General features: G+C 38.4%; 1 protein-coding gene and 1 long non-coding RNA gene across 3 annotated transcripts; both read left to right on the plus strand.

The window, feature by feature from the left end:
• Positions 1-5,818: 5,818 nt before the first annotated feature.
• Positions 5,819-66,860, plus strand: LOC139669317 (uncharacterized). 2 transcript variants are annotated; one of them, XR_011697236.1, is made up of 4 exons: positions 5,819-5,990; positions 19,453-19,529; positions 61,160-61,256; positions 63,418-66,860. It is a non-coding gene; the product is annotated as an uncharacterized lncRNA (long non-coding RNA). The 2 variants fall into 2 exon arrangements; XR_011697235.1 differs by lacking the exon at positions 19,453-19,529 and adding an exon at positions 42,550-42,680.
• A 9,593-nt stretch (positions 66,861-76,453) lies between these two features.
• Positions 76,454-120,899, plus strand: PKP2 (plakophilin 2). Its single transcript, XM_071551166.1, has 13 exons — positions 76,454-76,744; positions 84,100-84,212; positions 86,632-87,326; positions 94,173-94,311; positions 97,159-97,366; positions 102,395-102,572; positions 110,104-110,221; positions 111,675-111,836; positions 112,704-112,877; positions 113,476-113,629; positions 115,508-115,697; positions 116,729-116,816; positions 118,326-120,899. The coding sequence occupies exons 1-13, from the start codon at positions 76,531-76,533 to the stop codon at positions 118,392-118,394; spliced, it is 2,502 nt and encodes an 833-aa protein (XP_071407267.1). The 5' UTR covers positions 76,454-76,530; the 3' UTR covers positions 118,395-120,899.
• The last annotated feature ends 997 nt before the right edge of the window (positions 120,900-121,896 follow it).

Below are 121,896 nucleotides of genomic sequence, written 5' to 3' on the forward strand. Positions count from 1 at the left end.
AAACAAGCAAATTAAGAAACTGGGATGAATAAAAACAGTTCTAGCAAATTAAGTTAGTTATTTTTGTTCTTTACAAATACTAGTACCAACAACCACAACCTGGGAGAATTGTTGCATGTCGCTGAGCCACTGGATCAGCCTGAATGATGAATAAAACAAAAGAAGTGGGCTTCAAAATCCAAATGCGAATGGCACTCGGCTATTAAAAATTCTGAAAGAGAAACTTTGTAATTATTTAAAAGCTGTTAGCAAAAAGATATGAAATTTGCAGCTCTTCAGTAGAATTTGCCTTGTACACAGCCAGAAGAGATTCTTGGTAGAAATTGCTCCTTTTATAATGCTTACTTCTTCAAAACACTGAGACTCAAGCTATATTTTAATGGTTAGATTTAGTGATAAATGAACTAGAAATGGAGCAGGTAAATCAATCTCTCACCCCTTAGTACTGTCAGCCTGATCTTCTGAGATAAGGAAAAGCAATAGAAAAGCCTTTGCATCTTGCTAATAACTTCCAAGCCATGAGGGACATGTAACAAAGCTGTGGGCTAACAGATGTTCAGCTGCTAGAAAGATACTTATTTTCAAGTTAAACAAATCAAATATATGGATTATGTTATCTGGATGTAGTGCTGTCTGTATTGATTCATGTGAAATTTTGCTGTTTTAGTATTTGAGCTTGTAAAATTGATGGAGAAAAATCAGACAAGTTTCAAATAGTGGGTGATATGCAGCTCTCTCAAGCAACTAAACCTTTCTAACAGACTGTCTCAAAGTAGCCTCAGTGCAGCTGCGCAACCCACCTGAAGCCCATCTTGTGTACTCCACACAACAAATTTAGAAAAAAATTTATAACCTATCAGTTTCTGCTAAGATGATGTTGTGGATCTCTCACCCTCAACAGGTCACATATGGTTAAACCCACTAATGCCCTTAAAACAAACCAACCAATCCTATGTGTTTTCAGTATATGAGGTTCAGCTTAAAATAGACTATTGAGATGTTACTGCTTTGGAAACAACTGGAAATGAGATCACTGCCACTCCAGCTTTCTCCTTTATGTTGAAGTTCTTCCCCAGAAGTGTTGGCTAGGTTGGCATGTCTTAGCTGGTTATTGGCTGAGCATTTTTATTGGAAGTATTTTGTAAAACTTTTTGGAAAATTGTGAAAGAGGGCAGATATTGAAGAACACTTCTTCTGTGTTAAGAAGTATCCTGATCTAATGTCATTCCTATAAGTAAAAGTGTTTTCGTTATTAAAAATACCTCAAAGGAAACAGATATCATCTAATATTGAAAAGAAATTACTAGAAAGGAGTAATCATGACAAGTTACTAGATACAACTAAACCACAAGAACTTTTTTAAGTTTGGGGGGATTTGGTTTTTTGGGGTTTTTTTTTGCAAAAAAATGGTAAATTTGGGAAGCATTCTGATAACAATAAAAATTCTATTATAAAGCAAATATTCTAACCAACATGTCACTACAAATCAATATAAGCCAGTGTAGACTGTTAGTAGAATGGTAAAAGCACTTCACTACTTAATGTTGTTCAGCTATTGGTACTTTTTAAGTTTTCTGTACCAAATTTTTTCAATAAAATGTAACAAATGTAGCCAATTTTTGGAAAACATGAATAAATGTAAGAATCTGTTGGCAGAAGTGTGATGAAACATGGGAAAGTAGCTGCTATAGTTCTACAGCAAGTCTATACAAGAATTGCTTTTACTATATGTTTTTATTATGGAAGGTCTAGGCAAAGTTGAGAAAAATGCACATAACTAAAACACCCCCATCCCAGACAAAAATGTAAAACAAAAAAAAAAAAAAAAAAAAAAGAAAAATGTTGAACCCCTCCTAATCCTTAATAGTTCAGATAACCTGGTATGTGGCTTGCTGTTCTTTGAAATATGAAGGCAATTTTTCAACTGTTGCAAATAAAAGTTAACACTGGCAGTAGCAAATGAAGTTCCCTTCATTGTATTAGTAGTGTATGTATTTTTAAATGTATTTTTAATAGAGAAACAGAAAAAAATAATACTCAACAATGACTTTAAATGGTTGTGTTACAGCTGTTAGGGGAAAGAGCAAGTTTGAACATCTTTAATGTTTTTTTCCTATAATTGATGGATTTCCCAAACAACAAACAAAAAAAGTCTTATTTATGAATACACTACACATCAGAAACCCACAATGAAGGACTCATTAGTGACAGGTATTTAATTAAATAAGATGTCATTTTAATAACCTACAGAAACTCCCCTAGCTAAGATTTAGAACTGATAAATGCTAAACCCTTAAGCCTTATTTACCTTGCACTCTTCATCTAGCTTCTCATTTATTTTATAAATAGATAAAACAAATTGGAAATGTTCATTTGAATTACATTTTTAACAAACAGAGGTCAAAGAGGATGTGACCTTTATCAACACATGATTTGCAGTTTCTTATCATTCATCATATCTCTTGTAATTAACTTACATTAATTTAGCAGAACCCTAAATGTTACAAGAAAGGTGACTCTAGATTTTTCACAAATACATATGTCGTCTACATACATAGCAATCAGTCTTTGCAGGCATAAAGTATGTTTTTAATATTCTCCTAGAGTCAGACTAGCCAAAGATAAATGACCTTAATGGAAGATTTCCAGAGGACAAAGCAGTGTCCATCCTTTTGGCTGACTGGTGTAATGTTTCACAGTCAGCTGTCTGGCATTTCTTTGTACCATGGTAAATGCTGAATGCTGCACCTGATCCATTCTGAAATTGCAAAGAGTTTTAATGGCATCACAGAGTAGAACTCTGTGGGATTTTGTGACAGTTGCACACATTAAAGAAATAAATAGGGGAAATAAAGCAATGAAACAAAATAGCTAGTTTCACCCTCCTATCTAATTTCTGACCAAAGAAGTAGTGGACTGTGGCTCATGAACATTTAGTGTAAACAAAACTCCTGTACCTCCTCAGTCTTCACTTCCTATTAACATTTTAAACTACAGACACTCAAAATAACTTCCAGTAACTAACAGAGAATGGAAAAGGAATACTTCATGATATGGTTGGGAGAACAAAGACACACAAAGCTACAGAGAGTGAGAGCATTGCACAGGAAAAAAAAACCTGAGTGAACCACTTTTCTAAGAGCTCTATGGAATTTAGAGACCAGTCTGCCATGGGGAAAATGATTGTCCCAGAAGGGAATGAGAGGGACAGCTTAATGAGAAACTGGGAATATTAAACACACAGAACTTCTGACATCAGAGGAGGAGATGAAGGCAAGTAGAGGGATATTGTTGCATAGAGTCCAGAAGTTTATGGGGTAGAGGAATTCAGTCCAATAGTATACAATAATTTGGTTACTTGTTACTTTCAAAACAGACTAGAAAGATAAGAAGGAAGAAGGACAAATGGTAAGATTAGTAGAGGAGAAAAATTTCCATATACCCTGACAGGAAATGTATTTTCAAGGCATGATAATATTATAAGTCAATCTCCTTTTCAGAGTTTGAGTGTATCTGATTAAATAATAAATAAATGAAGATTTGAGGCTCCAAGAAAAGCAAGTGCTTCTGCACTCAGTTCAATGTCAAGCTGTCCTCTTAAGTGCATTATTATTTTAAAGTGTGTCTCATCACTTCCTGCTTTATCACTGCTAGAAAGAATTCACCTATAAAATTAATGTTTGAGTATGCAAATCTTAAATTTGCATTCTAAGGCGAAGGCAGTCTGCACCTGAAAAATCACAACACTGCTCCTTCAACCTTGATTTGAGTTCTATGTCCCAGTATCATCTCCAAAATAACAAGAGGCTCATACTCATAAAATGCCAACTTTTACCAGCTGAGTAACAATCATTTTAAGGGAAAATTATTACTTATTTTCTCTCTATTGAAATAACTGTGCTCATTAAATTGTTCTTGCTGAAATTTTCTGCTACTGGGGAATGTGTGAGAAGCACAAGGATGGACGCATCTTCTCACAACACTCCAAAATGGGAAAAATATAAAGCTTTGCCCTGGAGAACTGAAGCTCCAAAGAAGCAAAACCAAGCAGTTCACAGGAATTCATGGAGTTTTGCCTGTCCTGTGGTCTGACAGTGCTGTGGCACACTGGGTGGCTTCTCATCCTGCTGGTGGACCTCTCATATTACTGTGGTGATAACACAACACGTAACATGAAGGTTAATCTACTGCTTTCACAGCTACAAGCATGAGCCTCATCAGGCTTATTAAGTAATTCTGTAAAAGACCCAGGCCTGGAGTTATGCAGATGATCATTGATGTCTAGTTTGCACCACTATGGCAAATCAAGAAAAGTTGCAAAATATGTAAAAATTTCTAATAAATGTGATGGTGCTCTTGATACTTCAAGACACTCAATATCACAACTTAGCTAAACTGCTCACAAATGGGGTATAAACTAAAAAGTATTATATGACCTTTCTAAAGGGAGATTAGTCTTTTAAAAATTGACAAGTAAGCTCTGTATAATTAACAAACATAAACATATCTGTCTCTCTGCTTGGTAATAAGTGCATATTATGGCTACTTAAATGTCACCAGCTATTTTTTGTTTCATTAACTCACACAACAGCCAGATGCTAAATATCCATCCCAGTAGAATAAATGATGGAGTAAACTTCTGAGAAACAAATAAAAATTTTAATACACAAGCAGAATTTTACATCCCTAGTAGCAGCCATTTGGAGTTGACAGATCAGCTATACTCTTCAAAACCTTTATGACAAAATAACTTACAAAACAAAATGCACAGACAAAACTCATCACACAACATGTCACATGCAAAAAGTTTTCCAAATGTTTGCTAGCAGATAAATTATTATGGTAAATTTTAGAAGACTTTCAACTTATTCAATTTTTATTTTGTCCCAGGAAAATAGAATTTGAGGGGTCTTGCTTACAGAGATTTACTTTTCACTTTTTGAATGAACTATTCATTGCAGGTTTAACAATTCATGATTGTTTGTCTCTATAGACTGGCTGTATCCTACTGCAATCCAAATTACTATTTTAACAAAGCAGTATCTTTCTCCCCACGTTAAGCATTTGGCAGTTTGGAACATTATACCACTCAGCTTGATACTCCAATGGAGCCTGCTGGACTGTGCACTTTCCTGTGGGGTGTGATGGTTGGGTATTTTCAGCCCATCAGACACACCTCAGATTCTGGGAAACAAGCTGAATTCACAAATTTCCTTAGTTTGCCTTTCCAACCCTATGAGTCTTCTCCCAGCTGGTACATCACTCCATAGCTGCTGTGTGCCAGTTGTTGTTAGCACAGGCTTGTGAAGAAGCTCCTTGGTGTAGAGGGCTCCTGCTTTGTCAGTCAGCTGTGAAGCTACAGAGCAGCATTTCTGCAGTGTTGGCATCTGTTTGTAGAGCAAGATAGGGCGGGAAGAAAAGGTTAGCAAAGCAGCAGAGTGTGGCGACCCCAACCAGTTGCTCAGAAGTCACACCCTTGACGGCTACACTTCATGTAGCACAAATCCCTGTCTCACAGAAGAGGCGCAAGCAGATACAACATTCCTCAGACATGAGATGACTAACTCTGGTAGTGTAAGTTTTGGACAGAAGAAACTAATCTGTATGGATACCTGCACACAGTTCACCTTAGCTGTGAGGGCAGCATATTATTCAAAGTCTATTTTAATTAATAACTTATTTAATTCCTTTTAAGTCCATTTTAGTTAATCAAAAACAAGTTATAAGCAAGACTTTATCACATAGAGTTCTTCTTGGTAAATAGTAACCGTGATGTGACAGTCTGGGGATGCTGTAAAGGCTGTAACTAATAAGTTAATGTTGGTGGGGGTTGCAAGGCTTGTCGATACGGATTCACACCCATCAGTTTTCCAGCAGTAGCAAAATAACTGTGGATGGTACAGCCTTCTCCATTGTTGTTTCTACCAAGGCTCTTAGTTCTCAAGTGGCTCATAGTTCAAGAGTGGGCTACTTATTACAGAGCAGATCTGGTGAGTTTCATAAGTCTAATTTAATAGGAAAAGATAGCTTGTTTCCATGGCCATTGCTGCAGACTTCAGAGCTCCTTTTTATTTCCAAAGTCTGCAACTTCAGGTTTATTTTTTATTTCCTTTGATAATTAAGTCTTCTGGTGGATATGTACAAGTGTACTTTTTGGTGAAATGCTGAACTTTTTATCAGATAGACATGCTTCAGCAAATGCTTTTGAATATTTCACATAATGCTATGACAAATGCTGCAGAAAATACTTTAAATGTCATGGAATTTACAATTAGAAATCATAAGATACTGATCAAACTGTGTAGCACACTGATTTAACTTGCCATTCGAAAAATACAGCTACACCAGAATTGCTTATGCTGTAGTACAACGGGAAGGGCATCAAGAGAAGTGAGATCCTAGGAGCATGTCTGGGAATAAGAAGGGTACTGTAGGAAGTTTTAGAGAACTATTTTTATCAGGAATATATTTCTTTTTTTCTGTATCACAGAAGGAGGAGCCAATAATTCCAAGAAGATTTTTATTTGGCCTTATTAAATCACCAAGATAGTTTGGTCTAATCCAAATGCAGTTCATAATTTTCATTTGTGAATTGTACATATATGCTTGTTATCCGTTTGTTTTTGTAACAGCAATTAATTAACTATCAAACTGTATTTCCTGGTCAGCTATGTATTTCTAGCCCTTGCCCTGTAAAATCACATACCCTTTTCATTGTCTCCACAGTTTTCTTTATGACTGAGGTTCTTTTGGTCATTTTCTTATTCTGATGCACTCTGGTAAGAGAGAGGACACTTGTGTTTACAAGCAGCAACTGTCCACATTAGTTTGTGTCTTGAAATTATGAATTTGTGCAAAAGTTTTACTGTACCACTTTAACCTTGCTGATTAATTTCCCTGCTACCTTTTTTAATAACTGACTTAATATTTCTTGCTGCCAAATCTGCCACCCCAAGCCATATTCATGAGCTAAATTGCCTAATAATGAAGAAAGTTAATTGGTGAAATTCACTTTAAAAAAATCTCTAATCAATTTGATAATATGTAAATCTCTTTGGTAAAACCAAGCTTTCCCATTCTAATATGAGTTTGGATAGTTACAGTTGGGTCTTAAAGCATAAATATTTTCATTAATCAGGTCAGAATAACACTGGAAGAAAATTTATGAGTCGATTAATCAGTTAAATGCAGGGAAAATCCTTTAATCAAGGCTATAAGATATTAATTTTTACAAATTTGTACAAGCTGTCAATTATTTTGACAGTCTATCATGACTTTCTTTTTCAGCACTATTGCTATTAAAGTGCAGTTACAAATTCAGACCATTTGATTAAGCATTCTGAATTCAAAAATGTTGGCCTAGCTAATGCCACAGAAATGCTGTACCACAAATGCTACTGGTTTGCTTAGCACTCCTTGGTTGACTGGGCTGTTTCACCAACCAAAACCAAATCAGATCAATTTAGAGGGAATCATCCTTTTTACTGATTTCATTCTATTTTTTAGGGGGAAGAGGAAACAAAAAATAAAAAAAGAAAAATAAATGAAAAACCCACATAAATTCAAATTTAAATTAGAAACAGTTTCTTTCCAGGAAGTGACAAAAAAACAGAGGGAAAAACAAACAAAAAAAACCAAACACCACAACATAAACTGGTTCTTAACTAGAAACTATCAAAAAAGTACATTTAAAATGTTTTAAAACAGAGTTCTAATACAATGTAGTAGGTTTGATCTGGCCTAAACTAACGAAAATAAAAATACACTTTGCTTTTACAACAGATTTTCTTATTATATGAGTTCTTCTTAATTTGGGGGGGCAGGGTGTAATTATATTTTTTTTAAGTCCTAAACTGAAACACTGAATGACAGAAAAAACCTCTTCAATGAAATTATGTCTAACCTATGAAAGGGAATATGAACATATTTATGTAGTTATCTGAAGACAAATGTGCAGGTTTGGACATATCCCCATTTTTCCTGTTGAAAGAAAATTGAGCAAGCTAATTTTTAAGTTTTTCTTTAGGAAGTAACATCTGATTCTCAGCTTGGAACTGGCAGGGGGAGAAAAATTTAAAAAAAATATTTATTCCTTAAACTTTGTGTCTTTGTGTCTGTTTGTTTCAATGTAGTGGACTCAAACTTCACACTTTTTTACTGCAAGAAAACAGATCCATTCTAAAATCATCAAAAGTTGAGAAAGGAAATATTTTATTCAGTAAAAGTAATAAATACTTAGATACAGTCAATGATATCTTCCATTATATCAGTTATTAGCAAAACAAAATCCAACTCTATTTGCCATGACACTTAGCTGCGGTTATTCTAGTACGGATGAGTCCTTGACTGTAATCTGGGTTATAATTTGTAGGACTCACCTATAGAGATGAGAGGAAGAGCTGTTTAACTACCAATTGTTATTCCAAATTGTTTTCTCCTGCTCACACCAAGGCTAGATCTCGGAATTTCCAGGATAAAATAAAATAAAATAAAATAAAATAAAATAGAAATAATAAAATAAAATAAATGATAAAATAAAATAAATGATAAAATAAAATAAAATAAATTTTTAAAAAGCTTCCTAATGGATCAGAGTTTTCAGCACCTTGTGTCCAGCAAACTAATACTATTCATAAAACCCGTGAAAGTCTATCTTAAGACAAAATGCCTAACATCTAGCTCAAGAGACACCAGTTCTTCATCAAAAAGAACTCATTAAAGAGAGTTATGTAATTAGCTTTATTCCAGAGCACTTTTGATTCCCAAGGTTTGGCTGCATACTTCTGTGTGATTCCAAACCAGTCTCCAAATTGGTTTGGGAGAGAGGAGGGTGCAATTAAAAGCAAATTGTCTTATCCACTCCATCATTACATCTCATGAATCCTAAAAAGATATACACAAAATTATCACTGTTTTTCCCAGCAGACTTACAGTAGCACCCTTCTGACATGATTAACTATCCCTTTCCCTTACCTAGGTACAGCTTGATTAGGAAAACCACATTTTTATTTGCTTTATTAATGAACACATCCTGTTTAACAGCTTCATTAACTGTCTGGATGATGGGACCAAGCGTACCCTCAGCAAATTTTTCAATGCCACAGAACCGAGGGGAATGGATGATATTCCAGAGGACTGTGCTGCCATCCACAGGGGTTCCAATAGGCTGGGGAAATGGACTGACAGAAGCCTCATGAAGTTCAAAGAAGGGAAAGGCAAAGTATTGCACTTGGTGAGGAAAAACCCCATGTTCCCATACATGCTAGAGGCTGACCAGCTGAAAAGCAGAAAAGGACCACTGAGGTGAACATGAGACCAAGCTGAACATGTAGCCTTGTGGCAAAAGGGCTAAGCAGTATCCTGGGCTGCACTAGAAGTATTGCCAACAGACTGTGGGAGGCTTTTCTCCCTCTCTTATTAGCAATGGTGAGGCTGAGTACTGTATCCAGTCCTGGGCTTCTCAGTACAAAAGAAATATGGACATACTGGTGAGAGTTCAAAGAAGGGCCATAAAGACAATCAAGGCTCTGTAAAATGTCTCTTACAAGGGATGGCTGTGAAAGCTGGGACTGTTCAGCCTTAAGAAGAGAAGGCTCAGGGAGATCCTAGCAATGTACATAAATGCCTGAAGGGAGGGTGCAAAGAAGGCAGAGCCAGGCTGTTTTCGGTGCTGCCCAGTGACAGGACAGAGACAATAGGCACAAACTGAAACATAGAGGTAACCCACTAAACATCAGGAAACATGTTTTTTACTGTAGGAGTGGCCAAGCACTGCGCAGGTTGCCCAGAGAGTTTGTGGAGTCTCCATCCTTGGAGGCATTCAAAAGCCACCTGGATACAGCCCTGGGCAACCCACTCTAGCTGGCCCTGCTTGAGCATGGATTTGAAGAAAGTGACCTCCAGAGGTCCCTTCCAATGTCAACCCTTTTGTGATTCTATAAAAACTGGGGAACAGTTTCTAAGGAACAGTACAAATAAAATCTCATGCAAATGAGTGCAGTTCTGTTAGACACTTTAGACGGAACATCTGGAGAAAAACATGTACAAAGACTTGAAAATGTTGACACCCAACTGTTGCCGACCATGCTCTAGTGAGATTGCACACACCAATACGATGTTCAAGCAAATCCCAAGTTTATTCAAAAACACAGGTAATATATGACCTCATGTGACCCCGCCCTAGGTGCAAAGATCTGACTCCAATTGGTTGAGGCTGGAAACATGTCCTTTAAAGGTGAAAATGAAACTTGTAAGGTGGTCATTCAGACCCACCAAAATCAGGGGCTGCAACATCTCCCCCTTTTGTTTCAAAGAACAAAGCAAAAATGCAAACAACATAATACACATAATAACACTGTAATTTTAAATCTTAGCTCCTTAGCTAACTTATCCAACGGGGAAATTGTTACTATTAGGATCATGCATATTGCAACTTGAACAGAAAGGCCGAAAATTTTGAAAATTGAGAAATAACATTTTGAAAATTTTAGATTTTGCTAATTCAAGACTTAACAGGGTATTTAGCGGGTTATACATCCCTACCCCCCCCTCTCTTTTCAAAATAGACCTTTGGAAGGAGGTACAGTAACCTTTGTAAACTAACACAAATCAATACATGACTAAGACATGTATGTTTGGAATTTGCAAACTTACAACTAGTGCAAAACAAGAAACTTTTCTTTCACGCGTGAAATTGTGGTCTTTTTGTACAGTCGTCACCGCACAAACCACTGTAAACAAACTACAAATTTTATTAAATTTTGTGCAAAGTGTCCAAGAGTACAGAGAGACTTCACTTAGCAAAGAAGCAAGTTCAGTCCAGCTGAGCTAAATCTCTTTATGCAATATTTCAAGGTCAATTCTCAAAACTTCTGTGTGGCCACTACAGAGGTTTGAGAATGAAGCTTTGATTTTTAGTCACCTTATACACTCTTGGTAAAGCAGTAAACAAGTGTGAATTCACAGAAAAAATTCACAAAGGCTAAACATAACCACTTCCATTCTGCAGAAAATGTTCAGCAGCTGAGGGGACAGGTGTCTTTACCCTTACAGCCTGCTGGGCAACTCGGTAGTGCAATAAGCTCAAAAATGCACTTTAACTGAAAATTAACAGAATTTCAAAATACAGGCTAAACAACATGCTAACTTGAACTGGACTGTTCTTGTTTGATTGGACAGTTAATTACTAGTCCTGCAAATAAGAGCAATCAAACAAATCATAATAACAACCAGGATCAATACTCCTTGAATTAAAGCTGCTTCTTGCCAGCTGATTAGGCTCAGGGAATGAACCCATTTCTTTAAAGGAGAAATGTTAACTTTTAGCTTGTCAGAATTATTTTTCACTGCTTGTGCTTCTTTGGAGTGTTTGCTTAATTTTGTGGAACATATCCCTTCAAACTCATCACATTGGTAACCATGAATCCTCAACAAGAATCTTAGGGCTTCTCTGTTTTGTAATACTGCTTGTTCTATCTTATCAGCATCTGTTGAGAAATCATTAAGCATTTTGGCAACGATGTTTAGTTGTTCCTGCACCCAGTAGTTAAGCATTTGCACTAAATGTAATGCTCTGTCTACACCAACTGGGGAAAAAACTGCTGCTAGCAAATTTCCCATATCACTCCAATGTTCTATGGTGTTTTCCTCAGCTTGAGGACTAGACCACTTAACATGCTCTTGTATTGATTGTGTAAATTTGGTCAACTTGCTTAAGTAATAAGGTCCATTTTTTACCTGGGCAGGTATTCCAGGCCATGCTCTATTACCACAAATTAAGAAATATCCAGGAGGCAATGCTCTTCTCTGGTTACCTTTTGTGTGAACCAACCTTGGTTTTGGGTAACTTGTATTTTGTGAGCCAACAACATTCCAACACCAACTGCTATTGGTGTAACTCTTATTATGAGGAGTGACATCTGTGCTTCCCGCAGGAAAATATTGCTGTGACCAGTGTTTGTTTGACCATTCAGATACACTAGAATGCACAGGGTGAAATTCAACACATGACTCATTTCCAGGGAGAGCTCCTACTAACTTTAGCTCTTGTGGATCTCTCTCTAAGGAAGTATTCAATTGCCATATGATATCTGCTATGGTTTGTCCAGTACTACAATAGGACATTTTTGCTTCCTCAACACCAAAAGAAATGAAATATTTGATGTTATGATAAGGTATTCCTATAAGGCACTCTTTGTTTGGTTCTCTTGCTTTAACCATGTTATCTGAGCAGATATTTTCTAGATTTGCCTGTTGAGAAAGCATTATCCATACATTTTGATTAGTAACAGCAACAAGACAAGTCACAAATGCAAGAGATACACTTAGATACTCTCTGGATTTAACTACCCTTTGAATTATGGTGGCTAGATGCTTTTCATCTGGCTTGACCATAGCTGTGAAGCTTCTGAAATGGTCTTTTGAGTTACCAGAGGCTTCCCTGTTCTAGGAAGGTTAGAAAAAACAGCTAAGGCAGCATTCTTGGATCTTTCAAATCCCTTTTTTACTACATCATGTTTCCCAGCTCCCCCCAGCATGTCCCAAACAGAGGCTTCTTTTTCTTTCGGTGCCGTGCCTTTAAACGGCTGTGATGTTGCTCTCCATTCTGGGATACAGCTGGTGGGTGTGGTTGTCGGTGATGAAGGCTGCAGATACCAGGTTGCCGGCGCAGGGGAAGTCCCTACCGGCGCAGGGGGTTCCAGTGCCGGTGTTGGCAGCTGCGGGCAGCGCACGGCTATCGAGGAGGGAGTCCCTGCTGGTGCTGCAGAGCTTGTGTCTTGCGCGACCGGCGCTGTGGGAACTCGTTCCCGGGACGCTTGCACTGTGGATGACACACAGTGAATGGAACGCCCAGGGGGAGCTCCGCTGGCTCCGCTCCACTGGGGAGGAGTCTCTCCCCTCTCTATGACGCAGTCGATGGGCGTATCCATCCACGCAGGAGGTGGTGGGGGTGACGCGGGAACTGATCCACCCCAGGGGCGGGCTAATTCCTTCCGTACCCCGGCCCCTGCGGACTGCGGGGAACCTGCGCCTGGTGCATGCGCCTTGATTGGCGTGCAGTAGGGAGGGGGGTTGGGTGGTCCTTGCGCCTCGTTGCTGAATGCGCGCGCAGCCTCTTTGTTTGGCTCAGCCGCGTGATGACTTTTCGCGGGCTTTGCAATCACGTGGTCTCTTTGTTTTCCTGGCCACGTGGTTTTCAGCCCCGCTGAAATGTCTCCCACGGCAGTTTCCAGCCGCAACGGAGCGACTCCAGAATACCCGCGGGACGGCAGGGAGCGCGGCAGAGGCACCCCAGCCCCAAGGTACCCGCAGGGCATTGCCGACGGTGGCGGCGGCGCTGAAGGCGGACGGACAGGGGGAAAGCTGCTTTCAGGATATAAATAAAAGTCACTGACGGTTTGGAATGGCTGGATGTTTTCTGCAGCGTGTCTCATGGCGTTTCCAGGGTTGCTGCTGAGGTCCAGCTGCTCCTACAGCGGCAGCCGGTGGTCTCATTTGCTGTGCATAGGCTGTTTCTTGGTAGTTGTAATGCGGTGCAAAGACGACTTCTTGGCTTTTTGCGGCGACGAACGGCATGGAAAAGCTTTGATTCCATGGTTGCTGTAATTCCGTTGGGTTTTCCGGAGCGGGAGCGGGCGGTGCCGCATGTGGGTACAGGAACGGCACAGCGCTGGCTCCGCGGCTTGGCTCCGGGCTCCGCTCTTGTGGATAGGGCGGTGGTGATGCCGAAGGGAACAGCAGCAGGGGTCCGACCGGCGGCACGGGCGATGCCGAAGGGTACTGCGGCGGGGGTTCCTCGAACAGCACAGGCGGCAGCGGTGTGGCAAAGGGGTACTGCGGTGGGGGTCCCGCAAGTGGCGGTGCCCACGGCGGTGCAGAAGGGTGTTCAGGGGAAAAACCACTCTGCAGAAGCAGGCTTTTTTCCTTTCTCTCCGGTAGATCGAGGTTTTCTCGGGCTTGTTCTGCCTCTAACAGCATTTTCCTTATAGCTGCATATGACAAAATAAGCTGCAAAAATTCTTCAGGTGCAGTTTGCGCTAAATTCCACAAATCTGCCCCAATGTTATCACACAATTCTATGGAAAACGTGGAATTGGCATCGGTTAAATGTCCCCGACTAAAGCACCAGTCCAAAAATTCCTGTAAAGCTTGTCTTTCAATGTTTGTTTTTGTAACACGAGCTAGTTTTTCAAATTTATCAAGCAATAAGTTCGTTTTAGTCAAGTTGGAATTTCCCATGTTTCTTTAACTCACCGATTTGAAGGTCGTGGTTCTTTCAGTCCACGTTCTTCCAGCAGCTCTGAGGGCCACTACAAAAAACTCCCAAGTTTACGGGAGACAGAAGCTCTCGGAGGCTTCTCCACAAAGCACCCAAAAAAACTGGGGCACAGCAGCTCTCGGGGGCCACCACTTAAGGTTCTAGGCAGGTCTGCAGGTGGCTTCTATGTCCTCAAATCACGTCAAGGGTCCACCAGTTGTTGCCGACCATGCTCTAGTGAGATCGCACACACCAATACGATGTTCAAGCAAATCCCAAGTTTATTCAAAAACACAGGTAATATATGACCTCATGTGACCCCGCCCTAGGTGCGAAGGTCTGACTCCAATTGGTTGAGGCTGGAAACATGTCCTTTTAAGGTGGAAATGAAACTTGTAAGGTGGTCATTCAGACCCACCAAAACCAGGGGCTGCAACACCCAACAGCAAAATATAAACAAATTTATAAATTCTATAAAGCACAATTCTCTTTCTGCTTCTAAAGGAAGAATGTGTCTTTTTTCTAATGCTAATAATACATGCATTATGGTTATAGTCAGTAAGGACTGTATGATGACAAAGGCAATACAAATATTAATTTAATACATGTCACAAAGAAGCCTAGAGAGAATCTTCCGATGGCATTGTCTAGAAAATTCAACTTTTGATCAGTAAAAATAATCCTCTTCTTGAGGTTTATTTTATTCTACTTTATTTGAAGAAGCAGTCTAATCAAAATGTTGAAATGAAGATTCTGGATTTGCAGATCACACAGTAGCTCTTAGCATTTTTTAATTTTTATTACAGTATTATTATGCATGCTATCCAAACTGATTTAAAGAAGGTTTTCACGTTTTGCCAACACATTAGAATGTCTGGATATGATCTGAAGCTCTTTGCTAAAACATAAATCTCAAGGAAAAGAATACAGTGCAGAACTGATCCTTTTCCCTGATGCTACTAGCACCTTCCTCAGCTGTACCACAGATGCTAATAGACATTTTCTCCAGCCTGTGCTATGAATTCCCAGACAGAGTTATCCAGACTGTAAGAGTCAGTGGTGCCATCTGCAAGTTATCAGTGCTACAAGACATGTGGAGATGTGCCTGTTTTTAACAGAAACAGACTTCAGTCTCTACATTGTCTTTTAAGAACAAAGAATATTGTGTTTCGGAAAAAGACTTAATGTTCACTTTGTTCCTATATTCCCTGTTTAAACTGTAAAGCAAAGGAAGCGTATGTACATTTTAAAGGCAAGGGAATGAATTTGTGTCTAAGGATATCTGAGTTAAATGTTCAACTTCAAACAATTTCAGCTTCTCGCTGTGCAAGGAAGCAAAAACATTGAAAGAAAAATTAGCAACATCTTAGCAAGACTTTCCTCTCTATGTCACTAGTGTAAATCCGGTTCAATTCAGTGTAATTTTGTGTCTGCTAATTGTTTAGCAACCTTCATGAACTGAGCTCAGAGCCCCAGAATATCTGATATTCCCTATTATAAAAAAGCTTTCATTACAATTGACACTTCACAAGTCTATTAGTGAAGCAAAAAAGCTAGAGGAGCTTTGAACTGATTAATTTGATGAATAATTTTCCAGATGTTTTCCTTTCCTCTACCCTACTGTGAGGAAGCTTTCCTAGTCAATACTGATCACCATAGTTCTTCCTTATCTCTTGTATTATCATCTCCTGAACTATCTCAAGGATCTAGAAGAGGCATCTTACTCTTTGGCTGCCCTAGAGAGACATGCAAGGTTGTGGACACTGAAAGTCTAGACCAGGATGATGGTTTTAAAATGAGACACCATATAGATGAAATGTGGGATGTTAATCAACAAATCTTTAATTAATATAGACAAAGCATAAACAAAGTTACAGCAAATAAAAGCTGTTGGTTTTTAAAAGGAATCATGATCAACAATATAGGTCCAAAGATTTATAGAGTCAAGTGTCAGGTATAGAAGTAAAGCTCTAATCAACTTAATCTAAGACCAGATTTCAGTAGTCTTCCACTCTGAATCCATCCAACAAGCTATTTAGAACATGTGGAACGAGAAACCTGCTCTACGTGCAATGAATATACTGTGTCTTCAGATTTAATTCAAAGCAGTGAACTTCAGTATGAATAAGCAGAATTCCCTCTGTACCCCATTTCCTCTTCAGAATTCAGCAGCCCATAGTAAGTAAAAGGCTTTTTTCTTCCTGGTGGACAATTTGACAATTCACATTCAGACTTTTACAAAGCATATAAATTGAAAGCAAAACATTATTCAATCATAGACATTGAATTAATACATTCAGCTCATTCCTGCTTTTTCTTTGGGACCAGATAAAACAGTAGTTTATGATTTGGGGTTCAAATATAGGGTAAATTGTCTTGTCCCTTCTTCTTCATCATCCTGTCATTCTGAAATGGAATTCTCACTCCTACAAGTTAATTCAGTAATTCCAAATGCCAGAAAATTACCACAGCAGAATCTAATGTGGAAAATTGTAATAAAAGCCAAAGGTGGATTGTCTTCAGAGCTCTTTAATGGAGTACCCTTAATATTCTCACTTTTATAAAATCAAGATAAAAGCATGATATCCTCTAGTTGTGTAAGACTTTTTAAAGATTACAAAACAATTACATGACAGGAAGCAGCAAGAAAAATAAATTCTGAAAGTTGCCATTTTTAACGTTAAAAACAGATTATTGTGCTCCTTCATGTGAGTCCACACCTCAAAATCTCATATTCTTGTCGTCAGACTGACTTTTTTTTCAGCATCAATTGTACCAGATGAGTAGCAATGAATGCTCTCTAACTTCTTTTCAGACACTATTCTGTTGTTGTTACACTCAAAGAGTCACCCAGGGATCATCTTAAGTAATGTCCCCACCAAAAGTAAGATCATGCAGGCTGTGACCATCACTTACAGATTGTACTGTACCTGATCTTACAAATTTCTGGTAAAAGAAATTTCTCTGTATCTTCAGGTTATGTAGTCTTATGCTCCACCATCCTCACAAGATTTCTAAGCTTTTGCATCCAAAATGATCTATGATGAAAAACAAATGTAGTTCTTCAGGCCTTGGAAATCATTTAGTGATCATTGATACTGTAACTACATATAATCGAGTCACCCTCTGCCACCTTTCAGGAAGCCAGTTCCCTCACAGGTCATACTTTCTAAATCCATCATTCACACTGCTGAATTCTCTTTGCTTTGCCTTAAAAATGCAGTTCCCAAACAGAGACAGTATACATTCCAAGGCTTCTCTGGTGTTAAGTGAGGAATGTTACTAGAGGTTTTCTGTACAAACTTCTGCTTCATGAGTCTAAAATTAAAACTAATTTCCTACTATGTCAATTTCCACTGTACTGTTTTCTTTCTTTAAGGAAATACATCCAGTTGCAAATGTCAATTTACTTCCTTTTATTTTTTTATTTACAGAACTTTGATTCATTAATACTTAGACACAACCTTTTGGGTTTCTGAGCAACTCTCCAAACTGTCACTAACATTTTTAGACTTTTACCCAAAATACTTAAAACTCTTGCCAGCTTTGTAGAAACCATATTAAAAGGTATAGTCTCCATTCTATTATGCCCATTTTTCATAAAGATACCAAGTAGAATTTGCCCAAAAAGAAGTTCTTGCAGGAATTTCCTCAGCATGTCCACCATGTTAGACATGGATTTACTGATAATGATGTTTTCAACTACTCTTATAGCTACCCAATATGGTCTGCATGCCATATTTTCTCAAGTTTTGAGATTCTAATGTTGAAAAAATATCTAAGAACTTTGTAAGAGTTCCTTTACATCTATATCTACTGCTTTTCCTCTTCTATACTAGGCTACCAGTCTTCTCAAAGAAGGTAATCAGAAAAAATTGATATCATCTGTTCTTGGCAGTGTCTTGCTGGCTTATGTTACAACCTTTATATTTTCTTGGTACTTAAAATTACTTCAATAATTTGTTTTGTTTTATTTCCAGGAAACAAGACTGCTGTATCTAGAATTCCTTTGCTCCTCTTAAAAACAATAATGAAAGATTTGTTTTTCTTAGTCTTCTGGGATCCCTCCTGTCTACAGCTTCCAGGAGAAAATCACTAATTATTCAGAGAGTACTTTGTCTCATTTATTGGGTTGAATTTCATCAAACACAGAGAACTTTAATGTACCAATCTTACATAAATATTCCCTGAACTGTTCTCTTCTGTACTCCAGCCTGAATTCCAAAGAACTTGTTAAAAGTAATTTGCTAAAGTATCCAGCACAATCTGCCTTTTCCATGAAGATTAAAGCAAACAATTAATTTCTATTTTCTGTGATGAAAGAAAATTATTCCTTTTCTCTGTAGAACATTTTGTTCAATCTCTTTTCTCATTTTCCTTCTTATTTCTAATATATTCACTGAAAATTTGATTTCTTACCATGTCTCTTGCTACTTGGATCTCAAATAGTGTTTAAGTTTTCTTACTTTATCCTTATATGCTTGTGTAATTCCATCGTATTCATCCTTATTTATGAACCAACTTGGATTTATTAAATAGCAGGCATTTCCCTAAGCTGGATAAGAATTATTTGTGCAGCTTCACGGACATGGGGAGTGTCATTTCTGATGACCAGGTAGAAACTGGCAAAAACTCTTCAAACCTCTTTACTCTGAACAGCTGTTTGCAGAGCCTGTGCTTCTCCACGTCCTGAGAACCTCATGAAGCAAAGCAGGTTGCAGGGCACCTTGGCAGTGTGGGGGAAGTGATGGAAATAAAAATTGGGGGCCAATGCATAACTTTTACTTGTTCGATATTTTAATCTACTGTGCACCTACTCTATGTCTTCTGGCAACTTCAACAGTGAATTTTGAGGTTTCATCATCTCCTCAGCCTTCCAGCTCCCATTCCCTTACCTCCACAAGGTTTTTCTCATGGCAGTAGCCTTCTGGCTATTACTGGAATGGCCTGGCCATAGAAATCAGGACTGACATCTTCCTGCTGCCCTCAGTGGGCACTGCTTTATGCCCTCAGGTTGTGAAGGGTCAACAGGATCTTCAGGGAACAGGAGAAGGAATGTTGATGCCACATACATGTCAGATATGGACTGTTATTCCTGTAATTTAGTTTGAGTTTTCAGCAATAGTGGTGGCATCTATAGAATCTGGAAGTGCTGAAACAGTGTCAAGATGAACAGCTTGTTGTTTACTTTGCAGTGGGAGAATGGAAGAAATCCTCATTCCTCTTCTTTCCCAGAGTGCAATTCTTAGAAGGAGCCCACTGCCTCCCTCTGGTAAGACTATAATGAACTAAACCCACTGATACATAAATTGACACTGTTTTTCCTGCAAACCATTTCTGAAAGGGATATGAAAAAATTTGCACTAGACATGGAAAGCTACTGGTGGCAGATGACACAATGTACAATATCAAGTTCGCCATGTGTTAACAGAGAAATGTAGGGTCCTACTCAGCTCATTCTGGAAATTAAGTCTTTAACTGATATTTGTATACCATTTTCCCAAAGACATTTCTTCATTTTTGCTTTTACTTTAGTTTCTGTAAGTTACTTACGTGCACAAAGCTGTTAAAAAAGTGCCTCCAGTATCAAGGAAAAAAAAAAAAAGTCGTTTAAACTGATAATTCAGAATTATTTTGAAGGAAAAAACGTCTCTGACAAAAAAAAAAAAAACATGAGAAGGTAAAGATGAAATTGAGAATTCAGTTTCATTTTCAGTATTAACTATTTTCCTTTCCTCATAAGGAGAACATCAGCCACATTTTATGCTTCAGAGCAGATGCCAGCAGGGCAAGTCTGTATAGTCCAGCCAGACAGCATGTAAAAAGTAAATTAGGAAATTAACAATAATTAATTGTACACATTCACTCTACAGTTGAACTAAGATTTAGGAAGTTTAGGTCCAATTTGTAGGTTTTATTAGAATCTCCCAGTTTTATCTGTTGGTTTTGCTTTATAGTTAAGACTGTGTGGGGAGGGAACTGCCTGTGTGTGCATAGCAAGGCAACCTAAGAAACAGGATCCTGAAACCATCTGGAACCTTTGCTTATTCTTCCAGTATCACACAACAAATAATCCATGATAAATTTCACTTTCTTTCTACAAAACCGTTGCTGAGAGAGATTTTGTTAGGTATTATAAATGCAACACAGGTTTCACTGCAGCCTCTGCCAATAGTGTTTTTTATTCTTCTGGGGTTTGAATGCCACATTGAGCTGCCTTAAGTCACTTGCATTGCTTTGTCCAACCATTAGCTGAAAATACAGTTTCCAGAGCTGGGTTAATCTAATCTTCTCTGATCGTGCACCAAAATAAGAAAGGAAGAATCATAACAAATGTTGGTCACATACTCATTCAAGCCACTTAAGCAAACAGGGAATAATTTATGTGGTCATTTGCATTCATCCTATCAAGGATGAGTATATTCAGATCAATTTGATGGTCACTTAGCCAAGAAGAACAGGTTGTTCTCAATGCAGTTCTAACTGTGTAAAAAGGCATCAATTCTAAGCAATATTTTTTGGAAAACAGTCTCATTATTAAAATGTATGAGGAAGGGAGAAGGGAAGGGAAGGCAAGGCAAGGCAAGGCAAGGCAAGGCTGATGGAGAATTTGAGTTTTCACGATCAGCTATCCACATTTTTGTTTAAATTTATATACCAATAAGCTATACAGAAAGGTTTCACATGCGTTTATATACATGGAACAACTTAAAAGAATAAAGAAAGAACAAAGGAGGAACTAAAGAACAAGTGGACATAAAAAGCTATAAAAATACAACCTCAGCACAAGGGTGGTTCTTAGTAGGACAGACCCACCTCCAGGGCAACAATTCAGAAAGCATTTGACTACTTGGGGAACTAGAAGATGTGGTCTTGACAGAGTTTTCTTCCCTCCTGTGGCTTTTACCCTGGAGACTGGCAGTTGGGTTAACATCAAAGTTATTCTGTTACATGCAAGTACATGAATGTATATGTTAGGTCAAATTTATTCCAAGTATTCTGATCTTGGTTGTGAGGTATAAATTAGGAGAAACTTAATGAAATAAATAAAATCACTAGGGTTGTCTACCAAAGTACAAAGGAATAGCATTTAGATCAGACAGTGTAACCTGTGCTCTTTATTTGTCTCTCACATAAGGATTGTTACTTACACAAATAATGCTTGTTCCCTTTTAAAACTTACTGGGGCTTGATTAAATTTTTTTTTGTAGACAGCTCTTGAAATATGTAAATTACTTTTCTTCTTCAGGAATATTGCTTTAGTGGGGACCTACAAAAGCTCTGTACCCTAGCAACAGCTCTCTGCAAGCTCTACTTATAAATCAATGCCAGATAGGTGGAACACATGGAAGAGACAGAGATATTAAATGGGTTTTATTGGTCAAGGGCACTTTTTTGCCCATGCAGAATTCAACTTGATTCATCAGTTAGTTAAAAAACCAAAATCAAAACAAATGAAAACAGCATTTGCCATCTTGCTCAGAAGGTCTGAACAGTTTTATAATAGCAAAATGCTATATAATTCTATATTACATGACTACTTTGAAGACTTAATGAAATCTGGGTGTTTCATTATCAATAATAATAATGATAGATTATTTAAATAACTGTAAAATTTGTTTATCATAGAGAAATGATATCTATAAGGGTTTCAACACCTAGCTGGGCATAGTTTGGCTCATCTGTATGCTATCTCCAAAAGCATTTGAGCAAGTAAGAAATTTCAATCTGAACCTCAGATATAACTGTAAAGTTCTGTATAATTTTGACTTAATTTAAATATCACATTTAGAAATATTACATTTAAAATATGACAATAAAGCATTTTCTCCTTGCTTTATGCACAATCCTCCTTCCTTATGGTATAAATTATTATGGTAAGGAAAAGCAGCAACTGTAAATGGAAAATTCATTTTGCCATTATTTAGATGTGAGAATTAAAAGACTAAGCAGCATGAAGAAATATATATAATAGAGTTGTGTTATCTCTCTGCGTTTGCAAGGATTATCAACAGGTGATTAGCAGTAGGTGATTATCAATAACTTTGAATGGATTTGCATAGTAAGAATGTCAGAAACTGCTGTAACTTGAACTTGACCCTGTTAAATTTCACATTTCTTTTCTTAATACTTGAAGAACCACTGCTGTTCAAAATGATTGGGGAAAAAACCCCTACTTCTATATTTCATTCTTAAAAGTAAATAAATCTTCTTTTTGATCTAACTCTCCAGAAAACCTCTAAGAAACATGCCAAGAACAGAAGGTTTCATCCCACAAATAGATGGATAAAACTTCTATAAATTCAAAGGTGACAGATAGAAAACATTGAGTAATAATCCTCAGTGCAGCACTGAATGTAATTTAACTCAGAATTTGTTGGGTCCTCCATAAGTCACTTACACTTTGGATTTGTGAAAGATCACAAAGATGGAAGAAGTCTGCCATGAAAGAAAGCAAAGTCCTGCCTCAGAGAGTGGCAGGAAATTTTCTAGCACCATTAAGGTTCCCATTAACATCTCTATAATTCAATCTTGTATCCAATACTGGCAGAAAGCTGATTACCCATTCTGCACTCCCTTCAGCTGTAAATATTTCAAACCTGACTGTTTTATGTCTCTTCCCCATAACAAAGTTACAATCTCTAAAATGTTTGTAACCTATACAGCTTATTGTAAAGGCTAAATGTCCTTGGCTTGAGAAAGAATTTGTCCTCAAAAAACCCAGCTTTGTTCCATTTTGGCAGATTAAATTCAAAAGAAATACAGTATTAGTATCCAAGCAATGCAGTCTGTCAAAATAAAAGGCAGGCAACAACTATTAGAGCTGAAGTAATGGATAATAAAAGCCAAGGGACCAACTGGAAAGTAGCTGTGTTTCATATAAGCAACTTATAGACACAAGTATCTTTCTGGGCTGGAGGAGCAAGTCTGAGAGAGCCTTTATACTCCATCAGTGCCCAATGGCCCCTTTGGTCCCCCAGCTTGTTCATCACCAGTTATGGGGACATCTGTTCTGATGGTAAAGTAGAACAGTAGCCTTTTAAAGTGTTGTAGGAGCTCTGAACAGACTCAGCATTTCCACTCTGACAGTCACAAGAGCTCTTGTAGCCTTTTCACTGGCATCACACTCTAGGACAGAGTCCCTCACACAGTGCTTTTACCTTGTTCCAACAGAGTGTTTCTCAAGGCATTAAAAAAGACACCAGGGAGGTGCAAATTTGGTGACAGATTTGTTTGTATTTTTGACAATTTGTCTGTGATTGTGTATATATCAGAGTTTTCTTATAAATATGAGGCAAAAATCCTTCTGTAGAAAGTAGCATTGATCTTACAGCACAGCCATCAGCTGTCAGTGATATCTTGAAAACCTTCAAGGACAGAGGTCCCACAAACTCCCTGGGCAGCCTGTTCCAATGTTTAAGGATCCCTGTAAGGAAAAGAATTACCTTATACCTACCTTGAAGCTCCCTGCTTCCTCTGTTTTCCCACTGTGCAGCACCACAAGGAGCTAAGCTCTGTCTTCTCACTAACACCTTGTAGGCATCTGGGAACTCCTGACCTTCTTTTTAAAGGTCTTCACTTTGTGTTTGCATTTTGTTCACTTAGATAACTGGCAAACTATTAAGACTGTTCAGAAATGGGGCACTCTTTGCTACACTTTGTAAGAAAGCAGTGGACTATTGTTTTTGTTGTCTGTGTTTGTGGTGCTGCTCAGGCCTCACAGGACTAAGGGCTTTATCCATTGAAGCTGATTTCTGTCCTTGAAAGTCCAAAGTCTACAAATAAAAGCTGGAGAAAAAGGAACAGTAAACTGATTTGGAAACACAAAGTTTATGGTGTTCCGTTCATATCATCATGAAGGTCTCCTGTCAATTCTTGTTTTGCTCACAGAATACAAATATTCTGCTATTGCTTGAGGAAAACAGGCTGTTCTTTCTCATTTTTACCTCTCTAACAATAAGTAAATTCAGGATGGCAGGTCAGTAATTTTCCTCATACTTTCAATGGTTACAGTAGGAGCAAAGAAATGATAAGTTTCTATATTTCTCACATCCATGTGCCATTCCTTTTAGGGATTATTTTTAGCCACAAGGAAGGTGATCAGTGTCAAAAGCCAATCAGTCCTTGCCTTTCCTGCAAAAACAAGCATTTCCTTAAGCCACACAGTTTTGGTTTATTCTGGTTTAAGTGACATCCCCATGTCTACTTATAGCCTGCAGACACATTCAAAGCATATTATATAGATTAGGAGATGAAAGTTCAAACAAACCCCTGCCTGCAGGACATTAGTTTGGCCATTCACATTTTTCTGGAATAGTCTCTGAAATGTTGGCACTGAGCAAGTGGACAGCACTTGACTGAAAGAGCAACTAACCTGATGGAGAATTTTTCTTGCCCAGTCAGCCTGACCTCAGGCAAGGTACAGTCCTTTTCTTGACAATGTAAATTATCGCTATGACTTAAGTAAAGTCATCTTAAGTGGCTGTGTTTTCTACTACCTCCCACTAGTGCCAGTCAGAATTACCAGACACTCCAAGAAAAATACAAGCTTTGGATAATTTTACCCCTCTAGGCAGGAGTTCAGCAGTGACTCTCTGGCAAGGGGTATGGCACTCAAGTTAGAAGTGAGCTGCAGTTCTGATATTTGATTGTGGGCTCTCAGTGCATTAGGGGTGTGCCTCTGTGTATGTACACCTGCATTTGTTCACTCCCTGAGTGAACACTAATTTCTCTGGACTGTGACTCTTGGTTGACTCAGAACAGAGTGGTCTAAGGAGTCACACATATAGATGGGACAAAGAACTGATTTGCAGCAGTTGACCAGCCTAAAACTTGGTGATTGGCTGAACTCTGAACCACCTTCATAATTAGAGAGACCTCAGAGATCTCACCTTTATAACATACAGACCTCCGGGAAGAATTTTGGGCAGTTCTTGTTATTTCCCCAGGCAGGTCCTGCTGTACCAGTTCAATTTTATGCTTGTACAGATGATGACTATGCAAGGAAGTCAAGACCCTTTCCTAAAAAACAAAGCATCATTACATTCTCGAGCAAATGAGGAAGTGATTTTGGCCAGAGCATGAAAGTTACCCATAGTTTTATCACAAGACTATGCTGCATAGCTATACAGGTTTGCAATCCTGTGGGTTGTCAGATGTTGGGTGCAAACAGAACATCTTATAAAATAATGTTAACTTTACCTCTAGGAACAAAAAAATGGAAAATACATTGGCTTCTACAGAAGTTAAAAAAAAGCATATAATCCTTCATACAGGACACTTTGACAGGAAATGAAATTGCTTTATTCTCTGAAATTTATCCTCGGCTGAGATGACACATTTCAGTAAGACACAACCTTCATGTTTTTCACATAAAACACTAGTTCTTGAAACAATAAAATAAAAATAAAAAAAAGAAGGAAGTTTAGACAGAAATGGCCTATCTTGTGCTTTCTGATGCTTCAAAGCATAAAAATTTCAAAATCTTCCCAACTTTATTTTTTTTAACTATACAACTGAAAGTAGAAAAATCCATTATCTACTTGATTACCTGTAATGTGGGAGTTAATCTGCACCAGAACTCTCTGAAAGAGAAAGAAGTACAAATTGTTTAAAAATCAACAATCTATCATAATTTACAGCTGATAATGTAAATATTAATTTTAAAAAACACCCATGTGATTTAAAGAAAGAGGAAAGTAATTTTTTTTCCTGTTCTCAATCTGACATGCTACATATGGCAAAGTGAATCACAGCTGAATCTCCACTGTACATTGAAGACTGGATTTAGAAATTCATAATTAGTTCTTCTTACTTGTCAGAAGTTCAGAATGACCAGAATTACTGTCTTCTGTCAGCATTAATAAATGGAATATGGAGACACATTCCTACAAGTGGATCATGTATTTTCCAAGACACTGTAGCTATTTCAAAGTTCTAGAGTCGTTTAAAGATCTCTAGCTTTTTTGTTAAAGTATATTAGTTGGGTTTGTTTTCATGGTTTTTATTTTCTAGCTGTAATTTTTAGGTCCTTTAAATACAGTTACAAAGACACAGTCAAAAACACTCTGAGTAACTGGGTAACATTGGAATCTATGAAGAAGTATTTAGGTATATGAAAAATTAAATATTTGGTGTATTCTCAGGTTCATGACAATGCATTCACTGAAGAGCTACTGTCTGATCAGAAAATCTAATTTTTACAGAAAACATTTAGCCATTTAAGGAGAAAAAATTAATTGTCAAGTACACATTACCTCTTACATGAGCTAACCTTTTGATTTGTAGACATGAACCCCTTTTAACCTGCAATTTCACTAAACTCAGCTTTCAGTGTCTCAAAGGATCTGTTGATTATTCAGGAATGTAAGCATCATTAAAATGTTGAAATTAGATAAAAAGCTGGATGTGGAATGTTTATGTGAGCAAAAATATATAGTGCTAGATGAACTGTGCATTAGGAAATACTCTCACACTACCTGATTTTCTTAGTTTCTTAAAAAGGGTGACATTGGTTATATCTGATGCCATATCAGCAGCAGCAGTGGAAAGAATATTGTTTGTCATGTAATAGGCTTGAGTTTGTTGCATAAACTTGGTAAATACTGATTCTGCTTAGGCAGAATTTAAAATTTAAATTTATTACAATTACACAATAAAGATTTTATAAGCAGATTTTTAAAGTGATACATAGTGAAATAAATTGATTTTTTTATAATGGAATTGTACATTCAGGATACTAAAAGGATGCATTTAAAATAAATGTATAAGAAATATTAAAGAAAATAATGTTTTGCAGAGAGATCCTGTAAAAACAAGGGGGCTTGTGCCTTCAAGAAAGAGGATCATCCGAACAGTGAACACTGCATGATGACATTTTCATGCTCTTGAAAAGTGATTAAATGCTTTCTGCTTTTCCTCATGGAAGGAATTTCTGCATATTGCCTCATTACATTCGTGCTTTACTCTTTCTTGTTCTGCCTGTTGGTTTTTCTGGACTCTGATTTTTCTTTGTTGGGTGTTAATATAGTGTTTGTTTTCTGAAAGTCTGAGTATTCTGATTTTAATGTTAGTACAGTTAAGTCTCCCAGACGTTCTTATTCAAATTCTTATTCAATCCCATTCTCTTTTCTGTACCTTTTACACATTCCTATTCAGTAGATAGTTCAGAATTCCTCAAACATCTGTATTAAAAATTCTGTCCTTCTCTGATCCAAGTTGACTGGAAGTCATTCACTAGACTGTTGTTAGGAATCAAATTTGTTCCTAACACCTATGGCCAACAGATTGCTTGCCACGTTTCTACAGCATTGAGTTGTTTAATTTCTGTGTTCTGGACACCACCTAAGTCTATTTTTAATCCTTCTGCCATGTGGTGTGAACAGAGACCACAGTGCCTGAGTGCTCAGTGAACCTCAGTTGCGCTTGCTGGTCCCTGTGCATCAGCAAATGACAGTGACACTGACTACCCTGTAGACTTTCCCTCAGAAAGCAGATTCCAAATATTGACTGAGCTGCACAGGATAATAATGTGCTCATAAATACCCTATATGGGACTGTCAATAGGACTTCCCTGCAGAAAACCTTTGTTAATTGTTTGTGAAGATGTCAATTTGAATTCCCCTCACAAAAACGTGCACTGAATCTGCTGCAGATACCAAGTAAGGGTCTATATCCAATCACAACATTTCAGTACTAATGGCTACACCTACAGCACCACCAGATTGGTTCCCTTCTGGAAACATTACTACATTTGCCTGGCATGCTCCTGCTGGCTCCAGAGAAGATCATGACCTCGTTGGGGTGAACACCAGTGACTCAGCTCCACTGGAAGACACTCCCTAAAGGAATACAATGGAAGGTGCACCTCAATTCTTTATTCAAACCTTCTGTAGCCGAGCACATGGTGAGCCCCTTTGGGAATTCATCAGCAGAGCATGCCCAGCCTTCTGATGACCCTGCCAGGGATTAACTATCTCATCAAAAAGGGCATTCATGCTACACCCCATGCACAAACATAACCAGCAGCCAAAGCTACATGTTGATGAGTAAGAAGCTGCCTAAGCTGCCCCCTGAACAGCAAAAGGATCTCCCCAGGCAGGAAAATATGTATCCTTGTGTTCTAGCCTGCAGGAGCCAGCAGACTGACACCATGGCTAGGGTCCAAATTTGCTGAGGGATGGGGATTCACAAAGCTGGATGCTCACAGTGGACTTGTGTGCCCTGTTGCTCAGACGCTACTGGGCACAATCACACTTGGTGACTGTGCAGCCTTCGGCCCTTCCTCTCCTCCACCAACCAGTTTGGGGCAATTACTGGGAAGGCTATGATTGGCTGGGAGGCTATTGCCTTAGGTCTTGTTCAGGGCCATGGCAAAGACTAGATTACCAGTAACAAATTCCCAGTAACTGGATGAGTGACAAAAAGACTCCACCAGCAGTGGCCTGAGGGGTTCTTCCTGCTGTAGGTCCCTGGACAGTGTACATGAGAGCTCTGGCAAAGCAAGCCAGCTGCATCCCAGGGTCTCCTGAGGACCTTCACCAGGGATGGAGCCAACCAAATGCAGCTGCTATGCACTTACCTTTTCTCTAAATAACATTTCCACTGACTTCTGGTCTCCTGAGCCTTATGGAGGTCTTACAGTACACAGTTCCAGAGCAAACTCACAAGAAAAGGTCAAAAGGAGACCGATGTAATAGGTCCACAGGTTTATGACCATAGAGGAGATGTACCCTGACTTATCTTGAGGCAGAACCACTTTTCAAGGGTAAGAACAGGAAGAAAACTCCAGGATGCAACAAGGCTTTGGAAAGGTCATTTCCAGCAGCAACTCAGAAAGCTGCAGTTAAAGATTGCAAAGTCCTTTGCCGTTTCCAGATATAGGGTAAATGCCACTTTTAATAGGAACATGTTTGATGAATGGCTGCTTTAGGTTTTTTGGTTTCGTTGGTTTTTTGGTTGTTTTTTTTTTTTGAGGTTGTAATAAACAAACCAAATTAAATAGAGTTTTTAATTAAACCTGGATCCCATTAGCCTGCCTACAGTAATATTGCTAAGCTCTTGATAAGACCTTTGAATCTCACAGAAGCAGCTTCTGGAGGGTGGGAAAAGAATATTAGTGGGATTTGTTGTTTTTCTCTTTAGCTTTACCTTAAATGAACCCACTCTTCAATCTTCCTGAGGACATTGGGGTCTGGAGTAGATTTCTGCACCCTTACTCAAGAGCTGACCGGGGGCAGAGCTTCTCTTTCTCCCTTGACCAGTTTACAGTGAAAACTGGTTTGTGAAAACATTAAGCAGAGTCACTATAGTGAAATTGTATTCTTTGACAGCATCTGTACTGTTGTCATTTAAATGATTAGGATTATGTTGACTGGGATTAGACTGAGCACTGATACTACAAGATATTGATGTATGATTCAATTACAACATAATTAGTTACACATCAGTTATTGAGCTGTCCGTGTTGCTAATCTGACTCTGGAATGACACAAATGTTTGATTCAATATACTTAGAGCAACTGAACTAGGGCTGGAAGGGAGAAGGCTGGTTCATACAGCTGGAAAGTATTAATGAGTTTATGATTTTGGCTCTTTTCTGGGGTTCCTCTCCCACTAAGGCACACTATGCTGACATAGATTCACAAATGACACATACAATGAAAAAAGAGAACCCAGAAAGTCACAAAAATCCAGTGTGATGTTCAATAAATCAAGTATGTTCTGATCAAAGAACCACACCAGAAACTGTAATTTTTACTGATCTGCTTCATGTTTCATTTGGTCTTGTGGAAGCTTCAGTGTATGGTGCTCAGCATGCTTCAGCAGTAGCTTGCACCCTTGTTCTGGCAGGGACTATACTCCTCAAATATGGGCACACAAAGATTAACTCCTCATACCACTTATAGGACTGATTCCTTAATAAAAATCTTCAGATTTTGGTAGCTTATAGAAAAATTGTCTCCAAATGGATACATCATCATCATCACCATCATCAAAATAACAACAACAACAACAATATTCTTCATTTCTGTAGCCTGTATTACACAACTTAAGTGGTTAAAAATTTGAAGAATAAACCATATATCATTTAGGCAGAGGGAAACATTTTAACATGTGACATTCTATTGATTGAAACCTGAAATCTAAACCAAGGAAATACATTGCCTGGAAACATTTTTGATTGCTAACATTGTTTTTACTTTGCTTTAGAATATTTTTCTTTAAAATAGAAATTATATGGAAATTATATACTAATTTTAACTAGAAAATGTTGAAAGAAGACTTTTTCATTTTTCTGTTTCAAAATGAAACTGGTAGTCACACCATTTACAAAACGTTTACATTTTGATGGAGAAAGATTTTCTGTTATAATGTGGTCTCTAGGGCCTTTTTTCATATTACTTTTGTGTCCTTCATGTATTTTTACCTGCCCATCATAAGTCTTTGGCCAAATAAGATAAGGGATTTGGTTGACCTAAATAACATAAAACTCTTCGGTACCTCTTCGTGCAGTGAGACTATTCCCACTAAGATCACACTGAAACAGTGTATGTCAAGTGAACAGAAATAACTGCATATGCTCAAAGTGAATGACTTTTTAAAAAACTGCACCAGTCTTTTGATAAATATATTATTATCTTTTGTTACCTTTACATGGGTTAGCACATCTAACACTTTTATTTAATGTTATTCCTGTGTAACTGACATTTTAAACCATAACTAAGGCAACTCTGTCACAGCTTTTCTAAAGGATGGCAGTCAAGCACCTTTGATAGCAGAAATTAAATCTAGCAGTCAACTTGGGTGATATCATTATAATCTCAAAATTATGGATGATTTGGACAGAAAAAAGTCAAAAACTTTTCATGGCATGAAGTACGCTTAAGCAGTACTAACTAAGCTGGTAGTATTTCATACATAGAGCAACCGAGAAAGCAGCAGAGAAGCAAAAAAGCATGCACTGGGTCACCTAGACCACCAGTTGCAGAAACAGGGATAATTTCTGTAGAGCAGAATCCTGATGTGCTTAATCCTGTTTAAATACTCCATCTGATTGGTCATAATAGAACTTTTTATCTGAAGAAACAAATCAGAACTTTTAAAACACAGTCTGGCAATTCAATCTCTGCAGAGAGAGAAAAATGCCCAAGCACAGATCCACTGGCATAAGTAAATCTGCATATGTATAGAGGGGATCTCATTGTAATACCAGGGCTTAAATCATAAATCACAATCTTAAACTGAGATATTTTAACATCTTTCCTCATAAATCTGTTACCAGGTAACTAAATGGAGAGGATATATAATTTCTTCCTTCTTTATGAGATGAGGATGCAGAACTTTGAAATCCTGACAGGTGTGAATCTTTTATCACTTTGGGGTAACCTGCAGCCATAAACAGACAATGAGTCACGTGTCCGAGTTCAGAACTGCCAAATTCAGTTTCTCCAAGCTTGAAAAATTCATGGTAATGAGGAGCAGGTATATTCAATTTTAGCTGCACTGTTATAATTTCCCCTTTCAGGATTCACAGCTCATTACACAATGTCAGAAGTATCTTAACTGCTTATTTTTTTTCAGTCTAGACATTTGTGGATGGGGAAGTGTTTATAAATTATTTGTTTAAAGTGTGTTACTCAAGTGAGTAGAATCTGTTCTGAGTCAACCAAGAGCCACAGTCCAGAGGAATTAGTGTTCATTAGGATGAGCAGCTCACAGAATAAAAAGAGAAGTCTAATAAACACAAGGCTGGTATTTCGTAATGTTTGTTTATGTTCTGCATTCAAAATCTTGTCTTTTGAAAGAATATGACAGATGTCTTTTTAGAGCTTAAAGCCCTCTTATGCCCACATTTTGCATCTAAGAATTTAAGCAAGGTCAGCTCTACTACACTTGACCAGTTTTCCTGCAATTTCATCAGTGCTTGTTTTGTAGGTGTTTTTTCTAATCTACCCATATGACCAAATACACCTTCACTTTAAATTCCAAGCATAGTCAGGTCTCTTGTTTCAATTTAGAGTATATGTGGGTAAGAAAGTGAAAGTAGTGCTTATGTATGGGCCACCTTGAATTTACTGCAGGGGAAGCAGAGAATGCTTTGTTGGTAAGGTAATGAAAGGTAAAAGGTCTTCCATTTCCCTGTATGCACATAACTCAGGGCCTAAACTTCCACGCATCTCTCACTCTGCCACTTGGCAACACATGGGTAGATGCAGCAGATGTACAACCTCTCAGGAAAAACTGGTAGTGATGACATTTTTTTCCACAGTATTTTTGAAGGGATACTTTGTAACTTCGAAAAAAGTAGTCATTGGAAACTATTCTATAAACATGATGCCTTTGAAGTGGCACTGATGTCACACCTGCAGAACCAGTGCTGGAGCACTAACCGCTGGAATTTCTCCTGCCTCCTCTTTCTTTTGAGAAATTTACTTTCAAGGGAATAAGATCTATTTCTGAGAGTTCCCTACTGCATGCTGAGTTCAGGAGGTGAAGATGCTTAATTGTTGTCTGGTAACAGCTCATAATTGTTATTTTCACTCCCTACATTTTCCCTCTGAAGAGCAAACACTGTTTCTTCCAACCACTTTCTTAAACATTTATCCTTGTAAATTCTTTCCTTGTAGCTCTAAAACCTTTTTTCCTCTACTGTGTAGAAGGAAGAAAATGTGTACTTTTGTGAGTGTAAACACAGCAGTTGCCATGGGAGCAGGTGCTGGAGCTATGATTACTTGCCTGCAGCTGCCGCATTTGCGAGGTGCCCAATTACCTTACCTGGTTACTCTAATTGAACAGAGAATGAACACAATGCACATTATTTAAGCAAAATGCTTTTTGATTGGCAAGTGCAAGATGAGTGGTCCAAAGGGTTCATGATCTGTGGCTTGCAGCAGCTTGTGTTGTGTATTTTCATTACTGTCTATGCTACATAAGGAGCAGTTGATTAACAAAGATGAGAGCAAAAGAAACAACAATGATGAAGAAATGTCTTTATAGAATCTGAGGTAGCTTTACAGGTTGAGATAAACAGCACTGGAAGTAGCAAGTGCAACAGCCAGTCTTACTTTTGACTGTTAAGAAAAAAAAATTCTCTACTAGAACCTCAGAAGTAGTTGAAAGCAGGAAAAATAAGCTTCAGTGTAGGATGTTTGTGAGTGGCAGGCCACACCCTTCCTTCTCCTAACTCTCCTGTTTGCTCTCCTTTTTTGAGAATCCACTTCGTTTCCATTATAAGATTTTTCACAAAAGGCTGAGCCTGCTCTAATTAGCTGACACAATAACAGCCAAAACAAAAAACAGAGACATGAAGCATCTATTTGAGTAGAGAAATTGCCATGTATGCATCAGTCAGTGAGAACTCATGGAGAAAGCAGAGGATCAACAAGAAAGCACAAGCTGCACTCACAGCAAGCAAAATAAGAGAGAAAAAGCTTTTGAACCAACCTTTTGGCAAGGCCTTGAAAGTCTAAGCAAGCAGTTTTGATTTTGTCTGAACAGAGCAGGAAGCCAGACTCCATGTCTGCTCTTTGCAAAAGTGCAGATCTGCACACACTACTTGACTCCACCAAAGGTTGGTTTTCTCTACAGAATTAATCCATCTAGACCCCAACCTCGGACTACAATGGATGTACAATGACAGAGTAAAAGAATGCTAAATGGATTAGTGTGTAAAGACTGAGAGTTTGGAAATTTTTCCTACTCATCTATGAAAAGCAAAAGACTACTTCTGAGATGCTGCATTCTCCAGGTCTCATGCTATTGCTGATCGCAGGGCAGCAGTCCCACCAAGTAGCATCCTAGGAGTCCAGTCCTTTCCAGTAGGTCTTGTACATGCAGTCAGTCTTTGCAGACTTGTTATCATAAACAGACATGGACAAATGTATGAAATGCATTGCAGGATGGCTGTAAGAGGTCTAGACTCTTATAGCATTTGCAGCATCCTCAAGTCACCTGCCCTTTCTGTCCTACCTCAGGAGCAAGCCCTGTGTGCTACAAAAGTGTCTGAGATGGGAAACCAGTGGAGTAGCCAATTAAGAGAGGATCCTTAGGGTAACACTTATGACAACCTCAGATGCTCCAGAAGACCTGGAGCACTGCTTTCAGCCACCTCAGTCTTCCAAATATGCTCCCAAACCTCCCCCAGGACCAGACTTCCCACATGTTCTCTCTCCTTTTATGTAATGCTGTAGCACAATCAGCTGGAAGGTGGTCTCACAGAGGACTTCCAGACAGGATGCTGATTAAGGAAGACTATACGCAGTGCCACAGTCAGAGTCAGGGCCAGACCCCACCTTGTTGGTGCCAAGCAGGGTGACACTGACATGATCTCACCTGATGCCTCGCTCATAACCTTGAGCTCCCTTAGGATTGATCAGCTTTGTCCTTGCTCTCCCAGGTGGCACTTCATTCCCTTGCAGCTGGGCAAATGCTATGGGTAATCTGTGTGGCATCTGCCTTGACCTCTCTTTCAGTGCCTTGGGGAAAGTCCTGGTCAGGTCAGATCCTTTACCCATGTTGAAACATGGACATGAAAGCCCAGAGGAGAACTAATTTCTAGCCACCTGCTATTTTGTGTCTTTGAGCAACATTTATTCCAGGCCTGACTTAGGTACTGATCCTTTAAGAAATGGTTGCTCAGCAGGGAGATGATGGCAGGCACTGCCTGTGAGCCCTGGTCTGGCAGTCTCTGTTATATACTCTAAAGAAGTAGATAGTGCCTGTGGCTTGCCAGATTTGGGGATACAAGAGCTTCCAGGGAATGCCAAGTTCCCTTATGCTCATTTTTCCTTCTCCTTGAGCCTTTCTTATGAGTCCAAATATACAGTATATTTCAGACAGTGTCCTACCTGGGTTATTTGTCCTAAGACTGCAGAAAAATTGTAGGGAAGGCACAAGCTAGGAGCACTTTTTCAGGTGTGTCAAAAGGGATAAATGACATGGTCAAGGGTGTGTCACCCTAAGTTTGATGCAGATGTGCTCGAAGCTCTTTGGAATTATTGCAGTGGCCCAAAGTAGAGATGCTGAGAAGGTGTTTTTGTCCTGACCACCTTTACAGGACGCAGTCTTTGGGAAAGATACAGGAGAGAGGAGAGAAAAGCTGCTATATCATCATCAAAAGTTGGTTTGGCTTTAACTCCTGATTATAAGTTTACTTCTGATGGCATTATCTTCTAAATCACTGAACATATGCACTTAGATATTAAAGAGCAGCCCTGAAAGTTAAACAGGTGCTTAAGTGCCTTGCCAAACTGGGACAACAGCATGTACATATTTCTGAGTAAAAAAAACGAAACAAAAATGTGAATGCCATGTTATGGATTTGTCTATTTTAAGATAACTTAGGTTACAAATTATTGCTTCCTGTTCTAAGACACTTTGTATGCAAAATACTCCTTTTATTTATTGTTTTGTAAAAGCCTATAGCACACAAAATTGAAAAGCTAAAGTGAAACCATCAATATACACAAGAAAAAGTATTTAAATTTCCTAATACACTTATTATCATCTCTATCTTTGTAACTGCAGGCAGGCATCCATTAGTATTTTTAAAGAATCCACAGAAAAGTTAGGAAAGTAAAATAATTAAGCACTACTGTGAAACCCACTGTATGAGAATGCAACACTAGTACCTTTATATATTTCTGAAAGAGAAAAGAGACCAAAAACCCTAGTTTTGTGATGTTTCTAATTCTGCTTTGCAAAATGTTATTTGCATAGCAAGGCCACTTAACTCATGAAACATAGCATGAAGTGATGAAGCCCCTTTGTTCTGGTACAACCTGTCAAGCAATTATTAGAAACTAGTGTACCATGTATTAGAAGTCATAAATTAAGTACACTTGGGCATTTGAAATAGGTATGAGAGGCCAGAGCCAAGATTTTGTAGAGTTAAAGCCAAGATTTTACAAGTTTGACACATCATGTCATTGAACAAAGAAAAGGCAGAAGTCCAACAGTGATGAAGACACTTCAAGACCACCCGAGGGATGAAGTCAGGAGAACACTACCCAAATTTCAAGCCAAAATAAAAGCTCCACCCAAGATTTTGCCCAGTCATTAATATGGAAATGAGAAGGTGTAACTGTGAACTCAAGACTGTAAAAAAGGCTTATTAGACAAAAAAAACAGCCAGGCATGTTTTTGCCCAGTATGAACTGGCTTGCATCCAACATTGTCAATAAATACCTTTGCTGCTAAAAGAATAAAAAAAGTCTCTTAGCAGTTCTTTTGTGCTGTTTTTTGCTATCAATTTCAAAGTCTGACTCCTGGATGTGAGGCAATTAATTTCATATCATAAGGCCTATTTTTAAGGAATATTAGGGATATAAGGTAAGTCTGTGTGCTCAGAAATATGATCTCATGTGAATAGAAGTAGAAGCCTTACTACAATGAATCTTTTGTATTTTATGAACATTTCAAGTAATTGAGCTCACAAAGCTTTTTGTTAAGAAAACAATGCATATTTCATTTTCTTAACACAATAAAAGTTACAATATATCTAAAACCACACCGGAGTGGGGGGGAAGGGTCGTAAATTCTCTCATACATTGCTTTCTAATTTAGTTAATTTACAAGGTACAGTACATAAGTAATTAACTTAGCAAGGGGCTGTGACAATTTAATCTGAGACAGATCTAATAAAATTTAAGTTTCCCTAATTGCTTGATCAGAGAGGAATTGGAATTAGTTTTAAAACACATAGGTAATAGTTCTTTGAATTCCAAGAAAATATTTTAAATATATGTAACTTCTATAGCTGTGCAAACCACATTGTGCAACAATTGTATTGTAAAGTGTTAGTCAAACAGAAATTACTCATTTAGTACTGGGACTCTGTTCTGTTCTTTTATCTCTAGTTAATCCTTCAGGTACTTTTGCAGGCAAGGGAGAGACATCTGTGTTCCAAGTTTAGGACAGGACTCGAGTGTATTAGGCATTTACATTTGTCTCAAATATAAATGAAGTTTATGATTTTCCATCATTTCTGTATGTCATGGTTTCATACTTGGGTTTTTTTTTCCCTTATTTTGTGGAATTTTATTAGCTGAATTGTGCTGGTGATGTTTTCCCCAGAATGCAACTTGTATGCATCTTAGACTATTTAATATTTATGAGGAGACTGCCCTCCCAGAACAGACAATGTGGAGTTTTGCATTCCCATGCTTTCCTACCCTGTCTGGTTACCCACCACTTCTGCTGCTCTCATTTCCTCACAGTAGATGGTTTTTGGTGGAAAAGGGCAGGATGGGATTGACTTACAGCACTCCACTGACAAGAGCATGACAGTACAGAAACTAATTAAACTAAATTATCTAGAGATCAATTTACAGCTGTTGCTTTATAACCTCGAATTCCACAGTCCCAACCGTACATGGAGCATAGATCTCCTGTGCACAGCAGAGCAGCCTCCCTATCTGTTCATTAACACCCAGCACTGAGCACACAGCTTGTTTGTTCCCCTGTGTGTTACCCAAGGCTTCCAGGTACATTTGTTGCCTGGATGCTCAGGATCATTTGGACAGTGCAAATCCTGCTGTGGGCAAAGTATCCAGCCACACATTCACTGTTTGGTTGCATGTTAGCTCTTGGCTGTCTCTTCTTTCTCACAAAGTTGCACAGAGGTAGAAGGTGTAACACTTTGTTTAAGTGTTAAAATTCAAGAAGAAAACACGAGTAGGTTCCCTCCTAATATGTTCCCAAGCAAACTTGCATTTCAGACATAGCACATAAAGCATTTCTACAGAATATTCTGTAGCATCTCTTTCCTTTTCACCACCCAGCAATGGATTTCATATTGTTCTGATTACAGCCAAAGGGGAAATCAGCACAAATTCTTTAATCAGACACATCCATAGAGTGTTCTTTTGCAGACATATTTTGAGTGTTATCAACTACTTTCACATTCAGCTTAGTCACAAAGCAGATTTCAAATTGTACTGTCAGCAGCAACCCAACAATAGAAACCAACAGAAAATTAAGAAGTCATTTAATTGGGTGAAAGCAATTGAGAGCTATCTGTTACCAAGGCAATCAAAACCTTCTGTGCCCCAGAAATTACATGATATTGTGATGCTTTAATCACCAAAAATCTCTTACATACCTCACATCCAACTACAGAAACGACTGCTTAAATAAAGTTGGTTGTTTTGGGTTTTTTTTAAAGTATCTTAAATTCCCAGCTAGATCAGTACACATGTACTGAAAATCTGCATAAATTAAAGGAGATGTTAAAGCACTAGTTTACAATACAAGGGAACTGAGATTTGGCACCCTACATTTTCCTCATGTTATCTTGAGCAGTTCACTGATGACTAGATTTATAACAGTATCTGACATTTAAAGATGTAGGCAGACACCTAGTGAGATTTGCAAAAACATCAATTTGGATGCATAATTTTCACAGGTTTTTTTCACTTCAGTAGGTGCTGTAATCCATGGATAGCATCCCTCCAGTCTCAGTGGATTTTATGTCTATGCTCTCCTTGCCTGTCCAGAGGGGGAAAAAAACAGGTCTCCATTTGGGCTGGTTTATCCCACTGCTGTATAACAAATGAACAATTGTGATTCACATGAAATGTATTACTTCAGTGATCCCAAATAATTAAAGGTAATTGCAAGCACACAGCAGGAGGGAATGTTATATTGAGGCATGTTATATTGCACTCTGTAATTCAGAGTGAAGAGAGTCGGCCTCTGATATACTGGGGTTGAAATTACTCATACTTGGTAAGAAACAGATATTAAAAATACATTGCTGTACATGTCACTATTAAGTGCACTCTAAAAATTACTTCTTTAAGGATGTACAGCCCTGGTAATTCCTTTTGATATCTCCTTGTTGAGTTCTGAATCATTTGTCCAACCAGTGTCAAACAGGAGAATTCAAAGTGGAGTTCGCTTCCAAAGGAAAGAGTGACTATGAAAACTATCTATTACATACAGGTCCTATTCCCAGTGCTTTGGCAGTGGACATGGCTCCCAGGCTCTAAAATAGTCATTACTTTTGCTTACTGGACAGATTAAAATCTCTATAAAAGTGGTATTTAATTCTGGAAGCCTTCATTTTGAATCAATTCATTTTGGTCTAAACCATGTTGGTATAATAAAGCTGCACACACCGAAGTACTTGTTGAATTAAATTCTTAGCCTTTCACAGATTTGGAAATCAGAACCTACTACCATAAAACTTATGTTGCCCACATTTCCTACACTTTTGTCTCCACTTTTTTAGTGGAGAAATGTGCAGTCTTCTCAGTTCCTCAGATTTGCTATAGGACCAGGTTTTCAATTAGGCACTTACACTGATTGTAGCTACCAGAAAATGAAGTTCTATAAGCTCAATACTCAAAAGAAGTGGAAGCAAGAAACATTCACCATGAAATCCTTATTTCCATTCAAGTACCTGCTAATGTGCATTTTTTTTCTGTGGCCTGGGATGTTCTTGAGACAAAATCCTGACTGTTCTATCACCCTCCATTGTCCACGGGAGATTAGCCGGAAGGGCTCCTTCCAGCACAAATTCACTTAGACTTTTTCCCACGAAGAGGAAAATCATTTGCTGCTACTCTTCCTACAGCATAGCCCAGCTGTTCAGGAAAGAAGGAAGCCCAAAGAAGTTATTTATCTCTAAAACCACCTGGTTTCCCTTGGCAATTAAACCAAATCATGGAAGGAAGGTGGAAGGATGGCCAAGTGCCCATACAGAGAAGGTCCAAGTCTGTGATCTACTGCCTATGCCATGATTTAGACAGAGATGGTATGTCCTTTAACCAAGGTTATAAAGCTCTCCATGTCATTTCCAAACATGTGTCTCCTACACAGTAGCCCAACTTGCTGCCCTTACTCCATACTGCAATTTGATGTGCCAGTTCATATCTTTCTAGGATTTCCATTTCTTGCTAAGAAATTAAGAAGACAAAAGAGCAGTAGAAAAGCTCCTGTAATGAAGCTGGTGACTTTTTCCCCTTCAGTGAAGTTTTTCCAGTGTATATCTAATTTCAAAACCAGATCATATGCCATTTTTAATGAAAATATTCTTTTTTGCATTTTTCAGACTTTTGCATTGAAGTTACAAAATATTTTGTTTGGGATTTAAAATGCCTCCCTCTTCCTAAGGAACGACATCTTCATAGCCCTTTTCTTAGAAAACTAGAAGCATTTGGAGGTTAGGTAAGGACAAACTCTGGTAGATGACTCAGACACCTTCTGCTTCTCCTCATCTGGCATCTAGCAGCCTGTCATCTTGTGTTTTTTCCACACTTAGCTATGCAAAAGAAGATTTTCTTTAAAAACTTCAACAAACAAAAAGTCTCCCTCCATTTTTAACACAGGTTCATATGAAACATCTTAGAAAATTACAAGTAAGGGGCTTCTCCCGTGATTTTCAATACTGCTAAGAAATTTTCTTGCAACTGAATGTATAGTACTATCCAAATGATCAAGGAAACTGAAACCCTGTCTATATTATAAAATCTTTTCATTTTCAGGTATCTTGGTACTACTGCAAAATTCTGCTTTTGTCTCCAGGAATGGGCAATGTCTCTGACAGGCACATCACTATACAAGCCACCCAGTATAGCTAATGCTGTTTCTGTCCTCTTCATGCATACAAACTCCCCTGAGCAGTGACTCTCAAACCAACCCTGCATTACTGATCACTTCTGGTGGACCACAATTTCCCAGAAACTTTTCTTTAGGAGAGCTGTATTAGTAGAAACTCACTTTGCCCCATACTCTGAGAAACTAAGACCTATCATCTTTTCTTGGTAATCTCTGCAAGTCTGGAACAGAAAACCTTTTCTTTTCTTTCATCTGTCTTAGCCCTCTCAGTCATCTTGGAGAAACTCCTTTTGAAGATCCACAAGCAAATCCTTGGTATCACTACATGGACACAACTTTTCATGGTGGATGCACAGATTACGAGAAATGTATTTATAAAGACCATGCTTTTCTGTCTTTCTGGTTTTAAAGAAGAAAGGGGAATATTTTTAAGGCCTAAATTTCACCTACTTCTGTGAACAAAGTGATTCACAAGGTGAAAGGCATGAAAGGCATTGAATTAGGACCTTTCAAGATCCAGCCTGTCAGAAACACTAGATTTAGAGGTTAAAGTGGAATTTAGGCTGATTGAGTATGACTAACAATCTTCAGCAACATAAAGCAATTCTTAGAAGCTCTAAATCACCAACAATGTGTTCTCAGTGATGAAATAGTAAGATACCAGTAAAATTCAACTGACATTTTAAATATAAAATGGAATTGAAAATTAAATCTACAAGACTTGAAAGCCAGATTGCCCATGTGGACATATTACTCTATGCACAATCAAAGCTCAGATGATGATTTTTGTTACAATGTAACTTTGAAAGTCTCTTCTGTGGTCAGCCCATGCATCCACCTCTATCCAGACTATTTCTCACACTGCAGCCCCTGTCTACCTGGAAAAAACTACCTTCAAACAAAATTTAACCTCCAGATAAACTTTCTAAAACAAATAATGATTCAAGGCATAGGACTAAGTGTCATTTATGTCTTCTGTATTCAAACAAGATTTTTTAAGGCTGGAAAAATCTTTAAGCTGCTGTAAAAGGGGGTGAGCCAGCTTGGTATTGAGACACAGAGCACTGGAATTTCTAGTTTGAACAGTTTTCAGATGTGACACAAAGTGGTTACAGAAAGAACAGCTCCTCTAAGGAGTTCCCAAACCCCTCAAAAACCTGTATCAGTGGTGCCAGTGCACTAACTGGGAGAACCAACAACCAAGATGTCTTCACCATGAAGATGATCCATAGTACTGTTAAAAAAAAAAAAAAGAAAGAAAGAAAAAAAAAACCAAACCCACAAACATTTACTGAAAAACATAAGTTAGGTAATAAGCACATGATGCAATTACACTAACACCTTCTGAGAACTCTGATTTTAAATTCCTCACTGATAATGAAACTATCCATTGAGAGACCAGTCAAACTTTAACAAGAATGTCTTATGATGTTAGTAGCAGTGACAGGTGAGAGGCACAGCCATAAAAGGTCTAACCAGTCATTTGTGTTACTTGACTGCTTAAGGTGGGCTTTTAAAGAGAAGAGCAAGTTGAATCAAAGAGAAATGAAGGGCAAACACATGTCCTCTCTGATCTGGGCTGAGTACAGCAGGAAAACGATTGATTGGTTATTCCAAAGACTTATTTTCCGGGCAGTGAACACAAAAATAAACCCTAATGAAAAGTCTTGGAAAATAAATGCCTGGATTTTGTTTTGGCTAGTTTACCATGTATATTTTCCTTTCCCCAGCAGTGGCATCATGCCCATGCTTCGGATCTGCAGCAGGCCCAGGCGCAGGAGGACAGCAGGGAAAGGAAAGATAAGAAAAGCTTTGCTGACGGTCAGTTGACCCAGCTGCCCTGGACGATGAGCTGCTGAAGGTACTGAGGCTGCTGCCCAGCTTTACAGTCCCATAGGGAAAAAATTGATCCAGTGCTAAAAATAATTTCAAACCATGTATTTAAGGCAAAAACCAGGAAGAACACACCCCTTAACATTTCAGTGAATATCATCAGGCTTGTTTTAAATAATTTTACACATGCTTGTTGGGGTGTATCTTGTATAGAGCAGGGGTTTTGTTTAACTCGTGTTGTCTTCACCTGTTTTTAATAATGTTCACTGTATTTTCTCACATAGGACACACAGTTAAGCACAGACACACTTTTTACGACCTTACTTACAAACTTATGGTAATAGTATTTTCAATGTTAAGACCAATGGCAATATTAAGAGGCTCAAAAATGACATTTTTATAACAAAATCAACACAGTAATATACTTCTGTACTTAGTTAAAAGTTATCCTTGATAGCCAAATTTGCATAGTAATGTACCTTTTCAGTTAGTTAAAATTTATCCTCCTCTTCTAAAAACATTTAGATTACAGAGGCTAGTATTCAAGTAGACTAAGACAGAATTCTACTTAGTCTCTCATGGACTCTGCCACTAATCCTCTTGTCATTGTTTTCTCAGAAATATTTATGAGATACAACGTTATACTGTGGTACTGTTGCAATCGATGGCAAACTGCCCACGGGCTTCAGCAAGGTCACTGCCTCTTCTTCCCCTATGATAAATGGTTAACCCAGAGGTAAAGGGACAAGAGACAAAAGTCTCGTGTATTTAACTAGTTCCTCATGCTTTTCCTGCCTTTTAATAATATTTCTTCTATAGCTACACCACTATTTAAAAAGTTACTGCGGCAGTGCCTTATTTGGTCCAGTTGCTTGTGCACTTCTACACAGTGACCAGAAAAAATTGTGACTGGGATTTTTTGGTAGGGCTGAGTTTTGGTTTTTTTATGAAAAAAATCTTTTTTCCTGGAAGTAAATAAACTGATTAGCTGCCCTTTTACAGGAATTCCATCATGGAACGATATAATACTGCAACACTAAGTGCTTTGTTATTATTTTTTTTCTTAATTTAATTGTCTTTTGTGCCCTTAGAACTCCATTACAGAGACCAGAAAAGCTATTAGTAGTACGGTATGTAAAGTGGGAATTGTCTCTTGCCCTGTGGCCATGATTTAGCAAAGTACTTAAGCCACTTACCTAATGTCATGCAAATTGTCTTAAAGTGCATTGGCAAACGCTGATGTTACCGCTAAAAGTGTGTTTCAGTACATTGCTGAAGAGGAATGCAATTACTCATCTCTTTAAAATTAAGCACATCAGTAGCTCTTGCGGTGTAGGTCCTCCTCATACCTGCCAGAGATGCCGTAGCTAATCTTTTCTTTCTGTTACTATTTTCTAAGCGCAGGTACAATCCTACTTTGCAAGAAGCCAAATATTTTGACACACCAGGTAGTCTGGGCCTTCAGGGCTTGTGAATGTGGCTCTTCAGGGTATCTCGATGCTGACTGTGCTTTGCTAGAAAATCACCAGGTAGTGAAGGTTTCACCTTGCTAACTTCAGCAGTCTGCAAAGTTTACGTCTTCACTTTTATTGAGGTCCCTTACAGTCAGCAGAGAGAAACGGGAACATGTAAGCAATGATACAAGTGCCTCATTATAGATGTGTACTTGGGAATGACAGGAAGTAACTATTTCTTTTCAGTGATCATAAAGTCAGTCTTGGGGATCAGTTTGTGTGGTAAATACTGATTTCCATCATAGCTCCTCTGACTAAAGTAGTTGGCATACCAGAGGTGGCATAAACAGGAATTCAGGCACCCACAAATGTCAGAGTTGGGCAGACATCTAATCACTGTAGGAGCATTAGACACCTTAAAACCTCTAGAACTCCCACTGCTTTATTGTGGATGCTGTCCCATAGTCCACATCCCTCCTTTTCCCTTCTGATGAGGGATTCAGTATATTCCATGTAGGGTCCCTTGCATGGATTGAATCTCAGTGAACAAAGTGAGAAAAGTGTTAAATAGATTAAATCTAGATTGAGATACATGATATGTTAGTGCGTTTACTGGATCCATAAATACAAGGTACACAGCCCTCAACGTCTGCCTTTATGAAAAAAATATTTGAGTACCTCCAGTTAACTTCTAAACCACATATATAAATGTGTACAATGGGAAATAAATCATAGCAACTAAAGTATTTCCCTCCTCATAAATCAGTGTATTCCCAGTAAGCAGCTTACACATTATAGGTTTTTCACACCCACCCATATGCATTTTACTTCTATTTAAGCTGAAATAAGAGGCTGAGATGCCAAAATGCTTTCTTTTACTGCCAGAAAAAAATAATGGGACAGAGCCAAGATGTCTGTTTTTAGAAATTGTTATTAGAGCACAACTCTCCATTCTGTTTGCATAGTACTCATACCACCACACTAGAAAGGTTCAGGTCCACGGGTAACAGAGAAAGTATCTCATCATTGTCGATACTCATCATAGGCAAACTGGGAAGAAAACTAAAATGTTTAGGATTGAGTAAATCATCCGTGTTCCTCCTTTGAAGGGGTGCTGCCAAAGGGAATTTCACAGCTAGACAGGATTTTAGCTTTTAATGCTTCTGTAAATGTAACCTATTCTCTGAATATCACATGTGTATTTATGTTTGACTCTTTTTTTGAATGGACTCAGATTATGAAGTGGCTGAAATGGCTTGGTATTGAGGATTTGCCTGCTGTATTTTTCAAATACTCTCTGGAATTTTTAATTGCCAGAGAGTAAAGCAACAATATTTTCAGTTTTCCTTCAAAAACTTACAATTTCAGGACTCTTGGAAGCTGCCTAGGAGAGAAAATACTCCATATACCATTAGAGTTTGGTATATCTGACTTGGGCAATAACTTGATATGTGCTGTTCTGGTTTTGTATGTTCATGGTCATTGATCTAAGCAGGTCAAACAACCCTATGGAAGCCCAGTCACAGGGCAGACAATTATTTCTATGAAATAAGTCATAATAAAAAGTACAAAGTTAATTGAGTCATAGGAGATCAGTTGTTCATAAATTCATATCAATCGGCCTTAATTATACTATTTTCACCTAAATTTGTTATGAAACTGTTCCATTACTTTTAACTGACACTATATCAAATTGACTATAATGAGCCACTAATCCCTTTAATGCTCTTACATTTTGACATCAGCTTCAAACCCTCTAGAACATCCCCTGTATTTTAATGTAGTTAAATCAGTGCTCTCTATCATGGTTTAACTCCAGTAGGCAACTAAGCACCACTCAGTTTTTGTGCCTACTCACTTGCAGGACACTGTGAGGCACAGGAGAGTCCTTGACACTGTCTAAGACCTGCTCAGCAGTAACTAAAATGTTGTTTATCAGAGGTAGATTTGTCCGTCAGGGCAGCAAGTCTGTATTCCTTTGATAACTCCATATTTGTATTAGATTTTGGGTTTATTTTAATAATTCTATGTGCATTTAGATTTTGAGAGACAGATTTGGTGACAATAGAGGGACTAAATTTTGCCTATATAGTTCATGCAGAAAAGCTGAAGTTTCAGTTATGGTTATTATTATAAAATAGATATATAATCAGAGCCTGTGTGTGCTTAAGCCCCTGCTTCACAGACACCTCTACAAGTAAGCATATTTAATTCAAAAATAAAACTAATAATCTTATCAGGCCCATCAATATGCAAAATAAAATTCCATTTTTGCCTGGTTATAATTTTGGAATCAATTTTGTTTCAATTAAAATCATTTAGGTGATCAATACAGTTATTAGCATATTTATGTGTTACAAAAGTCAAATTAACATGGAAACAGAAAAGTTTCCATTACTGGAAACAACATTAGCTGACATCACTGCATTTTTTATTTACACAGTCATTAGCAAAATTTGTTTTGGATCTCCAAGTAAGTGTTTTTTTCTCACATTGGCCATTCATACTTTCACAAATATTTATATATTATAGGAGGAGATCATATCATCAATTCATCTGACTGATGACTGCAGATAACCCATCAATCTGTTAATAAGATAATTTATTTTAGTCAAGACCAGAACATAATTACTTCTGTTTCAATAGCAGTCATTCTCTGCCATATTTAAAAGCATAACATCTTCGTTTTCCTAATGATCTGATAAAATACTATGAAGATTATTTGGTTTTGAGGCATAAATTGGGCCCTTAAGTATTTCTATTTCAAGTAAACCCCATTGCTATTTGCAATAAATCTGTCCTTTTCAGAAGCACTGCTGATTGGCCCCCTGACTTATTAACTCATTTTAGAGTCTCTCCTAATGTTATGGAAAACGTTAGAAAACAATTTGAGGTGTAATATATGGCACAGGCCTGCTAATAGCAAATGCAACACTATAAAACAGTCTCATTCCAATTCTTATTTTGCGATAAATATAACAAATTTGAGCTTAAGTAGGAATAGATGGATGCCAAAAAGGAAGTGGGGAAGGTTACTTTTCAGAATGAAATATAAAAGGTGAGGAGAAGAGAGCAGGAATAGTTGATGGAGCTAGAGAAAGGGATTAATTCATTAGAGGTGATTGTATTCTACAACATTCTGTCCATTAGCTTTTCCCCTGGAAAAAAACAAAAACAAAAAACCCTGCTATTTTGATGCATTTCTCACTATTAGTTTCAACAAAGGAAAGTAGAAGCACTTGGATAAAATATTTCAGTTTGTCCAATCTTTAAAAATTAAAACAAAACACTGGAATGGTAAAAATAATAGGTCTTAGTGTGTATATATATTTTCTAATATATATATATTGTTAAGCATATACCATTACACTTTTGACTGGAGCTAAGATGCAAAAATATAAAGTGTTAAACCCCTTCTTCTAAACATGGTTCTCCTGGGAAACTTTCAATGAGAAACAAACAACATTCGGTTGCTCTCTCTCTCTCATATTTTATATTCTCTTCCCCACATTATTAAATGGATCTCGAGTCTAAGAGGGCTGTAAAACAATTATTGTGTCAGTGGTTCTAGGGGGGAAAAAAGAAATTTTATCACTGCAGTTGAAAAATACCTCATAAAATATGCAGCAGCATCTCTTTCAATATGTAGATGGTTTCTGAAAGACCTTATTAAATCTTTAAAATACTTGTGAGATAGCAACTTTGTCTAAAACAGCTTACAGGAATGTGCATTCCAGTAGTCATCTGTTCTACAACCTCTGCCAGGGCACTTAACCCCTTTGAACTACTTTCTCCCTATCTCTGATGCATATGCTAAAAATCCAGAGGAGAAAAGTTCTCAGAGTTTTTACCAGATTTTAGCTTGTTATTGAGGAGATCTGCTTCATTCTTGGGGAAATTTGAGTGCTCTGGAGATAAAAGGCACTTTTTATTACTCCTCATTCTCTAGGGAGCGCAGGGAGACAGCTGTGACCTCCACAGCAACTCACAGGCTCTTAAACAACATTTAAGCTGTGGTGCTTCTGTTTCATTCATGCACAGAGTTGTGAATGATCAACTACCTCTAGAAAGAATCCCGTTGTTTTCCCTAGTACAGTAGTGGATTTAGGTCTGTATTTATGTATTAACTGGGGCCTTTCTAAGAGATAATTCAGAAACATCTTCACATTCTCTAATTTTAGCCCTATGGTGGCTCCACCTTTGTCTCTGTCCCATAGCTTCCATTTTCAGAACCTGTCTACTGCCATACAGAACAGGATCTCCACAAGCCACCTTATCATCCAGAAAAAAAATTTGGGAAAACTTAGATTAGTTTGAATCTGATGCTTTTTACTGGTTTTTCTTAAATGGGTTGCATACCCCAAAGTTTACTGGAATTTATTAAAAAGGTATTTAATAATGCCCAAAAAAATAATGTGACATTTTACTTATAATTTTCCAGGTATCAAATTTTTTCATTTAGGCCTTCCTGCTCCAGTGAGACATTTTAAGTAATACTGATGTGGATTATTCTGAGTTAGTGCATTTCAACAGGAAAGGAATGGTGAGCTCAGTAAAGTCCACAGGTATTTATTTGTAAGGGTATAAAGTCTTCAAAGATTCATACTTCTATACATAGCAATAGTGAGAATAACATAAAAGAGTAAGTATTTTGAGTCTGCAAGAGTTAAAGTTATGATGGCATTATCATCATAAAAAGCCCTTTTCAACCTGTTCATATATTTTGAGAGACATTTCCTTTTTAATACATTTTTTCCTGAGAAATATCTTTTCAAAAGAAACATGAAAAAACTTTCTCCAAAATCTTACTAAAGGTTTTGTTATGGTTGTCATTACAATAATAATTGTTGTGATAAGATAATATTATTAATTATTATAGTAGTAGTAACAATAGCAATAATAAGAACTTACTCTCCTAAATTTTTTTGCTGCATGTGATAAAAACAACCCTTTGCATTTTGGCCAACATTGCTGCAACTGTGTGGATTCACTTGGCACTGAGAATACCCAAATTATGCAAAACTGATTATATTTTATCATCCCTCTCTGTGTAAGGTTTCACATACAATTTATCTATTGATATACAAGACTCCTGGTAGGAACAGAGTTGCACAGCATTGCACCAGGGACTGTGAAGAATTTCTTGAGGAACATAGTTCTGGGAAGAACCGCCTCTCAGTTTAAGACAGGCCATGCCACAGAGACACTGACCGTAGGTGTGTGAAAAGATGCCAGGAAAAGGAAACAAGCTTTGGAAATGGTTTGGACATCAACCTCAGACTGTCTTGGTGGTGCTATCAGTTAAAATCCCAGCAGATAGAAGAGCAGAACAGGCTACTAAGAAATGAGGCAGGCAAGGCAGTACTTAGAATCACAGAATAATACAACGTAAAGAGGTTGGAAGGGACCTTAAAGATCATCCAGTCACAGTTCCCTCTTCAATGGGCAGGGGCACCTCCCACTGGACCAGGTTGCTCCAGGCCTTCTCTAACCTGGCTTTGAATACTGCCAGGATTGGGGTATCCATGACCAACCTGGGAAACTTGTCCCAGTGTATCACCACCCTCACAGTAAAAAATTTCTTCCTAATATCAAACCTAAGTTTCACTCTTTCAATTTGTAGACTTTACTCCTTGTTCTATCACTACAGTCTCTTTGTCAGGAATTGTAGTGATAGGACAAGGAGTAACTTCATGAAGCTGAGGAAGGTGTTTATGGCCACGCTGGCACAAATGTTTGGACACAGTGGTAAGACAGACACAGAATTCCTGTTTTACAGGGAATGATGACTTCCAGACCAGCCTTTCTTCACTTGAGCTGAGCCCATGGTCTGCCTGTTTCAGGTTACAAAAATGTGGGATGGTTGACCTCCATACTGTTATACCTGGTGTAGGTGGATCAGCACCCTGATGGCTTCTTGGAGCCTGAGGAGCACTCAACAAACTGTGATTATTCAGACTGCATTTAAAATACTGATGAGAAGTCAATCCTTTAAGTGAGGACTCTTGCAGTTAGCTCAACCTCGCACTATGTCACCGCTACCCGCCTGAAATACAGTACCCAGCTAGATGACCCAGTGATTCAAAATTATTCTGGTAAAACATGTGAATTGAGACAGCAGAATGGAGAAAAGATATTGTTTGCTACCTCTACTTAAACTGTCTAGCATTGCAGAAGATGCAGGTGTCATGCATTTGGCCACTGTGGTCAGTGATGGTGTTCACTAACTTGCATTTGTGACCAGCAAAAACTCACACAAACAGAACTTACTGTTTCATTTACAAGTACCCTCTTACACAGCCAAGGCCTCATTCAGGTGGGTGCCAGGTGAGAACATGAATCCTATTTGCCATTCTGCAGGGGTGGCTGTGCTGAGAGCACCTGAAAGCCAATAGCAGAACCCAGCTCATAAAAGTCCACAAGTCTATCCTGTCCTGAAGCATTCCCAAGGGATAATCCAAAATATGTTTGCTGCATTCAAACTTCCCGGGAAGTTTGTTGGGGAAGGAAATTCAAAGCATTAGAGAAAGTTCAAGTAAAAGCTCCTGCACTGGAAATGGAGTCTGAGATGGGTTGCCAGAACTAGCCATCCAAAATCTGGAGTCCTGTCCTGTGGGAAGAACTGAGCATAGCTTTTAGTTTTGTGTGGAGGCAGCTGCCATTTGTCTTAATAAAGATTAGTTCAATCTTCTCCCTGTTTCCTGAGTGCCTAAACAAGTTAACCTCCACCCTTTGTAAGTTTAATTTCCTGAACAGCCTGCAGGATGAGAAGTCCATTTAAGTTCATCCTTCCAAATACACATGAGCTTTCCAGGGCTGCTAGAAGCTCTGCCAGCATAATAAACACATCCTGTGTGCTTTTATAACACTTACCTCAGACAATACTACTTTAATGTGTACAACTAAAAATCTACCCTTTTCAGCAAGGCTGGTTAATGAATTTGAAAATTATTTTATAAAAGCCACTCATGAAAAATTTCAAAGACCCTTCCATTTTGCAGTGTTCCAAAGCAGCTTCTTGTTTGTGAAAATATGTATTTTAAACTGATTTCAGCTTCTTATAGAGCTATTAATTTATGAAAAGTAGTTTTCTGTGCAAAATTTACAGGAAGATTCAAATTTGGACGCTATCTTTCAATATTTCTTCAGTGTTTTGTTATAAATATTGCAAATATTTGAAGGGCATATGTTTTTCTTATCCCAAAGCTTTGTTTATAATTTAAAAGAGGGTGAGAGCGTCCCCTTTTTTTTCAGAAGTTACTCCAACATGGTCTAACTCTCTGTACATGTCACTCTCTTTTTATACAGTTTTTAAAACAAAAAAAAACATCCTATGCCTAAGTCCTTCTTCAAGCTTAGCGGGAGAGAGGCTCCCTCCTGTGGAATGTGAGGTTTCCATAATGTTTCACTTGCACATTAAAAATCTTCTAAGGAAGTAAGAAATGCTCTATTTAGTTATAAATTAGTTAAATTTTTGAGGCAATCAAGAAAACAGGATAGCTGGACATAAAGATACTATTAATTTTTTTGAGATTAAAAGATCTGGGCATTAAACTCTTAGCGAAATCTCAGCAGAATGTCTCGCCAAATTTATTTCCATAGAATAGAAATTTCTCCCTTTATTTGAAAAGGTTGGTCTAGAAATCTTACTAAAGGTTGCTATTTTCAAATTTTCCAAGGGAAGGTCAAGCAGATTTGAAATAACTAACAAGAAAAAATGGAGTGATGCAGGAATTTTCATTTAAGAAGAGCAGAACTGAATAGTTATGAGACAAAATAAGTCAAGAATAATCAGAAAACTCCCTCGAGAGCATCCTCTCTTTGTTCTCCTCTTCTGTTTAAAGAAAAGCAATAGACTTTGTGTATTTGGAGATTTGCAAAACTGATTTGCATATGGATGATGCTGATTTTAGTCAATATTTTCCCTTTTTTTTTTTCTCAGGGGTAAGGACTTCTGCTTAAATACTGAATAAGTGGTAGTTCTCAGGTATTTACCTCAAGCATTCCATTAAAGTTTTTTTAAACCTTATTATCAACATTTTATAGATTAATTTTATTTTTATTTTATTTTTCTCCTTTACCCTAATATGCTTTAAAAAAGCTTGGAGCATTCTTAGGGCAGTAGGACATTCATTGAAGAAAATGGTGTTGTTTGAATACCATTAAAGAATGCATTTTTAAATACATTTGGTTTGGGGTTCTTTTTGGTCCTTTTTAATGAATCATATATATGCAATATCATTACCACATTTCCAGTGGTACATTTCTTACTGTTCATCACATTTTTAAAGAGCCTAGTGTGGTCTGGTTATATAAAATAATCAGAAAATTTAATCAAAGAGAAATATTTGTCTGAGTTTTTGATTAGTCTCATTAGACTTTTTTTATGTTGCATTGCAACATTACCTCGATATTGTAATAGGAAAGAAAGGAAACACAAACCAATAAATAAATAAGATACATCCCTTATATTATTTCAATTCTTAACAACCTATTTCAGCTTAGATAAGCAAATTTCTGTGCTTTTTATCTTAGTTAAACAGGAGCTACCACAATGAAGATAAGCAAAGCATTCTAGCATGCATATCTATGAGGTTTGTAGGAATATAATTTATCAATAATTATAGACAACAGGTATTTCAGATACAGAACTCTTGTAAAGAATTGGTTTACAATTTGGAATAAATATACTCCAGTGGATCTGGCATTTGAAAGTTGATTAATTGCTCTCATTGTCAGGCCAGTTGCTCTTCCTGAATAAGTTAGTCATGCTCAGGTGTTACTGCATTATAGAGCTAAAACCCCCTGGGTATTAAGTTCAGTTTCTGTTCTCAGGGGCTATATTCCATTAATTTCATCACTGGTGCACAGTAGGCACTGTCCAATTTATTCTTTAAGCTGGTGTATTACTTCTTAATAAGGTAATCATAGTGTATGTTCTGTTTCCTAAATAGAATGAGTGAGAAACATATGGGGCGGGGGGGGAACACAGCCTGCCCTGCTCACTGCTGTGCTGCCAGCCCTGAGCAGCTGATTCAACATTTACTTTGTTCTTTTCCTTTTCTCCACAATTTTATCAAATCACAGCTCCAGCCACTTTGATGTCAGTCTCATATTCCAGGTTGAGGCTGACGTGCAAACAGAGGTTTTTACAATTTTCTGTGTATGACCTCTGATTGTAACAAGAAAATTTAAATTCAATAAAATATAAAAACACTTATGTTCATCTTCCAGATACGGTGTTGAACCTGTTTCATTTAGGCAAACCACACCATATTTTTAAATCACTGATATTTTAATGAAATACATGATATTAATTTATAAATAGTAATAAACAAAACATTGCATTAGTATGAGTGAACAATCTCCTTACATGAAGGATACTGAAGCTGTGCCCACTGATTTTAATATGCTGGGAATTGCTAAATGTCCTATTTCTTAACTCAACAGATACATCTCTAAGTGTTCAGTGTAAGCCAGTGGTACATATATATGTTTATAAAACAAATCTTCTACTACTATTCAGAGAAAGGACAGTAACATAAACTCAGTATATGTTTATAACACACCTGGCTCCTCAGCTTAAATTCCATCTTTCCATGGTAAAGTGGCAAGTTATCTCACTCCTGATCAAAATGGCTCATGAAAGTCTCAATAATTACACAGAAGTAATTTCATTTTAGAAGCTACGCAAGAAGAAAGATGAGCATCCACATATTAAAATCCAATACTGCAAAATCAGATCCAGCTGTAAAATTAGCACTCAACTAAATAATCTGCTCAGTGTAGCAATTCTGACTGCAAGCATAATCGCTCCTCTTGTAATTAATTTTAATTAGATGAAAATAGGTATATCAGTTTAGTAAACAAACCTTAATAAACATAATCAAGAATGGCACTGCATCAAAATCTCCTGATAACACTTTCTTTTCTGCCACTAGGTACTTACATTCATCTATTTTTATCAAATACATATTTAATTGCATTTCTGCAAGAATAAGAATTTTGTAATATGTGATTTGTGTTAAAGGCATAACTTTTTTTCAATTACAGTTACTATATGAATTTGCCTATGCCTTAAACAGGTGGATCAGAAATTAAATTACATGCAAATTACATCCTGAAATTAGACAATATTATTTTAATTACATTTTGGAACTTGACCTGGACAATCTCACAGAACAGTTGAGATTGGAAGGGATGTTGGAAGGCCATCTAGTCCAATCCCCCGCTCAGAGCAACATCAGCCAGAGCAGGTTGCTCGGGGTTATGTCAAACCAGGTTTAGTGTAGGATTGAAGAACCACAAGATCTCCAGACAACTTTGTTGCAGAGGGTGAGCACACTCACAGCATTCTTGCACTGAACACCACTGAGATTCCATGAGTGATAAAAGTGGCAGCATCAGGGTTTGTATCAGTGATTCTTGGCACAGACCCTGTGAAAACCAAATGGATTTGTGATGTTTGTGATTTCTTTACTCATCCAGAGTGTGTGGGGAGGATTTCACTGTATTTTGGTCTAGAGCAGGGTGTGGTTATTTGCCAGTGTGTTTGGTTTTCCAGACTCTCAGCTGTACTCAGGGCAGGGTGGGTCCCACACAGACATTTTTAACTTGAGGCTGTCCTTGAAAAAAGACACCTAAGTAAAGTCCCTCCCAGATGTATACGGCAAACTTCATTGTGCAAAGCTATTCTGGTCCCCTTTCCTCTTTCCTGGTACCAAAAGTTACGACTTGGTGGCAATCTCAGCCTGTTACTTCAGTAGGAATGATGTTTTGGCAAAGTGTGAAACACCTGCGTGCCTCTGCCATACTGCTGCCCCACTTGAGCTCAGATATCACTGCCAAGTCTCCTCAGCTCTGAAAGACACTGAAGTAGTTCCTACACATAAGCACATCCATGCGCTTTTGTTGAACGTTTTGTCATGTCATGCAGGCAACCTCTCTTGCTGTTTCTTAAACTTAAGTAATACTTATGTATTCCTATTGGATTATTTTTGGTGGCAGCAAAAGAAACAAGTCAGTATTGGTGAAAAAGAACTTCTACTGAACTTGGTTAAAAAGTTCAGACTTCTGTGCTGTGTGGAATGACAACAGAGTGTTTCCAAGCCACAGAATATGCTCCACACTTCAGACACTTCATCTAGAAATATGTCTGTAGAATGCCTAAATCTTGACATCTGAACCTGTGCATAAATCTCACCGTCAGGCCATGTACATCTTCTAGCTCCTGTCTTACCTCTGCCAGTCCCATTGATGTACCTCAACTCTTCATCACCTCAAGCAACGGTGGACACCAAATTTTCAGATTAATTTAGGACACATGAATGAGACCTTTGGTAGCCTATGGAATGATATCCTGTACCTCTTTCATTCCCTCTTAATAGTCCAACCCATACCTGGATTCAATAAGAAGTAGCAAGAAAATGAGGGGACATTTTAAGTCATCTCCATTCTGTGGTTATATAAGCCTGTAGATGTCTCAGGATTTGGTCTAAAAGTTCATTGAATTTCATTTGAACCAGTTAATAGTGTGAGAAGTTTGTTCAGCTGATGCAGGAATGACTGAGAGCGTTGCTAAGTTCAAACACAGAGCACAACCCATAGAGTACGATAAAACAGGGCATTTAGATAAGCCATATTCCTCTGTGAGCTCCTTTGAGTACTAAAATGTGCTCACCTCTGGGGTTTTCCATCCGTCAAGGACTGAAGCAGGTACTTCTGCTGCCCCGTGAACATCCCAAACCACTTCCAAGTGCACAGTGAGAGGATGTCCCATTCTCAATATTCCCAACTGGAGGAGTGTGGTGTGAGACAGACCAGTCCAGGGATTCTTTTTCCCTTACTTTCTACTAGCCTGCATCTTGCTGATGGAGCATATAGTTACTTGTGCTCAGGTCACTGTTGGAAAATAAAATCCATACCAAAACGAAGGACCGGCATAGCTCAGGAATATGACAAAAGACCATATTCAGACTGACTTAGCACAAACCTAAGAAAGGCTTGATAAAATCAAAGAGAAATGTCCGTCCAGACTGTACTCATTTACTTACAAATGAGTGTTAGGCCAATTTGGAAGTTGCATTTTTGAACCCTAGGGAAATTTGTTCGGCTCTGCTTTTCTTACTCAGGTGAGGATAAGCACACTTGAGAAAATGTATCAGTCCTGGTAACAGCTAACACTTTGAGGCAATGTGAAGCTGGATTTATTTTATCACTGAAATTTTATATTTTTAATTTTACTAATTACTCATGATAGTGACACAATTAGGTGCTTTTAAGATCAACACCCCTACTTTTTTTTACAGAAATGGTGTGGCAGATGGAACTGAAGTGTAAGATAGTCCAACATTACAATTTAATCATCTGCCTTAACCAAGGTTTAGAGGATTTTCATTCCAAGGAGAAAAGTGTAAATAAAACTGTTATGGTCCATTGCATTTTTAGTATCTACTGAGGCTGAAAATAAAGGTCACTTTTAATGATTTGTGAAAATTACCCTGGTCAATTAAAAGTTGTCCTCTTGGTCTCATCTCATACAAACAACCTAATACAACAGGGTAATAAATGCCAGCCCCTGAGAGTCCACTGGGATTTTAACTGGTGTTATAAATTCCTGAAATTGTTGGCCCTAGACAGTTTTGATCTCCCCCTTCTCTTGCCTCATGAAAATCACTACAGCTTGGAGGACACAGAGATCCCCACCTCTTGCCTCAGCATCTATAATAACAAAAGTGAAAGCCCTTTCTTCAACCTTGGCCATCTCCTGGTTTTACCTCAGGTATAACACAGAACTTCTGCTGCATCCTGTTTGGAAAATCTGTGGTAGAAGAGCTGTGACTGACCTTTGCACCTCACCAATATCTATATCACCTTTCTTGACTGTGTTTTATCATTTTTACCATATCCTTGGATAGCAAATTACAATTTTAACTGATCTTTAACCTTTTGTGGAAAAAGAGTAGATTAAAAAGGGTTGTGCAGAGGGATCATGAGCCATGATCATATATCATTTCTTCCAGAGAACTTTCTGTGTCATGTTCACCATACAGAGCAGTAATCACTTGAAAAGGTGTTTTTGTTGCTTAGGAGTACGTTGGGGTTTCTTCTATATGACACATGCTGAATTATATTTTTGACATTTGCAACTCTAGTGACATCAGTCATCCACCTGATAACCTTAATACAGAATCATAGAATGGCTTATGTTAGAATGGATCATGATAAGCTTATCTAGTTCTAAGCCCCCTGTCAGGGACAGGAACACCATCCACTAGACCAGGTTGCTCAAAGCCGCATCCAACCTGGCCTTGAACACTTCCAGGGATGGGACATCCACAACTTCTCTGGGCAATCTGTACCAGTGCCTCACCATCAGTAAAGAATTTTTTCTTAATATCTAATCTAAACCCATGCTCTTTCAATTTAAAGCCATCACTCCTTGTCCTATCATTCCATGCCCTTATAGAAAGTCCTTGTCCCTCTCTCTTGTAGCACATTTAGACATTGCAAGGTGCTCTAATGTGTCCCCAGAGCCTTCTCTTCTCCAGGCTGAACAACCCCAATTCTCTCAGCCTGTCTTTACAGCAAAGGTGCTCCAGTCCACTGATCAGCTTAGTGGCTCTCCTCTGGACTCACTCCAACAGATCTATGTTTACCTCTCTCTCCCCACAGGTTCATCCAGAATCCTCCTTTGAGTTTTAATCTTTTATTTTTTAACTACAATTTTTTTCACAACTGCAGAACTCTGTGAACATGTGAGCCAATCTGTAACAGTTAATTGAGAGTTCTGATTTGCATGATTTTGGATTGTATGCTTCAGTTCTTTTTTATTTGACAATTATGAAGTTAATTAAATAATTCTGAACCAAAGTAAAAATTAGAACTAGGCAACGTATGAATTGATATTAGTCTATGCATCCCACATAATACTTGTAAAATGCCTTTTTATTTCTCAACTGTAGGGCAGTTAGTGTATTTTCATTGTCGGATGATAGTTTAACAATATTTGAGTGTGAGATCAAATTGGTGTTTAAATAAGTCTTATGTTTGGCCTGTTTTGCTTTGTTTTGTTTTGTTTTGCTTTGTTTTGTTTTGTTTTGTTTTGTTTTGTTTTAATGAAGCACAATTTAGCTTTCTCAACAAAAGATTTCCTGTGTAGGTTTGAAACATTTAAACCAAATAAAACCCAAAAAGTAATATGAAGATGGCTTCAGAAAGACCTAATTTAATCTAAAAAATGAGATTTAGAGTTAACTACACACATACACAAAAAGTATATGGTAGGAAAAAGCCTAATGTTACAAGGTGTCTGGTTTTCTGCCTCCTTGATTTTGTTTATGCTCATCACTCAGGTATGTTGCAAATGTCAGCACTGAGACAAAAAACATTCCCTGTTTCACAAGCATAAAAAGTACACACCACTGGTCATATTCAAGGCAGCTGTTAAATAAGAGCAAAAGAAGAAGAGAAGAAGGAGAAGGAGAGAAAGAGGAAAAAAAAAAAAGAAAAAGAAAAAAGTGGCTGCAGCAGTCCCTGAAATTTTTAGTTCATTCTCTGCAGAGCCATCTTTTGATCCCTTTACCAGCACAATTAATCTGAAAGAGGCATAATGTATTTCTCTTGCTGTCTTTAAAACACTGAAGGATTAAATTAACATTCAAAACTATAAGATATCTTATTGGAAAAACAAGCAAGCAATCATTTGGTATCAAAACCAAGTCCTAAGTAATCAATATTTTAAGCCCTATGAAACTTCAGAAATTAAATATGCTGTATGTTTTAATATTGCCAAGCAGTTAAAGTACCCTGCTTTCCATCTTTATTTGCAAAAAAAACATTTCTTCAGACACTCCTGATGTTACTGAGGATTATATTACTGAAAAATCAGTTAAAGCAGGCATCAGACAGAAGTGAGCCTAAAGCACTACAAATCAGAACATGAAAGCATAGCTGACAACAGAATATTGCCTGGAAATAGGAAGTGTTATTTCAGCTAATATTGCTATCCATCCAAAGCAGAACTGTGTAGAACAGAAAATACAAGACTTGTTCTAAGGAAGCTGCTAGTACAGAGTAAGACAGAAAGAATGTCTTACTCTAGCTGCTAGTACAGAGTAAGACAGAAAGAATGTAGTAAAATGACCTCCTTTTAGCACTGCTCTGAGTAAATGTTACATATAATATTGAGATTTTTATGCACATCGTTTTGAATTTTTTTTTTTAAGATTTCACATATGAGAATACAGAGTTGTACCTCCATTTTATATTTCCTTCACAAAACAATTTTACACAATTACAAGGAAATAGAACAGGTCAGGTTTTATCCATATGAATATATTTGTGATTTATACTTTCCAGTTGATGGCCAAGGCAGATATTGAGAAAAGCCCATTGGGAATTTGGTTACCTTCAGCTGTCATGGAAAATACACACAGAATGTTCATACTCAGCATTTTTTGGCAAAACCATTTAATTCTTCAATTCCAATTTCTTCAAATTGTAGTCTCCTTTCTTTCATTCCAGTTTTATATGGAGAATAAAAACATACTTTCAAGATTAATGTCACAGCATTAACTTCTGATTTGCAAAAGAAGCTGGAGTTTACTGCTGAGATTGGCCAATCCTTCATCTGAGTAATTTTGAAAATTCAGCTTACTGCAGTTAGGTCCACATAAAGTTCCTTCAGTGTATTTACTGATCATAATCTGAAGTTTTTATCATATCAATAGGCATTTATAAAACAGATGAGTCATTTTGCAATAATTTGGAATAGTCCTTCACTGCCCTGTGATGCTTCTCCTTTCATTGTTTGCTCTCTTGCCTCTTTCAGCTGACGAAACCTCTGCCCTTATTTTTTCACTCTGATCCTTTCCACTGCAAATTTTCCTGTAAGTTATTTATTGCCACATTTGTGTTGGCCAGGCTACAACAGTACATATTCTACATGTGTCTTAGTTCTGACATTTTCTTAACTCAAAATCCTTGAATTTATAACCTTGGTGTTCTTTTCCTGTCATTCTCTTAATTAAAGCTGCGAGCTTTAATCTATATTGTATGTCAATGATTAGAGAACTTTTATGCCAGGTACTAATTCCCAAGGAGGGAACCTTTCAACAATGTTCACTATCTCATGTGATTAGATAGAGCAATTCCAGGTGCCCTCTCCCCTGATAGATTCACAGAAAAGTCTCTAAAGAGGGGGTAAGCAAAATCCAGTGAGCACTGTCTCTGGTCCTAATACTTGTCTCATTCAGCAATTAGTTCTCAGCAACAAAGTCAGGAAAAAACAGACACCGGCTGACAAGTATTTTTGTGTTTACAGAGCTAGGTTGCCTCCTCCTCCTCTTCCTCTGCACTTCCTCCCTAATTGTCTCTTTCCTTTTCAGCTGAAACATCTCTAGGCCAGTCATAGCACTTCTCTCACATCTCTTCCACTCAGCATGACTAGTCTCCTGTTGCATCTTTTCCTTCAGCAGATGGCATATTCATGGCTAATAAACACTAATACATGTGCCTAACCAGCCATTCCTCACAGTCCCTGTGGTGTTGCTGCTCCCTTTGATGTTTCTCATCCTTACTGGTCTTCATCTTACAAAATAAAGCCACCAAAATCACTGCATCCTAGTCTTGTGGATTAATATAGACCACCAAAGATGGAAGAGTCACATGAACACACAAAAAACAAAATTAAATACTCAACAACCTGTAAGAACTTGCTTTCCTACATTGCTTTTCTGGGAAGTTCAGGGAAATGTCATCTGGTTGCAGACTTTGTACAGGCTGAGGAGGGGTAAAATCTGATAAAAGCTAGCTGGTCAACAACTCCCAGGGAAGAAAATCTCATGTTTTGTGAAGATATAAGAGATTGGGGAAAATCACTCCAGACACTGTGTGGCAGCACAGGAAGAACAAAGAACAGCAGAGTGGAAACTCATGGGGAGGTCTGTGTTTATAACACTACTATCACAGATTAGAAAACTCTATGCAATGGCTTAGCTTGTTTCTTCTTAAATGTGATGAACAATAATGCAGTACTTCCTCTGTTTTCCAGGGCTTCAGTGACTCCTAAACTAAACTGATTTGAAGAAAGAACAGTCCTTGATATCATTTTAGCTTGCTGCCAGCACTGTAACACAAGCAGTTACTTGGTAAGGATAATGTTGCTAATCTCTATATACTCTTATATATTTTTATGATCTAATGTTTGTACCAAATAGAAGCCTACTTGAGGAGCAGCCCTGATGAGAAGGACCTGGGGGTACTGGTGGATGAGGGGCTGGACATGATCCAGCAATGTGCGCTTGCAGTCCAGTAAGCCAATTGTGTCCTGGACTACATCAAAAGCAGTGGGGGCAGCTGGTCAGGGGAGGGGATTCTTCCCCTCTACTCCACTCTTGTAAGACCCCACCTGGAGTACCACATCCAGATCTGGGGTCTCCAGCATAAGATGGATGTGAACCTGTTGGAACAAGTCCACAGAAAGGCCACAAATATAGTCAGAGGAATGGAGCACCTGTCCTCTGAAGACAAGCTGAGAGAGTTGGAATTATTCGGTCTGGAGAAGAAAGGACTCCAGGGTGACTTTATTGTGGTCTTTCAGTATTTGAAGGGGATTTATAAAAAAGATGGGGACAGATGTTTTAGCAGGGTCTGTGGCAATAGGACAAGGGGTAATGGTTTTAAAATAAAAGAGGATCAATTTTGATCAGATATAAGGAAGCAGTTTTTTACAGAGAGAGTGGTAAGATACTGACATAGGTTGCCCAGGGGGAATGGTGATGGATGCCCTATTCCTGGAAACATTCAAGATCAGGTTAGACAGGACTCCGAGCTACCTGACCTAGTTAAAGATGTCCCAGCTCATTGCAGGGGATTTGGACTTGATGGCCTTTAAATGTCGTTTGCAACACAAATTCTTCTTTTATTTTACTATTATTTTTTAGAGATTTATTGAATTATTTGAATTGGGGGTTTCCATATTTCGAAAGACAGTACCTTTCAAACGTGAAAAGTACCATTAACTTAGCTCAATTTATCTTCCCTATGGCACAATACAGGTTATTTCTGTGAACTAAAGCATTTCTGGTAGATGAATGCCCAAAGTAACCCTTTTGTTTTCCTCTGTAGAAGTCATCTACATTTGTGAAAGGTTTTTAAACCATTAAAGATTATCACATCTCAGCTGCATCTCATGGAGGCCAAATTTAAAGCTACAAGCTTTCCTGATGGTCATAGTTAAAACTCACACCTTTCAAACCATCATTTTGTTTGGCATGCAAAATATGTCTTTATTTCAGCCATGATTTATCACTGCTACATCAATGTAAATTAAAAAAAAAAGGCATCGCTGCTCAAAATAAATCATGCAGCAATCTTTCCACCTTCAGAGGCCTGCAGGACACACTACCCAGTCATTACCTAATAGCCATCATATTTTATCCTTGTTCCTCCCAAAATGCTGTGCAAAATTTCATTCTAGATCTCAAAGGTCCTGGATGGCTTACAGTATAACTTCCATGTCATATCAAAAGGATACCACATTCCATGTGTTCTTCAGAACCACAGCATATATCAATGGGTTAACCTGCAATTCCTTATGGAAATTTTCTCTGGGTCAATTTGGTTTTAGCAGGAGAGAATGTCCCACAATGTAACCTTCGGTTTCTGGAGACTATAATATGATGGATATGAAACATGCAGATTCATTAGTACTTTATGAATCTCCATTTTGGTTTATAGTGTGATAGCTTTAACCCACCCTTTATTCTTTCTTTCATAAAATAACTTTTTAAAACTTTTACTGGCCTGTGTGACCAAACAGAGATTGCCATTTTGCTTTATTATTAGTCTCATTAAAAAGTTTGGAAGTAGAAATTTGAAAATAAAGTATCCAATTTTTAATGAGACATTTCATGATATCCCAACACATGCTGCTTTCGAAATCTTATTTTACACTTTCAGATTTATGTTTATTACAACACTTCAGTATATTTATGGTCTCATTACTATACTTATTGTAACATGTAACACATCTATGTTTCCAAGCTTTTATTATTTTCCATTGAAAAGACAATAACAATACAGAGGAACAATTCAAAGTTCATTAAAGTTTGGATCAGATTGACTTAACCTCAAGTTCAAAATTTTTGCTATTATTACTCAATTCATGAAGGCTATATTTTCAGCGTGAAAAAATGCTAACAACAGTTCCCATCTGTTTTTTATTATTCATTCTTTATCCTTTCCTCTGGATGAGAACAGAAAATGTCATAGCCATAGCTCCTCTTCTCCTTATCTCCTCATCTTTAGGTGCTGCCTAACAAACATTGCCTGTTGAAATTAAGAAGTTGACATGACTCTCAGCTGAAAATGGGACATCAAATTAAAATTGTATCCTTCCAGAACATATGGAACCCCAAAATCTCTTGAAACCTGATAGTGCCAATGATGTTGATTTTCTTTCTTTTCTGAGCACTGCCACAATAGTTCTTGACTTTAGTTCTCAGTGGGCATGCACTAGAATATCCTTAAATACACAGAACTTCTTTTTATTCCAATCAGCTTTTCCCACATGGATTCCACACAGTAACTTGAAGTTACCCCTTGCACTTACCTTGGCTCTTACTTTTACTCTGGTAGCCCTGTATCACCTCCTGCATTTTCTTCTGCTGAAGTTTCAGATGTCACGAAAGAACAAAGCAATTCCTATTGACTAATCCTTTGGTGATGGCTTTTAAGCCTCAGCTGTGCTCTTCTCAATCTCATTCTGTTCCAACTCATCAAGACCATGACAGCTGCAGTTAGTATAAAGAATCCACAGTGCTGACTATGTCTCAGTCCTTCTTTCTACCATCACCGCCATGTCTGATGATTCCTTCTGCTGGTGTCCCTCCAGCAAAATTCTATTTCGGCAGCAGCAAAAATTTCACCAGATATTCAGTCTGCACTGACATTTTGCTGCTGTTTTGTTTGACCACACTATTACAGCACTGCAGCTCCAAATGCCCAAGCGGAATTATATGTGGGAATTATAAGAGGAAAAAGAAAGTAAGGCCTTCAATCTGGATATAAAGAAACATCATGAACCAAAGAATACAGGGAGTCTCAGAGAACTTAATTGCAATGTTTTCTTATGATTTTGAAGTCAAGTATTATATAAGCATATTTTCTTAGAACTCCATCAAAACGGGCGTGAGCCATATTCCAACTAAGCTCTTACTAAGTTTGAAAAAGGAAAATAAACAAAACTTTGAGTCATTGTAACTTTGATCGGAGATTCAATCCAAGGACTAAATCTCAGTGCTTTTTAATTTACCTCTCAGTAGGCTACAAGATTATATAATTTCTGAAAAACAATAACACCATGTAGGAAAAGTGGCTGACAAGTGCAGTCCCACTTTTCTTCATGTACAATAACAACCAAGAAATAATGGTAGCAATCAAAAATCAGTTTTTGAAAAAGGACACAGACAAGACCTTCTGTTTGACAACTGTGAAAGAAATATAATCAGTGCTTGATGCATAGATTCTTTGTTTCTCTTAATCACATTTATTTCACACTGAAACCCATAATAATATATATAGTTGCACTTTATAAAAGAGAAGATACTATTTGTCTTCTTCTTGAGTACTTCTCGTTCTGGAAGAGCCAAAAATAGAGATAGAAGACTTAACTACCTGAACAGTATTTTTGCCATTTGATGACTAATACAAGATAAATAATCACAGAAATTTGTAATTAGAACAAACAAATTGCCAGCAGAAGGCTTAAAGTCCTGGACTAGAGGTCAGGACTCAGGAGTTATATGACTTTAGGTAAAATTAAGTAGGAGATCTAGAATTTTCTACTCTCTCTATTCTAACTGGCAAGCTTGGATTTGTCGTACTGCTTTTTTCTGTCCTATCTGTTAGCCTGACTTATTGAGGTTATTTTTAAACTGATGGACTTCAGACTGTTTCTGAGGTGGCCACATACTGTGCTCTGGCCAAATCCCATTGTGTACAAGAATGCAATGCACAGTAGCCCCACCTTTTCACTCCTCCTTCTCATACATTGTCTTTCAGAGGAAAGAAATGTGGCTACACAAAGCTAAACCTTATACAGTCCAACCATGTTATTTTGTGAGCAAATTCCCTATTAAATGACCATGACACTAGGCAGAAACCCAAGACATTTTTGTCCCCTCCCCTATTCCTACTGCAAACAGCAATTCCATGAAAAGACACAACAATGTTCTCTGTACTGCTACAGTTTAGGGAACATGTTAATGAAAAAGGATCAGACTTCTATTCTGGTTTGGACAAAACATACATTCATTCCTTGGCCCCACATACAATCACTGAACATGCAAATCTATGCTCTTCACCTCATAAATTAATTGTACTTTGGGTTTTTTTTCCATGTGGAGTTCCAATTGATTAAGACCTCAACATCCCTAGAAAACTGCAGTCCCATTTCACAGCTATGAGTAGAAAAGAAATCCAGAGTTTCTTTCTTTCCAGTGAACTGCCCTGGATATAAGGATAAGAGCATTAGTCTGTGCTTGTCTGCACATTCCTCTGTGTGCTCATACACAAAAAATGAAGAGTCCCATCACCCATTACTAATATACTGTCATACCTCCTTGCAGAACACAGCCCAGCACTGAATAGAAGTTCAAAAAGCTCAGAGCAGCTTTCAGAATGAGATAGGAGAGGAAGCTGAGTTAAAAAAATCCTAGAAAGCTTATACAGCACAATAGATCTATATTAACAGTACTCAACTTTCTTGACCTGAAATATTGCCAAGATCTTGTTTCAGAGCTGTGGAATATAGTACAAAAGAGCATTTTTTCAACTGTGTCCCTATGATGGAGAAAAGAGGAGCTAAATTACTCAGTCCACGAGGGAATAAACAAGCTGTTAGTGATGGATCCCAGCAGTGAGGGGCAAGCTAATGGAAAGTAACTCATGCATGTTTTCCAACTGACTGCAGTTTCTACAGACACAAATTTTCATCATCTTTTTCATCTAAAATGCAGAAAATCAGATATATGCATTTTACATGTGTGTTTGATTATATATTTTTATGAAACTCTTTAATTTCCTTCCCATATTGAGCATTCTCGTACATTTGGCATCTTGCAAGACAGAAAGGTCTATTTCTTCTGGGCTAATGCACTATGAGTTATACTGAAGTTACACTGAAAGAGAAAGGAGAAAAAGGCATGAAGCAGTAACAGGGACTGACACACCTGAGAAAACTGAGTGTCACCCAGCAAAAGAGGACAGAGCCATAGCCAGACAACTCAAGTTACCTGCCTGCTACAGAAAAAAATTTGATGCTGCTCCTTCATCTGTCAATGTCACAGAAAACCAAGCCAACAAAAAAGATATTTCTGGTTTTGCAGCAGCACCAAGGCAAGTCTTCTTACCCTGTGGCCAAACTACTGCTCACACCCAACACAAAGGAAAGAGCAGAAGGACTTAATTGAAAGTGCAAAGGAAGAAGTGGGAACTACCATTTCAGCAGTAACCTATGTGAAAGGTGGAGGGAAATGGCACCCTGAGACAGCGACTTCCTTCGCAATCCAGGAGAGGCTGCAGCAGTTTGTTCCATGAAAGATGATGGACAAGGGGAAACAAACAGACCTGCAAGAATTAAAGTGGTCAGGAAGGAGATTTACTGTATTTCATCCACTTTAACTATAAAAATGTCTTAAATAACTGTGATGCACTAATTCATTAACTTATAAATAAAACATTGATTTAACAACTGGAAGCCCTTGGTGTTCTTTCCATGTTAAAAAAAAAAAAAAGATAAGTTTGAGGAAGAAATTCCAATCCTTCTTAGCATAGGGCTCCAGATCTGGTGAAGAAAACTTTCAGCAGGGCTTTTAGATAAGCTGGATGGAAGTCTGTCAGTAACAGATGTCCACAGTGATCTTTCTGGTTAAATCCAGGCAGTAGGCCACTGAACTTTGTGCAATCCCTTCTTCCAGAGAAAATCTAGATGCACACACACACACACACAAAAAAAAAAAAAAAAAAAAAAAAGCCCTTGTCTGCATGGACTGCTTTTCAGTTGAATATTGCAGTTTAAATTGCCTATTGAGATATGGGCCTTTTGCAGCTGCAGGAAATGAATTATCATCAAGAGTATGTCCAGGGATCAATTAATTTTCATCAATGTCAAAAAAATAGTGTAATTTAAACAAAACCAGCCAGACTGGATTCAGGTTATGGAGAGACTGACTGATTCATTTAAAAATAATCATAAGTGTGTTGCCAAACCCAAATGAAACAGATTCAGTGGATGCCAAGGCAATATTCATTCTTGCTGTGTCTGCATTACTGCCAGTGGCTTCACATCAGGGAAATATTTGGAAGGATTACTTCAGATTTTCAGGAAGTGCTTTATCCCATTATACCATTCAGAATTATTGTCTGGAGTTGACAAAGAGGTGTGAAATCCAGTGTCTGCTGGCACAGAGTAATCCAATGTATGCAAGAGAAAGAAATTCCTAGCTACAATTTCCATTAAACTAAAAGTGAAACAAGATACCACAGAGACCACAGTGGGACTGCATATGTTTCTATAATTTATCTAAAAGATTCCACTAACTGGTAAAAGAAGTAACAACATCCACTTTTCATGTTAATATTAAAATGATAGTTAACTTTAGAGACATAGCACATAGCAAGGAACAGTTGACGGGCACAGAGAACTTCCACTGTGTAGATCCAGCATCTGGATTACCAGATGGCAGATGCTGTGGTATGGATAAGTATACATTAATTTATTATGCAACAAAGAAGCAAAGGGTATGGAGGACATAAAAGTGTTTGAGTATATTGATCAAAACACAGCTAGAGAACATTTGTAGTAAACCCCCAAGGTTTCATTTCATTTTGCAGATGGCTGTAGGGAACTACTTGCCAAATACTCTGTTTTGGTGATGTTGTCAAGTTTGGTTCATGAATACATGTAAAATATTTTGCAGTCTTTGGAACAAAGCAAGCAATTTAAATTTTGATTTCTTCCATTGCTTACTCCCTACAGGAAAGAAATTTATTTCTAACGAATATTTTGGTTGACTTCCCTTCAGACCTATGGCTCTTTTTCACAAAGTTGAACTATGTGTTTGTGTGTATGTTTACACACTTGACCTTCATCATTAAAGCTGATGTGTATTCTACACCCCCATGGACACCTTGCAAGACCACTGAAACTACAGCAGTAGTTTGATGTCCAGTTGCAAATCTCAAATCTCACAGAGATGCATCAGGCAAAATATTTTAAAACAACTCTCAAGGCAAAGTGTAGACATTACCATCAATCAGGTCAAGATCAGGACAGTTAACCATAATGACAAACTAGGGAAAGACCAAATTCGGAGAGTCTGCCAGGACTGGAAATACCATAATAACAGGAGAATTTAATTACCATTATGTAGATTTAAATGTCACACTCTGGTATTTTTAGACATTGTTCAGGAATGTTTCATGGATAAGCTAGTCAGGCAGCTCAAGGGGGAGAGTCTGGTTTTGACTCTCTTCCCAGTGGTATTTTTGGCTTATGTCACAATGTCACTACCAAGGACTAACTCTGTAATAGCCACTAAAATATGTTTACATCCAACATCTTGCAGGAAGCGTGAAGGCCAAAGAAAGAATCCTCTGCACTAGTGTTTGACTTCACAAGGTCAGCTTAGAAGCAGTCAAAAATATTAACTGAACATAAAGGAATTATTAGGTGCAGAATAGTAAACAAGTAAAGGGAATAATGAATATATCACTGTCTAAGCCCAAGGTGTCTCAGCACTTTAAATACTGTGTACAGTTCTGGCATCCCATCTTAAAAATTGTAAAGCTGAGGTAGAAAAATGAAGGCTGATAAAGATGACCTACAGTCTGAAACAATTTGCATACAAAGAGAGATTTTCACCCTGAAAAACCAATTTCAGAGAAACATAATAGTGAACTCTATAATCAGTAGCACAGAAGAGAGGATGAATAAGACACTCTTATTCCTTTTTTTTACCTTAATACAAAAAACAGATTACATCAAGTGAAATTATTTTCTAGTGTTTTTGAACATCAGAAAAGGGAATAGATCTTCTCATAGTCTATAATTAAGCTGTATAACCTGTTACAGAAGGTCAGTGATGAGGCAAAAAGATATCATTCAAATTAATGGGGGAAAATCATTAAAGACAATTAAACACAAAGATACTGCCTCTAGCTAAAGAGATCCCTGAGCTACACATTGCTGTAAGCTGCAGAAGTACTACTCCATCTTTGTGCTTATTTTATCATAGGCATCCACTGCTGGCCACCATGTCAGCATGGTAGGCTACATTAGAACTTTGATCTGCTTCAGGGCATTCCCTAAACTGTGCAGGAAATGTCTAGAATATTAACTTTTTAATTGCATTATACCCACCACTGTCTATGCTAACAACAAAACCCGAAAAAGAGTTAGAAAAATTAAAGAGTATAGATAATAAGGCAGCTTTTTATACTGCAAATCTGGTTGGACATATTTTGAACCAAGATCAGACTGGACTGTACTCTTCCTGACCTGACTTACAAAAAATGTGCCCATAAAAACTTAATCAGTCTGACTTACATAAAGAAAACCCAGAAAGTTCCCAATCTGAGGAAATTATTGTGTTCACAGAGCGACTCTCAACAGCAGTTCTTGCTGGCCAGCTGGACTTGTTGGTCTTACACACAGATTGCTTATAAACTATTCTGACAACTGGAGTCTACCTGAGATTTTCCTTTCCCAGAGAAGCAGACCAGCCAGCTTTGTGACTGTGCAGTTAAGAATTCAACTCAGAATGAATATGTATGTACGCTTTGGTTTTCTTCCAACTTAATCTCCTGTATGTTTTAGTGCATTCTGTCATTTTCTCACACTGACTGATTTGGATGCATTATTCTGGCATTATGCAGGTGAGTGTCTGTTGTAACAGAGCGTTTATGTGTGCACCCCCAGGGTGTGGAAAAACAGTATGATACAGAAATAGCCTCCCCTCATGCATTAAATAATATAATACAAGTAGATTAGAAGGATATCTGTGTTATTTTAGACATAGTTAATCCTACTTTACAGCAGAAAATAAGTTGATATCCTCCTCAAGTCCTGTTTTCTACAACTTCACTAGAAAAAAATAGGATATTTTAATGAAACTAGTAAATTTAATTTTGTCTGGAGGAGGAACATTGACAGCTCTTATATAAGAAATATTTTAATTTTATCTCAAAAAGGACTTTGATGGGGCAGATATGACCAGTAAAAGCCCCTTCACTAACACCATAAAAAATCCCAATGTTTTAAAGTGCTGCTCTAATATTGTTCTCAATAATCACATCTCTATCTTTCAAAATCAGGAGCAAAAAAAAAATGGTTTCCAGTTTATGGGATACCACATTTCTTCAAGAATAACATTTAATGTCTCCATCCCTAACCTGCCTATAAAGATGAGACATCAGTCATTTGGATATATTGTTTACTTGTACTATAAAGTGAAGTCAAAACTCTCAGACATGCAGCCCCTAATGAAAGAGAACCCTGATAAAATTCAGAGCTTCCAGATGATACTCCATGCAGTAACAGCTCAAATAAACACTGACATTTCACTCCTCTGTCCTCACTTTTAAAGTATTTATACCTCCATGTACCTATACAGCATGTTCTTTTACTACATTGACCAAAATGCTAAAGCGTGGAAAAACATCCACACCTGAGACAACTGTATTACTCAAAGCACTGACTGCAGATTACTGAAATTAGCTCCACTTCATTCCTTTCATTCCAAACCTTGCAAACAAGTCACATTACATTGTTGCTCTTTATAGCATAGCATCTGATAAAACCATTTGAATATGTCTTCCTAGATCTTTCTTGGCTGTCTTCCCAATGCCCAGATGACTCAAGAACTGACAGATACAGAGCACAACCTTTGCTCCAATAACCAACTGTGTGCATCTCTGAGACTAAAAAAAAAAGAAGAAAGAAAAAAATAATCACAATTTTAAAGTACTACACTTGATTACTAAAATGAGAGACTCGAAATGGTAGGATAAAACAAAGCACAGGGACTTGGAAAGAAGAGAAATGAGGACAAGAGAACAAGCCTTAGGTACAGTTGTTGCCTGTGTCAGCAGATAGTCAGGCAGCAGACAGTCCAACACACAGATTGGACTGTGCTGTTACTTTATGATGCTTAAATGTAGCACTGCCAGCTTTGGCCTTGTTTCCCTGCTGCTCCACTTTGTCTGCTTTGCAAGCAAGCCTTGAGCTTGCTGCGATAAACTAGATAAGAAGAGAGCAGTCAAGGGAGTGTTTATCCCCAAGATACTGACTGGCTGGGACAGAATGGGCTTTATCACCTTCCCCCAGAACTTGCTGACCACCTCACTTCCACTTCACAATGTGCTGCTGGTCCTGCCAAACACAAAGGATCTGTAGGGACGTGGAAAAATTAGACTAATGATGTCTCCTCCATTTTTACTCACTGAAAAATACCTTTCTGATGGGGCTATGCAGTCAGACTGTCCCCTACCTGCAGTGTGAAGAGGAGTACACATTAAAATTATAACGTTCCCTAGGATCCTGCTGGGGAATCTCCACAGAGATGGTTTATAGTCAGGCATGTTAAAAACTTTACCTCATTTCCCTCTGTTCCTGCTGTCTCATACACTACAACAAAACCTTTTTACAGCATCACAGAAGACTGATGTCATTGTACACAAAGGCAGCCACACCAACACATCCCACTTTCTCTTGGAGACTGCACTACTGTTTCAGAGTACAATCTAACCCCAAAACTTGTGCTGAACATAGCATTCAAAAAAATCCCTTGGTTGAACGTATCTCAGTGCAGGTCTCTAGCAGCATCAACCCTACCCATCAAATTATATGCTATGTGGCAGTGACACCAAGCAAAGCTCAACAGTCTGGCTTGGGCAGAAGCTTTGAGTACTACAATATTGACCAACATCAGCTGCCACCCTGCTGTATGTGGGCTGGATAACCAACAGCTCCAGCTGCAGGAAGAAACAAATTAAGGCAAGATTGATGAAATGAACATGGCTTTATTAATATGGTCAGGATGCAAGTTAGTCCTGTTCTCCTACACAACAAAACAAGCCATAAGCCTGAGGAGCCACTGTTATCTGCTGTCCTTGGTCTTTTGAGACATAAAGCAAAGCCCATGGCCATACAGCAGTTTTGATATGGCATTTCTCAAGTCAGAAAGTTTAGTTAGCTCTAGGCTGTGGCCTGGATTTCAAAACCAGCAGTTCCACACCCACCTCATCAAGATGAGTGAAGGTTTGTGATGTTTCAAGGAAGACCAATGCCATCATGAGTGTGTGTTTGTGTGTGTGTGTGTGCGTGTCTGTGATTGTGTTTTTCCTTTCCTCAGGCAATTTGCTGCTTCCTTGAACTCTGTCTAGGGCAGGGAATGAGTCTCAATCACAAATCTTACTGCTTTATTCTTTCAGGCAGAGAACTCCCATCAAATTCATTTTATCAAAGTAAAAATAGCACTTTTCCTCTAGATGTCTCTGAAAAAAAATCTTTAAATTATCCTATAGGACATGATGTTCTGTTTCAAAAAATGATATTAGGATAAAAGAAATTTAGGTTACTGGAAGAAAATACAAGATACCACTGCCTGGTGAAAAAGATGGGTTGAACCTCTGTTCTGTCTCCTACGACAAAGAAAAGTGCAATAAGATACCGATTTCAGGTTTTAACTCTTTCCTTTGTGCTCCCCAATTCTGCTTGGCAAGTTTTCCCTTCCCAGGAGCAGGGGACGGGAGCAGGCTTGGCCGTGCGTTCTAGGAAGGGAACACGCGGTGGCACTGTGGCCTCTCGCTCTCGCAGGGGGTTTCCTGGTGGGGACGAGTCAGTACCTTTTCCCTCGGAGGGGTCGCGCAAATCGAACCAGAGGACAGAGGACACGTGTAAAAACAATCCTGCTATTCTTGACTAACTTGCACTTACATTCCCAACCATAGGATCCAAAATGGAAAAGGAGAGGGGATCCCAAATCCTGAGTAAATGGCACTTCTTTTTCTGTGGCCCTCGAGATTCGCAGACATTATTTCTTTGTGTATTTAAGATACTCTTTCATGTTTAAACTGAACACCTCAATGTTCATACTTACCCACATTTCCTCTAAGGTTCCTGCAACTAAAAATATCCTGTTTCCAGGGTACAAACTCAGCTGGTTCCCTAAGTCCTAACACAGTAAGGGGGCAAGGGGAGGGAGGGAAAAACAAGCAGAAGGACCAACTACCACAACTTTAATGTAAATATTCTTTGTGGGAAACTTCTGATGGAGAAATGTTGTGTGGTTTAGGCCAAGCACAACCAGTAAGAATAAGAAATAAGTCTTATAAACAAATATCTGGTTTTCTGATCTGCTTGACTCCATCAGACACTGGGCTGAAAGCAAAGGTTTTTGTATGCAGTTCCTCATCCCTTATTTACCATATACATCATAATTGATTCTCTTTTTCAAAAATGTCAGGAGCAAACATCCATCACAAATTGCAATCTTTTCAGGGATAATCCCAGCTGTGCTGCTTTACATCTGCAAATGGTACTTCAGAAGTATTTCCCTCTCAAAAGACTTGGGGCTTTTTTTTTCTTTTTTGGTAATTCAGTTGAGAAGGGATGTTAATCCAACATAAATCAGCTTCAAGGAATTGCTATTGATGGGGCAGTCAGTTACATGGTATTTGTTTATTTTCTTCAGTTAAGAAAAACTCTTCATTCTTTTCTGTTACAGGTCTTGGCTAAGCATTTTCTGAATTGCTGGGCAAGCAAATTTTTTTCTTTCTCCTCTCTTCCCTCACCCCCAACTTTCCAGTCAGCATTCCTAGTTACAAGAAGAGAAATCCATTTCAGAAATCTAATTAAAGACTTTAAAGTCCAGAGAAAAATGCCATTTCTTTTGCCACAGATATCACAAGCACAAATAAATATACATACTCGCAAGATTATGTTAATTACTATTCAAGGGTTCTTTCAACAGAGGCAATGCCGAAATGCCAAGAGCTTGTAAACCTCTATATGGTGTCCATGGCATTTGAGGACAGTTGTTACAAGAGTATTTTCTAAATCCTGAATCCATTTCACATGTAATTTTGTGTGAAACCAAACTGGTTTCGACTATAAAAACTATCCAGATTTCATGTTTTGTGCTGGAGTTCGGGAATGGAGAAGAGGGCAGGGAAAAGGAGGAGGGGAGGAAATGTTTCACATTTTTGAGACTATTTTCTAATCTCCTCGTTCATACTGCCTGAGAATGTAGTATCTATTGTTTACTGGAAGTGCTTTTGTGACTGTCTGTATGTCAGCAAAAGGGTCTCAAAGAGTTTCTAACATAGTTTACATTCCTTCCTAGCTGTGTCTTCCTCATTGCTTTTCCTGCCTTATCCTGTCAATTCTTTCATTTTTTTATACTTGCACTTTTGTTACGATTTTTTCCTGCCCATCATAGCTCTGCCAGTATTCATCGAGGCTGTATGACAGACTGATGAAATGAACACAGCTTTATAACCCAGGCCAGGATGCATGCTAGTCCTGTCCTACTACACAACAGAAAAAAAGGCACATGCCTGAGAAACCACTGTTATCTGTAGTCCTGCCACATACCTCCAACTTCCTCCTTTCCACAAATTCCTGCTCCTCTTTTCCAGCTGGTACCCCCAGAGCTCATCTCCAAACTTTCTGCCCTGATATATAACCTTTCCCCATTTTTAAGAGAGAAGGAGTGTGTCACTCAATTCTTCTTAACCAGTGAAGCTATTATGCATCACTAACATGATCTTTCCTGGGGAATGCCGCATTACAACAAAAGGGAATGACGTTAGTCAGTCCAAGTGATGAGAAGGGCTGGAGGTGCCTCCCACTCTCAGACAAAAAAATTGGAAGAGAGACAGCAATTAAAAATCAGGGGCAAAAGTATTCTGGACTCTCGAGTGTGGAGCCAGTTCCTCCTCCCCATCCTGATGCCCAGTTTCTTAGGTTACACTGTATCCTAACAGAAGGATCACCCCAGTTTCTCCTCAGTCATCCTGTACCCTCACTGCTATCTGAAGCTTGATAAGAAGCAAGTTTCAACAGCTCATTTTGAGTCTCAGTGTGTCTCTGAAACAGCAACATGTGAAGTTAAAAGCCACATTAGTTTCCATTTGCTTTTAAGAAATATCGGATTTTTCATCAAAATACCTACATGTAGTTTGGTGGGGTTTTGAGGGAGGGTTTTAATCATGCAATCCTGGATCACCTATTTCTTTTTCCAAAGCCTGCACTTTCCACAAGACATTGTATGCTCCAGGTGCCTCGTCTTTTCAGCCCACTGTGAGTGGAGTGTTTGTTTAAACAGTGACCCCAAGCCGTGCCCTGACATAGTGTGAGAACTTCAGCCTTCCCCTGACTTGCACTCGCCCAGATGTACTTCAGTGGGTAAGAACATGCTCATGACGGCAGGGGCAGAGCCAGTCGGGGTTTTTTCAACCTTTAATTGGGCAATTCCCTCATCACTTTTTTACAACGAAACGGAGAGAGAGCTGCTTCAACTCATATCTCTGCAATCCCTCTGGGCAGCCTGAAAAAAAAAAACGGAGAGCCGGAAAACCTCCCAAACCAGCAGCACTATACCCACTCCCAACGTCACAATCCCGCCTGAAAGTTTGATCTTCACAGCACAGACCACTGCACTTAAAGCATATATTTCCAGGTTGATACTTACACACACACATTCACAAAATGCATCTTAAATATATAAGATAACGCAAAGCATCTATAAGGGACGGTACATGAGGACAGTGCATATTTATATGTTTAAAACGGGTGCTTGTTCCCGCGGGGAGGCGGAGGTGGTACGTGTGCCACGGGAACCTGGTCTGCCGACGAGTGCGGGACTTGGAGTCAGAGCCGCAAACGCTCACACAGAAACACACACACACACACACACACAAACTCACACACTCACACATAAACAAAGCACACACCCGCACAAACACACACTCACGCACACACAGACACAACGCACCACTCGCATAAACACTCGCACAAACGCACACACACGCACATTCCCCGCCCCGGGAGCGCAGACCCGGCTGCTCCGGGACTCGCGCGGGGAAAGGAGGGGACAAGCAGCGGTTCCCGGACGGCGGTCGCGTCCTGCTGGGTTGGGCTGGGACTCTTCACCCCGCGGGCACAGCAGGGGAGGGGAAGTGCGGAGAGGGGACGGAGAAAGTAAGGGAAGAGGCGGAGCGGGGCGGGGGCGCGGGCCGTGCCTGGCACCTGTGCGGCGGGCGGGGCAGCGCTGGGCGACCGCGGCGCTGCGGGAGCGGCGGCAGCGCAACAGGGTAGCGGAGCTGATCCGATCCGATCGGTGCCCGGCGGTGCCCATGGCCGGCCGCAGCCCCGCCGCCGAGCAGGGCTACATCCGCACCGTGCTGGGCCAGCAGATCCTGGGGGAGCTGGACAGCTCCAGCCTGGCGCTGCCCTCGGAGGACCGGCTCAAGCTGTCGGGCGAGCGCGCCGGGGAGGAGAAGGCGCTGCGGATCCACCGGCAGGTCCAGCAGACACTGGCCAGAAAGAGCCGGGGCTCGCTGTACAATGGTGAGTGCCCGCCCTGGCCCCTTGGAGCTCGGGAAAGGGTCCTGGGGTGGGACCCGAGCTGGCCTCGGGCGGACGCAGCCGAGCCCTCGCCTTCCCTGCACTGGGAGGTGCCGGTCCGTGATTGGGTTTGGCAGAAAAAAAGTGACTCTTCGCCTCTTCCCTTTCTGTTTTCCCACTCCAGTGAGTCAGAAGTTTCTCCCAAACTCTGGCTGTAACTTTGTGGGCGGTGGGGCCGCTCTCGACTCTCCGCTGCCCAGGAGGGGGAGGAATTGAGGCGAAATTCTCTTAATCCAGCGACCGTTTAATGTGCTTATTTTAATGCCTTTACCCACTGGTACTGTTTGCTAAATAAAATAGGAAGAAATAGAGGAAATGTTTTGTCTTGTTAACTGTGAAATTAAAACAAACAAAATAACAGAAAACTAAAAGGAAGTTTGGAAAAGTAGGTCTGGGAAATGCATGAATGGGAAACACAGAACCATAATGCTATCAGACATTATTTACCCAGTTCTTTGACATGCCTGATACAGATTGACGTCAGTCACTCCGTGCTTCTAAGATCTTGTAGCCAGAAGGCTGGACCTGTCAGTAAAGTCTGTAGTCACACCTTTTGCCCCAACCAGGGCCTGATGGCAGCATCAGGCACCCACAGAGTGGCTGTCAGGTGCTGAGGGTTAAGGGTGAGGTGCTCGAGGGGTTCAGTCTTAACTATTAATGAAAACTTTTTGTACTGTGAAACTTTAATCTTGTTTTTAAATAGGAAGATATGACTGGCATGCAGGCTACATACCCTGTTGCTCAGTTGGCCTTAAAGCAGCTGTCACCTTTCGTTTGCTAAAAACTGTTAGATGATGGTCTTTATCCTCACTCATCTATCATGTCAGGCAGAGGAATATTTTCTTGTTGTCTGGCCTCCATCTAAAAACACCTCATGGCAAAAAATGCACACAGTGTAGACACAGACATATTCTCATAAAAATCAGGTATACAAATCACATAAACAGGTACACACAGCCATGCAATGTGCAAATACACATGCAAGTCCACAGCTGGGCTGCTGTCATTTAAATATGTCTTCTAAACACTTTTAGAGGAACTTCATTTTTCTTTTTCTCCCAACAGAGAGTTTTCAAAAACTTTTTAAGCAATAGTTTATAAATGATAGGGTGTCATGAACCTGAGCTCATGTCTCTAAACTATGCAAAAAATGATGAAACCAGAGTTCCCATCCTCCCAAGTCATTTTGACTTCTTTGAAATACATTAACAGACCTGATGTATTTTGGCATAGTTATCTTGGTTTGTTTTGTTTTTCTAAAGGTCAAGTATTTGATCCCCTTGTATTTGTGAGGCACCACAACTTTTAAACTTTAGGATCACGAGTGGCAAATGACATGTTTGTAACATGTTTTGTGCGTTCATATAATGGACTTTTCTTCCTTCAAATGTATTCTTGTACCTAACTCACTGTAAACTTTTTATTACCACTGCAAAACTAAGATAAATGAAACTGGAATGCATTCCGTGAATGTGTACATATATATAATATGTATGTCTCTGTCTTAAATATATATAGCATGAATCAAATGACTATATTGCATTTAACATGTCGACTTTCCTGAAAAATGTATGTATATGTGCATGTGTGTCCCAACGTGCTTTCTATAGAGACTTGCTTAAAAATTGACTATGCTTTGAGAAGCATTTCAATTCTTATATGTAGGGTGCTTTTAGAAAATACGCCCTCTTTTACATGCAAAAGCACCTCTTTCTCTGAATTATAACCTTTTTCTGGATACATTCACCAAGGGCCCCATATTGTTTGCAGTTTCAGGGAAGACTTAAAAAGAGTTAGAGGGAGCAAGGAGCAGACCCTTGTGATATAACTGTCCTATCTGTAGGAGTATTTCAGACTCTCTTCAGCAAGGTACTTAGTGCATACCTAACCACAGTATTCACATACCTGCCTAAAATTAGCGAAGCACATAACCACTGGATATGAAAAGTCACTGGTAGAAGAGGTCTTGCCCAGTATCATATGTGCACACCCATTTTCTACTGACTCTACTGGAAACTTTGAAGCCACAAGAAGTAGTTTGTCAGGCAGCATAATTTCTCCTTAGAATTTTGACTTACAGGTGTCTGATTAGACTTCAGCTTTACCTTTAAGTTGGAAAACATCTTTTTGCCTCTTACCCTCATAGTGTTTGCCGTTTCATGCCATTTTTCCCCTTTTGGAGCATGTAATTCTTTTTTATAATAGAAATTTAGTCATCCTTGGATTTGAGGATTCTACCTGCTGCCAAATGATTGAAGTTACATATGACCTAAACTCTTATCAAGACATTGTCAAACATTGTTAACAGCTTTTCAAGCAGTTTAACAACAGCTGCAGTTTTTCTAATTCATCCATTACCAAACCTTTATAAATTAAAGATTAGAAGTTTTGAACAACTAAAGCAGTCATATAAAATTTCAGGATGCTATTTAAGGATAGAAATTGAGTGCTAGGTAGTTCTGCCTTATCAAAGAAAAATGTCATTCAGAATCATATTCTTTTATGATGGGTGTTTTTCAGCTTGCAAATAGTGCGGCACTTGATTATTTTATGTGCATTTTAGGAAACTGTTAAATTTTATTCTGTTTTTGAGTCCACTTGCCTCTGATCTTGTTCCATTTGGATTTTGATTGGCTTTTTAAGCCATCCTAATTAGTTGCTCTCTCTGAAAAATGAGGGCAGAATTGAGTAATATATATGACAAAATCAAATGGCATGAATCAAATGAACTGCTGGCTGTATAGTGATTCTTTCTCTAACACACTTATAAATATAGTGCATTTATTAAAAAAAAGCAGGATTCAAATTCATGAGATTTTCAAATAAAAATCATCAGATATAAGACAGTTAAAATCAGAGCCTTATTTATTCCTCACATTTCTTAATCTCTAGAATTCTGAGTTGTATTTTCCTGTTAGCCCTCCTTTTAGGGGGCTGGGGCACCTTTTTGTCCTTAGCCTTCTATTTTGCAGAATGCTGACCATGGTAACTGCTTCATAGTAATTTTTTGTTTATATCTTTGTGGGATGAGGAACTTGAAAAAAATTCCTTGTTGATGACTTTCAGTTTTTGTTGGTGTTATCAAATTCTTCATCTCTGCTTTCTAAGCCAGAGAAAATCTTTTCCTTAAATCTGAGCTCTTGTGTAAATGTACTGACCAGCACAAAATGTTAGAAAAACTTCTCTGGGACCAATCATGTGCTGGCAGAATGATGAAGAAGCACAATCAAAAAGAAGGCTCTTTGATTTCTGGATGAAGTGATTCAGTGACATTTTTGATATGCCACTCTTAAATGTCACCATCTTAGTCCATCATGAGTGCTGAAGTGAAAAAGGATTAAAAGATGACAGTACAGGAACACTGAAAAGTCTGTGTTGGGGATGTGATCACCTACCTGCCCTGAGCAAGAGTAGACAATGAACACTTAGCAGATGGTCCCTCAGGCTGCATGGAAACATCACAGCCCTCAACAGTCTTACCTGTACAGGGTACAGCTACACTGATGAATGCAGTGGGGAAGTTTAAAGCCAAAGTTTGGCTTTCATATACATTCAAATACAAAACCTCTGAAAAAGACTCATGAGTTACCACTGAACATGATTTAAGGGGAATTTGATACACCCAACTTCTTAATGGAGGATAATTGTCTTGTTTATATATAATATATCTTAGAGGTGTCTCTTGTCAGCGTTGGTTTTGAAAGTGAAGCAAACAGCAGGTTGATCTGTCAGCAGCCACAGGCAGTGATTGCTGGGGAGAATTTTCCAAGGCTTTTGGAGTTGTTGTGTTTGTCACATCCAGGGGGACAACAGGGCCTCAAGGAAAGCCTCTTTGAAGACAGATGGGATTTTTGCTCATTCATCTGTAAAGTCTCCTTCCTGATAGTGTAATTATATTTTCCAGTCTTAAAATTTTGTCATAACTGTTGCAGTATCAGGTCATTTTTGTACAGCTTTTTTTTTAGGCGTAGAGAAGAGCAAAGGGGTTTAGTTTTCCTCCTCCACTGACAACATCTAAAGTGCTCCTGAGCTGCTTTAGTTCATATTGACAGGGGAGAGCAGGGACTGTGATAAACAGTTCTACTCAATTGCCCACACATGGATGTCTGGTGCTGTCTGAGATGCCGGAGTTTTCCAAAATATCCTTATGAGTTGACAGACATGATGCAGGGCCTGTAGGAAACCTATTTTTTTTTCTTGACTGGCTGCTGGATAACAAGTGTGGTATCCTATGGCCTCTCAAATAGGGTTTGTTCCTTGTGCATGAGTAACTGAATTGTGTGCATATTTTCTGAAGAGAGTTTTTCTGAGACTTAAAACACTGAGTATCACAGTTAGACAATTATCAATCCTAACAGTATATGAGACCCTACAAAATTAAAAAAAATATAATTTGTGACTTTAAAAACAACAACAACAAAAACCAGTGCACTGAGTCTGTAAGAACAGCCTCATGTTTTCTGAGCAAATGTGCAAGGTGAGAAAGACACATAGGTTTTTGCTGGCAGAGGTAAGTTTTGATCAGGTCACCTATTCTGTATCTCATAACTAATGGAATGACACACCATTTCAGTTACCACTTTTTCCTTTAACACACTGACTTTGGCACAAGTAAAGACTGCACAGTAAAAAGGCATGCAGTTTATGTCTACCTCATAAGTCTAGAGGTAAAAGTCTGGCAAAATAATGTACTGATGTGGTAAGAGCAAGCAAGAGATAACTGCAAATGCAAAGTGAAATTCCATAAGTTGATATACACTTTGTTTGTCTCTGAAAGAGAAAAATGTTTACTGATGGATAGATTTCAAGGGAGACTGAAGGTTAGAGAAGAGGACTCCTTGAAGATAACTGCATGTTACAATTTATGATTTGACTGTACTTTGCTTTTGCAAAGAGGGAACCATGAGATATATAGTTTATGGCCTTGTTGTTTATAACTTACCCTCTTTTTTGTGTTTTAGTAAAGACAAGTTTAGAGTTACCAAAAATATACAAAAATTACTTGCTCAAAGGATCTTTATGCCCTAACTAGATAAATAACTGAGAGTACTTTCTCACTAAGTATAGTAAACAGGACAAATATACTAACTGTAAAACCCCAGAAATTTATATGTACTTATACTAAAGATTTATTACATAGAAATACTTTAATATGCAGAAATGAAGAAAGTGGATCTTTAAAAAAGCAGGCACAGGTGATAGGCTAGAATAGACTCTTATTGGACACCTGATATAGTACATTGAGATGGAAATGACAAGACACAAATGAGAGATTTATATAAATTTATAGATTTTGGATATTGGTGTACACTGGCAGGAAGTTTTTTGTAGTATAACAGGAAGTTTTTTGTTGTATAAGAAAACAGTTTACTGCTTTCTCATGTACTCTCGTAACCCTTTGGCTATGGTAACCTATGGTAATAATGTCACAAAGGAATTATTACAATCCAAATCATGAGTTTGACCAAGCTTCATCATTCCACTCTCATGACGCAAATTTACTGTGAATGTGTCTTAACAAATCACCTAATACATGTTTAAATCTGCCTCATGTGGCCAAAATGAAAAAAATTGGAAACTATGATTAAATAAGCAAAGTAACTGCAAAGAATGATTGAATTAGGCCTCAGATTATTTCAGTCTGCCATTATTTTGTATTGTATTATAGTATATTATAGGATACACAAATTTGGATTTGCCCAGGTAGGTTGCATGCTAGGGAGAATCATTCATAAATTATTCTGGTTCTCTGAGTTTATTTTCATCCTCATTGAGTCCTTTACAAACTGCAGGCACTAAGGATAAAATTCACAGGTGTACTGAACTTCCTGGGGTTGTGCACCTAATGAAGCCCAAAATCTAACTGCACACCCAGAAAGCCTGAGCTCTGGCATACATACACCAGGAGCTTTCAAACATCCCAAAAGTCACTTGCTGGTATGTTTTTGGCACCTGAATTCCCATGGTCATAAGTCTCCTACTATTTTTAGAAGCAAAGACTTCAGCTGTTTGGCCAAGTTAATGATTCATTCTTTAAATTTCTTTTCTGTAGTATCTCAGCTAGTATCTGCTATTTTGGAAATTGATGGCCAGTTTACTTCTTTATTGACCACTAATATCTGTTCAGCCTAAACTTCTGTAGCCCACACTGGCCCTATTTATGATGATCTTTCAACTTCTGTTTCATCCCTTTTAAATGTACTAATTATATTTCTATATGCAGAGTCTCATAGTAGCACAGAAATCTCATGAGTAATTATTTCAGCAGTACCTGTTGCTTTAAAAGTTTTCATTAATAGGAGCACTTGTTCCTTGAAAATGCATTGTAAGTGAAAAAAGAAACAGCCTGAAGGTTTTGGTGGGTTTGTTTGCAGTTTTAATGAAAGAAAGAAGCACACTTGGATGCTCTGTTTTCAAAGCTGGGTCATGGGAAAAAGGGATCAGAGCAGATACCCTGTGGATCTTCTACATTGTTTGTAGGCTTGGTGAACCTTTCAGGAGCAGATTTGAAGCATCTTTCAACAACCTGACTTTACAGCATCATATGCCATGTGCTTCCATAAGCCATAGAATTTGTTCATGGACTCTTCATGCTCTTTGGATGAAGCACTAAGATTAGTCCTATTATCATTATTTCCTCTAATATATTGTCAATAAACTAGCACTAAAGGGAGAAGGAAACATCAGCAGTTGAGGGAGACAACTGTGAAATAAAGTCTATACTCAGTGTATGCTGTTTGTTTACAATGGTACATTGTGAAAATGCATCCTTAGGGTGCACAGGAACAGAGATATGCACATCAACCCATGTTTCTCAGCTCTAATCTACAGCTGCAACATTTTAATTTCCTGTGTACTTTGCATGTTATAGTCAGCCTCTAATGTAAATCCTGCATATATATATATTTGAATATATATTCAAAGTGGTTACAGTTGAAAATAAGTGTTCTTAGTAGCTATTCACTGATACCATTTATCAGCACTTCATTAGCTGTCATGATCTGGGATATTTTTCATAGCTGCATGAGTGACCAGACTTCTAAAAGTTAAAATTAACTCTTAAGTAAAATATATAGGGAACTGATAAAAAAGGCTTGTATCCTCAGGAAGCTTTGTTTAGCCATGTTTTGAGTGTGATACACCAAATGGAAGCACCTTTCCATTATTTCCCTGTTCAATGTTCAGCTTAAATATATTAATAGCCATGCAGCCTGCTACATTTCCCTATTACTGCATATCATCCTCTGTAACAATATTATGTTTGTTAAAATCTTACTAATATTAGTCTTTGGTTACAGGCACCTTGCACCGTGCATCCAGTGTACCAGAGCGTGTCTATAACATGGGGATTACTGAAAATGATTTTGCACCAAGAACTTCATATGGTTTCTCACATTACCAGTCAAACCAGGTGAGGAAGATGATGAATAGAAATGTGTAATACCACATGCATAGTTTATTCATTTTTTTACTACAAATAATAGCATTTAGATGGTGTTACAAGGTTTGTTTGCTCATTTGTCTTCTTTGTAAAGCCTGATTTCTAGAAACTGAAGTTATTACAACCAAAATCTCTTAATGTTTTACCCCATTCCACTGACTTCAGAGCTCAGTGGCTAAATTAAACTCATTGCACAGACAGGCTGCTTGCACCCCTGTTGGTTTTGTGAGAATTGGCATCAGGGTAGAAATTGAAAAATCATTTTAACACTCCACTAAGGGAAAGGCTGGGACAAGTCAGGTCTTTATCCATCCCACCAGGGAGCAGGTCAATCAGCACATCAGTAACTCAGAGCAGCCAGAGCCATGCTTCCCATTTAAAAAGAATTAAGCATCCAAAACCAAAGCAAAACAGATTGTTTTAGTTTCAGAGAGACAGGGAAAGTGTCCCTTATTAAAATAGCATTACAAGAATTTCAGCAGTACAGTCCTTGCAATACAATGGTGTTTCTAAACCATTTAATCATAAATTCTCTTGTTATTTTCACCACCTTTTCCTGCCCTGAATGCTAAGGTAAATAATTGGTTTTCTTCAGGGTTTGTGACACAGCTCATAACTGGTATGAACCTATTCAAGGGAGCAACCATGTGCCTGGGAGATCAACACAGCTCAATAGAAACGCTGCTGCATGATCAACATTAGTCAACTGAAAGCAATTCAGCTGGAAAACAGAAATATTTATTTAATAAATAACTCTTTATGGAGAGGGCAATACTTTCTTAATTTTAGATTACTCAAGAGTAGTTTATTGTCATTAAAAGAAATAGCCCAGCTTCTGAACAGTCAGTGAAGCAGCTCTGGTTCTGTATGGAGAGAGTTAGAACAATTTACTTAAACAACTTTCTTTCTCTGTCCTCCTATCTGCTATTCTCACCTACCCTCAAGTCCATAATATTTGATGATAATTTATTCCTTCTATAAGAGAGCAACAAGAGGAAAAGTGGAGGTCGCATAGGAATCACAAGCAAATAATACAGTTTTCCTGGGGTGGGAGGGTGGGGGGCAGGGGTGGAGGAAGAGAGAGACTGCAGGAAAGCTGGGAAAAGCCACAAGGTCTAGTATTTCATAAAAGTATTCATCTCCCTATCACCAAACAAAAGATAAAGATAGCCTTGCAAAACATCTATAGAATAAACAGATACAGCCAATGATCTTTGCCTCAGCCTGCTAGTTTCTGTAACCTTTACCCCTTTTGTGAGTCAATTATCACCCTCAGGATCTCCTCATCAGTGAAATCAGGGGATTTCTGTCTGGCACCTACCTGCTAAGCACTGTTCCTTCAATTAATAGCTTGCCTAAACTCCTCAATTTACCTTAAAAAATTCCTTTAATATTACAAAACTTTAATACAACATAGAAATGTCTTTGATTGATGGCTGTATGTCCCTATGCTTACTGATTTTTTAAAAAAATTGGTCCACGACTCCTCAATTTCAAGGCCAGATAGTGTTGCAAGTTCATTTAATTCTGGAAGGTTTTGAATAGACTGTAGTGTCCAATATAGAGCACAAGAAAAAGGTAGACAATTTGGAGAGGTCCCAAATGGCACCTAAACAGTAAGAGTCTTCATGATACATCCTACAAAGAAAGGTTGAAGGAAGTGGGAAAGAAAAAATTTTAAAGTAAGATGATTATCCGTTACAGTCTATGCCCATTATGTACAGGAAAAGAAAAATAATCTAAAATTACAACTGTAGAATTGGGAAACTCATTGAGATGGTGAAGTGGTCATTTTGGTTTTCTTGAAATGTTATACAATCTCCTTAATTTCTAAGAGGTTAGACTAACAGGGAAGGGACTATCTCTTTTTACTGGATTCTACCACTAAGAGAACAGGAACATGAAATAACATTATATTAATAAGGTTAATATCAATATGCAGAGACTTTAATATAATATTTAATATAATATTTAATATAATATTTTTATATCTGACTGATTAATTTTCTTCTGTCAGTTGGACAGCCTTGAATTTAGTTTAAGTAGCAGATGTTGGTGCTAATCCCCAAGGAGTTTCAAACTGAAAAAACTCCATTAATAAACAAATGGTTCACTACCAGGCGTAATTAACTTATGCAACTATTTTGAGTTCATGACTGAAGATTAAATGCTTTAGATTGTACTCCTTCCTGCCTTCATGAGGCAGGTAAAAGAGGTATGGCAGAATCCCATTTAATACACAGCTTTGGTGATGTTCACATTTTGTTTTCTATTCTGAAAGCAGAGAGTCAAATTTTTATCTTTACTTTTTTGCTTTGACTTCTTTGCTATTAATCCTAAGTGCTGTGATCTTACTGTGACTCCTGTTCTTTTGTGCACCCATGAGCAGGTTGCCTCACCACCCTCTTATACAAATGGCTGGGGGACAAGGATTACTTACAGGACAATGGAAGAGAGAGCTCAAAGGCAACCTCTGAAGAGACTAGAGGTTTCACCCCAGCGAAGTCCAGAAAGACTGGCATATGTATCCAGTGATTTTCACTATGATGAAGTGATTTCTCCGGGATTCTCTATGAGGCATGGAGATATCGGGAGATCAAGTGGGACTGTCCCACCGAGATACGCTCGGTCTGAGATTGTTGGTTACACTCTTCACGATTCAGTGAACAGGGGACGCTCTTTCAAGAGACACTCCCGCATGGCGGCTGCTAATGGAGCTGTCCTGGATGGGGTCTACCCTAGCCCCACCGTACCTCTGTACCATCAAGCAGGCAACAGTCGCAGTATGACCAACCTTTTGGAGAAAGAGAACTACCTGATCTCAGGCAGCGCAATGGGACAAGTGAGATCACCTACTGCTTCTCATCTGGGGTATCAGAACAGACAATCTGTAAGGTCCAGCTTCTACCAAACCTCTTTCAGAAACACACAGACCAGGAGACAAGTTTCCCAGCCAGCTTCAATAACCAGTGTCGCTGCAGAAACGGATGGGAAGAGGATACCATTGACAGCTGCTGTGGCGGCAGCAGGGAGAAATGGTTACCTGCAGAGTGAACAAGTCACCATCAATGGATCTCAGGCAGGGTAAGCACCGTGCAGGACCTGCTTTCATTTTGGGATGTCACAGTGAAAGGGAACATGTTTGCTTGAAAAGAGAAAGTAAGCTGACAGCTTATGGTTCAGCAGCTAACAGAGTGTCTGAAATATAAGTGCAGAGGACACAGAAAGATTTGCTTTTAAAAATGCACTTCCAGTGCAACAGAGGAAAGGTATCAAAAATGTGTGTGTGTATGTATGTACATACTGCAGGATCCACACCTCCTGCTTAGGTTTGGGACTCCCTTTTGCCAAGAGTTAATCAATTTTATAATACTCTAAGTAGTCACTGAGTAATTTACAACCTAAGTCACAATACACAATATTGTATTGGCAGATTTTTTGCTCATAAAAGATCAGATGATATCAGCACTGGTTCTCACAAGAATAGGTCAGAAATCTACCTGTGAAGGAGCTTTTGGCAGGGTTACAATTTCCAGATAAAAATCCTTCATGGTTTTAAGGATACTTTTTAGTTTTTATGAACTTCAGTTAAACACAGGCAGAATTGTCTCTTAGCAATGTGGCACCATCCACCCCTAGAACAATAACCCAGAGCATCTCACTACCATGAAATCCTACAAGCTCTGAGGGTACTATCTTGATTTAAAGCCCTGTTAGCTTCATGTCAGAAAGTCTCAAATGTGCCCTCAGACCAGGAAAATTGTTTAAAATATTGGAATTATTTTTTTCCTCAAAATTACTCCCCCTGTTCCCACCAAAATTGCCTTCCAAAGAAGATTTCAAAATGTATAAAATCAGTTCCATTTTCAAAAAAAAAGAAATTTTATCAGTTCTGATATTCTCCTCAGGAGTGATTTTTTTTTTTCATTTTAGGATAATACTGAATGTTTCCAGAGCTGTTAAGGTTCAATTGACAGAAAATCCACTTGGTATGCAGGAGATGGTTACTTGCATTGTTCATTCTGGTTTCTATTGCTGTTTCATAATCCTAACATGATCCTAAAATTTCTTATTTAAGTTAATCATAGTGTAATTTACAACAGTGTTATTAAGAAATGGCTCTTTTCCCATAACTGTGTAGTGATTAAGCTCATTTTTCTGAAGATTTCCTTTCTTCTTTTTCTACATTTGTTGCTGTGTGAGGTGAGGCATCATCTGTTATCACTGATGAGGTATTTTCTGTTGTCAGCTGTATGTTGTGTGTTATGATAAGATTTACAAACATAGGTGGTATTATGCCCACTTTTGGTCTGGATTGAAATTTTCACTGCTGGGTAATGCAGTAATTAAGAGATCTGATATTAATTATGTGACTCAGGTATTCAGTCTTTACAGCAAGTAAGTTCAGAAAAAAACAGCTGGGAGCTCACAATAGCTAAAGATTTGAGAGTAGTAATGTTGAAAATAGGTACCTGGAAGGACTTCATTTCTCAGTAAGACAATTTGCAAACAGGCATGTATCCCATTGACAATAATTTACTTAACTTTTGGCATGTTTTTGAATGCATTTTTAATCAACCACCAGCACTTTTTATCTTTAATTATATGTAGGAGCAATTTTGGTTTTTCTTTTGCAGGTGCAGACACTGGAGTCTAGTTGTCTGCCTGTACAAACATCAACCAAAGTATTTTTTGTACCTGCAGATGCAAAAATCTGTCTTCAGTCATTGTGCAAGTGGCTTGATTGAGACCATGTTGAACTCAGCTGGAAGATTTGTGACCTATTGGAAATCTTTTTGACAACATAATTCCTTAAGTGTCAGTTTTTAGGTTCAGTTTTGCTGGAAATTGCAGAGGAAAACAATTGAAAGTGCTGTGAAATCTTCTAAAGTTCCCTTTGCAGTTGTTTGCAGATGTTGTTTATCTCAGTACTTCTATTTAATTTCCTTTTACTTATGTTGCATAGTTTTTCAAATATCCTAGATTCTACTTTAGTTTCATAGCTAGGTTTTGGGGGGAGTAAGGGGTACTTTACCCAAAGTATTAAAAAGTCTCGGTAAAATATAATAGCTAATATTAGTAAAGAGGCTGGTAGAAAGCACCATGTGAGTTCAAATTCTGCACCACTTTCAGCATTTTTGCACCATTCTTAAATTACAGGGAACAAACTGTAGCCATTTTAGTTGACTGAACTCACTATTTGTTACACATTTCTGTAATAATGTGTATGATATCCATATACATTCTTATTGTTTTCAACACCTGTATTACACGTTTAATAAATCCTCTTGTGAGTCTCACCACTAAAAGGACTGGAAGCAGAAGTCCTGTTTAGTTTGTAGTACGTTCTGGTTCATCCATATCTAAATACCACACAATTTAATGTAGAATTAACTACTTAAACCACACCAAACAATATTTTGCTGCGGAATATGCACCACTGTCTAGTCAGAGGTATTTCACTGAAGTCCATCATCCCACCAGTAGTGCGGTAGTTTCTTCTTACAAGGTTTGTCAGTTAAAGAAGTTTGTAGACACTTTCAGATTTCTAGTCATTTCCCATTCGGTTTGATTTTAAGGCTGCATTATCTGACATACTGCTTCCTTACCTGTTGCTCCCTTAGTAATGTAAAGGGAAAAAAAAATATGGCTTTCTTCAGAGTAATTTGATTTTTCCTGAAATTTATACTTTTTTATGCAGATCACAATTTAGGCCTTTCCAAGGTGAATTAAGAAAATGTAAAATAGTTCTGCATGGTTAAAGAGAAGTAGTGGACTAACTTTGTACAGCATTTAGAATTTATATAAAAGTATTTTCAAACTTTCTGTAAAAAAATTAGCTCATGCTATGATAGCAAAGCAGAGTATACAGATGTTATCTCTATATCTTCTAGTAAAGTGATTCAGTTAAAAGCGTCCTCTTGATGAAGAGCTTAGGAAAGAGATTTAATCTGAAGCTGTCTGAGAAACAGCCGCTGGCAGAATCTGGCCCCGAAATGTGCTGAGAGCTGTCACAAAATGATTATGTATGTGCATATCCCAGAAATGTTATATTCTAGCAATTAAGGTGAAGTCAGAACTTGTCAAATCATTGTTCTTTTTAACAACCATTGCCTGGCTGTCTGGTGTCATGACATGCCAATCAGCCACACAGTTTGCCTGTAAATATTTTGAGGGTGGGATAGAATCATTGCATCAAATTCTATTTTGTCAAGTTAGGGTGCTGCTGCTTTATGAATACCATTGAGGGTCAGTGCATCCTTTATTGCTGTCAGATAAAACATTAGGGAATGTTATTTTTATCCAATGATGAACAATCCTGGTATAGCAGTGTACAACAGGAGAGAAATATTTTTGCCTGCTGCAGGGAGGAATTTCACCCATGAAGGGGTAACTCCAGTGAGCAGTGAGCTGCAGTCAGTCTCAATGCAGACCTGCAACCCCCAGCACTTAGAAATGTAGTTTCTGGCTTTCCATGTGTTCATCTCAGCCTGGCAGTCACTGCTGATGGATCGTAACTACTCTGGAACACCCTTGGCATCCTGAGGTTAAGTCTCCACATAGGTTTGCTACTGTCCCACAAGGGTTCAGCTCATGCAGGAATTTTCACCTTGGAAGGCACGTGGTTATAGTTCTTCTCAGCTGTTAGTCAGTGAAATGACTCACAATTTAATATATTGGAGATGTCTGTTGCTCACAGAAGGTGACTGAATTTGGTTAAAGGGCTCCAAAATTATTGCAGTGACTCTCAGTCAGGTAGACATTCCCATGTGTGCATTTGTACATGTGATCACGTAATATGGTCACAAAATCTTAGTTGATTTAAGAAATGTGACTAAAACCCAAGGTTGAAAAGCCTGCTTTTCTCTTCACTACAGAGAGTAAGAAGAAAAAATATGATCTGGCTTTTTTTCATCACTTGTTCTTTGAGATCTTTCAGTAGGTTTCTGATCAGTTCATCTGATTTACAAGTTAGAGTAGCTTAGTAGCTACTTTGTTTAATATCTGGCCTGAAGTAAACTCCGAAAATCTGGGAGCTGTAAGCATTGCCAGACCAGAGCACGGGGCACTGGGGCACCAACCAAAGTTCTGTCTAATTTCACTTTGATTTCTCTTCTCCATTAACATCCTCAACACACTGTCCCCTTCATTTCATCTTTCTCCTGCACAAGCATTCTCAGCACCTGTCATCATCATCATGGCTAGGCTTCGCGAACGAAGATTTGAGAAGGGCACTACCCACGCTTGCTGCAAGCGTGCTGGTGGCTAAAAAGACCGACACGGGATAGGCAGGTCCGGTCACAAAAGGCACAGCAGAATGTCTCCCTAGGTGATATTGACAAGGAACGGTTCTTTCTGCGTTGTCTTTTCTCCTCAAGACTGACTCTCCGTGCATTCTCAAAGGAAGCAGCAGCGTCGTGAATGGTGTGTCTCCATGAATCCCAATTGGAGGCCAGAGTGGACCATTGGTGGCAGTCAATATGGCCAAGGCTGAGGTGTTGTTTCAGGGAGTCCTTGTATCTCTTCTTCGGGGCTCCTCTCTTGCGGCAGCCGGTGGCGAGTTCACCATAGAGCACAATCTTCGGAAGGCAGTGATCCTCCATCCTGGAGACGTGCCCTGCCCAGCGCAGCTGCGTTCTCATCAGCATGGCCTCAATACTGCTGACCCCTGCCTGTTCAAGAACAGACACATTGGTCACGTGATCAGACCAGTGGATGTTTAGGATTGAACGGAGGCAGCGCTGATGGAAGCGTTCGAGAAGCCGCAGGTGGTGGCGGTAGATGACCCGGGATTCAGACCCATATAAAAGAGTAGACAGTACAATGGCTCTGTAGACACTAATCTTTGTACTTTTCTTCAGGTGTTTATTGGACCAGACTCTTTTATGGAGTTTTCCAAAGGCTCTGTATGCCTTTGCTAGCCTGTTGTCTATCTCTTTGTCAATCTTACCGTCTGAGGAAACGATACTTCCCAGATAGGTGAACTGCTGGACTGACTTAAGCTCTGAATTGCCTATGGTGATGTGAGGATGATGGAAGACTTCTTGAGGTGCAGGTTGGTAGAGAACTTCCATCTTCTTCAGGCTGACTTCCAGCCCAAAAAGCTCAGCAGCCTCTGCAAAGCTCAGCACCTGTAGATATAGCATATTTGCTCAAAACACTAACTCAGAGGAGAGGACAAGAAATAACATGATTTATACCAAGCAATAATGATTTATACCAAAAAGAAATACAAAGGCAGGTGGAAACCTCAGGGTATGGGAGTATAATTTCATTTGCAACAGGTGCATCAAAATTCTGCATTTCTTTACTGTTCATACAGCCATACTAATTGTCTTTTGCCTTGGCAAAACCGAGCAGCAGATGTTGTTTTACAGTGTACCTGCAGGAAAAATCCAGTAAAATCTGTTTTTGTCTCAGAGCTTATGAGTACATCATAAATATTTCAGGGGAAAGAGCTGGATTTCAGTGCATTTATAGCAAGGTTCCCTGTGAGAAATCTGCCTGATTTCTGCCTGGTTTGTTTGTGTTGCTCCCCTGTAGCCCATTCTGGGTAAGCCTGGAATTCTAGGCTCTTTCACTCCTGCAGGTCCACTATGGAGCCAGTCTCAGAGCTGAAGAACTGAGTGACACCTAGTACAGTCAACAAACACACAGTTTAGAAATGTTTCTCTTCTCAGTATCAAAACTTCTTATATTTCACTTTCCTGAACATTGTCTATTATTTAATATTCCTCCTCAGTTAACTGGAAAAAAAATTAACTTTTCAATTAAGCCAATTTGTTTCCCAGGTATTTTTATTTTAACATAATTTTATTTTAACATAAAAGGTAATGGTGTTAATATTTCTAACTTTAGGTTCATTTACTGAGATGGTTATCAAGTAAATCGTTCTGATTCTGGTAGCTCTGAAGTAGGGATTTATTGCCAATGACAACTTGTGTCCCTGTGGTTTGCAGACTGCCCTCTCATTCCTTCCTAGGCAGCAAAGGATCTGATACTACAAAACTGTCTGGTTTAAAAAAGAGCTCTCATGTTCTTTTTCACTTCCCCACACACACCTTTTTTTTTTTTTTCTCTAGGTGGAACATATTTGAAACAAAAAGTAAATAAAAAGTCTGGGGAGCATAACCACCTGGCCCAGATCTAATGCACCTGAATGTGCCATGAATTGTTTTATGTTCCAGTTACTGGGGAAAAAAAATGTGTCTGGCAGCCACTTTTTCCATTTTTTTATGTGGTTGTCTAACGCAATCATCATTTAAGCAAACATGCTGGAAGTTGGGAGGAAAATAGCCACACATTATTAATCCTACCATAGTCAGTGTAAATACTCAGTTTAATGAGTGCTATTTTTATTCTGTTCCACTTGAAATAAAGGCTTTGTCCATTTATTTCAAACTAGAACAACTTCTATGGTTTGAAATATGCAGTCCTGCATATATGTAGTCTGGGAACTAAGAAACTGATGAAAGGCATGAACACAAATGTAAAAAAGCAAATATCACATTACTGAGGACAACATCAAGGTGTCTTCATGATCACTAATAGCACTCTACTTTGGTTATAACCTTCTGTGGATCTTCATGCAATTCCTTCATCTTTCCTTCCACATCCTGTCCTTCATCCAATGATGAAAGAATGAAAACTGATAAAGACATCCGCTGATGTTTCTATTTTGTTCTTATAATTTGAAGCATGACTTGCTTTCTCCAGAACTCCTCATTATTGCCACACTTCCATTTATGTTTTTCTCTTCCCCAGAATATTAGTATCTCTTAAAGCTTTTATAATATTTTCTGCTAATGGAAAGAAAAAGAAATTCTGAGAAAATCTAAAGTTACTTGAAAAATACAAAATTGGTATTACAACAAAGATAATTTTTCTGCAGTCTTGCCTCATTCTTTTTCCTCTGTCTATACTTTGAAGGAGCCCTGAAGTGGAGATGACACTGGAGCGTGCAGTGAACATACTGAAGAGTGAAAATACACAGTCCACACCCAGAATTCTTGCTGCAGTGACTTTCATACAGCATGAGTGCTTCCAGAAAGCAGATGCCAGAAGAAAAGTAAGTAATTATTTTTTATCCTAGTTACAGTCAGGTAGAGAAAATAACTTCCTCTACTGTATGGCACTGTATCAACATGAAGTGAAAAAATGCATTCCAAGAAACATTGTAGGATACTAATGTTAAATATTTTCTCTAAAATATACTGATGCTTTTTGCTGCAGATTCTTTTAAATTCATGAAATGGGACTGATCTATGCTGACAAAAATTTGGGCTTTAGCATTTTGTGATAGGAGACATAGAAATGTAAGGTCAAAATTCACCCAAACTACCTGTAATTACGGATGTTTATGACCAAGCTCTAAATTATCCCACAGATTAGGGTTCTACCATCTGCTGTAGGCAGTCAGGGAGTTTTACTACCTGTACCAGTTATTTCTGGTCTAACTTTTGCAAATTGAGTTGATTAGTTTCTGCCCTGTCTGAGTGGTTTTTCGTAAGTGTTAAGGCTGTAAAATGTATACTCACTTAGTTTGCTCTTTTTCAGGCCAAAAACATAGTTCTTTCAGCCTTTATAAATGGTAGTCTGAACTTCTTGTCAATATAATTGCTCCTGTCTCTCATTTTTGACTGGCATGCTTTCACCCTTGGTATAGAAATACCCCAGAAAAGAAAACTCTGGGAGTAGCATACAAATTTACCCAATTTTCAGGGTTCAATAGGAGTGCATGAATGTGTTAATACAGTGTATACATCAGCCAAAATGTTAAGGACTCACTCAAATGTAGTAATACATTGTTTAGAATAACTAAATTTTTTAAGTCTCTTATAAGATTTTTGAAAGCACATATTAAAAATAGTCTCCCTTTTCTTTAAATTTCACTATTCAATACAAATATGTCTCTCTTGCTGAACAGGTCTGTACATTAATGTGTAAGGTGATTGTTTATTTAGGTTATTGAAAAACAGTATTGCACCTGCTATGGTTTGCAATATGCTCAGTATCATTCACATGTAATCTAGGCCTTACCTCTATATTCATGTATGTGCAGTCCAGTTCAATGGCAGCCAAACATCACTCAGTCCTTTTTAACTTGCTTTGCAGCATGTCAAAGTCTTTTTTGGAAGAAAACACCAGCACAAGTAATGTCCTTAATTTCAGACCGAGGACAGAACTTCAGAACTAAATGTTTGAAGGGGGTTTATTACACAGTCCTCTCTCAGGCAGCTTCCCAGAAAAACAAGTGGATGAGTAAAAGTGTTCTAATTTAAGCAGTCAGCCTGAAGTCTTCTTCTGTTTTCCTGTCTACCCCTTATATCCTAGCTGATCTTTTCTGTTTGGTGCCTGTCAGAGTTGTTCATATTGGCATTTTTTGTGTTCCCCTTTTAGCCTTTCAGCCTTTGTCTTATGGTGCTTTGTTCCCTGGTACTTGATAGTTTGTGGGTCTAATGGCTTCTCTCTTTCTTGTGAACTTGTGGTCTTATAGTATTTTGGTGAATTCTGTCTACCAATGAAAATTTGGGAGGACCAACCAATAGCTTTTGCAAATTAGGTTAAAATAGCACCACTTCTTTTATGAGAGCTATAAATGAAGTAAAATTACCAAGAGAAAGTCTGCATAAATGTTTTGGTTTTTAAAAAAAAAACCCAGCCAACTACATTATCAGTGTCAAAAGGGCTGATCTACTATAATAAAATAGGTTGATGTGCCTTCAGCATGCTCTGTGCTCATTGCCCTCAAGATACATATTTCTGTATATCAGTCTGCTAGCATTGAGATGATTGCTGAATGATTGCAAAGGGAATCAGGTCAGCAGTGCAGTAGCAAGAAACTGTGGCCTTTGTACAGCTGAATCAGAGGAAAGACTGGCAGGCTGTGTAGTTTGCTACATGAAGGGCAAAAGGCTTTGTTACATTCCATTTATTCGTATTGCAAACACCTGCCAATTGTATTGAATTCTTTTTATCATTAAACTCTCAACCGCTCTAAACAGTTGTATCAGATTTCTAAGTCTTTCATGTGCTGTTGATTCTACACAAGGGTGAGTTTGTCCACAAAACCATATGGCATATTGAGATGCTGGAGGAAGCCATCCTCAATTGTACATGAATGTCAGGTACTTTTCATAGTAAACTCATTCCTAAATGAGCCAGGGCTTGCTTATGTCACATCACAGCTCTAACGGGATTCCTCATTTGCCCCCACATAGAGAACTTGGAAACTATTGCTCCAAACAGCTGTTGTAAAATAATGTCTTCTAAAGTCTTAATTTGGGATCAAAACCTCATTTCTAAAGAATTAGACACTGAAAAGTACTTGTTAAATGTGAGTGGTTCAGCAGATAGCTGGCTTACAATGTTTAATGATCTACATTTTAAAGTTTACCAGTTTGCTATTTTTTCTCAGTATGTTACAGATAAGAAGTACTAAGGATAATGTGCTCTTATTTGAGACACAGTCACTTATTTGATGCATGCACAGAAATTAATAGAGAAAAAATACTGTCTCTCCGTCAGGCTGCCTGCTGAGAAAAAAAAACCCTGAATTTAGCTCTTCAGGCATATTTTACAGTTTGTTCAGAAATAAATCTCAGATACCCATTTCACCAACATAGAAGCTAAAATACAGAGTGATTAAATGTCTTGTCAGAGAGTGCAAATCTACAGCAAAGGTGGAAGAGATTTAGTTTAATTCTTTTACATCCATTATCAAAATATGATGCCTCTCTTAATTTTAATTATTAGTCATATGAAAGCCCAGAAGTTAGCAGTCATGTGCAAATGATTAATGATTTGTGCCTCAAGTCTTTCAAACAGGAGCAAATGAAAGAAGAGGAGGGGCCAGGGAAGAGTGGAGTTTGTTTTTTACAGGATCTAACTGTTCTCTGCTATGTTTTTCTCACAGGTTTTCTCACTTGGTGGTATCCCCAAACTTTTACAGCTTCTTGAGGTTCAGAATGAGGACATTCAGCGAGCAGCATGTGGTGCTCTGAGAAACTTGGTATTTGAGGACAATGACAACAAACTGGAAGTGTCAGAGCGGAGAGGGATCCCACTCTTGCTCCGCCTACTCCGACACACCCGGGATGTAGAAACTAAGAAACAAATCACAGGTAGTGTTTTCTGTGCAATCAAGCATGAAGTATTTTAAGTAATGCACAAGCTTTCCGGGAGAGGTACATGATTGTTTACTTAAGCCTATTTAGTGACTAAATACAACAACTTTGTCACCTATTCTAAGCAATTCCCTTAGGGTAAAATTCCAAGGTCCTTATTCGAGTCCGGTCTTTCAGTCAATAAGAAAAGATTAGGAACTGCAACTTCCCCTCTTAAAGCTTCTTCAACAATTACATGAATCTGCTTGCAGGAAGCTTAAAGTCCAGATATTCTAGAAAATAAAGTGAGGCTCCCTGGAGGTGCCTGGAATTGTAACTACTGCCTGCTACTTCTGCAGCAGCTCAACCTTCGTTTTTTGACTCTCTGCTGACAGCACCTACTGGGAGTTCCTTGTTGATCACAGTCATGCAGAACCGCCAGGTGCCATGGGTAGAAAGTGGTTGTCGTGTTCCCCACAAACTACAGCCCCAAATTTCTGCTCTCAGCTCTCTCACTCCTAGCTATCTACACTCGAGTCTGTCTTCTTGGATCTGTGACAAGCAGAAAGCTCTGCCACAGCAACAGCATGTTTCTCTTTTGTGTACAGGGGAGAGAATTCCTCCCAGGCAGGCATTTGCAAAGATTACACAGCACCAGCAATAGAGTGACTGACATTTTGGATTCTGTCTTTGCAGGGCTCATGTTCTCATCCTTTTATTTCCAATGATCTCAAGGAAGAACTGTTAATTAGTAGGGCCCGTTGCAAATTTGAAGGAAGAGCCCTTTGGATCAGAAACCCCATATTACACCTCTTGTTGTGCTTCAATGTAGCAGAATGGATGGTGGGAGGAAAAGCCCAGCATTCCTCTCAAAGAAACCTATGGTTGCTGCCTTGCTGATTTTGGAACAGCCAGTTAAGTGCCCACGGCCTCATCCCTGCAGTCCTGTGTGACCATATAGTGTCTCTTGGAATTCAACTGCTTGTGACCCATGTTCATTCTAGTTAGCATGCAAAGGAAGAACAGGCTTATATTTTATAAATGGAAGACATTATGAATAAATGAATAGGGATTTATTTCAAGTGATCTTTAAAGATACCAAGAACAAAGCAATTAAGGAAGAAGTGTTTGAAAAAATACAGAAGGTGTCAAGCAGCCCTGCCTTGAAGCAAGGACGTGTCCAGACCTTCTGTAATGCTGCATTCTTTTAAGTGTTTGAAATACTCTGCTCCCTAAGCTGGAGAACAAAGCTTTGTATTGTTGGTTCTTTTGGCTCAGTTCTACAACTCTGCAGCATTAAAATGCTTTAAAGTTTTCCATGCTCATCAGTTGCAGAATTCGGTCACTTAGTAACTTATTGTGTTATCTCTCTGTGCTATTACAAACCAGCAGTGAAAATGGTGGTGCATGGCCAGAAAGCCAAAGCTCCTTCCATGCTAGCAATTTCATCATTTCTGACAAAACTGTTGACTCTGCAGGACAGCTCAGATAGATATTGTGAGTATTACTGTCTTCCCCTTCACCAGTGTGGAAATGGATGAAGTTGCATCTTTGTTCTACAATTACTCCTGTCATTGAACATGAATGTTTACTTACAAAACAAAGAAGACACCGAGAAAATATTTAAGCAGGATCAAGCAGGATGACATAGCTTGTGTAAAGCAAAATATTATGATATGGTTTCATGACTATCTGTTTCCAAGGATGGCTTTAAAAATATGCTGAGAGAAGTGTTTCTTGCTTTGTTCAAGACCAAATGTACAATCAGGAGGAAGTACACCAGGTCCCTTAGCACTAGGGCATACTTTTTGCCATCACTTGAACAATGCTTCCAGCTCCCTAAGAAGATACAAGGAGCCTACAGGGCAAAGGACAGTCTGGATGAATGAATTTCTATGAGAATGTTAACTTTCTTTCCTGGGCTAGCAAGAAATGGGCTGTAGACAGGAGACGGACACTGTTACATATATCCTAACTTAGGTTAGTGCTTCTAGATGATCTTGGCATGTTCAGTGATATCTAGGAATTACTGGAATTGCTGTCTTGTCAGATTGACCCACATAGTCCGTGAAGGGCTGCAACACAAATCTTTTCCAAGGATAATGCAAACCTTTGATTGCCTTTCTACCAAAAAGGTTAAATTCTACTGAACGACAGTTTCCTTGTCTGTCTGTCGGCTCACCAACAAGTTTTGTTTCTCCTCTTTCATTTCCTTTGACTTCCAGCAGGACTAGTGGAATATCACAGCTATGCATGCAATCTCTCTGCAGTGTTGTAACACTTCCAGGAGAAGGTTAATGATTTGAAAGTTAAGATTTGGCCTTCCACCCAGTCAGCACAAGAAGTCCTTTTGTCTTTCCACATCATACATGTTACTTTCCTACTTTGACTGTAAATTAGGGATATGAGCTTTAGCTGAATGTCTTTCCACATAAGACATTAGTAAAATTAGCTTGGTGCCTGATAATACCACATTGAACTGTGGTAAAAGACTCCTGGCCAAGGATCGAAAGCATGCAATGGTCATTAATAAAGATGCCTAAGATCAGCAAGGGAAGATTTCTATTTCCGCTGGTGTGTAGGAAGCGTGGAACCAAAGCGTGGAACGAAAAATATACAAAGATAAGGAATTTGTTGGAAAGTTGAAACTCTGAGAGACAGGAGTTTCTTCATGCTGTACTTCATTACCTGTCAGAAATACAGTACTTGTGCACATGAGATAAGTCAATCTTGGCCTTAGAAGCTTATCTTTAAGGTCCCTGGGTTACTAGTACTGGCAGTGATAATACAGACAAGTGCTTCCCTAACATTAAGCCATATTATATCATATGTTCTCAAAGAACACTTTTCTCTATTTTCTTTAAGATATAGGCTGAGGAACACAGACTGAGCACATGCAGTGTGCCTGGTATGGTCCTATGAAAAGACTGAAAGCAATCAAAGTGTGTGGAGATAAATGCTGGTTGCAGCAAGTGCTGTGTCCTGCCTCACAGTCTGAGTGTCCCAGGAGAACACAAAAAAAGCACCAAACCACCACCCACACCAAAGTTTCTGTGTGGTTATGACAGTGGTTCAAAAGCTGCTCTGGACCAGTTTAGCTAACGCCCCTGTGCAGAAAATAGCTGTGTAGTTTCTCTGCAATTTCTGTGCTTAAATGACTTCTTCAAAGGGGAATGAGACCTCCTCAAGATCACATTACTTAATTGTCATGAAGTCATTGATACAAATAAAGGAAATGTAGGCTTTGTCCTTTCTTTGACATATGAGCTACTTAGAAATGTCATGAGAAAGGAATGGAGTTACTCTGAAGTAGTAGGAATGGAATTTTATAGTATTTGGAGAGCATATTGAGGAACAGAAAGTAAAATGCCTGTGGCAGGAAAAAAAAAAAGGCAACAAAAAATACTAGCTTTTGAAGGTAAGCCAGATGAGCCTCCAAGGAGTGGCTAACCTCTTGATCTTGTTATCATGGAGCAATATAAAATGAAAGAAAATTTTTCCTGAAGGAATGATTGCAGCACAGGCAGAAGTGTCATTAAAAGAAATATTAATTTAAAAGCAGACCCCATCCATTTTTCTAAATAACCATCTATGGAAAAACTGTGCTCCTATGAGTACATTATAACATAGGTGCAAGGAAAGAGTCCACTACTACAGACATTTTCTAATGTGAACAAATTCATCCACACCCAGAATGCCACTGAGAGAATCCTTCTCAGCCCAGGGAGACAGTGCCTGTGGGTAAAGGTAGGATTTTTGTTGGAAATTTTACAGCATAAACAACATCTCAAATTCTGTTCCAACAATTCTATTGTAGGTATCCATCTGTAGTTAAAAAGGCATTTGTTCTTTTTTAAATTATATTCTGTTCTTGTGTCCTTCCTTGCATTAATGTCATTTTGTCTTAACCTGCTTACCTTATCAATGCTCTTTGGACTGCTTGTCTGTTTTCATGTAAGCCTTATTTTCTAACAGGAAAGTACAAGTTTCCTTTTATGCCCTAATTCAGAGGTTGAAGAGCTGATCCTGAAAGAAGGAATGGGCTGCTTTTGGCTGGCTTTTGATTTGATTTTATTATTTCTCACAATACCTGAAATTAAATTTAAAGTGTAAGGAGTTATTAAAGAAGTGGGTTTTGTTGTGAATTGATGAAGGGAACATTCATTAACACTCTGCCAGTGTGTAGAAGAGGAGGTCTGTGAAACTTAGAGCAGCAAGCTGGGGAAACAATGAATGTCTTTGTAGTGAAAAGCAGAAATACATATTGTTTTCCAGGGTAAGAGTACTTTAAAAAGAATTGTCACCTGTTGGAATAGAACATAAGCAAACCTAGGAAGTTATACAAGACTATATTTAAGATTTTTTTTTAAGATTGTGAGTAGAAAATTTTGTAGCTTTACTTAATGATTTGCTTAGTGACTAATATCTGCACAGTAACAGCCAACCAGTGTTTAACAGCTTTCCCTCTTATAAGAAATTTTGCTTTTAATTGCTACAGAAGCTAGATAATGGGCATCTCTTCTCTTCCAGCAGATTTCCTGTAAATTCACTCTCTGTACTTCCCATCAATCCCCCTTTTGCATGCAAGTTTATTCTCCCACTCATTGGCCTTTACTTGGTACTTTGAAGTGCAACTAGTCTTGCCAGGCATCCAGAATGGATGAATTCCTCCCTGAAACTGTGGAGGATGATCACTGACATTGGCGTTGTTAGCTGTGTTTAACTTGTGCTACTTGGGTAATGGAGAAGATGATTGCTGTAGATGAGCAATGCAGAGCCATGGAAAACTGCACTTTTTGATTGGGCATTAGACCACCTATGTAGAGATTTTACTTTAATTACATGGATAATTGTGGCCCCCTTTTTGGCCCATTTCCCTTCCTCTGATCAGGGCTAGGGAACACTTATCAACCCCTTCTGCCCTTCTTCAACATATTGAGTGTCAGGCAGGCTCCTTCACTCTTTAACTTCAAGGACTTTGAGATTAAATGTTTCAAACTCTAATGGAGTCTTTTTGCCAGTCTGATTTTATTTTGGATATTACAGGTTTGTTGTGGAATTTGTCCTCCAATGACCAGCTGAAGCACCTGTTGATGAGAGAAGCCCTGCAGACGCTGACCGACACTGTTCTCATCCCTTACTCTGGCTGGCCAGATCGAGATTACCCAAAGTCAAGTGTTTTACCTGACCCTGATATCTTCTACAATGCCACAGGATGCTTGAGGTGAGCACTCAGTCTACAACTACCCAAAGTAAATAGTGGTGATGAAACAGGCTTGCACATTTGTTTTCTTTCTTGTTTTGACTTTTGAGGCCCTTTTCTGTTGTATAGCCCTGTAAGTGCCATTTGGACTTCTGAGAAACTAACGAATTATTAGTTCTGATGTCATAGATCTTTGGTGGGACAACTGAAGTGCCTGTGTATCTGAAATTTTCTTTCAAGGGACTGAGCAAGTCTTCCTCATCTACAGCAATATTGGGTAATAATGGAGCCACAGTGGTTTTTGACAGTGTTTCTGCTGAGTACGTTCTGCTCAGCTGCTGCAGTACCTGCTGTGTGCTACCAGCTTTACCAGGCATGGGAGCAGTCCTTTGAGTAGTGAGCAGAACATGCTCAGTGGTGGCTAAGTCACTCTTTTGGTTTACTCTGCATATAAACCATAACTAATAGTTACATTCAGTAGCATCTCCAAGGACCCTTTGGATAAATGCACAGCATTAATCTCAAGCCATAATCACTTTTCCTCTAAACAGGCGACTTGGAAAAGGGTCATAGTACCTACAAGCACATAAAACTCTTCAGTTTTCAGCTGCTGCCAAAGATGTTTACTTTGACATACCATAATCTGTACCTAAACTATCAAGAAAATTATTTAACTGAAATTAAGGAAAAGCCATTTGATAAACCAGGGTAAGCCCCATGCAACCTTTTGCATGAGTTCAAGCAAATTGCAGCCATGGAGGGCATGAATAGATTTACAGCTGTGTATTTACTACTGCAGTCAGCTAATAGGCTTATGAACACAGTAGCAGTTACTACAGAGAAACAAGAAAGGCCTCAGTGAACACACCCCTAAATGGCTGAAGGATAAAAATCACATCTTCAATAAAAACACCTTTAAAAATAACAGTCTATAGAACTGGTGCCCTTTATGTTTGTGAGTTCAAAGCCATTACATGTTAAGTAAGTACACTCTTGAGTATCAGAGATGCATGTCTTTAGTTCACACATTCATAAATGCTTGAAAGGACAGTTTAAACTGATTAAGAAGTAAAGTACAAGTGCAAAGGCACGGCTTGAGTTTTACAGCCCTCTAGTAGAATACATGGAATTAAATTTGAAATTTAGAGGCTGGGAGCTGCCCAGTTTTGCCTCACACATACCTGCTATCCTAACATGTCCTATAACATAGTAGTTGTATGTAGTTGTATGCATATGGCTTTAATTTTTACTGCGTAAACAGTTCTGTATCTGACTCATGTGGTTTCATAAGACAAATGTATTGTTAGCAATACAAAATACTCAATAGTAAGGCACCTTTTTCTGCAGGAACTTCTGTCAGCTGACTAACTACTAATTAAATTCATCTCTAAATAATAATTAACTTTTATTTACTCGATGGCTTAACCACCCATAATAAAATCTCTCTAAGTAACACTAATGAGTTTAGGAAATGAAGAGATTGTCTTCTTTTCATATTTCTTAGCCCGTTTATACAAAAACCAGTCTGGCTGCTCCTCTCTTGCATTTGGACTCTGGAACTGTCTCTTCCCAATGAGCCAACCGATGCAGGCAAAGAATCATTCTCAGGTTTAGCTTGGTATTACTTTATCTGACATTGTTTCAGCAGCTTGATGCCCATTGTGATGTGACAAATAAGGCATAACAGTAGCTGAGTTCTTTTAAATTGAAGTAGGTTCTGGATTTACCTTACTCTGTAGAGAAAGTCAGTGCTTGGGGCTGCTCCGCAGCTACAGTGAGCTCTACAACCTTAATGAAAAGTCTCTTAAACTGCCCTTATCAAGGTGCTCAAGGATACATTACCCATTTTATAAATATGATGTCCATGTTCTAGTCCTCATTTTTTAGAACTTCAGCACTGAAAATTATAATTAGAACAAGAAGCGCTTGAAGATTCCCAGGTAAAGGTGATCTGCAGGATTGCCACGTGCTTTCTAGCACAGAATCATTTTTAATGAGGTTTATTATATTTGTACAGGCCAAATAGCTGAGATTTTTAAGATTAATCAGTTTGCATCTCTTCATTGGAAATGGACACACCTCCCAAATTAGGTCCTTAGAATTATTCCTTATGTATTAATTAAAAATTAATCTCTGCATAAATAAATGCTGAAAACAAGAAAAAGAGCATACCACAAAGTAACAAAACTGCACTGAGGGAATGATATTACTAATGAAGATGTTTAAAGAGTATATATATATTTGCCAGAATATAAATCTGTAATTAGGCTTCCCTTTTGTAATACTAACATGTTTGTTGTGCATGTTGATAAAGTGTATAGCCCGCAGCTTCTATTACAGGGTAAAAATAGTCCTTTGAAGTGCAATACATTATGCATAGTACAGTTCTTAGCTATAGGAGAATGCCAGAACTTATTTTCAAAAATTTGCATCCACCTATTGGCTGAAAGGAACACCCACAGTCCAAATCTAACACTGGCATCTGGTGTGGGCGTATGCACTGTGCCACGCAGTTACCAACTAATAAATCAAAGCTCTCCTCATCTTCCTTGACAAAAGTTCAGGAGAAGTGAATCCACTGTAGCAGATAATATTGCAGATACTTTCAAATACTAGAATGAGTGAATAAGGAGACCAATCCCTGTTCTTCTAACCAGTTATTGCCAGAAGTATTGTGGAATCCTGAATCTCAACTGCCTGTGTCAGTGTTTGTAGTGACTGATAAGGAAGTCTGATGTAAGAAGGATTTGTTCATCCCATTCTCTAGGTCTGTATTTTGTCTTAAAACCATGCCAGAAGCAAAGCTTTACAAAAATTGCAGATCACAAAACTTAGTGTAATGAAAGAAGCTGAGTACACCACAGAATTCAGCACCGGCAGTTAGAATAAGTAATAGTATTGTTCCGTCCTGAAACAAGATAAAAACCACTGTGCCCTGAACGGGCAGAGTAAGCCAAATGAACAGACTTCACTGGTTGCCTGACAATAAGCTGAACAACTAAATTTGGTGTATTACACTATCTACAGGAGCCTTACAGACATTTACAGACAAGTCCCATTGGATTTTAAAGGTAAAGTCACTTTTTCTTGGCCTGAAAGTCCTGCACAAAAATCTTCTGTCTTCAGTTCCAATTCAAATGGGTAAAAATTTTCAGGATACTTTCACATATTCCTTCTATTATTCTGTAAATAAAATATTCCAACAGCATGCAGAATGTATGGTTTGGAACATCATTTATACTCATAAGTGAATCTCTGGCATGACTTCCTTGGATTAAAGGGAAGTCTTAGTAGAAGGCTGTTTGTATTACACTTTGAAAGCTGATAAATGATCTTGTTCCATTTTTAACTTGAAATACCTGTTCCCAAAAGTTCTGCAGTGCTGAAATTCCCCAACTTTCTGTTTAGTCATCACATTTCCTTCTGCAAAACATTTCATTTAAGTGTTGGAGTTCAGGATCGCAACTGCTCTCCTTTTTAATTGGTCTGGAACTGAAGTATCCAATGCCTTCATTTATTCTGGGTTTTCAAAACCTTCTAGACAATTATCTCCAGCAATGCCAACTAACCTCTCTGTTACTGGTTCCCCAACCAGTAAAATAAATCAAATGCTTCCTTTTTCATTATTATTTCTCACACTTTGCCCCAGCTTTTATTTCAGCTTTTTGTCAAAGACACAGTTACCCACAGGGACAGTGTAAAGCTGTATTTGGAGAAAGTAGTATCATTGCACTTCAGACCAGGAGGCTGCATAAACATCATGTTTTATCTGCTCCAGAGAGAAGTGAAGCCAAAGCTCTCACCATGTGTTGAAAAGCTTAATGGCAGCTCAAACTTGTAATGGAGGCTTCTAAGAGAGAATGTAAAACAAATAACTGATGATAACAAGTCTTTGAACTGAGGCTTCTTGCATAGCATTGCCATTCCTTGAGGTTTATTTCCATCCATTCTTATCTCCTATTGCCTTCTCTTCAGTTTATCTGCTCCCCTAATTCCTGAAAGGAATTTTGTTATTTCCAACAAGCAGCTTGCAGCTTGGCACTTCTAGTTACTAAGTAGATCCTGGATACCTTTCCCTCCTTGATGAATTTTTGAACTGTGTAAGTCATGCAAAGAATAGAATTTCCTAAGCTACTTCAGGAAATTGTTGTCTGGTAATTGAATGAGTCCCGGGAGCAAAATCCCTCTTCTTATCAGTTATGTGGATCATTCACAGCAGTTCAAAAACCTTTTCCAACAGTCCGTGTATGACTCACTGTTGGCTTAAGGGGAGTATCCCTTTCATTTGGTGCCATTTGCAAGCTCATTGAACATATATTATCATCATTCCATTTCTTTCAAAGTCATGCTTGATTTTGCTATGTCACATTTCTTTTTATTTACTTTGCATCACTGGATCAAATAATATTTCCCAACAGGGAATTAGCTGATCCTCCCCAAATGCCACAGGAACATGGGCAAATAGCTATTTTGATTACAGATACAGTTGCACCATGCATGTATGCAAGAGAGAATAGAAGCAGTGAATGCAAGATAAGATAAATGAGGCACGTAGATAGATAAAGTGCATCCACATTAGCATGTGGTATGGTTTGAGCATGTCACCAGAATTAACACATTTAAGCATGCCAGAAGTCAGAGATTTTTAGTAGTTAAATTATGCCAAAATATAAGTTCTGAGTCTTTTAAAGGAGAGCATCCCAGCAAGCAGCAATCTCCCTAAGGCTGCATTCTCCTCTTGCTGCACTCTCCCAACCCTTCAATACAAATTCAGAGTTGAAATATCAGAAATGGGGTAGCTGAAGAGCTTTTCCATGAGAAGACTTTTGATTTTTACTCCAGCTGGTCCTTTTTTCATGCATTATTCATATCAGAGTACTTCTGGTACACAGCAGACTTGAAGATTTCTAGGTAGCCCTGAAGTCTCCCCGCAGCAGTTGCCATGAGTCATAATACTGGGCCAGTCCAGATGTGGCAATTGTCCATGCACTGAGTATTTCAGGACCTCCAGGAACTCTACTACAATAAAGTCCAGCTCCTGAGCTCAGAGGGAGGCATTCCAGTTGTCAGGAACCTCAAATCTTGGGAAGCCAAGATGAAGTCATTTTTGAAATTTTCTAAGCAAAATGTTGCCATTGTTTTAAAAAAAATAATTTAAATTTCTGTGACACTTCTCAGAAACATTTATTTTTTTCCCCAATCTAATAGTATTTTTCTTTCCTGAGATTTCTCAAGCTTCAATTGACAAACAAATTGAAGCTGTCAAATGAGATTTTGCCTGAAATGCTCTTCTCTGACACTATTTAGAGTAAGGTGGTTACAGCTGTGTTTGGGTGAGTAGGAGAGCAGGAACTCTTCCCTTCCCAGTCCACGTTGTTGTGATAAGGAAACAGGGAAAGGTGTAGTGGCCATGTGTGTACAGACATGCACACAGACACAGACTGATATCTATTATTGGATGAACAGTTCAATATCAACTTCTTAATGAAACAGTGTCTGGTAATTAATTACCTTTGCACAACAAGAAAGTGCCCCGAGCTCAGGATTTCTCTGCCTCCTGAGCTATAAAAGCTATTTGCACCACTATATTCATACTAAGACAGCAAGGGGATGGCCTGTCTTTGCACAAGAATTCAACATGATTAGCTGTAAAAAATTCAGGGGGTTTTACAATGATGTACAGGGACAAAATGAAATATTGAATCAGCTGAAGTGTCTTTGGCGAGGGAAATTCTACACTTATCTTTAATAGTATTTATAGTCTGTGTGCCTCAGAAGCTATTTTTGCTATGTGCTAGAAGGCTGTAACATGTACATTTCTGTCAGCATAACCATAAACATGTGAAAGGATGACATGCCTTGAATATGACATATATAGGTAAAACTAAGTTCTAAAGTAATTTCTATAGTAGGCCATATTGAGGAATCTGAATATTGATTCTGCAATACATAATTTCATGAGAGAATAAATGACTTCATAAACAGACTCATTGTTAACATCATGACCTAAAGTAAAATTGTAATTACAGTGTTTTAGTATTTAATTGAACATGTCTTTTCCAGGGGAATAAAAAAACAGTGGAAGTGAAATGACAATGTATAAAGTGCTGCATTCATTTAATAGTCATAAGCCACAGGAAAGTTTAAAGCTGCACCTTACTGGCTTTGTCATTAATAACATAATAAACACTGTAATTTCTAGTGGGTAAAGTAAGCATGCAAAATAAGCAACCTGAAGCTATCTAAACGAACATGTTCCTCTCTGGTTTTGATGAATGCTAAGGTTGGGTTATATTTAATGTTATTTCAAACAAAGAAGCTGGAATGTGCAGTCTTTTGGCCAGCAGAGCTGCAGGAGGCCAGAATAATGAGGCCTTGATTTATAATTCCAGCATTCCATAATTCAGACCTTGTTGAGTTGTAAAAAATAATTATACCCCAAAATTGTAAGTGTTGTTACTTCCCTGGAAATCAGTATCTTATTTAGAGCCAAGCTTCAGGCAGCAAGTGTGTGTTTGGTTTTTCAAGAGTTTTTAAATCACTTTTGTAATTCATTTTCAAGTTGTACTTGGGTTGCTACAAAGCACAGAAAATGTTACTTGAAAGCCAGACAAACAGTGCCTTCCTTTGGGTCTGGAGGAAGCCGAAAACCTGCAGAGCAATGTCTGAGCTGCTGGGGTAGAACAGCATGAGGAATCTGCGGAAGACATCTGGCATTTCCATGTCAGACTGAACAGCTTCTATTGGCTTCAGCTTTCATTTGCTGAGATGCCAGCAGCTTCTCTGGGAAGCTGGGAGTCAGCTAAGCACGGTGTATTTTTTTCCTCTTTCCTGTGTCACACTGCTGCTCTGGCAGAGATGGCAGTGGCAGCTGCCTCACCATTCATCCCCACACGCCCTTGCCCAGCAGTGGGACCAGGCTGCTGCTCCAAACTACCAGTTTGGCTGCATTAACATCCCCTCCTGCCCAACAGCATTTCCTTTTGTAGCGCTTCCAGAAGCACCTGAATTGCCATGTGAATGTGGCCCTGGAACTGACATCGGTTATCTTTGCGTGTTAACATAGAGATGTTGGTAAAACTTTCAGAAGTTTATAGGTCTTCTTGGTTTGGTGTAGGTAAATGCTAACAGACATTTGTGTGCATGGAAATTTTTACGGTTATCTTTCTTCTGTTATTTTGACATAGGCACAATCCTAAATATTAAAAATACAACTAAAAATGGAATCATGGAAAAAAAGTTCAAGTTTTTTTCTCCAGGTTTCTTTAAAAAAGATTAATTCAACTTTGAGATGAAAATTTGAGTCGGGTCTTACCTTATCAGTCCATACACAATGCTTTGTTTTCCTGTAGTATTTATTTTTGTCTGGGAATGTGCTGAAGTGAAAGTTTCACTTAGAAGAGGCTCAGATTGTCTTACAGCTCTGAAGAAAGGAAGCAGTCAACCTTAACTTCAGTATATTTAAGATTTAGCTGGAAAAGTTTGTCAGAGGAGCACAAGAAAATATCTTTGGACTGAATCTCTTCTCACCAACATATTCCTTCCTGCACAGAAACATGAGCTCTGCCGGCCCAGAAGGAAGGAAAAAGATGAGAGAATGCAATGGTTTGATTGATTCTCTTGTGTATTATATCCAAGGAGCTATTGCAGACCATGAGCCCAATGACAAGGTACGCTTTGAGATGAAAGGTGTTTTCTTAGGGGAAATTGCTAAGTGAACATTTTTTGTTGTTGTTTAGAAACTCATGTTCAGAAACAGTTGTGATGTAATTGCCAAACGTGTTTCCAGGACTTTTAACACTGACATCAAAAGTGAAAGTCCAGTAAGAAGCTTTTTGAAGTATTTATGCTGCAATCTAAAAGAATAGTACCTTAGCACTGGGAAAACATTTTCAGAATCAGCAGACAAAGGTAGAAACTTCTGTCTTTTTTTAAGAAGTGAGATAAAGCCACAGCTTTCAGAGATACTAAAAGACAAAAGAATCAGATGTTACCTTTTTAGTTGCCTCAGGGAGCTAGCTAGCTAGAAGCATGAAAAATTAATCTGGTTGCTCACCTGGATATTTAATGCTATGTACTCCTTAGGAAATGAAGAACCTAAATCCCTTTGGGTGACAGTGTAATTAAGGAGCTTGCATCATTTAGAATGGAATTAATTTTCCGAAGTTTTTTTAGAAGTTATTCTTGCTGCCTAAGCCAGTAACTACAAGGACATTGATGCTTTCAGATTCCAATTTATCTCACTGTTGTCCTTCCACCACTGACTGCAGATGAACCCTCTGAGCATGGCTTAGACTAGATGCTTTTCTCTTAGCTGGGTGAACGTGGGTGAGAGGACCAGCTGCCACTTGTGACAAAGTTATCTGTAGCCTTCAAGGCACTTCTAGGTGCCTGCTATAACTTGTGCCATGTAGAGGTAATTACTGCACATTTACAGCTCTATTCTAGGATTAGTTACTTGCAGACAGTGCCATTAGCTTCAGGGAGAATCCAGCACATTATTGTGCCAATAGTTGTTTTCTGTCTTAAAACTACTCATTCCTTTTTTACTTTCAAAAGAGGAGATGGTAATGAAGCTATTTGCCATAGACTCATCACTCAGAAATTGTAGACCTGACCCTAGCCACGTTCATAAAGGAACATCTTATTTTTAAAAGCATTCTACCACAGGAAAAAAAAGCTTCCTCTTTAGGAAAGATAGAAAGCTTTCCTTTTGCTGTTGCTACAGTAAGGTTTGTACATGATCATCCTTGCTCTTAAGATCTAAAACATTTGTTGGCACACTTCTGGTCTGTGTCAAATAGCACTCGCCCAAACAATTCCCAGGCACAATTCAGGAATTATAATGTCCCAGGACCATTTCCAGCAGGCATGCACCCCACTCAGAACACAAGCCCTATGTGCCAGCTGGCCTCAGTGTTCAGGAACATCCCAGGGCATGTTTAATTTATCAGTGTAAATGCAGTCTTGTGGATCACTGGCATGAAGCCTAGCTGTTCTATGAGGCATTAGAAGCTTTGCAGTTAGTTGTTGAAGATCCAAAAATGAAAGCTCTTTCCATGTCTATACATGTCCCTTCAGTGCATGCCAAATCTTTAGATTTCTATTCTTTTGTTATTTTAGGCCACAGAAAACTGTGTGTGCATTCTTCACAATCTTTCCTACCAGCTAGAGACAGAGCTCCCTGAGAGCTATACCCAGAGCATATACATGCAAAGAAGAAATATTTCTAGCTATGATAAAACACCAGGTTGTTTTGGAACACGGAGCAGAAAAGTAAAAGAGGTAAAGTGCATGTTTAGTTACATCTTATTGGGTTAATCAGTTGTAGCAACCTCTGGAGAATAAGACTGTAACCTACTTAAATATGTTATTGATGTGTCAGGTAGCATGACACTTGGCCCAAAAATGCAATTTTATTGATAGTTGTTCTTGACACTAGTTATCTCTTTCAGCTGCTGCTGCTGACACTGACATAGCAATTCACTGTGTCATTAGCTGAGGAATACTGCAACTGAGTTTCACCCCCTCTGATGGATCTAAGTTATATCTGTACCATGTACAGCAATTATGCAAGTTCCCTACCAAAGAGAGGGTGTTGTGATGGTTTTTTCACCAGTGAAACCAGCACAAAATGACTTGCACCTTCCATGACTTGCTGGGTTTGGGCAGTCTCAGGGCCTCCTTTCAATTCCATGTGGCACAGATCACTAATATTCTGACAACTGGGAATTGTTGGAGGGAAACAGTACTAGGAATGGCAAAAGCAAAATAAAAAGATTGGTAACCCTCCCCATCTATTGGTTTTGCTGGAGTGTATTCTACCTTCTCCTACTCCATCCACAGTACAACTAGCTGTCGATTTCTGTTTCTCCTTGGTCTCGGCTTCTGTTTCTCCTTGGTCTCACCCTGTAACATCAGTTACTGAGAGATGAGCAGCAGCTTCCCCCCTACCCATCTCCTTTTTTTTTTTGAATGGAGTGGCTTGTATTATTAAATACTGAAATTTTCCACATTATTATTCGAGCTCACAGTTTAACAATCTGCAAATAATCTGGTCATAGAGAGTTACAAAATGTCTAGTTTAGCTTGTGATGCATTAAGTCATGTAAGGTCACTGTTTCTAAAGGTTTGATCTGTTTACATGTTTAGAAGCACCAGGACATGCCACTACCTGAGGAAAAGAGCAATCCCAAAGGTGTTGAATCACTCTGGCATTCTACGCTGATTAGGATATATCTCTCCTTAATAGCAAAGAGCACCAGAAACTACACCCAGGAAGCATCCCTGGGGGCTCTTCAGAACCTCACAGCTGGCAGTGGACCTGTAAGTCAGCATTTTTCTTGTTATTTAGTTGTTAATGTGAATGCATAGAGTTCTGGGCTGTAGTGCAACATGTAACTGCACTGAGCTCAAATAACCACTGACAGGTCACTGGCTTATTGACAGGGTCAAGGACATTGAAGAACATCGAAGGGAACTTCACAGCCAGTAACCAGTGCAGTGTTTTCTTACTTGGCAAACACAGAGCCTGCGTCTTTTCACTCTGCACGTCTCCATGTGTGGAATTCACTAATTCATTGCACAATGGGGGATGAGCAGATGTTAAAAGCACCAAAACACTCGTTTTGTGGAACACAGTCGCGTGGGCAGAGGAAGGCTCTGCCACAATAGCAGATCACTTGTGGTGAAAAAGTTAATGATTAATGACCTTGTCTGAGGAACTGGCCAAAGGACACGTGGGAGAAAGAGGGCTCAAAACTTCTTTTCTATCACCTTGCTTTTCTGTTGCAGCTCACATGTAGCTCTGAATTCAAACTATTTTGAACGTGCTTAAATTGACGCAGAGAACCTGCTGTGTGTGGTTTTTATGAGGCCATATATTGCTGGTAATGACACAGCATTGCCACATGCCCTTTAACAGATGCCGTTTTCGGTGGCCCGGACTGTTGTTCAAAAGGCAAATGGCATCCCAAGCATTCGAACTATGCTGCACGTAAATCACCCTGCAGTAAAGAAGACAGCAGTGTCACTGCTCAGGAACTTGTCTCGCAACAGCTCTCTGCAAAATGATATAGGTGAGCAAAGACTGACATTGTCTCTTGGGTGCTCTCTGCTCTCTTTATTGTGAATTTTCCTTCTTTAAAAAAAAAAAAGAAATGCGCAAAAACCCTGATCTGTGAGTTTAATAGATTTTTATACCAGATACTTGCAGTCATTTAAGAGAGTTTAAAATAAAGAGTTTTGCTTACATAGGACTTCAACCTCAAGTTTTCTCTGGATTGTGTTTTCCTCATCAGATACTTCCATTGGTGTTATTTTCAAAATATATAATGGATGTAAAATCTACAACCATTTGGAGAGGGAGTTTTAATTCTGTTTAAAATAGGGTAAAGGAAGGTGAGTGCCAAGTTCTGTGCTGCCACAGCTGCATAATGCTTTGCTAGAAATCACAGAACATCTCTGAATCTTCTAGCAAATATCATATTTTCTTCTATTAGACACAAAGCTTTAGAAGCTTTCGGCTCACACAGTTTTCCTGCAAAAAGTTTTTGAGAATGGAAGCTAGAAGATGCTATAGAAAAAATAGAGCAGTCTTTTTAAAGGATCTTATTTCTAAATAGAGGTAATTTCTATTCTATTTTCATTTCAATTTAATGTGTATTTGAATTTTATTCCTACTGATAGGATAAAATGAATTCATATAATTTGTTGTCCTTTTCTGTGTTCCCACCAAAGGGGAAAGGAGAAATGACAGGCGTACAACATTCACAGGGCAGATTAACCTCCAGAATTCTGCAGAACAGTCTCCTCAGCACTGTTTAATCCTTAGAGAACATTCCCTATTAATGAAAATATTATAACATGTTGTTGGGCTGATTTCAAAGGGGTAATCCATATGGTGTCAAAAATTACAAGTGGTAAATCCTCCAGAAATAGAAGTTCAACTGATGAGAGCTAGGGATTTCATCAGAAAAAATAATTTATGAAAGAGTGTGGAAAAAAAACAGAATAGCACAAATCTTTGGAAACAGGACCTTCATCTTGCACATCACAGTCATTTTCTTATTTTACCCATGGTAGGGAGAACTGGGGGAATTTCAGGTGAACTTTTTCTCCATGAAAAGGTATTCTTTGTGATTCACTGAAAGCATGTATGAATTCACATCAAATTCCTAAAAAGACCTTTGGCCAAAGGAAAATAATTGGAAAGGTATACTGTTTTCTAGATATGTGTCTAAATTTATCAAGCAAAATGAACCCTTGATATCAAATTGAGAGAAATTTAATGTAAAGAATCTCTAAAACTAAAATGATTGAAAAGTAGCAGAAAATTTCCCATTTTAGTTGAAAAAAGTAACATCTGTTCTAACTTGATATTTTCAAGATACTCCAAATATGTTTTCTGAAAATTGCCTTCTTTGATTTACTAATGGAGGAAAAATGGACTGTGCTGTCTGACATAATTGCTTTGACTGATACATGAACCCTGTCACACACCCACCTGGAGGAATGAAGAGTCTGGTCAAAGCGATGAGGTGTTTCTTGAATAGGGATGAACTTCAGAATATGATGTTATTCTTAAATAAAAAGCTTACACTCTGTTTCAGAATGTTGTGCTCCAGTCACTCTTTCTCAGTTTGCTGTATATCACTACACCCCTGATGACCTGTAGGACTCAGAGGGTTCCCTGGCAAGTGGCAACCTGCTGCAGGCACATGCCTAGTGACCTCACTACAGTACACCAGGCATTATGTATTGTGTATGAGACAAATGATTTAGTGTGGATGCAGCTTAACCTAAATTGCGGGGATGTAATGCAGATATGAAACCATGATTCTGTTGTGAGAGCACACAGCACCCTGACAGGGGAGAATGGGAGGAACAAGGTAAGACTGCTACCTAAATCTGCCCCTGTTAGTAATGAAATTATTCGTCTCTCTTCCAACTGGTAGCTAGAGAAGTTTTGCCTGATTTGGTCTCAGTACTACCTGAGTCTGTCCCAGGGTCTGACATTGCCTGTGAAACCACAGCGTCCATCTGCTACACCCTGTACAACCTGACGCAGAGCAGTTCGCACAATGCACGGCTCCTCCTGAGTGCTGATGGCCTGCCAAAGATTATTGCCATCAGCATGAATGACAGGTAAGATGGTCAAGAAGTCTTACCCTCTCCCTTGTTTTCCCTGGCAAAAAAAATGGCAACCTCTGCCACCTGGGGAGGAAAGACACTTCATCTCAAGGTCCAGGATAGTTTAAACAAGTGAAATGAATAGAATTGCACATATTGGGAAATACAGAAAAATCTCTTACAAGGAATGTTCTATCTGTCCACAGATACATTCATCATGGTCCAGCATTTTAAATTACTCAGCAGAAGATAACTGCACAATGTTATCTATATTGTGATATATAGAGTGACTGACCATCAGGTCTTATCTGTACCCAGAAAATTTCTGTCTTCTCTGTTCATTGTAACACAGTTCTGATAGTCTTTAGCAGTGAAGTGCAGGGATACATTCTATAAAACTTATAGAACTGTACTTAAAAATAGTTTATAAAGTAGCATTTTAGAGAATAGATTAAAAAATTAATCATTCTTTAATATTCTTTAAATTCTTTAAATTAATCATTCTTTCATCATTTTTAATATAATTCCTTGCATATTAAATCACATGTAATCAATATTTGCTTAAAAGATATATAATGCTTTATGAAAATGAATAATTATTCTGTTTGTCTTCCTCTCTTTTTACAAAATGAAAGAGGAAATTAACCCCAGTAAAGGAGGCCTCATGAGGCCCTGAGTAGTTTAAAGCATGTCTACCTAACCAGAGATTTTACTTACTGGAAAGATTCTTTTGAATGCTTGTTATGCTGAGTGTCTTTTCCTCAACTGAAAGTGAATAGTATGATAGCTGCTCTAAGATACCAAGTACTACAAAGTACTTGATTTCAGCCTAATTTTAAAGAATGAGGGAGGCATATTTCATTTGTTTCAGTAATCAGGACAGCATGAAACATGCTACAATACCTAAAGAATAGTGAAGCAGCATTTAGGAGTTAAGAGAGACAGAACAAATTCTACGAGGTTACATTTGCTGAAGTCTGTACATGCACGGTGATTATGACGTGGGAATTTAAATATGTTTTATGATTCTTTTTACAAAATTGCAGTAACATGTTCAGCAAAGCTAGCAGGGCTGCTTCAGTCCTCCTCTACTCCTTGTGGTCACATACAGATCTCCACAATGCTTACAAAAAGGTAAGATCTGGGGTAGAACAAAGACACGTAAAATCTGTCCTTTCAGACCTAGAACTCTCTCATTTGTCCTCTGGGGCCCTTAGCACTTCTGCACATTTAAAAATCAGCCTATGACAGGATTTCAAGTGGTCTCTGAATTTGGTTTTACTATGACTTATACTGCCTAAGTAATGCATGGCCTTAATTTTTGCTCATCTACATTCATGTTCCCTCCCTCTGTGGTTTTATATCCACTGGCAAAGTTTATGAACATGCAGCTGCTGCCTGACAGAATTGTCAGATGGTGGGAAATGATGCGTAGTAGGTGACCATCCACCACTGACTTAACCAGCTTGGCATGGAAGATCTAACGTGCCAGCAAAAGCAAAGGCAGGGCGAGGCAGCTTCCTGCTTAAAAACCAGAGCAGTTTTGTTCTCCTTATTTACATGTTCTGGTAGCCCAAGAGTAGAAAAAAGCTTGGGCCTGGGAAAGGTGTTGGCAAATATTTACTGCCATAGACAAATGGCCAGCATGAGTCAGATAATAAACCGGTTTCTTTCTTTCTTTCTCTCTTTTTTTTTTTTTTTTGTAAGCTCTGTGACTGTTTTTTCAACACACAGCTGAGTTAGCTTCAACCTACCTGCCTTCACCCTGCATTTCAAACTGTTTTTACTCCTCATTTGTTTGGTATTCAGAATTTGTCACTTAAAATTCCCTATAACCTAAAACTATTCCATGTTCTTGAGGTAGCCTTTAGCATTTATTGGTCAGCTGTTTCTTTTTGTAGACTTTTGTGTTGAAATTTGCTCCAAAAAAGTTATTTAGCATAGTATGCTTTAACAGTGTAGCATCACACTCAGTAGTATATTCCTCACAAACCACAAATCTGTGTTCAAGAATAAGGGTACTGTACCCATATAAATTCTTCCCTAGATTTTGTTGTCTCTGTTTTTTTGCAACTGCATTCCTGACTTCACAGGAATTTTCTGAAGTCGCTGGTATGCCTATAAGACATATTTATCAGATCTGAGTTTCAAAAAAATCTGGTTACTCGCTATTCCTGTGCAAATCAGGTCCCCTGGAGACACCAGGTACAGCACTGAAAACTGCAGACCACCTAATGCCTAGATGTTTTTGAAAAGTCAGTCCGATAAGGAACAAATTACTCGATCAAGTGAGATGGATAAAGTCCTGAGTCATTTTGGCGTTGCCCTGTACTGTTTGTTCTGATAGGATTAATCTCAGCTGATATTAGTCACTTAAGATCTAAGAGCCTGTAGAGCTGAGCTAGAACAGACTCCCAGCACAGTCAGTGGAGAAAGTTAAGCAATTCCAATTATTCATTTCCCCTCTCTTAGACTAAATGGACCACTCCTTGGAAGATGCCTGTTCTGTCTCTGTGACTGTAGAGGACTCTGCCTAGCCTCCTATTATGGCTCTGTATCTTGCTTTTAGACAGCTGAACCCACCCTTCGCTTGCAGAATCAGCACTGAAAATAATGAATTATTCTGTTTCTTTCATTCCAAAGGCTGACTTTAAGAAGACAGATTTCATCAACACCCGGACCACAAAAGCCTACAACTCGTTAAGAGATTGAATCAGAGCATAACACCACTGAAGGCAAATGAGATCACACATCAGTTAATGTAACTATCTTCACACAATTGGTGTTGCCATTGTGAACAAGGAGGTATCTCAGAAAAAAAAAAGACACTATGATTTTATATAAAGACTTGAGTGACCACAGAGAACCTTTGTTGAGTTTTTAATCCTAATCACCTTGTTATCACTGTATATATCCATATAAGAATAACCAAAGATGGATTCTTCGGAATGTCTGAGGTGAAGTTTCATCCAGGTTTTTACCACTAGTCAGAGCTCCAGATGACTGCCTTTGATCTATACAGAGAAGTTTGAAATGCTGATTGACAGCAAATTCTTTTCAGACTGTTTTATATGAATAGTTTTCTACAGCGGATAAGCATCAGTGCACTGCTCAGGACTTAGTAGTCTTTCACTCTTTTCTTTTTTATTCACCCAAGCTAAATAAGAATCTCCAGACTCCATGAGTATGCACAAGAAGCTGCATTATAAAAGCACCAATGAAGTTAAAATTACTATTTTTGTATTGCTTGTACTCATGAGCTCACTGGTTCTTAAGCCTGTCCTTTGAGATTTCATCAGCAACAGCAACAAAAATGATTTTACATAGATTTTATCATCGCTTGCTCCTCTCATCCTCCCTCACGTGGATGTTGCATTTTGTAACTGTCCAGAAAGGGTTTTAACTAGAACCACTAGGTTTAAGGCACTGTTACAAACACTTTAAGCTAAACTCAGACCCATCATTCTTTACTAGTTGGTGGAGGAGTTATTTGCAGATGATTCAGTGATTGTTTTAAGAAAGTGGCAATTTCACAATAATTGTGTTGATAATCTGTATACAGTAAAGGGAGTGGAATCTTGCCTTTGTTTTTGAAGTGATAGACACAGACACAAGTGGTTATCTCAGTGCTGCTTAAAGAATGCTGATCCTGCTTCATATTCTCTTACATGAAATAATCACCCTCCCTACAGCAATTACATGCAATATCATGACTTTAGGACTATGTCTGCACATGTGGGAATAGGTAACAGGAGGAAACAAAGTTCCTAAGCACCTAAAGGCTGTTGCCATGATATGATGCTCAGAGAGGGTAAAGAAGCACTAAAAAACCTCATCTGCACTTTCAGTAAATCATATTTATCTCAAAAAAACCCCCAGTAGTTAAATTGTCCATTAAACCACTAGGAAATTCATATATTAAATATATATATATAAATATATAATAGTGTGTGGATTGGGTTATCAGCTGACATGATGTGGCATTACTGTTCTGAAATAGGGGAGGTGAACCACCATTATGGCAATGAAGATTTTGTTGTACATATTTACAAGCCTTGCTGCTCCAACAGAGCCCATCCTGTACCCTCATTCTGAACTGCTGGCACAGAACTATTGCAGCTGTTCTTATCCAGAATATAATCCTTTGATGCAGAGGAGGTCATAAAGCCTCTTCATTTCAGCATTTCTGCCTCAAGGTCTAGCTCCTACCAGAAACTTAAAACCAGCAGATTGTGACTTTACACTGTATCCAAGCATATTTCTCAATATCATGGAGCTAAATTCTACTGGGGGGTTGCACATAGTTCTCAGAGGAGTCCCAGAAAGTCCCACACGTGCACACAGAACAGAATGTGCCCTGGGGAGGTAAGCAAACAACTGTGCTTTGCCATCACTGATCATTTTCATAGGTCTGTTAGTCCTCCACATTTGCTTTGAATAACTCAAATCAAATGCATTCCAGTAGGAGGTTTTAAAAATACTATTTTTTTAGGAGGTCATATTCAAAATACTACTGGTCCAAAAACAACATAAGGGAAGGGAACTTACAGCAGCTCATGTTGAGAAGATTGTTTTTATAACTTTTTAAAATGTGATAGAAAACAGACAATTAAAACATAACTTTTTCTTCTAACTTGTTAACGCAAGTAACACTGATGTGCCATAACTGAATAAACACCAGGAAATGTGGCCAAGTCCACCTTTACTTCCCCAAAAAAAAAGTGGTAGGCAAAATTAATATGCAGAGAGTAAACTTGAATACAGGGTATCATGAATGAAGAATTGCATTGTTAAAATCAGAAACGGTGCTTTTAGAAATACTCAAACATGGATTTAGTTTTGTGAAACTCACACAGTATTTAAAAAACAAAACAAACAATGCCACCTACTTTTAAATACTCCGTTTAGTATAATTATCTCCCAAAAAGATGGTCTTATTAAGGAGAGGTAAACTTTCAGCGTTGTTTCTATGGATTCAGTGATTTTAAAGGTCTTTTTCAACCTAGCTGATTCTCTGATTTTATGATAGTGTCCCTTTAAAATCAAAGCAGGGTTCCAAAGTCACAAAGCATCTCAGACCTGGCAACAACATGAGAAATAGAGACACGCCTTATTACAACTGATCTCCTACTTTTATGCAATTGAACACATTTCAGGAGGACTCCAAAGAAAACAAAGCATGTTAGTCAGAGAAATAATAAAGTGCTCTCTCTAATACAAAAAATCTGTCTTTGGGTTTTTTGTTATTAGTGTACCTACTTGCTGGGATTAAGCAAATGTCTTTTCAAGCCTTAGCTCTTCCTTTAAAAGGGTAAATGAATTTTTAAATTAAAACTAGGTATGGAGACTTAGGCTTTTGTACAACAGGACACTGTTACTGGAGACAAGCTGTGTTGGCATCAGAAGTCTCCTGCAAACAATTTGTTTTTACTTGAAAAATACATTGCCCCTTGCTTTGTTGAGTATTGTTGACCTGTCTAACAACCCAGCATCTTCTGTTTTCTCCTCCCTTTAATTGGTATTTGGCAGTAAACTTCACCGTGGGCCACTCAAAATTAGTTAGAATCATCCTCACCATAGTCTTGGACTTGGGAAATAAAACATTCCCACTTGCTCTTTTCCTGAGTGGAGATTTGAAACTTTAAATTTAACCATACTGAGAAGCACCCAAAGTCTTTGGCTGAACAAGGAACTGACCCCAGGTTCTCTTGACTTGTCCTCTTTACCACAACCCAGTACAACCATCTTTTCACTGAATTGTTTTAGTAGAAACTCATAAACAGTATGGATAGTTTTGTGGTATATACCAGAGAATATAGACATTCATTGACTGCCAAAGATCTACTGTCACTGCTTCCAAGTATTAGTGCTTTTTCTTCTCTTGCACTTCCTAAATAGAATTAAACTATGTAAAATATTTGATTATATTCTGCATAAACATGGGGTTTAGATTACTTGGCTTTTTTGTGAGGTTTTCCTTTTGAGTAGGAACATGCTATCTAGTAAGAAAGGTTCAGTCTTCTCTCCTGGGCCCATAGAAAACTGCAGGTGAGGTGAACTGGCATGATCATAAGTGATGGTACGAGAACTCCAACCCTTTCACTGGCCACTGCTTAGCCTGTCAGCTCATCCTCAGAAGGCAATCCCTAAAGCCGATGGTAGTCAGGCTGCCTTTTTGCAGATTGATGTTTCCTAAGTTATTTCAACTCCAGCA

Source organism: Pithys albifrons, chromosome 3, assembly GCF_047495875.1.
Source record: "Pithys albifrons albifrons isolate INPA30051 chromosome 3, PitAlb_v1, whole genome shotgun sequence".
Taxonomy (NCBI): Eukaryota; Metazoa; Chordata; class Aves; order Passeriformes; family Thamnophilidae; genus Pithys; species Pithys albifrons.

Bases quoted from the DNA above. Each gene is read 5' to 3' on its own strand.
- PKP2 (XM_071551166.1), top strand. From the start codon at position 76,531: ATGGCCGGCCGCAGCCCCGCCGCCGAGCAGGGCTACATCCGCACCGTG. The intron at 76,745-84,099 runs GTGAGTGCCCGC...CTTTGGTTACAG, and splicing joins CCGGGGCTCGCTGTACAATG to GCACCTTGCACCGTGCATCC. The intron at 111,837-112,703 runs GTAAAGTGCATG...TTACATGTTTAG, and splicing joins GGAGCAGAAAAGTAAAAGAG to AAGCACCAGGACATGCCACT.